Source organism: Podarcis tiliguerta (assembly GCF_965153285.1).
Source record: "Podarcis tiliguerta genome assembly, chromosome: 8".
Classification (NCBI taxonomy): Eukaryota; Metazoa; Chordata; class Lepidosauria; order Squamata; family Lacertidae; genus Podarcis; species Podarcis tiliguerta.
Window position 1 is genome coordinate 82,307,939 of NC_139541.1, and position 144,179 is coordinate 82,452,117.

Here is a 144,179-nt window from a genome sequence, read left to right on the forward strand (position 1 = left end):
GGAACTTGAGACAAAACACAAAGTAAGAAGAGCTACTGGAGGGCAAGGGAGTGGTTGGAGACCCTTAATAGTTTAATGTCAATTGAGAGGAAGATGAAGTGAAGAAGTGAGATTTTATTCAGATATTTACATGTGCCAATATCAGGAATGAAATTGATGCCAGGAAGTAAAGCATTCCGTTAGTAGAGAGCAAGGAAAAAAACATTGCTAAAATACTGTTTTAAAATGGTCCCACACACTTAAGTCTCAAATTACTGCTTCAATCCAAATTGGTTTTGTTGTATGTATCAAGTTTCATTTCAGTCATCAGAGCAAGTAACCTCCCAGTCCTTTAAATGCATCTAATTCCAGTGGCGTCAGTAGATTTAGAGCCCTACTACGCATAGGATCAGGCTCTAATTCTACAGGATAATACACACTGAACCTGGAAATAAACAGTTTAACAGGGCTTACTACCGGTATTTGGAATATATGTATTGGATTGCACAGTCAATTACAACTAAATTATGCCCATTGATTTCAATGGCACTTTAGCAGAACTGGCTTTATTTGGACTATATATGGTTTGCCAACTCCTTTTTCTGGTAACGTTTCTGAACGGCAAATAGAAACTCAGAAAGCGGCTTTTGCTGGAATAGAGATGCAGCGATGGGGAAAGCTTTAAGTTCTGGATATCTGCTTATCAAGAAACAATTAAAAGAAATTGCCAGAAAAGGAAGCTAGCAGCTGCAATATATGGTATCCTCAGTGAAGCTGTAGGTGATGATAGGAATTAAAACAAGGGTCTGTCCTCATCCCATACACAGCAGGGAATGAGGATCCAATTTTTAGTGCAAAAGGTGTGTATGGATGTCGAAAATATACTCTGCCCCAAGGGTGAAACTAAGCTTTATTTGACCCGGGTCAAAGACCCAGTTTGGCACCCCTACACATGCAGCCTGTCCAGTGTATACAGGCAAAGTAGTGCTATTGAATCTTTTCAGGGGTTTTGTACCTTTAATTGAAAGCTTCCTGATTGCAGGTTTTAGCCATTTTAGTTGTTCATGTTAATTGTGCCTGGTGCATTAGTGATGAAAATCCTTTTAATTCCTCCCGTGTAAATTTTTGTTCTCATTGAAATCAGTTTAATTCCTGATTTTTCTCTCATGTTTTTGATGTGAAATAGTTGTATTTAACTCTATATATTTTCTTACTTTCTTTAAGAAATAGTATCATTGATAACAATTATATTCTGATTTCGTCCTGTTTTATTATTATTTATCATTATTATACCTTCCTACAATTTAGTAAATTAATATGATTACCCTATAAACAGCTGATCTAATTTTAATTCAGAAGACATATTGTTCTGTTTCAGAATATTTATTTATTGTTAGACATCTCATAAAGCAAGTTCTCTGGCGTTGTTGTTGTTTAGTTGTTTAATCGTGTCTGATGCTTCGTGACCCCATGGACCAGAGAAGCCAGGCACTCCTGTCTTCTACTTCCTCCCGCAGTTTGGTCAAACATGATTGTAGCTTCGAGAACACTGTGCAACCATCTCGTCCTCTGTCGTTCCCTTCTCCTTGTGCCCTCAATCTTTCCCAGCATCAGGGTCTTTTCCCGGGAATCTTTTCTTCTCATGAGAAGGCCAAAGTATTAGAGCCTCAGCTTCAGGACCTGTCCTTCCAGTGAGCACTCAGGGCTGATTTCCTTCAGAATGGATAGGTTTGATCTTCTTGCAGTCCATGGGACTCTCAAGTGTCTCATCCAGCACCATAATTGAAAAGCATCAATTCTTCAGTGATCAGCCTTCTTTATGGTCCAGCTCTCACTTCCATACATCACTACTGGGGAAAACATAGCTTTAACTATATGGACATTGTATAAAACCAATTAAAAACATCACACTGAAGCCCCACGATAAATCTTAAAAATCTTATCCACTGTAAAAATTCCAGTACAAAAAGTGCAAAACAATAAAATACAATGCAGGTCACAGGTGCTAAAAAGAGCCAGCAACATGGGATATAAAACCACCATCCATACCACAGGGACTAAAATAGCAAGAACTTAAGCAGTCTGGGAGAATAAAATGTCTTAAAAAGATAAAGGGACCCCTGACTGTTAAGTCCAGTCACGAATGACTCTGGGGTTGCGGCGCTCATCTTGCTTTACTGGCCAAGAGAGCTGGTGTTTGTCCGCAGATAGCTTCCGGGTCATGTGGCCAGCATGACTAAGCCGCTTCTGGCAAACCAGTGCATGGAAACACCGTTTACCTTCCTGCCAGAGGGGTACCTATTTATCTACTTGCACTTGACGTGCTTTCAAACTGCTAGATTGGCAGGAGCAGGGACTGAGCAACGGGAGCTCACCCCGTCACAGGAGATTCAAACCGCTGACCTTCTGATAGGCAAGCCCTAAGCTCTGTGGTTTAGACCACAGCCCCACCCGCATCCTTTAAAATGTCTTAGTCTGGCCTTAATGGATAATAGGGGTGTTGGGTGAGTTTCTTTACAAAGAGTGTTTCATAGCGAGGGAGGCACCACCAACAAGGCCCTTTCACTTCAAATTGCAGGGACACATGATATATGTTCTAATGCAAATGGCAATTGCTCCCCTGCCAATAATAATGGTCATTCTAACCCATACCAATGGGGGAAGGGCGGGCAGGATTGCATTACAGTGCTGTTACTCTATTCCTGCTGGGAAAACAAAAATCTGGAGTCAGCTATATCATCTTTAAAAAAAAGAGATAGAGAAAGGAAGAGGATAAAAAAGGGATCACCAATACAACAAAGTAAGTGTCCAATTCTAGTTGTAAATTTGTTATCTTCTGCCTATCTGCTCCTTTTTACTGTATAATAGCGGTTAGAGGACTACAGCCATTCCTGGACAGGGTTTGGCCCGACCACTGCAGTCCAAGCATTGGTCATCTCAAGGCTGGATTACTGCAATGTGCTCTATGTGGGGCTGCCCTTGGGTTTAGTTCGGATGCAGACTGCTGCTGGGTGCTTCTAGCCAAGGAGACGTGGCACTTTTGTTAAAGCAGCTACACTGGCTGCTCATCTACTTCTGAGCCTTTTCCTTGCATAAATTTACAAAGCCCTAAACAACTTAGGTCGAGGGTACGATTGCCTATATTCCAGCTTGATTACTGGAATCATCGGTAGGAGCATCGTTAATCATTCCCCGAATTGGTACTCTGCCAATAGAGATACAGTGAGTTCCTTTTGTCCCAACTTTTAAATGCATGCCGAAAAACATTTTATTCTACTAGGCCTGCATAGGCAATTCAGAATACATATGCCACAATGGTTTATTAATGCTTGCTTTAAACTTTTGCTTTTTAATTGCTTTTAATTTTTATGATTTTAATCTTTTTAATGTTGTAAACTGTTTTGACATGTTTTGTGATTTAGCAGTAAATGAATACGTCTATAAATAAAAATAATAAGTAAACAAGTATGCAATGGGACTATTGCCAGTTTAGTGTTTTTCAAATTTTGAAGCACCAAATTCTTGAGTAAATAGGACAGACTTCCCCAGCTGATATTATCTGGAAGAGAGCATTAACCTTTATTGCACAACCAGCAGAAAAAAAGAGTCCTCTCTGAAGGCAGAAGTATTTCCTTCAAGCTTAGCTGCTGCATAGGTTCATATGAGAAAATGCAGTCTCTCAGGTACACTTGTCCCAGATTGCTTAGGACTTTATAACTCAAAACCAGCTTTAAGTTGTTATAATTTTGACTGTGTCCAGAAACAAACTGGGACCCAATCAAGATTACATGTGGGGTTCATAATTTGCCCGGGGAAGCAAAGATGTGGCAACTGAAACTGGAGCAATCTCAACAAACTGTTTTCATAAGAGATGTCAGTATAGGTGTAATAAGCTTGTTATGCTGTGTCCCGGAAGAATCTAGCCTCCATGTTGTAAACTGAAGTTTTCAAAGGCTTAAAAAATTGCCCCACATATAAATACTGTACATTGTACTAGTCTAGCCTGGATGTTACTTACAGCATAACCATTGCAGTACAGCAAACGTACAGCTGTTGCTCATGCGTTGTATAGAATCCAGATGTCTTTCAAGGTAGTGCCTCTGTTGAGAATAGATCTCATCCAAATCACTTGTGTCTATGGGGTGTGATTTTCCTTGTTTTCCCTATCAGTAAGTGTGGTGTGGAACAAGGCTTGACAAGCATATGCCTACGGCATATCTAGAGATAAGCAGCCCTACTCCCCTCCCCACCTACCCAGCATGCCCTGGGAGTATAGGAAGTTGCTTTACACCAAGTCGAGCCATTGACCTCCCTGGCACAACGTTTTTTGCACTACTGTATTGGCAACAACTCTCGTTTCAGATAAGGGGAATTTGGAGATAAGAGGACTGAAACTGGAACCTTCTGCATGCAATGCACATATGCTCCACCAGTGAGTTTCAGGTACTCCCCGATCCATACAAATTCGTTGTTGTTTTTACAAGTTTAGTTTTCGAAACGTGTTCAGAATGTCTTCCCACTGTCTTGCTCAGGCGCGAGTGTATCTGTACACATTTATAAAAAAAAAAAAAATGCTTAAAAACTAACATTAGCAAAATAACTCCCACTGTAAAACCCTGCCATATTGTGAACTGCATAGGAGTAGACTGTACGGCTGCAATGGCTCTTGTTTCCGAGATGCATCCCCAGGCGCAATCGGAGTATTACCCCAAGCTACAGTCCGCGATCGAGTCCAAAGTTAAACGATTTCTGATTCGTTTATTAACGTATTGCATTTAAGTTCCCCGGCAGTAGTGGAACGGCACGTTTGTTTTGTTTTATGAAACTGCAAATGGCCATGTAGAGCGGAAAACCCTTTTCAATCTCTTCTTTTCTCAGCTTTTTTTATTTTTTTTAAAAAAAACTCCCAATCGGATATGTTACAAAAACGCTGTGGAAAACGTGGTTTTTCTGCTCCGTTGAAATGATCCGGGAGAGAAAAGCTCCTAAAATCCTGTCTTCTTTAAAAACTCTCACCGCGCTCGTTTGCCTCCACGCTCGCAGCTCTGCCTTTTATAGAGCACCAAAGCGAGTCCCACCCAAGTTTAAACAGAATGTAAGAGATAATTCAAATCCAGCCAATCGCAGGGTATAAACATAGCAGAAAGCCCTACCCCCTTATTAATTACCCACGCTAGTCAATCATATTTAACCTGTCTAATCAGGGTGACGGGTGCTGCCTTTAGCCCATCCCATTACTTTCTGATCTGCTCCACTTTTGACCAATCAGGAGAACTCTCTCTCCGGCAAAACCAGTTTTTAATTAGTACGCCGAGGACCCTTTCCTGAGCTGTGCTTTCAGCTGCCTGATCTCACAGCCCGTTTAAGACGGTGCCTGTCTGGCTGTTAGCTTGGAATTGGGAACATCTGCATAGTGTACTGTACTCAGAAAGCCTTGGCTTGTTTCAATGTGTGTGTTGGCCGTGTGTCTTGCTGGATAAATCATGCAAAACAGTAATTAAGAGTTGTCCCGATTACATTTACTTATGTGACTGGCTTTAGAAAAGTAATACAGTACTGAGGGAGTGAAGCACTGCACAGTAATGACTTGGATTTGCTTTTGTTTTGCTTTGGTACTAACGAAATCTAGCAGGAAGCTGCTTGATAGAGGATCTAGAAGTGCATGAGTTGTGAACTATGTGAATGTATTTATGTATAGTCCATTTATTGTCTACTATATGTTTACTTCATTACAAACTGCACCAGATTCAGCCTCCTGTCTCTCTTGATACTATTTCGTAGCTGCACTGAATATAGGGCATTAACAATATTTTTTCTATAACAGGCTCAATTAGTATTTATGTATTTCTGAGATAAGGTACATTTATTTTGATTAATAAACCATAACCAGAAAGTAGGCATTGAATACTCCGTTCTAGAGCAGCTAAGCAAAATCTCCATAAGTAATTATAAACATGGTTATCTTTAAGTTCTACTGAACTAAACTTTATTATTATTCAGTTTCTTAGCTGGAATCCTGTGCACACTTACTAAAGAATAAATCCTCGTGGATACAGTAGGATATATACAAAGATAGCCCATATGATGCCATTCAGATGTCGAATTACAGCTCCCACAATCCCCAAGTACTGTTCATACTGGCTGAGGCTTGTAGGAATTGTAGTCCAACAACATCTGGAAGGCACCACATTGGCTACCCTTGCAGTATAACCTGCTATCAATTTTATAGTATAATTATTTTTCTGTCTGCAAAAGGTATTAGAAGTGGTTGATTTGAATATCTCTTGTTTAATATCAAACTTACCCCTCTGTGTTTTATGCATTATAGCTAGAATGTTGTACATTAAAAATTGCTTTATTGTTATTAACACATACTTATTTCGTTATTAGTTGTTTTGTTTCTGTGGTGTTTTGACTGTGCAGTCCAGTCTTGTGTCTTCTGGGAAGCAAGCCTCACTGAATTCAAAAGACTTATTCATGTGTACAGAATTGCACCTTAAATTCCCAGAAACCACAAAGGAAAGGCTGGGTGTAGCCAGTAGATCAAATAAGGGATAGGTAACATCCATTACACTACTCATACAAACAAATGAACACATGTGCCCATTCAAACAAAGTAAGATGCGTAATCACTATACATTTCTAAACATTTATCTACTGTTTAGCAGAACGAAAGAAAGAACATGGCCACAACAGTTCATGAAATATTTATAGGCAGGGAAACTTTCTGGGTCTATTATTACCACTGCTCTGTGCTCACTTTGAGGGCCAAAGTTCAGTGGTATGACATCTTTTTTGCATGCAGAAGGTCCAGGTTCAGTCGGGGGGGGGGGGCGGGGAGAGAGCCATCTGAAAATCCTGGTCAGTGCTGACAATACTGAGCCAGGCGAACCTGGTATAAGGCAGCTTCCTATGTTCCTGTCCTAATGTCATGATTACCGTAGAACTTCAGAAGTTGCAGGGTTTCCTCCAGTCCTCAAGATGCATGCATTAGGTGTAGTATGGCAGGAATGAAGAACCTGTGCTCTCCCCCACTCGCATTGTGCCTAATGAAGCAGTGGTACCAATATGGTTTGCTCTACATTCCACACAAAAATCCACGAGCACCTGCCATTCTAATCTGGTCCCACCAAGTCCCATATGTGCCTGCATGGAGCAGTTTTACATGTTCCCAAAATGCTGCACTTAGCATTTGACAGATAATGCTAAACATTAATACACACCCTGGCAAACGTTGCATTAGTTGTTGTGGCTTCATCTCAAGAAGTGTGCGTGCACACGAAAGCTCATACCAATAACAAACTTAGTTGGTCTCTAAGGTGCTACTGGAAGGAATTTTTTTTATTTTGTTTCGAGGAGCAGGCTAGGTTAAGCGGAATAAGGGAGAATGAATAGCCAGTAGGGTTAACTCAGCCTGCCACAGATGGCCGAGTAGGTGATGTGATGGTGATTTTGAAGAGACGTGCAGATGAAAGGGATTTGAAGATGGCCTTTTCAGGCAGGGAAGCTTTTTACAAGAGTTGAGGGTAGTAGTAGAAGGCAGAAGAATTGGTGGGGGGACACACACAAAACTACATTTGCACAGGATTGCACCCATAGAATCCAATATGGTCTGGTATAAGTAGGAAATATAATTTAATTAGTACACCCCAAGTCCTGTAATTTAGGGGTGAAGAGAAGACAAATCATACTCCAACTGTGCCCAACTACAACTCCCATCAGGCATGCCCATGACCAGGGATGATAGGAGTTGTAGTTCAGCAACATCCGGAGAATGAAAGGTTTCCCACACCTGGATTAGTGTTCTGGCTTCTGTAAAGTGTGTGTTACAATTACCTTTGCAGGCAGTATGACTCTCAAACACTTTTCTAACAGACTTGGTTCCCTTGCCTAGTTTTGCGATATGCTCAGTGACCTTAAGTGTGCTTATTGAGATGCAAGTCCTACAGAGTTCAGCAGGGCTTACTCCCTTGTATGCTTGCTGGAATTAGTACACTTGGGGCTGGATGCTTAAATGACTGGATGGCTCTCATATAAAAGTGTCATTTTAAACCTTTGGTGGGGATGTTAGCAGTTTCAGCCAAAAGCCCTCTCATGCGAGTCTGCTCTCAATCATTAACATTTCATAGAAATGACAAGTGCTCCTTCTCTCTTTGTTCAATACGAGTTGAGCTTTTTTCTTCGTAAGTTGAAATTGGTTGTTATTAAGAAGCTCGCTTCGAATTAAGATCCCACCCATGCTTTCCACCCGCGTAGGGTCTGCAAATGCTCCCACCCACCCCCTCCGTCTGCTTGCGCCGAGCTCTTCCCTCCTGAGGATGCGAAGCTTAGCTTGAAACGCACGTCAATCATGAAGGTCGCTTAGCGTGCCTGTACCTTTAATTCACCCCGCGCTTGACAGCCCCGTGGTAATAATGTCTTCGTCGGAGGCTCTCCTTTGAGCGTGCGCGCGCGTGTGGCTATTTTGAAAGAGAGAGGGGGGTGGGGCAACACAAATGCAAATTAAGTGAAAGGGGTGGAGGGAAGTGGCTTTTTTTTTTCATCGTTTCTCTTGAAACGTAAAATAAAAAATTAGCTGTATGTTACCTTCCCCCCTCCCTAAACCCTTGCCTTCCGCCCTTTTAATTTTTTTTATCTTTCGCCTACCCCTCCTTTTTTTTAGACGCCTTGCTCCATTGCAATCAGGCATTTGGCTGACCCTCTATGAGTCTGTGCCTGCTGGGGTCCTGCCTCCGGAGCCCGTGCGGGGATGTCTCGGAGACCCCGCGCTGACTGCTGCTCAAACATCACGGTGAGTTTGTTACAATGTAGCAATTTCTCTTTAAATCTCTTAACTCTCTCTACCTGCAACTCAGGGCTGTGACAGGGCGAAAAAAACCTGGGGGGAAAGGGAACCGTGTCCCCCCCTCCTTGGGTAGCAGCCCTGATCTCTTTCCATTGCTCCCCCAATCCAGTTCTCCCCCCAAACAGCCTCATATTACTGCGTCTGCAGGGCACGTCTACAGAATACAATGTAGCTTTATAAAATGATACACAGCGTTCTAATCGTTGTGGCCGAAGAGGGGGCGCTGGGAGGTTCTCCCCCCACCCCCATCTCTTATTTCGCATATCCCCACAGCCTTCTAGAATAGGTTTTCCTTCTCCACCAGATGGGGGGGGGGGCTCGCTTTGGGGAAAAGGGGAAAAAGAGAAGAGATGATAATTCGCAGCGTCGGATGGTTATGTGTCGGGTTTTGATTTCCCGGTTGCAAAGGCATCGTCTATTTCGCTTTCCCCACCCCCACTCCACCTCCAAAATAAAAGCAAAGGATGCCCCTAGCAGATGGGTCTTATCGCTTGGTTTTTGATTGCTTGGATGGTGGGATATAAAGCACACAAAAAATGACTATTTTCCTTGGTGTCAAATTTGAAAAGGGAAATCCAGGGTTATAGGTATTTGCTTTTTAAGACATATCCAAACACTATAGTAAAAATTAATTCTCGAGCTCTGTAAAACAAGGAAGACTTGCCAAATACGGGTTATCCTCTATTAACCTTCTCTCCACCTCTTTATGAAATCTCAAACTTGAGCCTCTGGCCTTGTCTTATAAACCGCTGCTTGTTTGTTTTGTGCTGATTTGGTTCAAAAAAAGCAACAATACAACTCAGTGATAATACATTGGATAGAAATCTTCAATGTTTGGTTTTTTTGGTAGTGAAATGGTATGTTGTGCTCCTGCAATCCATTCTTGTGGCATCTATTCTTCCTGAGCATATATATTTCCAGGAAATAAAAACATATTTTTTGCTTTTCAGATGTGCATTTTGTGTGTGAATCATGGCTGCCCCCCACCCCTTAGCACAGTTATGTTTGGGTTTTGCTTTTTATATGCTTGTGTACACATTTGCAATACATTACAAACTTTGGTTCTCTGTCCTGTCCTGTTGTTCTATATGTCCCAGTTAGTTGTCCAATCTCTTCTGGAGTTTATCCAAAGAATTGCATACCTCTGAGTTAAGAATAATAAACAAACCGCAAAGCATAAGAGGTGATTCTGTATATGTTTTGTAAATCCAGTGTTTTTCAAAAGTGTTTTCTAAAACAGCTCTTCTTCGCCATGATCAGATTCATATTCTATGGACATCTCTGTAGTGACTATATCAGGAGTATTGATACTATATATATCAAAACGTTATACAGTAAAGCTGAGGGTTCACTGAAAGGAGTTGAAGTATTGTAGTGGGTTTGCTCAAAATCATATACTTGATTGTTTGGGGTATCTGAATATATTCAATATACAGAGAGGTTTTCCTTTTTATTTGGTTGTTTATAAAAGTAACTACACTGATCTAAAATGAAAAGTCATGGTGATATGAGTTGGGGTTTGTTTTGCTTGTAATTCAGGTTCACTTACTTGCTAGATTCCTGATTTTTTACTTAAGTGCTCAACCAGTCAACTGTTTCACTGAAATTACCTGGCTAAAATGTGATGACATTACTCACAGATGACATTACTCACACTATTATCCTAAACACATTTGTTTTAAAGAATGTCCCATAGAAATCACCCAGATAGCCAAGTAAATGTGGATAAGATCAAAGTCTTAGAATCAGAATTCTAGGACAAGATTTGGATTTGCCCCTAGATGCAAGGGTAGCAGCTGGGGTTTGGAATGATTTGCCCAGTTTAGGCTGGTGTTTTAGATGCATCCATCCATGGGAAGTTCTATCCTGGCTATGGTGACACATGCTTTAGTTACTTCCAGACTTGATGACTGCAGTGCACTCTACACGGGGCTGCCTTTGAAGAATCTTCACTTGGTCCAGAATGCAACCACAAGTGTCTTGATGGGCACTCAGCCGTTGGAGCACATTATACTGATTTACTGCACTGGCTTCGTTTCTCGGCACAGTTCAAAGTCCTGGTTATGACCTTTAAAGCCCTCAGTGATTTACAGTGGTGCCTCACAAGACGAAATTAATTCGTTCTGCGAGTTTTTTCGTTCTACGAGTTTTTTCATCTTGCGAAGCACCAATGTTTATTGACGGTTTCCCATAGGAAAGTTTTTTAAAAAAGGCGCAACATGTTTCGTCTTGCGAAGCAAGCCCATAGGGAAATCCGTCTTGCGAAGCAACTCAGAAAACGAAAAACTCTTTCGTCTTGCGGGGCACCACTGTAGTCTAGAGATCTTTCTCTTCTCATACAACTTTTCCTGTTAGTTTAAGATCTGCAAGGGAGGCTCTTCTCAATATCCCAATGATGTTAGAGCAGGCATAGGCAAACTCAGCCCTCCAGATGTTTTGGGAATACATTTCCCATCATCCTTGACCACTGGTCCTGTTAGCTAGGGATCATGGGAGTTGTAGTCCCAAAACATCTGGAGGACCGAGTTTGCCTGTGCCTGTGTTAGAGATATGGTTGGTTGAGGGTTAGGAGAGAAACATTTCTGTGGCTATGCCCAGCTGTGAAACTTGCTGTCTTGAGGTTTGGTCCACTCTCTTTTGATCTCTCTTGGTGCATATTGAAGGCATTTTTATTCTTTTGGGGGTCAGCCTACTGAGTTGAGATACTTTAATGGTGTTTTAGTGGACAAATCTATTGGACATGCGTTGGTTTTTAATGCTATGTTTTACTGATTGGTTACTTAATGTTTGTAAACCACCTTGATTGCAATAGGAGGAAGGAGTATAACCTTAATAAACAAAATGGGGGGGAAACTTTATACCATAATCCAGAAACTAGCTCTGTACTAGCTACAGAGATAGAGGTTTGTTGACCATGCAGGAGATTCATATATCTGCAGTAAGGATGCCACCCTGCTTGGGTTTGCAGAACTGCTGTATCTCAGCATCATTTTCTCTATCAGAAAACATACTGTTTTCAAAATAATTTCTTAGACCAGGATCCAGGATTAGGAGGGGCTTGAAAAGACAGACACAACAGCAACGTCCTTTTAGGAGAATTCACAGAATGCTTGTGCATGTACTATCATATGAGGGTGCTTAAGTTTGGGTAGAGGCATGGTTATGCTGTTGCTCCAAGAGTCCAGCTTGGAGCACAGGTCTGGGAAGGGGATGCCAGCTACTTAGTCACCAGAAGTTTGTGCGCATGTTCTGTGCACCTTAGGAGCTACCACGTGTGCTTTGTTAATAAAGAATTAAACTATCAACCATTTGTCTTCTTTGGGCTGGGTATGCTCAGGACAATAGCACCAGTAGAAATCCATTAATTTCACGTTTCCTCCTACCTTCTTTCTTATTTTTTTATTTATTAATTGCTATACTGCTTACTTGCCCAGACAGCTTCTGAGTGGCTTGGCATACATAATTCTGTAGTTCAAAGGCTGTTTTGGCTTGGAAGGTTTTGGATTATACTTCTGGGTAGCATAAAGGCTTTATTTACTTCCGACCCAATACAATTTAATAGTCACAGCAATCAGCTGGTATAGACTCTTGTTCTGGAAATACATGAATTTAAAATTGGAAATGGTGTAAATCACCAAGAACAGACAATTTTAAATCATACTAATCTACAAAAATTCAGTTGTTGAATTTTCTTGGTAGGCAGTTGTAGAACCTCATATTTAAAGCATGTAGATCTGTGATGTAATACCATGTTCCTTCAGGGTCTTGCCAGGTTTTTGAGTGGCCCACAACTTAGATAGTATAAGGGGTATATGCTTAAGTGAAATTAGGCTTTTACTGATACAAATTGCTAAAGGTATATATACATGTTGAGTTTTGTTTATTAAGTCATCTGCTTTAAATGGTTAACTGATTTTAGCTTTAGTTTGCATGTGATCCAAATCTCAATAGATGTCTTTTTGAGATTCTGAAGAGCAGAAAAAGAGCATTCTTCATGTTTTATTTCTACCCTATGACAATAACATACCAGAGCCAAAATGGCTCCAACACATGAACAAGTGTGCCTTCAACTTTTAACCCTACCAAATATATACTTTTATCCCAAACTCACAGACTTAGTTTTAAAGACTAAGCTAGTCTTTTGAAAGAAATTACATGAGGGGAAATAGGGTGAAAGAAAAACAAGGCTTGTTAAACTGTCATGTGACTATTTAGGTCTCTTAGTGAAACTTCCTGATTGCAAGTGTATGTGTGTAAATATTCAGGCACAAATATGTATGCATTGTATTATCTCAAGGGTATCCAGTTTTTGTCAGAGTGACTATTTTAAAAATAAAATGGAAATGGAGTATCCCTGACTGAAATAAAAGCAAAACAAAAATATGACAGAAGGTAATTGCTCATGGCCACAAACTATTGGCAACTGGATTTGCAAAATGTATTTATTTATTTTTTTAAACTGTCACACTTTTCTTCCTGCAGTGTAGGGGAAGTTGAAAGAAGCTAACAGCATAGAGGGGGGGGGGGAGAGAATCCAGCCAATATTAAAGCATAAAGAAACACTTTGGTAATCAAATCTAAAATTACAACAGATTATTGGTTCAGCCTGACTCAAAGGTCTCCCCGAAGAGCCAGGTGTTTACCAGACACAAGAAGGCATATAGTGATGAGACTCTACAGAGAGCATTCCATTGTGTCAGTGCTACAACTGAATAAGTTGAGGGAGCAAATCCACTTTAGCTCTTCTGCATTCATTAAGGTGGAGGTAGCAAAAAGGTAACCAAAATAGGATTGTCACGAGGAGTGGAACATGTATGCTCTTTGTCTCACTCAGACTGAGAAGGGTCAGGTGGAGTGCAACTCCATTTTTTGTTTACCTTGTCAAATAAAGACTTTGGTTGGGAAAGAGGTTTAGTCTTCCAAGGAGGTCTTGCTTCACACTTTGAGAATGTTGACTTAGTTGAAATCATAGTTAGTGTACTTTTTGTGAATGAAACTCTAACTGATGGTCAACAGTCAGCAGCCACTGGGCCAAATCTGGCCTCCTGTGCTATTAAGCTCTCAGTAACTAATTCAGAAACAAAGACAGATGTGAAGGGAGCAGAAAATGTGGGAATGGGACTTCATGGCATACCTATGGGAAATGAGTTCTTCAATCATTATTTAGGTTTTTATATTTACATACAATATCCTATATACAAGCATATTTCATACATAACATCTTCAGAGTTACCAGTTCATCTGTTCTATACTGATTCCAATTTACAAAATAGTGGCCAGTTTTGTTGAAAAGTGTAACTTAGACTGAATGGGAAAAGTTTTATTCAGGATCTTTGGAAGACATTGATTCAGGTCACATTTAACACTGAGCCAAACCATGGCTTAGCACAAATGTGGGCTCTTAGAAAGGAGATTCTGGCCACTTTGCTCCTCCAGTCCTGCTGTTGTGAGCTAAGCCATGGTTTGACTTAGTATGTTGTCTCTTCAGGGATCATGATTTGTCTCCTTCAGATAAACCACAAGCCATAAGCCCAAGAAGAAATTTGCTTATAGTTTGTGGCTTTGTTTGGAGCAGGACAAACTATGAGCCCAGGTTCAGATGATACACTAAGCTAAACTGTGGCTTGGCTCACAGCAACGGAGGAGGAAGAGGAGGAGAATAAAAGCTACCAATGCAAGCACATGTATACAGTTGCATTTACAAGAGCCATTGTTGGGAATCCCTGCGTTTATCTACTTCTATTAAGTCCCCCATCCTATTTCCTTAGTTAATAATGTTTGCTTCCTGTTCCCATCCTATACCTATTTTGTTCTGTCCGGTTACTATTTTTTTTAAAAGGGAGGGGAAGCCAGTTGATTTCTAACCAATCAGCATGTTATCCTTGTTTCACTTGCGTTTGTTTGTTTGTTTGTTTGTTTGTTTTTTGCCATGCTGCAGAGGTAAAAGTTACAGCTTGAGAACATTGTCCTTCATTATGATTGTAGTGGGGTGGATTCTAAGGCCTTCACAGAGTAAACCTGTTGAAAACAGTTGTCATTACTATTTGTTGTTTAGTCGTGTCCGACTCTTCGTGACCCCATGGACCAGAGCACGCCAGGCCTCTCGCAGTTTGGTCAAACTCATGCTGGTAGCTTCAAGAACACTGTCCAACCATCTCATCCTCTGTCGTCCCCTTCTCCTTGTGCCCTCCATCTTTCCCAACATCAGGGTCTTTCCAGGGAGTCTTCTCATGAGGTGGCCAAAGTATTGGAGCCTCAGCTTCATACAATATCCTATATACAATGTCATTACTAACTTCAGTCCAATTATTACTAACTTCAGTCCAACATGTTATGTGCAAATAAGTTCCCCATTGGTTTTTCAAATCTCTAAACTAGCCAAGTGTAGATTTTCTGTATCCAATTTGGGGATTTATTTATTCATTCATAACTTGAGAGGCTAGTTGAAACTAGCCATCACCCTGCACCAAGCTCAAAGAGCATCCTTGCACATCCCCAATACACCCCTGCAGCTATGCATTGAGTTCTTTGACACTCCTGCTAGTGCTGGTTTTAAATGCAAATGCATTCAACAGATTTTCTTTCCTTAAAAGTAATAGGCCTTTAAACTAAATCAATCCTTATGAATTCATTTGCACACAAAAGTGACTTAAAATACGCAAAAAAAGTTTCAGTTTGTGGTTTAGTAGGACTTTCATCTTGGTCCAAACTTAGTTAAACTGTTGTACTTAAATTTTATTCTATTTCATCCTGTTCGGACAAAGCTGGGTTTAGGGGGAAATAGAGCTAGAAGTGAATATTCTTTGACTGAGGCTCAGTTGCCCAAACACTCAGCCCAGTATCTGTGGTTTAAACAGGTAGTGGTGTGGCTTGTATCACCTAATCACTAGCAAGGAAGCAGGGATCTACACTCAATAAATATAGTCTGATTCTCTATGTTTTCTGGGTTGCGGAAAAGGTGACTTCCCCTGGCCCTCACCCAAGGAATGTGGCAGAATAGAAGCACACCTGATGTGTTTCTACACTCTGGAGTCAGCAAGAAAAAAACTTTTCCGTCCCCAGTAAGCAGAACACATTAGATTTCAGGACACTGAGGAATAAGACTGCATAAGAAGTCCTTCGTTTTCTGTGATCCTTTGCAACTTTAACAAGGGAGAAGAGGCCCCAACTCCCAAAGCAGGATTCCCTGTACATTGTGGAGAACGAAGAAATAGTGAGGAGAAATAATGAGAAGAATCAATTCACTTTCTTCATACTACTTTATAGATTTGGAGTTGTATTTCTCCCTCCACCCCTCCATTTAATTCAATTGTGAATCAAGTTCATAGAATCATAGAGTTGGATGAGACCACAAGGGCCATCGAGTCCAACCCCCTGCCAAGCAGGAAACACCATCAGAGCACTCCTGACATATGGTTGTCAAGCCTCTGCTTAAAGACCTCCAAAGAAGGAGACTCCACCACACTCCTTGGCAGCAAATTCCAAGTTGTTTGACCTCTGTTGGTTTCAAATGCAGGAATGCCACAAAAACAACAGTAATAGTAATTATTCTTCTTCTTCTTATTTATTTATTATTAATAATAAAATAATTGCTGCCTTTGATTACCCCACCCCTCAAAAAATCCACATCTTCGGGTTTACAGTTTTTGAATCTGATAATCTTGTGTATGCACATCCACAAATGAATTACTGTGGGATAATTTACTCCTGGGCATAGTGATAATTGGGGAGGGTAACTACATCTAAATGCAATTAAACAGGAAACTTAATAAACTAGTTACATTTGGGACTTTCCTCTCTCAGGGATTCTCTTAACTGTGTATCATTTAGTCCTCTGGAAACACTTTGTAATCATCGCTCTGGAAGGTAGAATTCATTCCACCAAGGTAGAATTCAGTGCACAAAAATTCATAACAATTAATAATCTCTCAGATTAAGGCATATTGCTGAAAAACAAGAGGAACAGACAGATTGTTCAGTAGACGTCACTGGTTTAGGTCATCAGTAGCCAGACAGCAGATTTCTTTACACCCTCTGCTTCTTGCTCCTTTATTCTTCGGGCAGCATTTTATGTTGCCTACCTCATCTGGTAGCCATCTAGTTCAGTCAGCTTTTGAGTTGCGCTGCATTTTACCCCCCCCCCCCCCCGCTTTCTTTTTTGCAATTGGATCCCACAAGCTATTGCTTTCTTGAAATTTATTTGAGAATCTGGGGACTGCACACCATTTAACACCTTGTGTCTTTTGATAGTCGGACACAGCTGCCTTCTGTACATATCACAGCAGGCAGGCAATATACCTTCTTCGCAGTCTTTCCCTTAAAGACCTTTGTACCTTGACCTACTGCTTATCATAGTTTCTGTACCTATTATATATATATATATATAATAAACAGGTAGTGGTATATATATCCCAGCACAGGGCAACACTGCTAGTCCTTCCAGTGGGCAGCAGTGATCACTATACTTCCCCATCCCTGAATACATCTTGGTGGTTCTATTTTTGTGAGTGTTTTCTCCTGGATGTTAGCTGCTCTCTGCTTGTAATACTATGGTTGTGTAATTGTAAAATGTTTGTAAGGAATGCAAACACAGGGTGGTGAGTATATTGCATCATCCCAGCTGCAGTGGCTCCCGGTGGAGTACAGGGTCAGATTTAAGGTGCTGCTTTTGACCTTTAAAGCCCTTCACGGCCTAGGACCCTCGTACCTACGGGACTGCCTCTCCTGGTATGCCCCACGGAGAGCCTCAAGGTCCATAAATAACAACACCATAGTGGTCCCAGGCCCTAAGGAAGTTAGACTGGCTTCAACCAGAGCCAGGGCCTTTTCAACTCTGGCCCCAGCCTGGTAGAACGCTCTGCCTCACGAGACCAGGGCCCTGCAGGATCTGATTTCTTTCCGCAGGGCCTGTAAGACAGAGTTGTTCCGCCTGGCCTTTGGCTTGGAGCCAATTTGATTCCCACCCTCCCTCTCTTTCTTTTTTCTTTTCCTTCTCCTCCTGCGTTGAGGCTACATTTTAATATTTTAATGTTCCATTATTTTAATGTTGTATTTTATTTTTGTTTTTAAGTTGTAATCATTCATCTTGTTTTTATTATTGCTTGTAAGCTGCTCTGAGCCCGGCCTTGGCTGGGGAGGGCGGGGTATAAATAAAAACATTATTATTATTATTATTATTATTATTATTATTATTATTGCTTTTCATAAAAAGTTCTACGCCACCAGAATTTGCAACCTGCACTTCCTCCAGTGAGTTCAGGATTATATTAGCGGCAACATTCTTGTCCTTAAAACTACCCTGTACCGTATAGAAAAAGAATCCAGTGAGCTTAATGGATGTGCAAGAATTTAAACCTCAGGTCTCCCCAGGCCACAATGAGCTCTTCTTCAGTGCAGCCCAGTGAATTTATAACTGTTTATGCTCACATCTTTCCACTTCTCTGGCAGTGTTTGTCTATTTGTTTCATTCTGTTTCAGTTGCCCAACATCAAAAGTAATTACACTATTTCAGCCAATGAAAATATTATTTATTGGAAGCCTTTATACCCTGCCTTTCCATTTTTAAAATTCTCAAGGTAGCGTACAACATCTAAATTTAAGACAACAGAATTTGAATTAACCTGTAAGTTGCTCTGGGGGCCTTTTCAGGGGAAGCACCAAGAAAAAAAGTTTTTATTAACAATGAAATATACTACAAATTTAGCAGTTAGGAGAAAGGGATAGCAGAACTCTAAAATCAGAAGATTTAAGGGAGCGTTAAAACAGTTAACAGTTTGACAGGTTAAAATGAAAAGGCATGAGACAGTAAGAAACCATCAGGGAAGGAGTGAGGAACTGTGTTATTGGGTGGGGGGCAGTTCCACGATGATAGGCCTGCCTTCTTGCAACCTGAGAGCCTCTGGGTGTTTTGAATTACAGCTCCCAGCAGTGCAGTCAGCATGGGCAATGGTCAAGAATGACTAGGAATTATAGTCCAAAACATCTGGAAGGGACCAGGTGAGGGAAGGCTGGGCTGAGCGCAGCCAAGAGAAAGCCCTTTCCTGCATCCCAGCCCATTCCATACATTAAAAAGATGTGGAGGAGAACCCCTCTGGAGAATCTTAATGAGGAGGCAAGCTTCTATGGGAAGAGGTGGTCCTTTTGATGTCCTGGTGCTAACTGTTAGGCTTCAAAGGTAATGATCAACACTTGGAGTTACTCTCAGAAACAGATAGGGAGCCAGCACAGGTTTTGCAAAATAGGATTCGCATGCTTCTAGTAATCAGCTCTGATCAGAATTTTAGCTACTGCAATCTGGACAAGCTGAAGTTTACAGGCATCCTTCAAAGAGATCTTCACATAGAGTACCCATCCAGTCCCAGTGTAACTAAGTGGTATACAAATCTTATCAAATAAATAAATGGGAGGCTATTGCTTGGTGCCATGCAAGTTGTCTGGCGTCCCACAATATCCCCCCCCCCCGTGCTATTTAGCATCTATTTCCAGGCGGCCCAACGTTTCATACTGACTAGGCTGCAAGGGTACTTCACTACGGAGCCTGTGGGCTGCACACTCCCTGATTTGGGAAGAAGGTGGGAGGTCTCCAGGACCCCTGTCAGAGCCTTCCACCTCTTTCCCAAAGCCCGGTGCCTCACTTACCCGGCTTTGGGGAAACAGTGCGAGGGCTAGAAGGGGGCACCAAATGTTGCAGAGGGCCACCAAATAAGGCATTGCAAGCCACATGTTGGACCACCCTGATGTATTTAACACTACTAGGAGCTGGTTTAATGTGAGGTGTCACAAATATGCAGATGATGCCCAGTTCTATCTCTCCATTTCATCTGAAGCAGGAGAGGGGATTCAGGTACTACAGCTGTGCTTGGGAGATGTGATGGCTGGAGGTGGTATACAAATCTTCTCAAATAAGCCAATCAATTGAGATGAATCCTGACAAGACATGTGTTCAGAATTCTTGGGTCCGAGATGTGGGGAGATAGCCTGTTTTAATTGTGTCTGTAGCCTCCTGTAAGGAGCAAATCCATAGCTTGAGGATACTCCTGGATCCAGTATTGTCACTGGAGCTTCAGGTGGCCTCAATGGCTAGGAATACATATTTCCAGCTCCAGCTAGTTTTTAAGCTATGGCCCCTTTTGATGACTTGGGCACTGTGCTTCATGCTCTAGTAACCTCCAGATTGGATTATTACAATGCATTCTGTGCAGGGCTGCCCTTGAAGACAACTTCATCTGATTCAAAATGCAGCAGCCAGATTACTGTCTGGAGTTCTGTATAGAACTCATATAAATTCTGTTGTGAAGCTGCTGTACGAGTTGCCAGTTCATTTCTGGGCTTAATTCAAGGAGTTCAGATTCCTATATGACTTAGGTCCTGAATATCTGAAAGGCCACCTGCTTCCCTACAGACCCTTTTAAGGATTCAGTTTGGCAGAAGGGGGCCCTCTTGGTAGTTCCACAGTGCTCAGAAGTTTGAGGGTGATAGCCAGGGAGAGAATACCCCCAGTTATTGAATTCCCTCCTTGTGGAGGTGTGTTTAGAGTTCTTGTAGAGCTTTCATTGTACTCTAAATACATGTGTCTGGCCTTTGGAAACTGAGATGTGTTCAAGACCTACCTCTCTTCTCTGTTTTAAATTCAATTTTTTTGTGTTGTAGTAAGTCTTGTTTGTATTTTATCTTTTATAAAATACAAATTTTATAAATTTTAAGTTGTCTCTTGGTTTTGTTGTAATGTGCCCTTGAACTTTATGGTAATGGGTGGGTAAATAAAATCATATAAATAAATAAAACAGACTGGATAAGGCCACTCCTGAATTAGGCAATTAAATTAAAGCCAACTCCAGGAATATGCCCAGACTGCAGGCCTGGGACTTCAAGGAAACTGCAGTCCCATCCAAAACAGGTTAAGCTCCCACTCCCAGATTATCTGACAGTTCAACTAACTAGGGCCGTTTTTGTATTTTCTGGATTAAGCTTCACTTTGTTTGCTACCAATATATTAATGACTTCAAGTAACTATTTAGGACCTTGACAACCTCCCTGGCATGTGATGGAGAGGAAAGATAGATTGGGTGTCATCATCTGTACATGTCGTTCCTTATTAGCAGCATTTGTCTGTGATGGAGCATCCTGCAGTTGGAGGCTGTAATATGCCCTCTATTGCAGGGATGGAGAACCTCAGGCCGGGGTGGGGGTCAAATGCAGCCCTCCAGCCTTCTCTTTTTGGCCCTCAGAACTCTCTCCAACCTGCGTTTCTCACTGACCTTGCTTCATACCTTCCTGTTTTTGTCTTTCTGGAATGTTTCCTTGAACTCTGATTTTTCTGGATGCAGGACATTGTGTGTGTGTGTGTGTGTGTGTGTGTGTGTGTAAGGCAGCCTACTGAACAGAAGTAAAATTAACATTAACTGCTAAGCCCACTTCTGCCTCTGAGATGTGGCTCTCTGAAGGTTGCCCAGAAGGGAATGTGGCCTTTGGGCTGAAAATAGCTCCCCATTGCCGGTCAGACACCATCCATACCACATTGTGATATCAGGATTGGGGGTATTACACATCATTGGAGGGGCTTGTCATCCTAGTAGGTGGGGCTGCGTATAGGTATTAATTTCTGCTGCAAAGCTGTTCAGTAGATTAATAAAAGGGACCCCTGACCATTAGGTCCAGTCGTGGCTGACTCTGGGGTTGCGGCGCTCATCTTGCTTTATGAGCCGAGGGAGCCGGCGTACAGCTTCCGGGTCATGTGGCTGGCATGACTAAGCCGCTTCTGGCGAACCAGAGCAGCACACGGAAACACCGTTTCCCTTCCCCCCAGAGCGGTACCTATTTATCTACTTGCACTTTGACGTGCTTTCGAACTGCTAGGTTGGCAAGAGCAGGGACCGAGCAATGGGAGCTCACCCTGTCGCAGGGATTTGAACCACCGACCTTCTGATCGGCAAGTCCTAGGCTCTGTGGTTTAACCCACAGCGCCACCCGCATCCCTTAAACTATATTAGCTAAAGAAAAATATACCCCAGGCTTAGTTACATGTCTACGGCCCGGTGCCAGTTTTGGCCTTTATTCTTCTTCTGTCTCCACACCGTTGTCCACTTGGAGCGAATCAAGGATTGTTGTAACATCTTTAAGCACAACTTTGCCAGTGTTTGCAGACCTGCTTCACACATAACTCTTAAGCCACAGTGCAAATTCTACCCAGCAGTTTTCTTTCCACCCCAGATACATGCCAAGCAAAACGAAAACAAAAACATAAGGCAAAACAAACTTCAGGAGAACAAGCCATGAGGTCTTTTTGCTTGTATTTGGGACAATTTGTGGTTTGTTAAACAAACTGACTTCACATCATGTGTGAACCAAGCTATAATGTTTTCTGATAAGTGTAAAAATTCTCCATTGTATTTAAGGCGCAGACAAAGCAAGCCAAACTATAGGATGCTGGCATCATTTATGCCTGGGTGAATAGTGTTAGTGTTACACCCCCCTATTCAGAACTCCAATCAGGGGTGAGACTGAGATGGGCTGAGAGTAAAACAAGCCTTTAAAATAGAGTTTGACCTGTGCCACTCTTTTTGCCAGTGTAACTTTTTCTGAGTTGCTAGGTCATGTGACCAAGCTGAACAGAATCTGAGATATGGGTAAGCCCCCTCCCTGCCCCCATAATCCACCTTTGTCAGGACTTTCCCCAAGTGAGCTAGGATGGAGGACTTGCTCCAGTGTATCTCCATCTGAGCAGGGATGGAGCATTTCAGCTGGCCTAGTCAGCTGAGCTGGAGAGCTCCTCATCTCAGTGATCTTGGGTTTGGATTCCTCCGTAAACAATTGTTATTGTAAAATGTATACCCCCCTTACCACCTGAAGATCACAGTGCAGTTCACAACATAAAAATACAAAATGAGAACCCAAAACACATAATAAAACAAGAACAGAAACAAACCAATAACCTCCCTAGGTTAATCATAGAAGGTTAATCAGCCACAGGCCTGGTTATAGAGAAACGTTTTCGCCTGGTGCCTAAAGATATGTAAGGAAGGAGCCACAAAAACACAAACATACTTAACATAGTAACCATACACAGTTTAAAAGGCCATAGATGGTTTAATTAGCCACTTTTAGTGTCTGCCTCAAATACAAACACCACATTTTGTTGCAAATTTCTATTGTGATTTTGGACGTGATAATTGTGTTCTTTTAAGTATTCCTTAGTTCTCCATCTATAGCACAAGAATAACATTCCCTTTTTTCAAAATGAATAAATATGTGCCAGAACTTAACGTGCTGAAGTAAGTGCAGTAATGACTCTAATGTTAGTTATTTTCAGTGTTTGTATTCAAATAATTTGAAAGGCTGAAACTAGCGGCCAGATATTTCTTATCAGGCCTGGATAGCTAAGTTGGATGGAGCATGGTGCTGCCAAGGCTGCAGGTTCGATCCCCTTGTGGGACAGCTGCATATACCTCCATTGCAGGGGGTTGGACTAGATGATCCTCAGGATCCCTTCCAACTCTACAGTTCTATGATTCTATTGATTGAGCAAGTAGGTGAAACAGAATCATGACCCCTGACCCTGGGTATTCCTACCAACACATTTCCCAATGTGTTTCAAGCTGGTGCTTTTCCTTAGGCAAAATAACAGCCAAAAGCTGTAATCCAAAATTCCGTAATAACCAAAGGAAATTATTTAACAGGTCTAGTCTATGTGATCCACAAAAGAATGTGTTCTCATAAACCTTTAAATGAAGATGCTTGTACGACTTTAAATCCCTGGATGCTTTTCAGTTTTCAATACAAAGTTACAGATACAGAAACAATACAAAAACTAAACATCCCCAAGGAGGTATGCTAAAAAAAATTACAGTAGTACCTCCAGTTGCGGACAGGATCCGTTCCGGAGGTCCGGCTGGATCCTGAGGTTTTTGCAACTGGAGAGATTGTTTCTGCGCATTCGCATGTGGTGGTAGAGTGCTTCTGCGCATGTGCAAAAACCCCGAAATATACTTCTGGGTTTGCCGCTTACGCATCCCAAAGTTTACGTAACCGGAGGGATACGTAAGCAGAGGTACAGCTGTACTGCACAGCAGAAGTTTCAGAGAATACTTCCTCAGTCCAGTCTGTGCTCCATTTCTCTTGGGTCAAGCTACCTTTTAAAGGCATGATGATCCCCCACACTGAACTCCAGGAGACTAAGATTATATTATAAACAAAACATACAGAGACCAAGTATTGCAGTACTTAAACTGCATTTAAACTGCAGGTCTTCTAAGTTTATCACACTGGATTGGGAGAGCACACACGTGCACACAAACATATACACACACGTGCACAAGTTAGCCTTTACCAAATAATGAGTTCCACTGTGCCGTGCTACCTGAAGTACTGATACATTCATCTTGTAACATGCCATCCACTGTTTTCTTCTTGTTTTATAGTTTGTTTTATGTTATGCTGAAATAACACAAATTAACAGTATGTTCTGAACGGAGATGAAATTACCAGACTAGACTTTCGAAGGCTTGACTCCTACTCCATGATCTTGTACCAGATGGCTGCTCCTAGTCTACCCATTAACAGTGGACACTTTTGAGTGTTGCTTGTGCAAGCCAAAAGCAATCAGATGTAGATCTGACATCTTCATTCCCTTGTGTCCTGTTGGCACACCTTGAACCATGCCAGTCAGATGAGCTCAGGATGAGTTTTGACATGGCAGTTGCCAAATAGTACATGTCCATCTGCTCAAATGGTCCAGTGTCATTAGAATGCCAGGTGAAGACTAATTTAAGCAGTCAATATTGGCAAAATTCTCTGAATATCCCTTTGCCAATCCCATTCAGCAGCCACAATTACGGCAATTCTCTGGCCGCTATTGCCATTTCCCCCATCTTGTCTTCAGGCTATGCATGCTTTTTAGCAGCAGATTGCGGGGCATCTCTTTCCAAAATAATTTTATATCCCTTTTCACTTCCTCCAATCTTTAGTTCTTTCTTCTGAATATTTTACACTGGGTCTCATCATATTTTTATGTCTTCCCTCCACCCACCTATTCAACAACACATTTCTCTTCATTAGCTGTTCCCTGTGTTTGATGCCAGTAAAAAAAAAACCTGGCATGCACCTCAATGTACCATACACTCTTCCTTCTCTGGCTTTACTGTTTTTGCACATGCTAAAATCTACACTTCCTGTTATAGAGTAACTTTTACTTCCATGGTATATATATATATGTGCAAGCCTATAGATGCTGCCTTAAGCCACACTTTAATTTTCTTTATGTTTCTTAAACATTTGTAGAAGCCCTTACAAGGCCCAGTCACCTCAGTTTTGGGCTTGGTGCCTTATTGGACACATTCGTTGCTCTCTGGTTTGTTGATTTCAGTTCAGTGCTTTGGCTATATACTCTGTGACTAGATTTAGCAGCTTCCACCAGAGAGCCACTGTTATGATCTTGATTACTTGCTAACACCATGGTGCGGTGCCTATGTCTTTTTAAAGGCCGCTGTGTGCAACATTAGCCAGGTGGCCAATCTGTGCTCCAAACTACCCTCAGGAGGGTGCATTTTATAGTGGAGAAGCAGCAGGGAGGGTGCTTAAACCCTTCCCACACTCACTGCTTCCCCCCCTGCTGAGGTTTCAGACTTATGCTTGCCTTGCAAACAAGAGTATGAAACCCCAAGAGGAACGAAGTGGCTGAGCAAAGGGTACAGTATTTCAATTTAGTTTAATTTATTAAATTTGATGATTGCTTCACATAACCAAAAGGAGTCCCAAAGCAATTTGCCAGAAAAGTAAAACACACAATTATTTTTAAAAATGTCCAGAAAAAGCAACAGAGAACTAATAAAAGAGGTCACCCAAAATCATCTAAAACAAATATATGTGTTTATACACTGTAAATCAATAAAACTTCTTACAGCAAAAATAACAAAAAAATGAAATAAACCTACTTGAGTAACATAGGCATCTCAGCAAAGGCTTTCCGTGTTGATAAGTTAGTTGATATTTTATTCTGTTTTGTTTTCTTTTGTTTGTTTTTGTTTTGATATTGCTTGCAAAGGGGGGGGGGAGTGATAATTGTTCACATGCAAAACTCAATTTAAAATGGGAAGGAGAAATATTCACCCCCACCCAACAGAAGATCGAGCAGGCAAAACAGCCACTAAAAGTCAGACTATTTAATACTGTCCAAATACCATGGAATTTCTTTTTTAATTGCTTGGTGGTGAAGAAGGTCGGAGCTAGGCCGGCTTCCCTAGGTTCAGTGCTTGCTAACCTAAGATCGAACAGTGCCTTCTTGGGGGTTGCTCTGCAGTAATGGGCCCGTTATTGGCTCATTCTGGTATTCAATAAAGCCTTTGAAACATCCGCTTTTGCCTTTTCTTAAGATAATTTTGGGGATCAAATTCCATCTCTCTCATACATTTTTTAGTTTGTATAAGTGATTTGTATTCTGCTTGTGGTTCTGTTGTTTTTATTGATTTCTGTACACCACTTTGTGAGGGCTTGGCCTTTGAAAGCAGCTAATACATAAGTAGAATAAATAAATAACCTGTCTTGCTGCTGACAAGCATGATGGGCAGCAAAACTGCTGCCATCAGCTACCCAAACCAGCCACTTGTGGCCACGTATTTGCAAGGCTGTCCTTCCTTATGATCCTAGCAGTTCCTATTTCATATCTAGCTGTTTGTTCCTGTTGACGTAGATTTGTGTTCCTCAAGTGCAGGATACCATTTGAGGGCACAATGTTAGGTGCTTTATTAGCAATAGGTCCACTGTTAAGCAAAGCCCAAGGCTTCCCAAATGTGAAATGTGACCTTGCTGAGTTCAGAAATCCCGACAGCTACAAAGCCATTAACTCAGAATGGAGCAGTGGTGTGGAGATATTGTTCAGGTGTGTGAGTAGCAAGCACAGTGGGGTTGCCAGATCTCTGACAGTTTTACTCTCTAGCATCTGATGGAGTAGAACTTAGAGGCACTCGCTGGTAAAAAGTCACATGTGGGGATGAAGCCTACAGAGGCCTAGTGGATGAAGTGGTGAATTTAAAGGTAAAGGTAAAGGTACCCCTGCCCGTACGGGCCAGTCTTGACAGACTCTAGGGTTGTGCGCCCATCTCACTCAAAGAGGCCAAGGGCCAGCGCTGTCCGAAGACACTTCCGGGTCACGTGGCCAGCGTGACATCGCTGCTCTGGCGAGCCAGAGCCGCACACGGAAACGCCATTTACCTTCCCGCTAGTAAGTGGTCCCTATTTATCTACTTGCACCCAGGGGTGCTTTCGAACTGCTAGGTTGGCAGGCGCTGGGACCGAACAGCAGGAGCGCACCCCGCTGCGGGGATTCGAACCGCCGACCTTTCGATCGGCAAATCCGTGTGAATTTACAGTATAGAATAAAGGGGCTGTTTCATTGTTGAGAGTGAAGGAGGAAAACGGGGGCTGATCCTTAGGAAAATAATCTGTCACTCTTCACCCTAAGATCAAACTCAGTACCCTGAGAAGTAGACAGAGACCCTAAGACCAGGCAGCCTTATATAGGAATAGGGGAGTGTTCTGTAGGGGGCGTAGGAGTTGGATAGGAGGAGTGAAGAATCACTAAAGGGAGGGAATAGCAGCTGAGCCAATACCGTGGGGCTGAGACTCTTGCATATACTCTGGGCAAGCCTGATAATGCAACTGATTACTAGTGCCCTCTCTGCCCAGGTTTCAGCAACTGAATATGAGAGGCTGTTTGAAAAGACCTTGTTGCTTCTTATCATTCACAGGGATCCAAGGTCTTTGGTCTTTCTGAAACAATCAACCTGACAGATTTTTACAAGCTTAGAATTCACATAAAATAATTTGCAGCTAGAACATTTTTAAAGGCTTTTTGCAAGGATTGGTTTCTTGAAAAACTTTCCTTTTAAGAGCCATTTCTGAATACCTTGTTGTTTAGGCAAGCGTGACAGTGTGCCTGGTTTACAGAGATTGAGGTAATACTCATCTGCGATATAGCAAGAGGCAAAGAACGCAGCGCACTCCATTTCTCCCCCCCCCCCCCCGCAAAAGAGAACACTTTGCATCCTATTGTACTCCTCCTCCTGCTGTGGTTCACGGAATGCAAGTCTGGAAATAATTTCAAGCAAAATGCTAGAAATAAATACAGTATGTTGGGGTGGGGGGGAGGAGGAAAGGAAGAGGAGAGGGCAGAGGGCAGAGGGCAACCAGGCATGGAGTTCTGTTGCAAAAAGGAAGGTCCCTTGACCTGGAGATGAAACATTTCAGCCATCACCTATGATCACAGCAGCACCAACTTGACTAAAACTGGAAATCTTCCACACATTGTTGCTCAGCCACTATCTCCTTTTTAAAGTTTAGACTGCAAGCTCCCTTTTTAAAAAATTCTGTTCTTCTCTTTTATGATATGCAAAAGCCTCTTCAAAATAGCTTTTCATTTTTTAATTTTTTTCTGTATTTCCTTTCATCTGCTACCTCAATTTTAATAAATATGAATGCTTTACTTAGAGAAGATAAATTTGCTCCATCTTTCCCTACTCTTTATGTTAGCCAGTTCACAATGAGTGAATATTATTTTCTGTCGATGAACGTCTTTGAAATAAATGGTTGTTGCACAGAAACATTGCATGGCATATTGTCCTCTGAGCCTGAAGATTAGGTTTTGACCTGGTTTCTGTTTATGGATTGCGAAGAGAATTTGAGAGTATTGGTTGGTTTTATCTTCACTATATCAGTTTTCACCTTTCGTAACATGGGATAATGTTTTTAAAAGTTAAATTATACTGTTGGTGTTAACAAGGATAATTGCTCAAGAATAGGGCTTGTTTGTTATTTGTTGTTGTTGTTGTTTATTAAATTTGTATACTGCCCTTCATCCAAAGATCACAGGGTGGTTCACAACATAACAACACAAAATGAGAACCCAAAGTACATAATAAAAACAAAAACAAACTAATAGCCCCCTTCCCGCAGACACATTTAAAAGAACATAGATCATTAACGTTTTCCTAAAGATATGTAATGAAGGTGCCAGGTGAACCTACTTGGGGAGAGTATTCCAGAAATGGGGAGCCACCCAAAAAAAGCCTGCTCTTATGTTGCCACCCTTCGGACCTCACATGGAGGAGGCACATGAAGAAGGGCCTCAAATGTTGGTTGCAGAGTCCATGTTGGTTCATATGAGGAGAGGCAGCCATTGAGATATTGCGGTTCTGAGCTATTAAGGCTTTACAGTGGTACCTCTAGATACGAACCACCCCTTTGCAAATGCTTTGGGTTAAGCACGCGGCAAACCCAGAAGTAAAGGAAAGGTTTCCGCCGCCTGCGCAGAAGTGGGCTACCTGCTCCTGCTCAGAACAGCACGCCTCTGCATACGAATGTTTCGGGGTAAGAACGGACCCCCAGAGCTAATTAAGTTCGTATCCAGAGGTACCACTGTATAGGTCAACGCCAGCACTTTGAATTGGGCTGGGAAACTAATCGGCAGCCAGTGCAGTCAGGCCAAAATCAGTGTGATATGCTCAAACTGTCTTGCTCTGGTGAGGAACTGGCCACTGAATTTTGCACCAGCTGAAGTTTCTGAACAGTCTTCAGAGGCAGCTGTATGTATAATGTTTTGCAGTAATCTAACCTTGAGGTTAGTCAAGGAGAGCGGGCTCAGGGGTGATTTCACATCCTCAAATCATGTATACAGTTTATTCCTGCTCATATTAACTACATAACATTTTTATCATACTCAAATCCTGTGTGTACCCTCACTATTAACTCAGCAAACAGTTTTCAAGAGTTAAAAGCGGTCTGAGGTTTGGCTTCCATGGTGTTCATACTCACTCATGTTGTCCGCTAACACCTGTGGTCATACAGGTTTCGAAACAATACAAACCTGCCAAACCTGTTTATCAGAGGGGTAAACTGGAATGAGGTTGCTCACTATTAGCTGTGATTTCTCCCTTAAGCTACCTTTCTCCAGCCATAGATATCCACCTTGTAAATACTAAAAGTAAGCAAATCACCTTAATGTATAGAATTTGTTCTGCCTGCAACATTTTGAATTTGTAAACAAGTTCTGTGACAGCATAGTGACCGAGATGAGGAACAGGGCTGGGCAATATATCAATACAGTGGTGCCTCGCAAGACGAAAAGAATCCATTCCGTGAGTCTCTTCGTCTAGCGGTTTTTTCGTCTTGCGAAGCAAGCCCATTAGCCGATCAGCGGATTAGCGCTATTAGCGGTTTAGCGGCTATTGGCGGCTATTAAAGGCTTAAGGGATTAGCGGATTAGCTGCTAAAAGGCTATTAGCAGTTTAGTACCTTAGAAAAGGGGGTAGGGAGCGGAAAAACACCCCCCAGGAATCGCAAGACATTTTCGTCTTGCGAAGCAAGCCCATAGCAAATTCGTCCTGCGAAGCACCTCCAAAACGGAAAACCCTTTCGTCTAGCGGGTTTTCCGTCTTGCGAGGCATTCGTCTTGCGGGGCACCACTGTATATCATCCAAAACCGGTTTGAAGTCCATATCGTGATATTGGTTTCATAATTTCTGACCTGGTGATATTCTGCGAATAATGTGTATGTGTGTGTGCTATGCAAACATCCCAATGTGGGAAAAACTGTGAAGCCAGCAAATGCCCCAACACATTTCCATCCTTATTTCAGACATTGTGATATATCAGTAGATTGCGATGTTTAGCTGGTGATATTGTGATGTTGGAAACCACATACCGCCCAGCCCTAATCAGGAATGGAATAGGGACCTGTGCTGGCACTAATGGTGTCTCCCTCCAGACTTTTTATGCAGCACCATCAAGTTACATGGCACTTTACTGTATAGGAAGAGCCAGATTCCTGCCCCAAGGAGTTTACAATCTACAGCTTGGTCATCCTCAAGAAGGAATGGCAGTCTTGCATAATTTAATTATTATTTTTATAACAGATGTATGCTAGATTGCATAACATGTTTCATTGTTGTGGCTTATTCTGACAGGGTAGACAAGCTTCAGAATTATACAGAGCTTCTAATCAGCTTCCTTAATGATGCACCTTATAAACTTTGCTCGCCACAAAATCATTTTCCATTGCCCCATACCTGTTTAAAACTTGTTCAAATGCAGGGTTTGAGAAATTACAGCCTCCCCCCCTCGCCTGATAACTCAGATGTCTAGGTAATTTATACTAGTTCTTTTGAATTTTGACATGTTTATTTAGTTTTGTGCAGGAGAGTGCTCACTCCTAGTAGAGTCTGATGCTGAGAACCGAGGAACCTTTTCCTTACTTTAGTTTACACAGTAAACAGAAGCAAGACAAGTGAAGAGTCATGATGTGTTGTGTGTTTCTTTACCAGCAGAAATGAATCCTCGTGTATGGATACCTATTAGCTTGAACATCACAAGAATTAAGAACTTACTCTTGAAATAACCCTAACAAGTGCTTGTCACAGTTTGCTTGTGCAAGCACAATTGCACATTTATGAGTTTTGTAGTGGATAAGTGCTTGAAAAACACAAAGGGAACTCAAGCACCCCCAAACTGCATGGCAGATTAATAGTGCACATTTGCTGCAATTTTCAAATAGAATGGGCAGATAGAGTCTGAATTGGTCCATGAGATCAAATAGGCAGATAGAGTCTGAATTGGTCCATGAGATCAAAGTGCTCTACCTTTTGCTTAAGCATCCTAATATTCTTTATGAATCTCTATCTGAGAGTCCCTAATGGTTTGTGAATTAATTCTTACCCATTTCATAGACGAAATCAGTTGTATGTACCTGATACGCAGTTTATCATTCTGTGGGCACAAGGCATGTTTGTGTGGCGCACAACCACCTCTAACGTGGTTAAGTAGTTTTGCTAGAATGCAAATGCCTGCAGCATGGAGCTATTAGGAGACACAGTATGGTGTGGTGGCATGGATAGACAACAGTGTTAGATGTAAACAAGGCCTTGTAAGGATGACCTTGGTCACTGTCTCAGCTTAGCTTACCTCACAAGGTTGTTCATGAAACTACAAGTATTCTTGCTGGAGCTGCTTGGGTGTGATGTTGTTGTTGTTGTTGTTTAGTCGTTTAGTCGTGTCCGACTCTTCGTGACCCCCTGGACCAGAGCACGCCAGGCACTCCTGTCTTCCACTGCCTCCCGCAGTTTGGTCAGACTCATGTTTGTAGCTTCGAAGACACTATCCAACCATCTCGTCCTCTGTCTTCCCCTTCTCCTTGTGCCCTCCATCTTTGCCAACATCAGGGTCTTTTCCAGGGAGTCTTCTCTTCTCATGAGGTGGCCAAAGTCTTGGAGCCTCAGCTTCAGGATCTGTCCTTCCAGTGAGCACTCAGGGCTGATTTCCTTCAGAATGGATAGGTTTGATCTTCTTGCAGTCCATGGGACTCTCAAGAGTCTCCTCCAGCACCATAAAGCATCAATTCTTCGGCGATCAGCCTTCTTTATGGTCCAGCTCTCACTTATATTTAAATGTAAGCACAAACAAGGTGCAGCAAGTGATTTGGGCTGCATTTGTATGATTTACTTCCATGACAGTGAATTTAGGTTGTCGTTTCTCTTTTGTGATGGAATATTCACAAAGCGTTGAGTAGAATTGCCTACTATAGACTTAAGGATGTACACCGCTTAATGCTGACTGAGAAGCATGTCCTCCTTAAAAAGCTTTAAGCAACCTTTTGTACTCTTTAAGTCAGGCCACTGGCCTTCAGGGCTGGCTCAGACATTTCTGAAATTGGTGTGTAGAATAAGTCTGCAGCTGCATAGAGAAAGTTATATCTGGGTCTGTTTCTTCAATTAGGAATCAAAATATATGATCTTTTTATATGATCTACCTTAAATTGTGTAGTGAAATAATGATTAGAAATTGGCAAGAACTGGAAAGTGATAAACCTATAGACCTCCTTCTTGCCTTAGAAGTTCACTGTTCTTTTGAGAGTTACCACTAAACATATCTGAATCTAAAATAAAAAAATAGATTCATTTTCAAGCTGGTCATGAGAAGCAGAGAAAGTTCATACTAATAGTTTAATGCAAAACCCACAATTTTAGATGCAAAAAAATCAGTATTTTGGAATGACAGTAACCACTAACAACCCCTACGGCAGGGGGGAAATGCAGACACTACCACAAGTATAACATAGAAACCACCGAGGAGCCACAAAGTTAGAAGTTTCTCCAGGTCCAAGAGCGGAGGGACTTTGAGGATAGACAGTTCGATCCTGAAGGATTCCTGACTTATCTGGGAGAGTTCCCTGTTGCTGTAGTGAGTAGTTCTGTTGAAAACCTGGTCAACCTCTGGAACAGGAAAATGGTGCAAGTAGCTGATACGTTCTGCCCTAAAGATCTGCTTGCTACACTCTGTGGCCTTCTGAGGAGCTGAGGGTCATGAAACAGCAATAATAATAATAATAACAACAACAACAACTATGGCAATGGTGGAGGAAATATGGCTGAACAAGCACAGGCCCATTTGGGAACCTTTCTGTGGCATTGATGATGGTGAATAAATGGCAACTGATACAATCATATCCATTGCAACTGACACAATCATATCCAGAAGATCTGTTCTGACAGGTGGCGAAAGGCTTACTATTTCTTGGCTCTCAATGTGTGGGGAGAAATCATTTAGTGGTCTGCTGTGACCAGTTTGCAGACTCTCCGCTGATACAGTTGCTTGCATCCATTCTGACATAGACCACATTTTAAGGGGCAGGTTCGCTTAATAGGACCTTGGTTTCTTCTTGTCCTGCTATATTCCACCTGAAGGAGAAAAGGCAGGCTATAAATGTAATAAATGATGAATTGTGATTTCAGCTTGTTCAGCCTCAAGACTTTCTGATAAAAGTGGCCAAAGTAGGACTGACAAGTTGGGTATTGGAGCTCTTGGATGTTTTCTTGAGAGTGAAGTACAAAGCATGTTAAAGGAAGTGGTGATAAAGACCTTTGTTTAAATAACCTCCTTGGTTCCTAACAGTTTTTCCCATAGCCTGTTACCCTCAGGTCTTCAGAGAGGGGGAAATAAGTGCAATGGCTGGGGAAAGCACAGAGAGGGTCCAGGTCTTTTTCATGCTTGAGGCAGATAATCAAACGGTGCCCCATTCCCCCCCAAAATGTTATGTGACACAACTTGCCACCCCATCCAGACTAATGGTCGGGCTTTCTCCACCTAAGCAGCTGTGAGAAGGTTCCATGGTAATATTATTAGTTCTGCTTGCTTATCTCCCCCATCCCCAATTACCGTATTTTTTGCTCTATAAGACTCACTTTTCCCCTCCTGAAAAGTAAGGGGAAAATGTGTGTGCGTCTTATGGAGCAAATGCAGGCTGCGCAGCTATCCCAGAAGCCAGAACAGCAAGAGGGATTGCTGCTTTCACTGCGTAGTGATCCCTCTTGCTGTTCTGGCTTCTGAGATTCAGAATATTTTTTTCTTGTTTTCCTCCTCCAGAAACTAGGTGCGTCTTGTGGTCTAGTGCGTCTTACAGAGCGAAAAATACGGTGAGTTGCACCTCTTCTGGCCCAAGGTGTGACAGTTCTTGTTGTTTGGGAGAGAGATTTGCCTTTTGCAGCCTAAAGAATTCCCTCTTTCTTCTTACTAGCTTCAATAAACATGGGAAGGTCATTCACTAAACAGCACACACTCTGGGCCTGGGATTTAAGCATATCTTAAAATTTAGATCAGCTTTTATGTGTACAAGAATGCAAAAGCGGAAAACAATTGCATTTAATGATAATAAATAAATAAATACATCTAGTATTAATAATCACACAGAATAAAATCAGGCACAGACATTCCCCTGCTGGATCATTTATGGTGAAGTAAGTATAAAGACTCCTATTAAATTAAGTATGGGGTAGACCAGAATTGTCAGCTCAATCACTTCATCCTCCCATATTTAACCCTTTTTTGGTAGACATTGTAACAGAAGCATCATTAATTAATGTTGGGGAAATAATTGGTCTCATATGATAGGTGGAATATAAGTGGTGAGACTTGATACTTAGTGTAGGATGAAGTTATAATCCCTTAGTGTAACTCCTTTGAACAGGAGGGACGTAAAGACAAGTAAGGAGACACAGGGCAAGTAAGGGGAGGGAATAGTAAGCACAGGGCACATTCTCTATCCTCCGTGGGTTAGAGAGCCACCTGAATTTGATTTCATGAGGGCTTGTGCATGTGTGTTCTGGGTATGCTGGCAACAGATTTGCAAAAGCATCTTGCCCTCTCTACTTGGTGGTTCCCTATTACAATTTTGTTGTGCTTTACTTTAAAATACCGTATTTTTTGCTCTATAAGACTCACTTTTTCCCTCCTAAAAAGTAAGGGGAAATGTGTGTGCGTCTTATGGAGCGAATGCAGGCTGCGCAGCTATCCCAGAAGCCAGAACAGCAAGAGGGATTGCTGCTTTCACTGCGCAGCGATCCCTCTTGCTGTTCTGGCTTCTGAGATTCAGAATATTTTTTTTCTTGTTTTCCTCCTCCAAAAACTAGGTGCGTCTTGTGGTCTGGTGCGTCTTATAGAGCGAAAAATACGGTATATCAATGTTCATTATAGTATTAGAAGGAAATTACTGGATACAGAATTGTTGCAAGGTATTTTTTAATTGCATTAACAAAGAGAAAACATCATAGGTCTGTTTTTGGATGTTTTTGTCTTTCTTTGCAGTACTAATTCTTCGTTTTTAAGCATCTTTTTCTGCATTTTGGATGTTATTTGGAAGTATGGCTACACAGGCATATTTCTGCAGGAATCCCTTTTCCTAAATCCTGTCCATTGCTATCCTTCCACCCCAACACACACACACACACACACACAGAGTATCTCTGCTGGTCATGCATTGAAAGGGAGATTTCCTGGATTCCCAGTAGAACTCCTGCAGCCTTCACAAATGCATTCTTGCAGGGAACTGTGATTTTCAGTTATCTGTACTATAGTATGTTTTCTTGGTGGTGGTGGTGCTCTTCACATACGTACAGTCTTTATTTTTTTTGCTTAAGAGAATCTGCGTATTGTGTGGTACGTAGAAGACACTTCAGATAGAAGGGGGCTGTTTCTTTTCAGAGGCGTATGTGTGTGATAACTGCCTGTTGTGGCTTTATACATGTTCCTTGTAGAAAGCTAAGCTTTGTAAAGAACTCTGGCCTTCCCTCCCCCAGTGTTCTGCAATAATCTCCTACTTCACAGACCTGCTTTTGCTCTCACTGGGCTTCCATGTTCACAAGAACTGCCAAAACTGGTAAAGAAAGCAAGATGTCTAAACAGAAACCATTCCTGAAAAAATCTTAATAGTTAAAAATATCTTTAAATAATTCTCTTCTCTCCTGCATATACCCTCAGACTCACACCCCAACCACAAGTGTTGCTGTTGATCTGCATTTCTGCCCAATATTCTCATGTAAGCCAATGTTTCTCCTTGTCTCAGCACAGCTCTCTGTAAATCAGACCTCAGCAGAAGTTGCTACTGCAGTCACTGACTATTATTATAGAGGTTTTCCAGGGGTCACGGTGATAATTTGACCATCAATTCTGGAGGCTAACAAAAAAGAGAGAGAATAGTTTTCAGCATTGTGGTTTGGATTATTTTCCCCAGATGCTTTTGTTTACTGCAGTCTCAAGAGTCTGGTGATAGAATTATGGCTAATATCAACAGACAGAATCAAGCACTCTCTAGCAGTGCCAGAAACTCAAATACATAGTCTAATTGCCAAATGGCACCTTAAACCTGAGTTACAGTCGCCACAATGGAATGTCTAGGCGCCGTTTTTGTTTGCTTGTTTTTGTTTCCTAGTGGACTTACTATTATTATTTTCATTTCTATACCACTTCATATGTTAAAGAACAAATCTCAAAGTGGTTTGCAACACATTAAAACACCCAGAATAAAACAAATTCAAGCTTCAGGGTTTTAGATCCTTCTCCAAGTGATATTTTGCTTCCCCCAGTCGCCAACCTGGCATCCAGAGACATCCACATGGTTACAATTGGACCTGCGCCAGTCACAAAACGTGCCTGGCACTGGGCTAATTTCAAACAAGCCATTTCTTTCAAGTTAGAAGATGATTCTGGAAGGTTCAGACAAGATCAGGTTTGAGAAGAACAGAAATAATGGTTCTTATTCCTGAAATCATAATCCCTTTTCATTAGCAAAAAGCCCATCATTGTAATGGTTTGTGAACTGAGGAAAACTGGGCATTACAATGGGAGGGCAGGTTTTACCTCCACTTAAGGAGCGAAGTGGGACGCGGGTGGCACTGTGGGTTAAACCACAGAGCCTAGGACTTGCCGATCAGAAGGTCGGCGGTTCAGATCCCCACGACGGGGTGAGCTCCCGTTGTTCGGTTCCTGCTCCTGCCAACCTAGCAGTTCAAAAGTACGTCAAAGTGCAAGTAGATAAATAGGTACCGCTCCGGCGGGAAGGTAAACGGCGTTTCCGTGTGCTGCTCTGGTTCGCCAGAAGCGGCTTAGTCATGCTGGCCACATGATCCGGAAGTTGTATGCTGGCTCTCTCGGCCAATAAAGCAAGATGAGCGCTGCAACCCCAGAGTCGGTCACAACTGGACCTAATGGTCAGGGGTCCCTTTACCTTTTTAATGAGCAAAGTACAAGGGTACATAACCTCTTTCAGCCCACTTTCTGGAGGCCACATGCCAGTGGTGGACCGGGCCAGGGGCTAAAAATAGGCATGGCCCGGGGCAAAAACTTGGCACTATAGGGCTACATTTCAGCTGCACAAGAGTCAGAAGTTGCTACACATATACACAGCTCTCCATCAAGGCATGCAAATGGTGTTTTTGCAGCTCAGGGACACATTCCATGCAGGCAGAAGTGCTTGAATAATGCTTTGAGCAGGACTGGGGAGCAGTGGGACCTAGAGAACAGTCATGAGGGCTGGACAGAGATGCTTTGAAGGCTGCAGTCAGCCAGGAGTGGCTTGCCCCTCTTTTGCTTTCTCCCATATTGCTACTGTCATTCACCTCTGTGAGAAGAAGTGTGCTACAAAGGAGGTGAGGGACCTCAAGCCCAGGGATAAAATGCTGTAATAGCTCACCTGGTGGGACGGAGGTGCTGCAATATCGTCCCAGCTGCAGCATTGCTACTGCATACTGGGAGGGGCAAGGTTGAGGCTGTGTGGCTGCATTGGCTGGATCACTGTATTGACTCCATCCGTTTGTCAGCCCAGCCTTGGCCTTGTCACTACCTAGCCCAGGGGTCAGCAACATGCGGTCCATGGGCCGGATGTGGCCCACGAAGACCATTTTACCGGCCCCCGGGCCACCCCCCAACTGAGCCGCCCACTTGGTGAGTCCCCCGTCGCTGCGCTAAACCGGCATAGTGCGGCATGGGGACCTACCGAGCAGTGCCGGAAATTGCGTCTGCGCACACACAGATACCGGAAATCATATTTGCACATGGCCAGACACTGGAAATCTCTTCTGTGCAGGCACAGTTTTCGCCGTCTAGGCATGCACAGAAGCATTTTCTGGTGCCGCAGACATGCGCAGATGCGATTTCCAGTGCCGCACTGCGCCAGTCCAGCCCACGGGCGATCTCCATGGGAGTCATCCGGCTATGGCCCCTGCCAGTACGTGGTATTGGCAACAGCACTGCTGCCAAGAGGTCATCGTTACAGCTCTGTCCCATCAAGTGAGCTGCTTCAGCATTCAGTTCTTGGGCTTAGCTCATGGGTAGGCATACTAAGGCCCGGGGGCCGGATCTGGCCCAATCGCCTTCTCAATCCAGCCCACGGACGCTCTGGGAATCAGCATGTTTTTACATGAGTAGAATGTGTGCTTTTATTTAAAATGCATCTCTGGGTTATTTGTGAGGCATAGGAATTCGTTCTTTTTTTTTTCCTTTCCAAAATATAGTCCGCCCCCCCCCCAAGGTCTGAGGGACAGTGGACCAGTCCCCTGCTGAAAAAGTTTGCTGACCCCTGTGGCTTAGCTGAATCGTGTGTTTGTGTGTGTGTGTTCTAGCCCAAGGTTCATTTTCTTGAAGCAGAGAAAAGGCTTGAACTGTAAGCTTAATATGGAATCTAAAGGGCAGCAAGCATGCAGTTGACCAGGCATTGGCAGAAGACCAGAGCCTTCAAATTTATGGCACGCCTGGTCAATGCAGGGGCTTCATACTGCTTGCCAGTTTTATGTTGTACATCCCAGTTCCCTTCTGTGGCTCCAAATTGCTCTGGGGATTGAGTTCATGCAAAACTGGGTAGATCCCAGCCTTGGGCCGTAAGGTGCTAGAATTCAAGCTCCATATTCTGTTATATCAGCCTTACTTGTGAACCCTTAATTGTTCTGTTTGTTGCTGTTCCTCTTCCAACACAGTTTCTGCAGGAGTTGTCGTTTGTGTGGCCTGATCTCACACCCTCCAACATGCCATGGAGGGAAATTGGGATGTGTGTCTTTTGGGGCAGTGCTCTCATGGAAGCCAAAACAGGACATCCCGGGTTCCAATCAGAAGCCGAGGTGGCTTCTGTAATTCCAGGATGTCCCGCTTCAATTGGGGCAGTCGCGGGGTGTGTGGTCTCCTTGCAGGAACAGAGAATGGTGTCCTCAGTCAACTGTTGTAGATAAATTGATCTGGTGTCTAAAACAGCAGACTGACATGTTGCTACAAAGTTCCCACATGAAAGGCTTGCCTTGGCAAATTAACATGGGATCCAGGTGTTTGGCTAGGAAGCTAAACTGTCTAGAAGCAAGTTTGTAATAGTACTGAGTCATCTGATGGTGTGTATGTGTGTGCGGTTTTGAATGGTATTTAAGTATCCACTAGTAAAGTTGCTGTTTCTGGTACTAACATTACTATATAAATTTGGTTGTTTATTCACCGAGCAAAGCTGTATTTTAACACATGTCGCAGAAAGCCTCATATGGCCCCAAGACTTTATTTCTTAGAAGAGATTCAAGGGTTTAAGAGCAACCACACATACCAAGAGACACACTTGTTATTTCTAGTACTTAAAAATAATTGCATCGTGTAGTAAAAAATCCATTTGTATAGGGTTGAGACAGATTGTCAAAACCAAAGATACCTGGAGTTTCCCAGATACAATTAACTGGAGGCTGTGAGGGGGCCTCTTCTTTTGCTGTCAGTTTTGTATATTTTTGAGACATAAAGTGTGCTCGCAAGTATGTTTACATGTTCTCACTTATTTTAGTGGAGCTTAACTTGCATTTCCATCTTTGTAAGAAGGCTTAGGAGTGCAGTCTGAGTTGGTTATTGGCTGTAATATTTTTGTCTGAACATCAGCTGTTGCAGGAATGAGTTATTGGTAAATTGTTGAATTTTCATTTGTTTCCAAAGCTCATTGTTTGGAATTCCCAATTTTATTTCCTCATATGCATTGCCTGACAATCTCTTTTATAGATTATTACAATGTGCGCGCCATCAAATTGCTCTTAAAAACCGTATGGCTGGGGTAGAATGTGGCAGCTTAGCTTTTGAGCAGAGTGACCAGAGGAGAACATATCACTCCAAGATGAGAGCATTGCTCTGGCTGCTTTTGAGCTTCCAGGCCCAATTCAAGGTACTAGTATACTAGCACTAGTATAAAAAGGTAAAGGTAAAGGACCCCTGACAGTTACGTCCAGTCACAAACGACTCTGGGGTTGTGGTGCTCATCTCGTTTTACTGGGCGAGGGAGCTGGCATTTGTTCGCAGACAGTTTTCCGGGTCATGTGGCCAACATGACTAAGCCGCTTCTGGCGAAACCAGAGCAGCGCATGGAAATGCCATTTACCTTCCCGACAGAGCTGTACCTATTTATCTACTTGCAATTTGATGTGTTTTTGAACTGCTAGGTTGGCAGGAGCTGGGACCAAGCAATGGGAGCTCACCCCGTTGCGGGGATTCGAACCGCCGACCTTCCAATCCGCAAGCCCTAGGCTCAGTGGTTTAGACCACAGCTCCACCCACTAGTATACAAAGCCCTAAAATGATTTGAGACCCAAGTGCCTGAAAGAGGACCTTCCTCCTTGTCTCCCAAAACACAGTTTACAATCGGAGGTAAAAGCTCTTCTTGCAGTGCTACTACTCCAGATGGCCAGGTGGTCCCCCTGGAACTCCCTTCCTGGGGAGATTAGGCAATCCCTTCCATCTTCAGGTGGTATTCAAAGACATTTTTACTTGTCCCAGTCTTTAGAAGAGGATAAGAACATTCAGGCACTGTAGGTTTTAAGTGATTTTATTTTATATGTTCTTACCAGACTTTAGGTTGTTAACCACCTTGAGCATGCTTTAATAAAATGTTCCCAATATCTCTGGAGTCCCACCCACAATGATTCTCCAGCTTGCTCCCACTGACTTGGTTTAGAACCATTCACAACCCTATAGTGGAATTCTGTAATTGCATATATATGTTTTCTCCTGTAATGGCTAGTGCAAGAATCCAGATGTTTAAAGAATGGTGAACAGGGCAATAATAGACCACATTGCTTAACATTGTTCTTTTGAGTTTCCCGAAAGTCTCCTAGGGCAATAGGCTTCAGGGGGCTATCTGCAAATGAGGAAAGGGTTTATTTATCACCTTGTACTTACATGTCTCATCTGCTCTAAAATATTTTTGGAAGACAATGTCTTGCATGAACTAATACTAAGTTCTCCAGTCCATCTCTTTAATTTACAAAGTAGAATAACTTTTGTCAAGCACTGCTGTTAGTTCTGCCGTTTAAAAATACTACTGCACAAGGCATTAACTTTTAGGGGGAATCATAAAGTGAAATCCTTTGTTGTTGTTGGTTTGTTGACTGTCATGTTTCACATTAAATATGGTAGGAAAGTCTTGAAGGATCATAAAGGTGCCAGAGCGAGGCCCATATATATAATCTTTTAAAAAGGAGAGCCGTACTAAACATTGTGTTCAGGGCGAACTTGTTCATGCTTTTGAATATCTTGGGAATTGTCCATGGTTAAAACAGTTCAGATTGATGGGTTTTATAGTTGTCAGTATCCTGATTTTTATTGGCAAATCAAGCAGGTTGGTTGCCATTAGAGTTTCCTTGCTTTATTACTGTGCAATGTGTTAAGCTGAGAAACCAATAACAATATGCAACTTTTCAACTGAAATCAGATACTATGAAAATTTTGTCATCACAAATGGGCTTTATACTATATATTTTTATTGTGGTGTTCCGCTGTTTGTTGACTGTCTTTTTATCTCCTCCCCTTTCTTGGAATATTTCCTTTTCTCTTTTCATATAATCATAGAGTTGGAAGGGACCCCAAGGGTCATCTAGTCCAACCTTCTGCAATGCAGGAATCTGCGCTAAAGCATCCATGATAGATGGCTATCCAACCTCTATAAGATGATAATCAGAACAGGCTTTTCCATTGCTAAATGTGTACAATGTGTACAGGGAATTATTGGTTAGCATTTGAAATCCTCATCTGTATGCTCCTTCCTGTGACATGTACATGAAGCATGTGGAGTGCTGAGTAGAAACACTGATATAAATACTAATATAAATACTATTAATGAAATCTCCAGACAAATGCAGTTGCTTTTGTACTCATTGTTGTGCTGTGCCAAATCAACAAATATAAGCCAAGTTGACCTGGTGGTGGAGTGAGTGGGGGAAGACATTGCTAAGGTTTCATTCTTTTCAGGAAACCCCTCTTAAGATTGACACCCACATTACCGCTGTGTGTGCTGATATTTTTAAAACTTTCTTTTGCCTACTTGGCTCCAAGAAACCCTGTGTTTGGAGATCAGCTAGTTTTGTAATGCATGAATCTAGTCATCAAGGAAATAGCAGCTGCTCCTATTGCTTAAATTGTGGAGCTTTAAATGGGCTCCCTAGCTTGACTTAATAAAATAACAGATGTATGCAGTATCTGGTGAGTTCTTTTATTATTACTTTCTGAAAAGCAATGGCACAGCAGCAAAAAAGAAAGAAAGAAAAAAGTGAACACTTGCAGAAAGAGAAAAGTGGGGAATCAGCTTCACTTCCACCAGCTTCATAGAATACAAGTTATATTTACCACAACACAGCACAGTTCCTTGAACCGACTTAACATAAATGAAATATTCTAGGCAAGCCTTTCATAACCCCTGCAAATGAACTGCTGTATAACCCAGTTAAGAAACTTTTATTTCTCTTTAAGTACTTACACTGGGATACTTCATCAACTAAGATTGGTTTGTTCATTACATCAGAAACAGAGAGAGACAGTAATTTCCAAACATAAAAGCAATTCTGCTTTCACATTTACACCATGATGTAAATAGCAAGCCTTTTTGGGGAGGAGTGAGGCGGGGGAATCTCTTTTATAAATCAGATGGTACAGTAGCTCTCAAATTACACAGTAATTTAGTCTGGCAACTGAGATGCAACTTTTGTTTTCATATTTTTGCTGCCATGCTGCAAATGTGAGTTTCTCACATAGCCTGAGGTCTTCAGTTGTGTAACTTGCTATATATCCATTCCTTCTAATTCCTACCCCATCTTCATCATACTAGTGCTACTACACCAGCCTTAGTCCTGCTCCTTTGCTTTTTAACACAACCTTGTAAATATAAATTACTACTGTGCAATTTTATTTTATTTTTACTAGCTTCCTGGGGGTTGGTAGAGGAGGGATGGAGAATTCCACATCATTTCTATGCTGGGTGCAGTGAGGAGCAGGAACAACTCTGTCCTTCCTTCATCTCTCCCCAGTTGCCTATGTGAAATTTCATATGCATGTAGTTCCTGGTCACCAATGACTTCCAGGCTAGTGCTTCAATGCAAGGCTTCTTTAGGAGCAGCCTAACATGAAAAATGTGGCAGGTAAACAGAAAGGTTTCAAGTGGGAAAAGCATTGCTAGCTGAATTTCTACATGCCAAGCTGCTAGTAAAAGCAGCAATAGGAAGTTTGTAACCCAAATCAGAAGCATTCTGTTCTGTTAATTGCATAATGCTATCTTACTAACATAGTAATAGAAAAATTGCATCTAAAATAAACTACTGAGCCTCTTGGGCTTGCCGATCAGAAGGTCGACGGTTCGAATCCCTGTGACGGGTTGAGCTCCCGTTGCTCGGTCCCAGCTCCTGCCATCCTAGCAGTTTGAAAGCACTCAAGTGCAAGTAGATAAATAGGTACTGCTCCTATTCGGTGCTCCGTTGCGCCAGAAGCGGCTTGTCAGGCTAGCCGCATGACCTGAAAAAACTGTCTGCAGACAAACGCTGGCTCCCTCACCCTCCAAAGCAAGATGAGCTCATCTGCGACTGGACTTAGCTGTGAGGGGTCCTTTACCTTTACCTTTTTACCCATCAAGCAAACGTTAGATCAGGGCTGGAAAACCTTTAGCCCTCCAGATATTACTGGATAGCAACTCCCATCATCCTCAACCGCTGGCCCCACTGGCTGGAACAGATTCCTGGAGCTGATAGGTTCCCCATGTTGAGTTACATTTGTTTGTTTTATTATTTTCCATTTTGCAGAGAAAGTCAAGGCATATTAGAAAAAGTAAAAAGCAAAACAATTACGCTGACCATCAAAACAGCAACACCAGCAGCAGCACTTTTGTTGCTGTCTACTGCCCTTGCAGGGACGTGGGTAGTGCTGTGGTCTAAACCACTGAGCCTCTTGGGCTTGCGGATCGGAAGGTCGGCAGTTTGAATCCTTGTGATGGGGTGAGCTCCCATTGCTCTGTCCCAGCTCCTGCCAACTTGGCAGTTTGAAAGCACGCCAGTGCACGTAGATAAATAGGTACTGCTGCAGCAGAAAGGTAAACGTCGTTTCCGTGCACTCTGACTTCCGTCACTGTGTTCCATTGTGCCAGAAGCGGTTTAGTCATGCTGGTCACATGACCCAGAAAAGCTGCCTGTGGACAAATGCCAGCTCCCTTGGCATGAAGCTAGATGAGCACCACACCCCATGGTCACCTTTGACTGGACTTGACCATCCAGGGGTCCTTTACCTTACCTTACTTTTACTGTGGGGTTGGAGCTAAAGGATGCTTAAGGGGAACTACTTTTTATAGCTGCACCTGGTAAAGAGGGGAGCAAGTCCTCCCCAACTTTTTCTTGACTAGTCTTCTGGATTTGTCACTTAGGCCTTGAAAGGTTGGGTAGCTTGAGGGTCTAGAAAAGGTTTGGGCTTTGAAGCTTACATGGTGTACTTAAAAAAAAAAAAAGCGAGAGAGAGAAATTCCTGTGGTAGACCAACGTGTTTTAAAAATTACAACGTGTACATACACTGAATCTCTGAGGCATAACTAATATATGTCCATTGTTCCTAGCTTAGGAACACAAGAAATAGCTCAGAGAAAGGTCTGTCTAGCCCCGCATTATTTATAAGAATATCATCAATTTGAGGAGATCATTTGAGATCTTTTAACCCCATGCTGTGCTCTGTGATGTACCTTGGACCAATAGTTGTACTACTTCAGACATAATCCAGGAAGACTTTGGGTTGCTTCTGTTACCTCTGTCTCGGTCGCACACAAAGCCTCACACTTACAAGTATTGGTTGGTCAAAGTGGTTGTGTGTGAGCATTTGGAGGATGGCTGCTACCACCATAGGATCCACAAGTGAAGTGGCAAAACCACAACTCTCATCCGTGTACAGAATTCGGTGTCAACCAATAGGGTGGTGCCAATAAGATGGCTTTAAAGGGGGATTAGGCAAACTCATAGTCTGTTAAGGGCTATGTTGTGGCACCTCCTGGCTTACCACTTCTAAAAGGCGCAACAGAACAGTCACCTTTTCTTGCTTGTACGTTTTCCAGAAGATACAGGTAGCCTCTGTGGGGGAACAGGTTGCTAGACTAGGCATACTTTGTGGTCTGATCCAGCAGGGCGCTTCTTTTATTTTCTCCTTTCCTGTTGTCACCTTCCCAAGTGTCTGCTGATCTTCTTTGAAGGATAACCAGCTGCTTCTGTTTCCACGTTGGACAGATTCAGAAAGGGCAACTTTGTGATGTGTACAAATGCCCATTATGTGCTCGTGTATAAGACCAAGATCAGCTTTACCCCTGGATAACCATTAGAGGGGTAGTATTCCACAGCATTGGACTGCTAGGTGTGATTCTGTTTAAAAAGAAAAGGAAGCCAAGCAAAGGCAGCAGATTAGCTGCTCTATGGAGGAAAGAAAGGTCAGGCTACAACCATGAGATTCGTGTGGAAACATGACATTGAGGTTTTCAGTGAAGTTTGAATGGGAGAGCAGCAACCACATTCAGGACGCAGGGTTGTATTTCTTGTGCTAGCTGACAGGTGAGTTTTAATGTATAACAGAAGAATCCAGCATGACAGTAGCAATAGTGGGAACTCATGCAACAGGTTGTGTAGTCTATCGCAGAACAGAATTGCCAGCAACCTGCTTATGCATTCTCTTGCGTAAGTGTTTGCTTGTGCAAAACATTTTACCAGCAGAACAAGTATACTGCTAAGTGACTTTAACTTATTACTGCATTGGCTACAACCCACAGTGACCAAGTTCCAAAGAACTGCTTTCGGCACAACAGAAGGGGTGTAGGTTAGGTGTGGGTGTACGCCTGCCAGGGCCGTCTTACCCATAGTTGCTAGGGGTGTGGGGTACCCAGGCGCCAGGCTCTCAGGGGTGCCAGGCCGAGAGTCCGGGGCCTGAGAGTTGAGTCTGGGAAAGAGCCCACCCGTCAGTTGGAGCACCGCGGCGGGCTCTTCTGCTGCGGACAGCTCTGCGCCACAAGTTCGGGGGCAACAGAGCCAGTGAGATGCTGAGGTGGCCGGCCGGCTCTGCCCTCCTGCGTGCCTGGGACTGGGCAACTTTGGGGGGGGGCCGCCGGGCGGATCTTTGCACCCCGGCACCGCCTATGCTTAAGACAGCCCTGACGCCCACGTAGTGGGATTTTTGTCTTTGCCCTTTCCCACCTTTCAACTGCAGATCCACATGCCACATCACAAGCTGTTTTTGAAACTGTCCTCCATTTCAGATATTGCCTATCATGTTATATGTGAGACTGGTGTTTTCAGAAATAGAATTCAAATACATACAGTATTTAGTGGGTGGATCTAGCTGTATAATTCTTCGGGATACTTGTTGAAACTCATACAAGGTCTTGGAGGGAAGTGCAGAGAGGGCCGTAGAAAAGAATGGTGAATTGAATGTCTCAGTTTGGGAGTAGGTTTGTGTGCAGGTAAGGCTGGCTCACATATATTCTTCTGAGAAGTGTGTTGAGGGGAGGGGCAACAGTGCCGCCAGGAATAGCAAAGCTATAGGGCCAGATTGGAGGCACAAAGTGTCTTCACCACATCAAAAGTTGGCAACTTGGATAGAGTGATACATCCTTTGGGTTGACATAGTAAGCTCCTAGTAAGGATACTGAAGGGTTAATACCTGCAGGAAGTGCTGCATTCCTGTTACACACACTGCTCTTGATCTGATTTTCTGCTATCCAGGAGCCATAAACATAAGCCAGCTTTTCCCCATTTGGAGCCAGTGGGGCTAAGCCTTCTCAAGTATGCCAGGCTGCGAATTCTGCAGATTTCAGCCTCAGTCACAAAATACGTTTTCCTCCTGGCTTCCAAAGTTGCCTCGCAGTTCTATGCTAATTACACTGCCTCCTGTTGGCAATCGTAGGTGACATTTACCTACCTAACAAGCTGTTAGCTTTCCAGAGATGACCCTCTTGGGCTTACTATCTGCATGAAAAAGCCATGCCTGAGAAGTATTCTTACATGCCTAAGTATCCAATAGACTGTATGTTAGCACAGAATTCCCCCGCCCCCGTAAGACGATGTACTTTAATTGCAACCTCTAATTATGTTGATATGGAATACTCAGAGGATTAACTTCCTCTATTATTCAAAATAAGGAAGAACAAAAAGTGACTTGCATGCTTTCCTAAGATGTATGGAAAAGTTAATTCTGAAGTGAAATTTGCCAACACACTTTAATGGGGCATGGCAGCCACTAGGCCCCGCAGGTGCAGGTTGTACATTCTGCTTGCTCTCTTTTGCGAAGGACCATAGCTCAGTAGTAGCACATGTTTTTCATGCAGAAAGCCCTATGTTCAGTCCTTGGTATCTCCACTTGAAAGGATCAGGTAGCAGATGATGGGGAAGACATTTGCCAGGGAAACAGGAGATTCAGGAGTAGGCAATACTTGGCTACCTGGACAAATCATTTGGCTTCATACAAACCGGTTTCCCCTCTTCCTCTAGGCTGCTATGAGAAAGTATTATGTAAAATAAGCACCTGAGAGATGGCCCTAGCCAGAGGTGCCAACTTGAATAAGATATTGGAGGGGGCAGGTAAGCCCTGCCCCGCATAATTGATCACAAGACATGGTGCATGCGCACCATTTGAGTGGTAATGCCCATAAACTGGGGGGGAGCAGTCCCCTCAAATATTTTATTGGGGGAGCCAAAGGGACCTTGGCCCCTAATAATTGGCTCCTATGGCCCTGGCCAGAGCTTTGGGGCTTCTCCTGACTTTCCATGTTGTTGATAATAGGTAAAGGTACCCCTGACCGCTAGGTCCAGTTGCAGACAACTCTGGAGTTGCGCATTCATCTCACTCTAGAGGTTGAGGGAGCCGGCATTTGTCTGCAGACAGCTTCCAGGTCATGTGGCCAGCATGACTAAGCCGCTTCTGGCAAACCAGAGCAGCGCACAGATATGACCTTCCCGCTGGAGCAGTACCTATTTATCTACTTACGCTTTGAAGTCCTTTCAAACTGCTAAGTTGGCAGGAGCTGGGACCAAACAACGGGAACTTCAAACCGCCGACCTTCTGATCAGCAAGCCCTAGGCTCTGTGGTCAGCACCACCCATGTCCCATTGTTGATAATGCTGCTTCACTTATCACTTTTACTTACTCTAAGTTCAGAATCTTCAAAATGTACTAGAAAAGCATGGCATACATGCTTTTAATAGTAATCATCATCATCATCATCATCATCATCATCATCATCATGTCTCTCTTCCAGGGAGCTTACAGTAAAGCTGTATCATGTCCCTCAGACCATTCTCTGCGCCACGGTTTAGCTATTGCTATTGTTTAGCAGTGAAAGCCTAGTAAGCAAGAGAGTTTCAAACATCTGGGAGGACTTGTTTGTTTGTTTTGTCACTGTGTTGCAGATGGAGGCTTCAGTATCACCTCCACTGCAGATTGTGTCACTGGAAGGTTTTTTTCCTTTTTTCCTTGCTTTGTTGCCTCTTCCTGGTTTCACAAGTGTGTGGCGCACGCGCATATGAGTTCTAAAAATAGACTTAACATCAAGTGTTATCGCATAATAAATCGAGTTGGAACTACTGTTGGCAGTAAGCTTCTCCCTGCTTTGAACGGAATGAGAAGCTGCAAAAGAAACTGTAGCTCGGCTCCTAATATTATTACAGTCAATTCAGTATGCATTTGCACAGCTGTTACCGAAACATTTAAACATTCCTGTTGCCAAAAATATGTTCTCCTCTGTTCTGATAAATAAAAACGAGAAATAACATTTGATGCAGAAAGAAAGTAAGGGCATAGGAACATTTTTCTTTCTTAGAATCTGGGCTACACTACAATAAACATATTTTTGTCTTCTTTTTTTTTTTTAATCTAATTCCTTCCAAATTTAGCAAACCATCATTTGGAAAATAAGAGCCCCATTCTTGGCTCTGATCTTTTTTTCCTCTTCAAGAGTTTGGCTGCTCTCCTGAAACCACTTACTCACAAGTAGTCCCAGGATTGTGGTGCCTCATTATGGTTTCTTAGCCATCACAATATTTTAAAATAAAAAATAGTTAACCTGAACATTGAGAAATAAAATGGATGCAACTCCCCTTCTCTTCTCCCCCCTTCTATTTAATAACCCTTTAATTGAAAAGTGTTTTGATGGATTTCATTTTCCCCTCTGCATGCCTTGCGTGCTTGTAGAAGTGCTTTGTGGAAGTGTCTCCCAGCTCTGCCTAATGCTTATATTCAAGAATATTTACAAAGCATGAGTAAGCGCAGTTGTACTTTTGCTCTGTGTGAGTAATGCAACAAATCCTCCAGGGGAGATATCAGAAATATTTGCCTGTGACAGCAAGACGGGATCAGATGTATGAAACCTCAAAGTGGTGGGGGTGTATGTGGATGAACTGCAACCAGACTAGTGTCAGTAAAACATGTGTTCTAGATGTGGGTGAAGGGGAGAGAAATGAAAATAATTAACTATATAAATAATACAAATCCTTCCTTCAGTTCTTTAATCCATTAACAGAAAGTGGTTTGTCACAATTAAAATGAGATTTAAGCATTGCATAAGCACCTTATCAGAATGCAACAGAACAGAGGGAGAAAAATATGCCTCTTGCCTGCTCAGCTCAGTACAGCTGAGCTGATTTCACTTGTATGCTCTTCTATACAGTGGAACCTCGGGTTATGTATCGTCCTCCTTACAAACGCTTCGGGTAACGAGCTTCGCTGACCAGGAAGTAGATGCTCCCGGTAGCTATCTTTGCCCCAGGATGCGAGCGAAAGTTGCGGGGCGGCAGCAGGAGGCCCCATTAGCGAAAGGGCGCTTCATGTTAAGAATGGTGTCGAGTTAAGAATGGACCTCCGGAACGAATTAAGTTCGTAACTGGAGGTACCACTGTAAATATATTTGCCTTGAGGTGTGTGTAAGCATTTTGGTCATTTTCTGATTGCTGCCCTATTTAAAAGCTACTTCACTACTTTCTTCAGAGGGGAGAGCCTTGTATGTCTAGGCAAGGAACACCAAGAAAAGGTGAACTTACTTGGTGAGCATAGCTGTGTGCTCTGCAAAATGCTGAAAACAGAAAACCGGCAGCCAGGTCCCAGATTCAGGGTTTAGATGAATCTTAGCCTCTGAGGAGGGATCCTCTGCACCTATACCTATAAGAATAGATAAAACCTGGGAGAACTCTTGCCTCTCTGACATTGGTAAGGTAAAGGTAAAGGGACCCCTGACCATTAGGTCCAGTCGCGGACGACTCTGGGGTTGCGGTGTGCATCTTGCTTTACTGCCTGGACACTGCCCAGACACTGAGGTCCAGTGCTGAGGGCCTTCTGGCTGTTCCCTCGCTGCGAGAAGCCAAGTTATAGGGAGCCAGGCAGAGGGCCTTCTCGATAGTGGCACCTGCCCTGTGGAACACCCTCCCACTGGATGTTAAAGAGAAAAACAACTATCAGACTTTTAGAAGACATCTGAAGGCAGCCCTGTTTAGGGAAGCTTTTAATGTTTAATAGGTTATTGTATTTTAATATTCTGTTGGAAGCCACCTAGAGTGGCTGGAAAAACCCAGCCAGATGGGCGGCGTATAAATTATTATTATTATTATTATTATTATTATTATTATTAACTGGCCAAGGGAGCCGGCGTACAGCTTCTGGGTCATGTGGCCAGCATGACTAAGATGCTTCTGGCGAACCAGAGCAGCGCACGGAAACGCCGTTTACCTTCTCGCAGGAGCGGTACCTATTTATCTACTTGCACTTGACGTGCTTTCGAACTGCTGGGTTGGCAGGAGCTCTGACACTGGTACTAGTTGCATTTGCACATATTAACCCTAGTTTAGCATTACATGCATAAGCCTCTGGCTCCTGCAAATATTTCTCTAAGTCCATAGGAGAATATCAGAAGCTTTTACTCCTGTTTTCAACTAATGTCAGTTACTTGTTATGTCTGAACAAGGGAAAGCTTGTTAGTGTAAGTCATCTAGGGCAGAATCATTTTAAGTTTTTCCCTCCACAGAAAATATTCTGTCTCATAAATTTATGAACCAACCCGGACTCCGCGCTTGTCATCCAAGGCCCTTCTTTATGTCCCCCCTCCCCGGGGGATTTGGAGGGCCACAACATGAGGCCTTTTTGGTGGTGGCACCCTGTCAGTGGAGTGCTCTTGTCAGAGAGACTTCCCTGGCACTATCATTACATGTCTTCAGATGCTAGGCAAAAGACTCAGGTCTTTGGCCATTAAATACCGGTAGTTTTTGTTAAAGCTGATCGGGGGGACTGTTACTATGATTATTATGTTATTATACTATCTATTATTATGTTTTTTATTATATTTTATTATTATGCTCCATAAAATTTGTTCTTAATGTTGTACACCGCCCTAGGATCTTTTGATAAATGGTGGTATATAAATTGAATAAATAACAATAACAACAATGAATGAATGAATGCCAATTGCAAATGCCATTTTAGTCAAACTTGGCAGTGTCAACATTTTTAGTTTTGTTTACTAAATGCAAGTAAAATATGCCAAATTAAATCACTCTCTAAGTAAATTTTGCTAGTAAAATTGTCCTATGTAAATTAGCTTAATTGCCCTATGCAAATTACCCTATGTAAATTAGTAAAAGAGTCAGAAATTGGTTGGTGGATGTCACAGGGAGTGGAAGAAACAGCTTGTTTTGTAAGATTAGACTAAGTATAGAAATTATGGCATAATTTCTGAGGGTAAATGGAACTTGTGCATAAGATAATCTTTGCCTGTTTACACCGAAATAACAAAAGGAAAGCATATGTAGAATACATAAAGAATAATAGCTAACTTAATAGGATTCAATTTGCCTGTGAGCAGATTTCAGGCAAACTTTTCCCCCAACTTTTTAAAATATGGTGTTTCTTTTAAAGTAAAATGTTTAGCTCAGACATCTTTTTCTGGCTATCAGAGAATACAGTAAATCTTCAAACAGGAAGGAAAAATTGTGAAAGGGTGAGAAGCACACCAGGCATGGCTTGGTGGTGGTATATAAAAAGCAGATCAGGCTTGGTGGTAGATTCATTAGTGTTTATAAGCCTCAAGTATTAAGAATATTAAGTCAAGAGATGGTTAAACAGCGAAGTAATGAGTAGCTATGAAGGTGATCATATAAAGTTATATGTACTGTTCTTGCTCTATTGAGAGCTTTTACAAAGAGAACTCGGAAACATGAAAACAACAGTTGGCTTGTACAATATTGTTGATGTAAAGTACTTGGAAGCTAGTCCTTTCTGAAAAAACTGTGTGACATGAAACAGGAAGTACAGTAGCATGAGTCAGTTGTTTCTCAGGCTATCTCTCTTTCTCCTCACTCATTTGACTTCTAAAAGAATGAAACTGTAATCAGGAATCTTGTAATTAATTGTCAGTGGTAAGGTAAGGTAAGGTAAAGGACCCCTGGACGGTTACGTCCAGTCAAAGGCAACTATGGGGTGCGGCCCTCATCTCGCTTCAGGCCGAGGGACCTGGCGTTTGTCCACAAACAGCTTTCCAGGTCATGTGACCAGCATGACTAACCTGCTTCTGGCGCAATGGAACACCGTGACAGAAACCAGAGTGCACGGAAATGCCATTTACCTTCCCGTCGTAGCAGTACCTATTCATCTACTTGTGCTCACATGCTTTTGAACTGCAAGGTTGGCAGAAGCTGGGACAGTTAACAGGAGCTCACCCCACCAGGCGCATTCAAACTGCCAACCTTCTGATCGGCAAGCCCATGAGGCTCAGTGGTTTAGACCACAGCACCACTCACATCCCTTTCTCCTAAAAGTTGGCACATCCATGATATAACTTGACTGTCGGTTAAATGGTAAAGTTACCAAGGGAACTACATAAGGTAAAGGTAAAGGTACCCCTGCCCGTATGGGCCAGTCTTGTCAGACTCTAGGGTTGTGCGCTCATCTCACTCTAGAGGCCGGGAGCCAGCGCTGTCCGCAGACACTTCCGGGTCACGTGGCCAGCGTGACAAGCTGCATCTGGAGAGCCAGCACAGCACACGGAACGCCGTTTACCTTCCCGCTGGTAAGCGGTCCCTATTTATCTACTTGCACCCGAAGGTGCTTTCGAACTGCTAGGTTGGCAGGCGCTGAGACCGAACGACGGGAGCGCACCCCGCCGCGGGGATTCGAACCGCCGACCTTCTGATCGGCAAGTCCTAGGCGCTGAGGTTTTACCCACAGCGCCACCCGCGTCCCACAGGGAACTACATACCACAATAGTATTTACTCTTGCCCAGGACTTAACTATCCCTTTGATTTCCATGACATAGCAAATACAAGGCACACTTCATCTCACTGAATTCATTGCTTTCATGTATACCTAATTCCTTGCTGGTTCCCAGCCTTACTTAAGCAACATATTCCTCAAGTGCTAGTTATGATTTTGCTCCTCACTTACAGAAGTCAGGTAGTTGTTCCTTCTTATGCAGGTTTTTGTTCTAAACTATAAAAGAGCACAGAGCCGATCTGCTTCTGCTGCTGAAAGCTTTCAGAATTTGGAATATATGAGAAACGGCTGCAATTTTTAAAATCTAAGGTTATTATGTTTTTCTTGTCTCGTAGAATTTTAAAATGGAAACTATCATGCTAAGAACACCTGATTTCTACATATTAGATTTACTCCCAAGAGGCTTCTAGGTTCCCTTTTAGTCATTAATTAGTCAAGCTTCGCAGCTCTCCTGGGAGGCTGTCAAGTATATTCTGATTGGTAAACAGAGTCATGGAGAGGTGAAGTGGCTTCTCCAAGGACACAAAAGCTTAACAGAAGAATCAAGAGTATAACCCAAGAGTGCTTGTACCCTGTCCTCCTATCCTGGTAGGACATATTTTCCCCAGATCTGGAATCTGAGCTCAAAGCTCCTCCATGGGTTTGGCACGAATCCCTGTTGCCTGTATGGCACCCATGGTCGCCTATGCTCTAATCCAGCATTTCTAAACTTCTGAATTCATTGACCCTTTGAATAGCTTATAAGGTTGTCATCAACCCCAACCCAAGTTCAGAAAAAAGTTAAGAAATATCAGTATATAATCAACATTCATTGATCATTAGTCACCTTTACTAGGAGTCATAAAACAAAAAAAAAGGGAGCAAAACAATAAGGCAGCATGGTCTGGGAATACTGTTGTATTGTAGAACCATCTTACTAAATAAAAGTTAAAGAGACCCTGACTATTAGGTCCAGTCATGGCCGACTCTGGGGTTGCGGCGCTCATCTCACTTTATTGGCCGAGGGAGCCGGCGTCCAGCTTCCGGGTCATATGGCCAGCATGACTAAGCCGCTTCTGGCGAACCAAAGCAGCACACGGAAACGCCGTTTATACCTTCCCCCCAGAGCGGTACCTATTTATCTACTTGCACTTTGACGTGCTTTCAAACTGCTAGGTTGGCAGGAGCCGGGACTGAGCAACGGGAGCTCACCCCATCACAGGGGTTTGAACCGCTGACCTTCTGATCGGCAATCCCTAGGCTCTGTGGTTTAACCCACAGCGCCACCCGCGTCCCTTATCTTACTAAATAAGAGCTTCCTAATTGGCAAGGGAGATACACTCTGCATAGGCCAATGCCCGTTATTTCTGAGGCTCATAGTTCCTTTTTTCTTTTCTTTTTTTTCTTTTTTTGCACAATACCTTGTAAACTTCTTTTCCATTCGAGACCCTTTTCAACCCCATGATCTTTATTCCCCACCTCCCAGCACAGTCCAATCAACCTCAAGGGATAAATATGAACCACCTTGGGAAACCCTGCTGAAGTCTGCTATGCTGCTGATGCTATGCTATGCTGATTTATTCCCCCCCCCCCACAAAATTTGTATACTGCTTGATTGTAAGAAAACCTCGAAGAAGTTTACAAAACAATAAAAATATGTTCCTTTTTTTATTAGACTTTTTAGTTGTTTGTCTCACAAAGGTCTTCAGGCAACTTACACAAAGAAAAAGATATACAATGCATATTACATGGTGGGGAGAGTGGAGGGAATCATACATTAACATTTCATATAACACCCATTAAAAACACATGCTCAAATAATAAAGCATTCTCAGACCCACTAATTAATTAACAAATAAACAAAAATGAGGAAAACCTTAACCTTTCCCTAGTCCAAAAATCATTCCCATGAAACCAACGACAACAGCAACAATTTATTATTTATACCCTGCTCATCTGGCTGGGTTTCCCCAGCCACTCTGCGCGGCTCCCAACAGAGTGTTAAAAATAGAATCAAACATTTAAAACTTCCCCAAACAGGGCTGCCTTCAGATGTCTTCTAAAAGTCAGATAGTTGTTTATTTCCTTGACATCTGATGGGGGGGGGGGCTTTCCACAGGGCGGGCACTACCACTGAGAAGGCCCTCTGCCTGGTTCCCTGTAACCAGTTCCCAGTGAGGGAACTGCCAAAAGGCCTTCGGTGCTGGACCTCAGTGTCCTGGCTGAACAATGGGGGTGGAGATGCTCCTTCAGGTATCCTGGGCCAAGGCCATTTAGGGCTTTAAAGGTCAGCACCAATACTTTGAATTGTGCTCAGAAACATAATGGGAGCCAATGTAGGTCTTTCAGGACCAGCGTTATATGGTCTCGGCCGCTCCCAATCACCAGTCTAGCTGCCACATTCTGGATTAGTTGTAGTTTCCAGGTCACCTTCAAAGGTAGCCCCATGTAGAGTGCATATCAGTAGTCCAAGTGGGAGATAACTAGAGCACGCACCACTCTGGCGAGACAGTCTGTGGGCAGGTAGGGTCTCATCCTGCGTACCAGATGGAGCTGGTAGACAGCTGCCCTGGACACAGAATTGACCTGCACCTCCATGGACAGCTGTGAGTCCAAAATGACTCCCAGGCTGCGCATCTGGTCCTTCAGGGGCACAGTTACCCCATTCAGGACCCGGAAGTCCTCCACACCAGCCTACCCCCTGTCCCCCCAAAACAGTACTTCTGTCTTGTCAGGATTCAACCACAATCTGTTGGCCACCGCCTTTTATTTATTTTTCTTTTAAGTTATTTGTAGTGAGTGACAGGTTTATAATAGGTGTCATAATAGGGACTGGTGCTGTGATGTTGCAGCAAAATCACAAAGCCTAACCAATGTTAGCTGATACACATGGGTTTGGATCCAGAACTATTAATAATAACATTATCGAATGCTAGTAGGGTTGAAAATAAAAAGGACAAGTCCAGGATACATGGTGGTTCACTCATCTGTTGGCAAAGAAGACACTATAATAGTAACAGGTATTGACTACAGTGGTACCTCAGGTTAAGTACTTAATTCGTTCTGGAGGTCCGTTCTTAACCTGAAATTGTTCTTAACCTGAAGCACCACTATAGCTAATGGGGCCTCCTGCTGCCGCCCCGCCGCCGGAGCACGATTTCTGTTCTCATCCTAAAGCAAAGTTCTTAACCTGAAGCACTATTTCTGGGTTAGCGGAGACTGTATCCTGAAGCGTATGTAACCTGAAGCGCATGTAACCCGAGGTACCACTGTACTCGGTATGAGATCTTGCCAGAGTAACACTGCTATCATCAGAAGTGACCTTATTGCATGTTCCCTCCACCAGTGAGGTGCAGAGGCCCAGAACTGTGTCTTTTAATTAAGAAGTATTCCGATAACAGAACAAACCGCCCTGAAAGATTCAGCGACCCATCCTATTGGGCATGGTCAGATGATGGGCTAAGACGCTTCTTTGAAAGTCTGTTTTGTGGTATGGCTTACTAGTCCTGATTTCTTCATTATTTGGTGCTGTGTAGCTTGGGGTGGGGTGCTGCTGCTGTTGGATTATTTATTTACTGTGATGGTGGTTTCTATATCTGTTTTCTGCCCCAAGGCCCCCAAAGCGGTGAACAGCACATTAATACATCAAAATATACAGTGAAGTACAATGAAATGATGTCAATCAGTCACATAATACTATGAAATGCCAATACCCTAACAGGAAAACTAGAAGAAACCTTCCCAAGCTATAGGATTAAGTGCTCTCACCAATCCTATATTCCATGCAGTTAGGGGCTAGAAATTTGAACAATGAGAAACAAACAGACAAATAAACCTTATCCCAAGTAGAAGCATGTTCTCACCAACCGCTTAGCATTCTACCTATTCAGGGTATATCAGGACATTTTATAATATTGGTTGGATACTGCCTTGTTTATTTCATTGAAAAGTATAGACAGTAAATATTTTTTTTAAATAAAACCTGACCTTATGCATACCTGATTCAATAGGGGCAGTTGCTACTGTGTTCTGTGTTGGTCTGAGAGAATAAGAGATGGAAAAACATCATTATAATGAGCCACCCCTTTGCATTATTGAATCTGGCCCATAATTGAAATCTGTGTTGACAACTTTAAAAGCTATTCCTATACATATTAAAAACCCATGCCACTCTTGCATACAGATTTTCGATGCACTAAACATTTTGTGATGGGTCCAGTTTCTGAAAGGAATAAAATGTTTGCTTCCTATTTATACCTAAGATCTAGCCTCCATTTCATTCTGCCCCTGATGAAAGTGTAACTTGAAAACCTTAATATTCTAGCAGCAAGAAACTGCTCAAATAAAAACAATCACCTCTCAAGTTTTATGTCTCTTCTTTACTTGATTTGAGGCAATCTGTCTAAATTTTACACTTGAACATGCACCGAATTTCCTTCTATAAACAGCTGGGCACTCCCGTGATGCTGTCCAGTCTCAATGCATTTCTCTTTCTCGGAATGGCCATCAATAGCCTGTTGTATCCATCCCTTCTGTAGCCAAAGACCCCCCTCTGCAACAATCCTTTGTGGTTATAGTGGCATTTCAGGCCCTCCCTCACCCCCTGCTGCAGCTCGGCAGGCAGTCTTGCTGCTTTAGAGGTCTGCGGTGATTCAAGCCTAGTGCCATTGGTCAGGACATGAATCCCAGCCAAGCTGGGGAGAGCGGAGGAGGGGGAACAAGAGCGACACACACCATGTGTTGGCACACAATACCAGATGCTGGTTTTCATAATGGGGAAGCCTTTTTTTCCTCAGGCACCATTCATTGTTCAGCAGCCCCTGCAGAAGAGCTGTAAGAATAAAACCCTTGGTAGGTGGATGAAAGTGTAAACTGGGTGGTGGTCTGAATATTTTTTTTTGGTGGACTGTACTTCTGTAAATGAGAAGGCAAACCTCCAGGAAGATATCATCACATCATAGCTGGTTCTTTTGCCGCTTTGTAGATATTTTCTGCAATTTTGCTGTTGTAATAAATGGGTTGCCATCTGTGAAGCTTTATTGCCTTCCCCCAGTTTTACATTTGTGCTTGGTTTCGTGTGATCATTGAAGATGAGAGCTTGAAAAAAGCCTGTGCTGCTTCTCTACAGCTGTAAAGAAATAGTCTTCCTCCATGCCTTCAACTTGTTCTCTTTTTTCCAGTACCTGTATATGTATAAGTGTCGTACAGACAGAACTGAGATTTTTACTCACAGAGAGAATGCATGCTCAGTCTGAAAAACCACTCAGCAGGGATAAGCCTTATAGAAATGAATCTCAGTTGCAGAATGTAAGAAGGATCAAAGGGTTTTCAAATGCTGCATGTACACAAAGTATGCATGCACGCAGCTCCCACAGTATTTACAAGGTTGCATAGTTATGTGTTTGTCTGAAATAATTCTTCTTCCATAACACAGATGGCTTACTGGAGTCAAGGGTCCTCAAATTTGGCTAGCTTACTAACTAGCCTTAATATTGGTTGCCCCCATTTCTCTTCCATGTAATTTCTTGAGCATGGGGAGAAGGCTCTGGAGGGTGTGTGTGTAAAAGGAGTTGTCCTCTTCCTTTTTACTGGTAGCTGCTTTTGCATCTCCAGAGTGCCAATATGAAGTATGAGCTTGATTTCAGCCTCTCAACGGAGTTCCCTGGATCAGAACCCTTGGGGGAGAGGAACACCTTCCACCAGACACAGTGAAAAATCTCTCTAAATTCTCTGCAGTTCAAAGGAGGCAGAGGCAATTGCCAGAAGGACAGAGGTGGCTACCACTGAGTATTTGGCACCTGGATTTGTGGACTTGTGGGTAGGCATAGAGAGAGTATGAGAACACTGCTGTAGACTATCTCTGATTTTTGAGCTGTGGGCAGAAACCTCACAGCCATGAGGTTTACAAATTTGAAGTATTTATTTCAGAGCATTTTTAACCCACCCATCGTCCAAACATCTCAAGGCAGGTTACAGAATTCAAAGTAAAAGTAATATATCCACATTGCGGGGGAGTAGATTTTTTTGACAGGACCAGTATTCCATAGCTGCCTGGACACATACAGTGGTACCTCGGGTTACAGACGCTTTAGGTTATAGACTCTGCCAACCCAGAAATAGTACCTTGGGTTAAGAACTTTGCTTCAGGATGAGAACAGAAAACGTGCGGCGGCAGCAGCTGGAGGCCCCATTAGCTAAAGTGGTGCTTCAGGTTAAGAACAGTTTCAGGTTAAGAATGGACCTCCGGAATGAATTAAGTTCTTAACCCAAGGTACCACTGTAGATAGGAAATGTCCAAAGTGTCAGCACCTGGTATGCTTGTCGGAAACCGTCTCCTAACTATATCCAAGGCTACCCTTCCTGAATCCCAAAATGGTTTTCGACCTTCTAGGGGACAGTGTTGAAGCAATGATTCTTCAACATCAACTTCGTTGGACTGGTCATGTTGTTCGGATGCCTGATTATCGTCTGCCAAAGCAATTACAGTGGTGCCTCGCAAGACGAAATTAATTCGTTCTGCGAGTTTTTTCGTCTTGTGAATTTTTCGTCTTGCGAAGCATGACTTCCTATAGGAAATGCATTGACGGTTTCCCATAGGAATGCATTGACGGTTTTAAGAAAAAGGTGCAAGACGTTTTCGTCTTGCGAAGCAAGCCCATAGGGAAATTCGTCTTGCAAAGCAACTAAAAAAACAAAAAACTCTTTCGTCTTGCGAGTTTTTCGTCTTGCGAGGCATTTGTCTTGCGAGGTACCACTGTACTCTATTCTGAACTTAAAAATGGAAAGTGTAATGCTGGTGGTCAACAAAAGAGGTTTAAAGACTGTCTCAAAGCAAATCTTAAAAAATGGAGTATAAGCACCGACAACTGGAAAACACTGGCCTGTTTGTGCTCCAATTGGAGAACAGCCTTTACCAAAGGTGTCGTGGACCTCGAAGATGCTCGAACTCAGGACGAAAGGGAAGAAACATGCTAAGAGGAAGGCACAGTTTGGCAAACCCCTCACCACGATCAACTCCCACCTGGAATCACTGTGGAAGGACGTGTGAATCCAGAATTGGCCTCCACAGTCACCTATGGACACACCATTAAGACTGTGTTCATTGAAGACAACCTTACTTGGCTACAAGCGATCGCCAAAGGAAGAAGATGATACTTGTAGCGAGAGGTCATTCCATAGCTGGGGGGCCATCACAGAGAATGCTGTATCCCATACTACCTTCCAATGTGTCAATCCGTTGGTAGGTTAACAGGAGGGGCCGCCTCCCTCATCCAGTCTGTTTCTGCCTCCAAGCACAGAGTAACACTTGTTTGGAATGGAGTCTACTGACATGTAGCCCTAATCAAATGCCACATCCTATATTATGGCTTTTTTGGTGCCAAGTGAGGACCATTTAATTCTTCGAGGCCTTTAAGTTTTAAAAAATGTGTTAGTGCTCTTTGCACTGTTTTTGTCCTCTAGTGTTGGTTTTATTCTTGTTTTACTTTGTGGCTGTTTTAATTCATTTTTAGATCATATGTTTTTATATATATTTTTTATAGTTTTATTATTTTAATCTTTATTTTGTAAACTGCCCCCAGAACTTTGGGCAATATAGAATCATACTTAATAAATATAATCCAGCATATTGGCTTTAGGGCAGGAAAATGCAATCCTGATTTCCTACCAAACATTTCTGCTTTGCAGTAATTCTTTCCACGTCAACTTGTTGGAATTCCTGCTGGTCTGCCCAATATCATAGAATGTGTGTGTTGCAGGGACTTCTGGGTGATTTCTGTGGGGTGCATGTTTTAATTCACATGGAGCACTGGTCAGGGCCACTTGACTTCACTGTCTTTCTCCATGACCTGAGAATGCACCCTGGGACATAGAAATGGATGGGCAAACTGGTGTGTTTGAAACTCAAGACTTGGTTAATATGGCAATAAAGGTAAAAGGGTAAAGGGACCCCTGACCATTAGGTCCAGTCGTGGCCGACTCTGGGGTTGCGGCGCTCATCTCGCTTTATTGGCCGAGGGAAGCGGTGTACAGCTTCCGGGCCAGCATGACTAAGCCGCTTCTGGCGAACCAGAGCAGCGCACAAAAATGCCGTTTACCTTCCCGCCGGAGCGGTACCTATTTATCTACTTGCATTTTGATGTGCTTTCAAACTGCTAGGTTGGCAGGAGCAGGGACGGAGCAACGGGAGCTCACCGGCAAGTCCTAGGCTCTGTGGTTTAACCCACAGCGCCACCCGCGTCCCTAATATAGCAATAGCAGCCATTGTTTCTATGTCTTTCATACAGTTTCATGGAGGGCTGGCCCACTTATGAGGCAAGCGCCTCAGGCAGCAGGATCCACAGGGGCAGTGGATCTGGCCTCCAAGGAATGCATTGCCTCCCCAGCGGCAGCACCAAATGCCACCTCTATAGTGGCCTCTCAGACAGTAGGAGGCACTGCTGCTCTCCTTCCACTCTTGTCCCCAATGCAGATCTTTATTCCTCACTTGTTCCTGATGTGGATCTTCAGTTGCCCCATCCCTGGTTGGTGGGGGGCAGACATCATTTTGTGGTTTGCCTCAGGTGCCAAAACGTCTTGGTCTTACGTTTGCAAATAATTTTAAGTGAGAGTAGAATTTGGATTGTGTCCCCATATGAAGTCGCTTTTGTTCTGTTCCTGGACATTGAAACATCTTTCCAGCCTTGAACATTATATGAACAATTTCCTGGCCTGCAGTGCCATAGTCACTGGTGTGAATGGCATTTTCTCAGTAAGAAAACAATGTTTCTGTCTCCACCTCTGCCCCCCACCTCCCCATTTCCCTGAGGAATTAATGTGAAGTGGACTATATCACAGTAACATAAGGAGGCATCTGCTATTACTAGGGCCCTATTATGAAATTCACTTTCCGGTTCTTCGGGAAAATTGTACCTTTTTTAAGAATTCCAATTCTATCTTATGCAGTGCAAGAAATATGAGCACATTGCCTCTTCAATTTCCCATGATCAAAGCTCCCCACCCCAGTAACTCGGGAGTATAGAAAGGAGGGTATTGCAAATGATGCAAAAATTGCAGTAAAGTTAGTTTGTAATAAGCAAAATCAGCACACTTTTGTAAGGATGGGAGAAAGTAAGCAACAGTGGACAAAGAAACATAATTCTGGATGGAAAAGGTAGACTGTGCCATGTCTCACCTGAAAATAACCTAACTTACTCAAATAAGGCAGGGGGATGTGCTGCCAATTAAACCACAGACTCTGCTCCCAGAGCTTTCTGTGGGAACTGGGTTTGAAAGGAACTATTTGGCAGAGAGCAGCTGAGCCAGCAAGAGCCAACTTCCTTTCTCTGGTAGTAATTATTAATGCTTTCCCCACTCTTGAGTTATTGAAGGCTTAAACATTTTGGCCTAATGTAATCTGGCTCTGATATAGCCGCAGGTACAGTTGGCTTGTTTCTGGAATGTAGAAGCTCTTGCTAAAGTACATGGGACAGCATTGAAGAAGTGTTGGCACACAATATTGCAGAAGAGTTTCAATATGAAGCAGTGAAGGATAGTTCAGCATGGAATATTGAGTGTGCTGTCATTTAGCCTTGTTAGGAACACCTCAAATAAGTGAGGGGCTCTCTTCTGCAGAACCTCCCAGATGTCAGTCCCAAGCTGCTGTAGTCTTTCTAAAACAGTTCCCTGTTGTGATTGCTTTTCATATTACATTTTAAGGCAGCAGTTGACTCTGTATGTATTTTGACAGGAAAATGAGCACAAACATACTTTTAAAATTACAGTGCACAAAACTAGCTCTGAGAGAAGACTCATGAGCTGCAGATCTGCTCCTTGAGTCTTGTCATGAAGAGGTCTTTTTATGAGCTAGTTTCATGCATAACATGACGATTCTTTCAAACAAGAGCAATCTGCCAGTTCCCATGAAACAGTGTCCTGGATTATTATAGCTACAGTTCAGTCAGCAGCTCCATAATGAACATTGGCACTAACTGATTAAAAGGTTTTTCAAGAAAGTCCATTATATCGTCTCAGAGGCCAGCTCACAAGCACCATCATGCTGTTTGCTTTGACAGTTACTGGGTTTAGGTGATAAGCAACTAATTCATACATGCATGTTCATCATATGATAACTGCAGCACCATGGTGCTTGCCTGCATGAATGGGCCATCACAGTTCTAATACCACAGGCAAAGCTCTCTAATAGCCATTTCATTTTACCAAGCAAAAACAGCAAACCCCCCCCCCCATCAACTCCCTCCCCAGCCAAAGATTCTGTTCAGTAGACTCAGCTTTTGTAGTTGCCATCAGTCTGGGTCCCACCCTCCCAGGCCAGGTAGGGAAAAGGCCTGCAAGGCAGGGAGCATGTCTCCCAGGACTCACAGCCAACCTGGCCTCTGGCCTCAGCCTCAGCTTTTGTAGCTGGAGTCAGTCAGGGCCCTGCCCTCCCAGGCCATGCGGAAAAAGGCCTGCAAGGCAGGGAACAGGTCTTTCAGAACTCATAGCTAAGAAGCATCAACATATGGCTCTGTATACATGGATAGCTATCTCTGTAATAAAAATATGTCATCCAGGTCCCAATGAATTATCTCTTACAGACAGCTAGCCTTGCTTTTGTAGGTGAGCATGACACAGAAACTCCATTTTTTGAACAACTGACCTGCCACTGCAGAGTTGTCCAAGGTTTGGCTAAACAAGAGCGTTTTGACATAAATATGGTTTCCATTATTTAACATACAATAGTGTAGTATACAAACCTCCAATGATTCATGCATCGCTATGGAGAGGGCACTTGCCTCCCCACTGATGGGTTTTCCTGGCCTAGCCTAGACATGTTTCAGACCATGGGTAGGCAACCTAAGGCCCAGGGGCCACATCTGGCCCAATCGCCTTCTAAATCCAGCCCGCAGACAGTCCAGGAATCAGCGTGTTTTTAAATGAGTAGAATGTGTGCTTATATTTAAAATGCATCTCTGGGTTATTTGTGGGGCCTGCCTGGTGTTTTTACATGAGTAGAATGTGTGCTTTTATTTAAAATGCATCTCTGGGTTATTTGTGGGGCATAGGAATTTGTTCATCCCCCCCCCCCAAAAAAAATATAGTCCGCCCCCCCCCCACAAGGTCTGAGGGACAGTGGACCAGCTCCCTGCTGAAAAAGTTTGCTGACCCCTGTTTCAGACTGTCCCCTTCCCTAACCAATTGATGATTCCTTTTTATGGCTTTTGATTCACTTCATTTCGATGTAAATTCTGACCCATTGCTCTGTATTTATTTTTTAATATTGAAGAATGAAGATGATGTAGACAACTTCTGTGCTTCACTCCATCACAGTTATCCTTTTTATTTTCCTTTTATTGATTTGTACATTCTATTGCCTTTTTGCAGCGGTAGTCATAAAAATTGGTAAACATATATTTAACAAGAGAGAGAAGTTTCTGCTCCCATTGCCCACTTCTTTTAATGGTTGTATCTGCCTCTCTGTATGTAAACACTGCCGATTGAGCTAGCTGTGCACCAGCAGTATCTTCTGCCGAAGTACCTCACACAGCTTGCCTTTGTCCCTGTGAACATGAGACATATAAGTGACCATTATGTAGTGGAATGGCTTTGTGAAGAAGAAAGAGGATGTGGCAGCTGATTTGACTGCTGTTTGGAATTGCTAGCTCCGTAAGATATAGGTCTGTGTGAACCAAGATGGGTTTGACTGCCAAAGTTTTGATTGGCTTGGAGTGAATCCATGAGAAATCTGTTGGGGTGGGGGAAGGCAGTGGTGAAGGGCCAACCACTGCCTTGCAAAGGGCTGTCTCACAAGGGAGCTTTAACAAGTATAAGAAAAGCCAGAGCTCTGCCTTGGCAAACAGAGAATTAGCGGGGGCGGGGATGCCTTGCATTTCCAGTAATGGGTATACGGCCTCGATCTTCCTCTTTATCTTCCTCAACTCATTTATTTCAAAATGCTGTATGATTATTATGCCAACTCTACTCACCTTTTTTTAAAATCCAGGCATCTCAAAAGTGTTATTTCGTATTAAGGGAAAGGAAATTCCTATGGGGATTCTTGGAGGCCTTCCTGTGCTTGTTTGAATTATACCTCAGATATAATCCGGGCCATTCCTGAACTCTGAAGCAGGATGTCCTGTGTCTAAACCATAGAGTTGGAAGGGACCCCAAAGATCATCTTGTCCAACCTCCTGCAATGCAGGAATCTCAACTAAAACCATCCAACCTCCACTGGATGATTCCTGACAAATTGAAACCCCTAGTGGAGTGGGGGGCAGCCATTTCTGGCAAGTGTATCAGAAAATCCAAGATGGTGCCATACACTATAACTTAGATGCAGCCCCACTGGGATACATAGAGTTTTGCTTGTGAGTCAAGCAGTGAGGTGGGCAGTGGCGGAAGAAGCCTCTTGGGCACCTGGGGCAGGGCAAGCTGCCTATAGGGTCGGGGTGCGTCGCACGGTGCCCATAGGGGCTGGGGATGGGCTGCAGCGTGAGGCGCCCATAGGGATGGGCAGAATTGGAGCTAGCTGTGGCGTATGTCCTGGGGGGTGCGTCGGCTTCGGTACACGTCCCAGGGGGGTGCACTGGCGGGGAGCGTCCTGGGGGTGCCCCCCACAGTGATGTCACCCCCCCCTCAGGGATGACACCTGGGGTGGACCACCCCCACCTTGCTTCGCTTCTGGAGGTGGGCCCTCGTGGAAGGAGATGCAAAAAATCCGAGTAGGTGGAACTTTCTTCTCCTCACCAGCCTGGACAGGAGTAACCTGAATATTCTCTTGCAAAGTAGTCTCTGATTCACATTAGATTTGTGTGATGATAGCCCTTCCCCAACTTGCCCCTTTGGCCCAACCTGATTTAGGAAGACTTGCTGCTTTGTCTCATTTCCCTGTATGTAGTTTTAGGAGGAGTCACAGATATATTCTCTGACATCCCTTTCTCATGCCGGTGTTGTATTTGTCCCTCTGTCCATATGTAATTGCACACTGCAGCGGAGCTGCTTGCACATAAATGTGTGCAGTGATCTCTAGACACTTGGCTGGGTTCCAGGGACCAAGAAGGCAAAATAAGTTTTAAAGAGGGGTTCAAGCTGAACAGGTTAGAGAAGCATTGCTCTCAGTCTGCTGTGTCAAGAATCAAGCTGCCCTGCGATGTCCACAGGGCGGGTAGGAGTGGCTACATCAGGAATGAAGAGCTGTAGCCCTCTGGGTGTTGTTGGACTACAATGCCCATCAGCCTCAGCCAGCATGACCATAAGTAAGATACAGTATTTGGAGGCCACAGGTCCTACCTAGATGATGACACATATCTCAAGTTTCTGTGACTCAAGGTCATATTTGTGGAGAGGGGTACTTGCTCACTTGTGGAGTACATGCTTTATATGCATAAGACCTCAGGTTCAGTCTTTGCTACCTGTAGTTAGAAAGGATCTTTGGTAGCAGGACTGAAGAAATGCCTTTGCTTGAGATCTTAGAGAGCTGAGCTTCTTCCAGTCAGAGTAGACAGACATCACTGGCCTAGATGGGATGAGTGATCTCAGTATAAAACAACTTCATGTTATGTGGAAAGGAGATTTTGAAGTCTTGGAGGTAGCCTAAAGTGTCCCAATCTACCTCTGCAGGTTTAAAAACCCATTGTGGTGCCTTCTTCAATGAATAGGATATGAAAGTGTTTTCTTTCTTCTTTTTGACGTCCTTTTAAATATTTAAAAGCGTTTTGAAAGATTCCTTTTAATCTTTTTCTTTTGGTTAAACAATGTCCATTCCTTCTCCTTGTGTCATGTTGCCATGTACAGCACTAATTTAAAATCCCTTACCATTTTGTTCTGTTTCATGAACAGCCAAAAGAAAAATGTTTGAGGAACTTTATGCTCCCACCAAGATCTCTATCCCTGAGTGCTTTACTTCATGCCCTGCATGGTATCTACTTACTTCATTACCTGAATGCGGAGCAATGTAGGCCTTTGCTTTCTTGGATGAAATCAGTGTTAAGGGTTCTCAAGCACAGTGGAGTAATGTTCTTCCCTTTAGGTATTTCCCTGGCTCCAGCTGGAAGAGTTGCAGTTTGCCTTGTGCTAAAATAATACTTTGGTAAATTCATGGAGAGGTTTTATCACTGGCTACATGTCACAGTGGGACGTGGGTGGCGCTGTGGGTTAAACCACAGAGCCTAGGACTTGCCGATCAGAAGGTTGGCGGTTCGAATCCCCGCAACGGGGTGAGCTCCCGTTGCTCGGTCCCTGCTGCCGCCAACCTAGCAGTTCGAAAGCATGTCAAAGTGCAAGTAGATAAATAGGTACCACTCCAGCGGGAAGGTAAATGGCATTTCCGTGTGCTGCTCTGGTTTGCCAGAAGCGGCTTAGTCATGCTGGCAACATGACCCGGAAGCTGTACGCTGGCTCCGTCAGCCAATAAAGCGAGATGAGCGCCGCAACCCCAGAGTCAGCCACGACTGGACCTAACGGTCAGGGGTCCCTTTACCCTTACCGTACATGTCACAGTGCCTATATACTACCCAGCACTAGCACCATCTTTGAGGGGCCTTGGGTGTTTGGGCACCCACAAAATTTCTACTGTGGGTGCCCACCCTTCATGTCATGCATGTGCTGCTCAGCCTCCACCTACCGCCACTGCCTGCTGTCTTCTCGCTGGTTGCACCCATGCTTTCCTGCCCAACCCCTGATGCCTGCTTTTCTCTGGCCTCCCTTTTCCTCTCCTATGGTGCTGGCGCGAGGGCATGGAGGAAGGGGGGGAGGCAGGAGTTTTTGCCTCAAGCAGCAAAACATCCTGGGGCAGCCCTGATACCACATCCATGAGTAATACATGCTGCTTCTGAACAGCATCAGCGCACAAGCAGCAAGAGGGTGCAAGCACCAGAAGTTACAAGAAAGGGAATTCTGACTAAGCATACAGAAAAACTTTCTGACAGCGAAAGCAGTTTGACAGTGGAATGGTCTCCCTTGGGAGCAGTGGCGTAGCGTGGGGGGTGAAGGGGGGTCGGCCGCACCAGGCGCAACATCTTGGGGGGGGGGCGCTCGCACTCGCAGCTCTCTGCCCCTACCTCGCTCACTCACTCTCTCTCACAGCAGTGCTGGCTGTGCCAATCCGATCCGAGCCGCCGGGTCACCGCCCACTGTGGAGGGGAGGGTGCCAGGCGTGCGGTGCGGTGCGGAGAGAGAGCGAGGGACTATCTGGGGGAGGGACAGTGCAGCGGGGGGGGGGGGTGCAAATTACTTGCCTTGCCCCGGGTGCTGACAACCCATGCTACACCACTGCTTGGGAGGTTGTGGACTCTCATACCTTAGAGGTCTTTAAGCAGAGGCTGGATGGCCACCTGTCATGGATGCTTTAGCTGTGATTCCTGCATTTCAGGGCATTGGACTAGATAGCCCTTGGGGTCCCTTCGAATTCTACAAATTCTATGGGTACACTTTACTGGGGCTGGGGGACCAGCTAAGGAGACATCCCATTACTATGAAGAGAAATGCTGCAGCTAAATTGTAGGTCATGCCTGAGGATATTTATATAAACATTTTCCTGTGGATCTGTTTTCCAGGCAGTGTTGGAACAGAGCAAGACACCTTCTAAACAGTGTGTGCTTGTGCAGTTAAATTAGAACTTTTAGTATGAGAGACAAATAAGCATGGATCTCTCTCTGTGACATGCTCTCTCAAAAATTATGTGTGCCCTGCCTCTGAATATCAGTTTCTGGGAAGCAACAACAGGAAAGGACTATTGCTTTCACGTCTTGGAGACATTTGGCTGTTCACTGTGGGAAATGGGATGCTGGAGAGCCAGCATGGTGTAGTGGTTAAGAGCGGTGGACTCGTAATCTGGTGAACCGGGTTCGCGTCTCCGCTCCTTCACATGCAGCTGCTGGGTGACCTTGGGCCAGTCACACTTCTCTGAAGTCTCTCGGCCTCACTCACCTCACAAAGTGTTTGTTGTGGGGGAGGAAGGGAAAGGAGAATGCTAGCCACTTTGAGACTCCTTAGGGTAGTGATAAAGCGGGATATCAAATCCAAACTCTTCTTCTTCTGGACTAGATACGTAGGTTTTTGGTCTGATGCAGCAGAGCTCTTTCTATGTTGCTACTGTTGCTTTAAGCTAGGGGCTGAAATGCTTCCACCTTCATTGCATTTAAACTTCAAAATAACATTTCCCAGCGATCTATTCCCTTACCACTCCCCCATGTGAACAATCTTGTTTGTTTCATTTGTATCTCATCCTTTCTCCAAGGAGCTCAGGGCAGCATATATGGAATTTTCTTACTTTTTATCTTTGCAACTTCCCCATGAGGTTGGCTGAACTGAGAGAGAGTGATTTGCCCAAGGCTATCCATTGAGATTTCTTCTGTTCTATAAGCTGGTCATAGAGCTTGTTCTATTTCTAGCAGTAGTGACTAATCTATGCCCTTCTCCCAGATGTTGTTGGACCAACTCCCATAATCCCTGATTTATTGGCCATGCTGGCTTGGGCTGATGGGAGTTGGAGTCCAACAATCTGGTGGAACCACAAGCTAGCCACCCCAATTTGCATAGTGTGTTTTCTCTTTTATGTATATAGCTTGCTACCATCCTTTTCAGATTATGTGACCTTTCGATTCGTTCCTTGGTCCAGATTTCTATTAAAGTGGTTTGTGGGAGTTTGAGCTGAGGCCTGACAGTTAACCTGGAAAGTGTTCATGATGTTCTATGAGAACATTTCACAAGAGGAAGATGATAATACTAGATTAATGACTTTTGAGCCTTGCAATTCTTTTATGTTATCGGAATGGTGCAGCACAAGCCAACAATAGCACTGACTTAGTTTCACTGCTCCATTAACATGAAATCTCTGCTTAGGTGGGATTCCCCACAAGATGGGAGAAGGGAGCTTGGCTTCAGTGGACCATGTGGTCATGGATTCCTCAGCAAAACATCTCTCCCTTTTACATAGCAGCTCCTCCAGTCACCTTGTTGTATTTTGACCGCTTGCCCGCTGTGAGTTGTAGTGGCTAGAAGCAGCGGCATTTCGGAGGTGAGAGACAGCACCTTCCAAAAGGCTATGCAGGACAGAGATGGAACTCAACAGGCTGGCAGTGTAGGAAGCCTGCGGCAAATTAGTTGTGGCAGCAGGAGCAAAGGCACTATTGCAATATGTTACTTGGAGAAGAGGGGTAAAGAGAGGACAGTATGTGGATCTGTTTGGTGCAGCCTGGAAGGATAACAGGAAAGCTTTCCTGTGCATTGTAGGGACCAGTATGCAGTGTGGCTGTCTGCTGCATGGATTTTTACGCAAGACAGCTCTGGTGGTGAACTTTTATTTTGTTTTTTTATAACTTCCGTATTTTACCACTGGGGAAATGCTTGTAAAAGTTCTTGTCTGTTGCAAGAAGGTGTGTGGTGTATATGATATGCTAGTGCTGTCTGAGTTCTTTAGGATTTGAAAGAGCTTTTTTGCAGTCTTCCAGTTAATGAAACAGAGAATCCACAAATTTGGGCTACTTGAATAGCCAGCCAGAATGTGTGGTCACCCTAAGCCTGTCATTTTCCCAGCTTGAGGAGGCATTGGATTTTTACTCTGATGTTGCACTGAGCTTTGCTGTTCAGCACAGTTCATGAAGGATTCTCTCTGAGCTCAGGGGGAAAATGGGAGTTTGTCCCTGTTAGGCTGCACTTCACAGGTACTCTTGCTGCAATGACAATCCTGTGCTCTCCTCACTAACTCCTAGCTTAGAAGGGCAGGGCTTTTCATGCTCACCACGTTTTGGAGAGACACTTTCTCCATGGCAAGCAAATATGTGGACCCCCGAGTGAAACTGTTTTCAAAGTTTCTTTCTGCAGCATCCAGGAGAAGGAGCTGTGATCTGTTGATTTACTAAGTGGACATGCCTTTGAGAAGCTCATGAATAAATGCAACTATCAAGCTGCCATTTTTATAGATATTTTTTTTTCCAAATAAGTCTTTTTCAGAAACAAGAAAATTAATATTCCTCCAGGGATGGCCTGGATTCTTTGACCTTGCAAAGCTCTGAAAATCCAAGCTACAGAATTTAGAGGAATTTTTCTCTCCACCTTCCAACTGTGAAATACCTGTGGCCTTCTGATAATGTTACTCATTCACTAGAGATTGCAGGGAGGGAAGATATAGGGAAGCTCCATGTCGTATTTCTCAATAATAATACCTGGGATTTTCAAAATCATTGTCAAAATGATCTTTGTAACAAAGGGTTGTGTATAGTTTACAGGAAGTACAATAGGAGTGGAACATATTTGCTGTTTGTGTGCTTATAAAATAAAGCAAAAATCTATGCTATGAGGCAGGCCTCCTTGGCTAACTTAGCCCTCCAAGGCCCATAGCAAGTGTACCCATCTGCCCCCCTCCCTGCATGAGCCTGCCCAAGGGCCACACCCCTCCCCAGCTATGCACCCCATCAGTGTTTTTGCCTGGCTGGAATGTGTCCTTAAGGCTCTGATAATGACTTCTGGTTTTCTGGATAGAGAGGTGTGTGTGTGTCGAAACTAGTCTCTGGTAAAAATTACACTAATTACTGCACCCACTTTTGCCTCTAGCCACACCCACCATGTGGATGTGGCTCCCAGAAGGTTGCCCAGAGGGGAATGTGGCCCTTGAGCTGAAAAATATTTCTGACCTCATTCCAACATCCCAGAAAACCTCAACTGCCCATGATGCCCCATGGCACACGTCCTGCAAGCCCAGAATGTCTTGCCTGCACACTGTTAACTGTGTTCCAGTAGACATCGCTGCCAAATGAAGTGTGAACCAACTCTTGATTAGATTACTAAACAGGTCCTGCTGGTAAGATTTTGACTTAAACACTCCAAGGCACAGAGCTGTCAATAAAATGTGAATGTTTCATTTAGAACATGCACATAGCATTGACGGTCATCTGTTTATATCTCTGTGGCCAAATGCAGACAGTGGGAAAGGCTTCTCGAAGGAGATTTGCTTTACTTTTTGAATTTGGGTCCATTCCCATGGGAGCATCCCACTGCTACCTGCCTTTGTTTGTCACTTGCAAAACAGCCTATATGGTAAATCCTGGCTTTGGCTCCACAGTCTTGAGTAGTTCAAGCTAGCAAGTTGTTGCACTCACAACAGTTTGCTGCTAGGAAACCTGAGGTCTCAGAACCTGAAGAATCACTGAGAGAGTTGAGCAGTCCCTCCTGTATATGGTCAGACAGTAATTTATGGGGAGTAATTAAGCACATTCAATAGAAGTGTGTTTAACCGAATGCTCTAGGTTTTTTCCCCTCTTGCACTTTCACCGAACGAAAAATCTGTCTTTCAGCTCTGCTGAAACGCAGGGATTTGTTTTCTGTTGCTTTCCTGGCCTGCATCCAGCCAGTGTTGTTCAAATTCAGAGACGTCCCAGCAATTCTGTTATGTGTTTACAGCCGTCTCCATTGGGGAACTACCATGTGGTCACCATGCATGCTGGAGAGGATGTTTGCTATGCTGTATGCTTGGATATCGGCCGCTCTTGTACTCTGCTAGTCGGCTCACTCAGTGCTAAAAGGATATTGGATCCAGTGATCAGACTTGAATGGGCCTGTTGCATAGTTGCATTGATTCTCTGCAGAACTCTAAGTGGTTGGGAATTCCCAAGGAAACCCGGGAGGTCCTTTCTGGAATTGACAGAAAGGATGCTCACTAAACAGGAAAACCCACTCGATCTGTGACCTCTCTCTCTCTCTCTCTCTCTCTCTCTCTCTCTCACACACACACACACACACACACACACTTCTTTTACTCTTTAAATGCAGGAGTTGTCTTTCTGCTTACATGAAGAGCGTTGAGCTTATAAGCAAGGGGTTTCTTTTTCCCTGTCCCCAGTCCTGTTTAACTTGGATGGGCAAAGCTGGCAACAGCAAATGATTCAGGCTTCTCCAATTTTTGATACCTGCAGCAGAAATACTCCCACCCCAGGAAAGAATCCAAAGGAATCATTTGAAGGAAAGGCCACCAAGCCTCTTCTGGGATATAGTTGCACTTCTTCAGTTTCCTTCTGCAAATCCAGGAAATATCCAAATGAATTTTGCACAAAATGTCTCTTGAGCCCTCAGCCTCTTGGCAACCAAAGCTGTTAACCTGCAGATTATTCAAAATTGTACAGATTTTCCAAATTTTCTAGTCAGATTTTCAGTGTGAGAGTTGAATTCACATTTTAATGCAAAATTGGGCATCTCTTTGGTAGTAAATAATTACAAATTATCTTCAGCGGCCAAACATTAACTGTTAAACACTTAGTATCATTGCAAGTTACCTATCAAATGTCACCAGATACTAAATACTAGAAAACCACTGTCAAATATTGAAATAAAATGTTATCCCTCATCAAATATCCATTTTAAACACTCCACAAACAGTGTTAGAAACTGAGATATGAAAGCTAGGAGCTAAATGGCATCTTAAACCTAGGTTATGGGCATAGCAACGGAATGTCTAGGTGTGCTTTTTTATAACAAGAATACCAAGCTGAAAATGAAGGAACTGCAGCTAAAATATTATGTTCATTTTTCATATGGTCTAGTCCTTCCCCTGCTCACCCCCTAATATTCTTCTCTTCTCCAGTCTTCAGAGATTAGATGAAAGTGGGGAGGCAGAAAAAGGTCCTCCTTTCCTTCCATTCTGCAGTTTTAATCTGAAATCTTAGGCGCAGTACTGCATCCAGAGCTCAGAAACTGCTTGCTCTAATGAAATTCCCTGTCGCAAAATGCCCCTAGAACAATGGGAGTTTCAAAAACTGTTCACAAGTATTTGAGCATTTAGAGAATATTTGCTGTTGTCAACATTTACAAAGGAGGATTGTGAGAAACAAGGGTGGTTTTTTTAAAAATCTCTGTTCAAAACCATGCTTGTCAGTTGTGCTAAAACAAGAGTGCCTTGAGTTCAGCTGGGAGATCAAAGCTTGACCAGCAGAATTACCTGATAGACTTAATTCTTCCTATTTTATTCCGTAAATTGAAAAAAGAATATATCTATGACTTCTTAATATGTGTCGGGAGTGTTAATGGAGTGTGGTGGATTGTTTTCTTTGCTTGGTATGCTAATATCCCAACATGCTAACATTGGTATCCCAAAAACATTGCATTGGTTCTGTGGCAAAGACCAGCAATAGGCTTGGGACTAGACTTTCCATAGAGACGTTGGGTGCTAATGCACCTAACAAAATATGGGGATACAGTTAATGCTTTCAGCTCCAGAGAGTTGTGAATGTCAGAAGCAGGTTTAGAACATTCTCAGTTTGCAGTTCAAGGTTAAGGCCAAGTGCCCAAGCGCTTCCAAAATCTTGGAGCCAGCATTAAATGGACTGGGAAGGAAGTGTTTGCAGAGCTGCAGAACTGAGGGCTTGGTGTCGAAAGGAGCACTTCGCTAGCATGTCACATGTCGTTACATGATCGTAACACATTCTCTAACCTTTCCTTTCAGTTGACATGGATGATGAAGATGGCCGGTGCTTGCTAGATGTAATTTGGTAAGTATTTTCCCTTTGCCCATGAAAAGCGCGTCCTCTCTTGTGGCAAAAGGGTTTCAGAAACGGAACATTCCATTACAGATATTTTTGTTCTCTAGCTTAGCAAGCACTGTACCTTTCAACCATGCTTGGTTCAAAATCTTGGAGCCCCTCTACGTGACTGCTGCCTTGACAACTGTTGCTGCCTGTCTTTGGTGGAACACATGCCGCTTGGCCTGTTCTTGATCTTTATAGAGGATGCGCAGCTAGAACCAGAAGCTTTCTCATTAAATCTGGCAGTCAGAGCTACATGAGGCTTCTCCAGAAAGAGAAAGTTGCTGTTACAGAACAATTGGCAAAATAAATGATGTTTTAGACCACGGATGGGGAGCTTCCACCCCATGAGCCAAATTAGGCTGATGAGGCCATTTCCCTCCAGCCGCACCAACTTATGGGATGGGAGCCACTCCCTACTGAAAGCAGGCAGAAATCTTAGTAGCTGTGGCTTGAATTCAAGCTGACGCTAGAAAGGAAAGGTTTAAAGTACAATGATTGAGCATGGTCCTGCCTTTTTCCCTTTAAGGTTCTTACCTATTGTCATATTGGAAGGTGGGAAGAGCTGTGCATGGAGGGTGGGCCAGTTTTCTGGATCTTGCCCACCAATCAGATCCAGTTCCTCAGCCCAGTATTGGACAGTAAATAGGTTTATTACAGCCACAGACCAATGTAAGTTTATAAATAACATAATAAGAAAACCCAAGATTCATGGGGGAGCCAAGAGAAAAATTAATTTAAGATCTGCTTGAGACATAGCTGTCAACTTTTCCCTTTTCTTTCAAGGAATCCTATTTGGAATAAGGGAATTTCCCTTAAAAAAGGGGGAAAGTTGACAGCTATGGCTTGAGACCAGGGGGAAAAAAATGGTTTAGTAACGTAAGAAGAATAATTACTTAAAAAGTAGAATTTCAGTGGGCCATCCACTGGGTCTTGCAAATTTCAGATAGCCTTGTGCCAATAATACTTAGCACTGACATATGATAACCATTACATTCTATTCTATAAGGACCATGTAAATAGATTTTAGACATGGCTTGGTAATTAAGATCCTGAATAGAAAGGGAATACAAATGCGTTTGAGGACAGAAGAAGTGGAACCAAAACCAAGAAACCATTGGAATCCCCCACCCACCCCCACCAACATATTGATAAGGATAGGTATAGGCTCATTTGTCTGCTTTGGTACATAAATAACAGCATAGCCCTTTACATGTTTACTTGTAAGTAAATTTCCTATGTCATTTCTCCCCCCCCAGTGATCCTCAGGCATTGAACGATTTTTTACATGGATCTGAAAAGGTGAGGACTTGCTCTTCTGTATGTTTCTTTAAATGCTTATGTTGATGCATGGCTAATTAACAAATCAAAAAGCCTCCAACTTAAGTTACCTTTGGCTTGTATGTCTACAATGAAAGAAGTGACACAGAGAACAGAGGTGGTGCCAATCCTAGAAATGAAATGCAGAGGGCACAGTTCTGCCAGTTGTTTTCTCTGAGACCTTTGAGGAATGAAGAATAAATGCAGTTAGAAAAAGATTTAGTAGTTACCTACGACAATTTACTTAATTTCTAATTCAAAGCAAAACCATTCCACCAAGTTCCTAGGAAGAAACCAGGCCACTGAAAGGAAGTTACCCAGTGCCTTGGTCCGTGAATGAAGTGGTGCCCCTTTGTTTTTCCATTTCGTGTCAGTCTGACTCCTTGAACACTGTCAAGCTTAAATTTACATTCACATACAGTAATTTAAATCTTTTAAATTACAGATTGACAGTGATGATCTCTTGGACAACACAGGAGATGCAGCCAGTGCCTTCTTTGAGGGTGCTGGGGTATGTATTTCTCACCTCATTTTTACAGCACAGTTTATATCACTTTTAGAAACATCATGTCCTTTCTTTTACACATTTATCATTTTCATAATGCTCAATGCATGATGAAGCTCTACAAGTTGTAATGTTGCATTTCCACCATGGTGAGCACACACAATAGCAAAAAAAAGGCAAGCTGAACATAGGAAGGCGAACAGGCTCTGCTAATGTCTTAGACACCTGATAAAATGGTTAAAATGCCACAGAAAGGCAATAATGTGCCATCCTGGCTGCGTTCCCTTTATTGTTAAACAGAAGTGTATATAGGTGTTTGTACAAGGAGGCAGAGTAAGAGCAAAACTGATAGGAGTGGAAACCTCATTTCTCTCATGTCATCAGAAAAAAATCTGCATGTTCTACATTTGATTCCGAGCCTGGCATTTGTACGTGTGTTGTAATGAAACAGACAAAATAATTGAAAAGTATATTTTACTTTAGCCAGTTCTACAGAAAATGCAGAGGCTGAGGTGTCAAAGAAAGAGGGATCAGTGTAAGGAAAATTGTCCTAGAGACTCTTCATAGCCCTAATCAGTCTCCTGTGTGATATTCCTTATGTAGCTTCAAGAGTGATTTGATTTCACCCACACAGTTACTGGCACTGGGCACAATGGATGGTAGCAGCTCAGTGCTAGGATTTGTGTGATCAGCCCACATTTATTTTGAACCATTTGCTTGGAATGTTGGTTGTCTCTGGGTCTCACATTTGCTGTTCTCTTGCTGTCCTCTTCTGTCCGGATGCTTTGTTCTGCTCTGTGGGGAGGGTCTGATCACGGTGATCAGCTTAGTAAAGGTTGGAGGGTTGCAAAAGCTTGGGAAAGATTTCTTTCAGAACGAGGTCAAGAACTTCCATTTGTGTGCCTTGGGAACCTGGATACTGAAGTGCTTTTGTCTTATACCAGATGTTTTGTTGCAAGGTCTGATATAAGGCAGAAAATGCTTACCACCCTTTGTCCAGCATAAGCAGCAGTCAATAGGGTATGTGTGCACTGTAATAATGTATATTAAGGGCTGATCTAGGGAAATCTATGGTTGCATCTCCTAACTCCACCCCCACCCCCAAAACACACCTTTTTGCTTAAAAGCCCTTTGGCAAGGAAGGCAAATTTGGATTAGTGTCACTGAGGAGGGTTTTAAAAAAAAATCTACTCCTGCACTGTTTTCCAGCTTAAATCGCCTTCATCAAAGTGGTCTAGCTTTGTGGAGGGACAGGTACTTGCATGTGTGTGCTTTTTCACTTCTGTGGCTAACAGCAATTGGGAGGGCAGTTTAAATTTGAGAAGTAGCATGGAGGAAGGAGTTAAACCGTGTCTAATTTGGCCCAAAAAAATTAAAACCAAGAAGGTGCTGTTCCATAGCACCTAGAAAAAAGGCATAAACTGTTGAGCACAGAAAAATATAAAAATTCTGTTTTATTTCTATCACTGAAAGCTTACTTTTTTTCTCTGTGTGCTTAATCTTTACTCTTTTTTTAGCTGCACGTACAAGAAACCTCTGGCAATCATCTGAGCACTGAACAGAGCCAGCCCACAACAAGTGTTGACTTAGACTTCCTGGAAGATGACATCCTGGGGTCACCTTCAGGGGGCGGGGCCAACCTACAGAACTCAGACCAGCCCTGTGACATTCTCCAGCAGAGCCTGCAGGAGGCAAACATCACTGAGCAGACTCTGGAGGCAGAGGCAGAACTGGATCTGGGGTCTTTTCAGCTCCCTACGCTTCAGCCAGTTGTCCACACTGCCTCTGATGTCACACCACAGATTTTCTCTGGTGGAGCTGACCTTATTGGACTGCAGCAACCTGCAGTCTTGACTCATCAAGCATTGGTGCAGCAGTCAGTTGGAGCCGATGTTGTCAACAAGGCCATCAGCGTGCAACCTTTCCTCCAGCAAGTTGGCTTGGGAAACGTCACCATACAGCCCATTTCCAACCTTCAAGGGTTGCCAAATGGGAGTCCCAGTGGAGCGCTGGGCATTGGGCAGATTCAAGTGGTTGGCCAGCAAGTGATGGCGATTAACCAATCTGCTCAGCAGATCATCGCTAAGCAAGTTCAGTCTTCCCAAGTGGCCACCATGCCAGTTGGAAGTTACATCACTCAGACAGCAGCAGAACAGCAACAGGTCACCCTTACTTCGGCTGGGGTGTCTCCCCAGAATGCAGGCCTTGTCATCCAGAAGAACCTCCCAGCAGTAGCCACCACAACGCTGAATGGAAGCTCCATGTTTGGGAGTGTATCTGCCTCACAGGGCTCCCAGCCTCTGACAGTCACGTCAAACTTGAGCAGCCCGCTGGTACAGGCCCAAAACGTGATCATTCACCGGACACCCACACCAATTCAACCCAAGCCCCCAGGAGTCCTCCAGCAGAAGTTGTATCAGATCACCCCTAAAACATTTTGCCCCAACAATGCTACCCTTACCATCCAGAACGAGGCTGCCCTCCAACAACAGAAGGCCCAGCAGAACCTAACATTTATGGCAGGCAAGGCTGGGCAAAATGTGGTGCTCTCTGGATTCCCCCCGGGTCTGCCTGCCAACATGTTCAAGCAGCCCCCACCACAGCAGCAGGCCCTTAGCAAACCCATGAGTGTCCACTTGCTGAATCAAGGCAGCAGTATTGTTATCCCAGCGCAGCATGTCCCCCAGGCAATGCTACAGGGTCAAAACCAGTTCCTTCTCCCGGGGCAGCTCACCGGCACTTCGGCAGTCCAGATTCCCCAACAGCTGTCAGCCTTGCAGGCTAATATGGGTGGCCAGATCTTAACCACCTCGCATCCTAGTGGGCAGACTCACATCATCACCAGCCAAGGGCCTGGCGGGCAGCTAATAACGAATCAAGCGCTGCCTGCCCAAATCCTCACCAATCAAAACCTGGCAAGCCAATTAAACCTGGGGCAGGTACTGACGTCGCAGAATGCACACGGCACTGCCCACATCCTCTCTGCTCCTATCCAGTTGCAACCTGGACAGGTTGGCCAGCCGACACTCTTCCAGATGCCTGTCTCTCTCGCTGGTAGCCTGACAACTCAGAGTCAGCCCACCATCACAGCCTCCCTGGCCAGCGGTGCCATTAATCAGACAGGCCAGACTGTTATCCAAGGAGTCACCCTGCCTAACCAAGTGGCTATGTTGAATGCCACCGAGAACCTCAACCAAACTGTGACCATCCAAGCACCCCCTAGTGCCAGCAGCCAGAGCCCAGGTCTCATTCAGCCACAGCCGACCTCCAGCACCAACCTGCTGCCAAGCAGCGACCAAGCCAACATATTAACCGTCCAGTCCACTTCCCAGTCCTCGGCTCCTTCCCAGCTTCAGCTGAATGTACAGCAGCAAACTCCGCCGCCTCAGCAGCCAGCACAGCTACCCGTGACTTCGCAGCCCAGTCCCAGCTTGGTGGCATCTAGTCCTGAAAAGATTATCTTGGGCCAGGCAGCTGCTGGAACCATCATCTCCCAGGATTCTATGCAGATGTTCCTGCAGCAGGCAAGTGAAAGGTTTCCTAGAATTACAGCTAGTTTGCTTAGTTTGTTCTCTCTGTCCGTGCATGTTCCAGCTTATTAAGGAAATATTAACTGATAACGTCAAGGAAGTTGTGTGGCCATTACTCCATTAAATCATTAAGTAGGTTTATGTCAGTTTCCTAATATATTCACATATGATAAATTGTTATGATAAAATTCAAATTTCCCAGCTGTAGAACTGAGATTGAGTAATCGCTGTGGACATCTAGCCCTATTCCACCCCAAAGAATAACAATATAGGTGTTTGTTTGTTTGTTTCCACCTGAATCAAATGTCCACAGTTTGGCTGCTCACAGGAAGGCAGGAGAACAGTTTGTGTGTTTTTGCTATTCATGTGGCACTGTTGTGAACTAAAGGTAAAGGGACCCCTGACTGTTAGGTCCAGTTGCGGATGACTCTGGGGTTGCGGCGCTCATCTCACTTTATTGGCCAAGGGAGCCGGCGTACAGCTTCCGGGTCATGTGGCCAGCAGGACTAAGCTGCTTCTGGCAAACCAGAGCAGCTCACGGAAATGTCGCTTACCTTCCCGCTGAAGTGGTACCTATTTATCTACTTGCACTTTGACGTGCTTTTGAACTGCTAGGTTGGCAGAAACAGGGACCGAGCAACGGGAGCTCACCCCGTCGCAGGGATTCGAACCACCAACCTTCTGATCGGCAAGGCCTAGGCTCTGTGATTTAGACCACAGCGCCACCCGCGAAGTAGTAGTGAAGATAATTCTGTGATTAAAAATAGTATTCTGCAAGTGGGCCCAGACCCCTGTTTGAATGTGAAGTGTAGGTTATATGGCTTCCATTGAATGTGAGCCTCATATATCACAAAGGAGCTTGCTTGCTTCCTTCTTTGCCCTAAAAGCAAATTCTTTGAAACTCGGCGTCAGGCGTGACCTTCTGCATATTCTTTATTTTTGTGTCTTTCACATTACGAGTTGCCGAGAGGGGAAGTGGGGGCTCTGAGAATTTAGGATGCAATTCTAAGGCCGTGTCTGCTTGGGGGAGCGAGACTCAGAGCATGTGCATACACAGTCATCAGCATTGACAAATAGTGGGTGGTAGAAGCAGGTAGTTATCATAAATGTGGTCCATGCTAAATCTCTTGGAAATTTCAGAAGGATCGGAGCCAGCAGCAGCAGCAGCAACAGCAACAGCAGCAGCAGCAATTTTATTCACCAGCCCTGAAAATGCAGCAGGAGAGCAGTATGAACGAATCCACAGTACCTCCCCACCTGCCTATGCCTCTGCCCATCTACAGCATAGCCACCACCGCCCTCAGCACCACAAGCAGTGTCCCAGCCTCGGTGATAGTCAGCAGCGGCGTAGGCGCAGCCCTGCAGCCGCCTGCCAGCCGAGAGCTGAGCCAGAACCACAACCTGCCGCCGGTGGAGTCCAAAGTACCTCAGTTCTCAGCCGGCCCTCCCCAGCAGGCAATGGCTTGCCAGGTAGCCCCTTACCTGTTTGCAAATCCACAAAGTCGCCTCGCTTTGGCCTGTCCTCCTGCCTTGAGCCCTTCTGTCTAACATGTCTGGCCATTCTTAGTCTCCCCTTCAGCTTCCTGCTTTCTCCTGCACATTCTCTGTGCAGAATGTGTACACGCACACACACAGAAATATTAGCATCTCATTTCGGTTCGCACTTGCATTCTCCCACACTTCAAAACAAAGGCAAGGCTTGGGTGTTGGTGGTGACACAATTTAGAAAATAGCAATGAAGTCTCCCCCTTGTGGAAGTTGGTGAGCAATACAGGAGGAATGAATATTTTCATTAATGTAGTTGCCTCCTGCCTAGCAACTAGGAGGACCACTGACCGTTACATGTAAGGTTACCATGTGTTTGTGTTCATTTTTGCTGTGCCTTTAGCAATACCCTGACATGCAGAAATGAGACATTTGAAAGAAAGTGACAGAAAAAGCTTTGCTTAGTTCATTTCTTCAGGCCAGGCTGGGGGGGGGGGGGCAGGGAGCACTACCTACTTGTTAGTGCACTAATTAATATCTTTAATACTGGTGTACTTCCATGGAGTAGTCAGTTTGATCCTGAACTCAGACACACAAATACTAGGGAGAGAGACAGAGGTATGGATGACACACTAAGATGTAGACATAGCATCCCCCGCCCCCCTTTAGGTTACCGCAGAAACGCTAAAAAGAAAGAAAATGGTTATTCATTTAAAAATTAAACAACTGAAACATTATTTGGAACTTTTCCTAAACACAATCATAAATTATAATCTCTATATTTTATATTTTCCAAACTTGTTTTAGTCTCCCATAAATAGTTATTGTGAACCATGCAAATATTACTATGGTGCCACCTATATCTGCAAAGAATGGATCTAAGTTTTAAAACATGCACCTTCCTTGCCTCTGTAGTGAATATTTTGAAGGTGTATATACAGTTCTGGATTCCTCTCTTCTGACCAGTAAAGCTCAGTAAAACTGGCATGGAATCTAGCTTTCTTATAACAAAAAGCAATCACATCCTCTTTAATGCTCCACCCTTGCTCCTTTAAATAAAATAAGAATTTGTTCTGCTTTGGAAAAAAGCAACAGATAGAGATAAACAATCTGCATGTACTGATGGTGGATGGTTTAGTTCACAAAGAGCTTTACTTACCTCTTTCATTATGCCCAAATTAAGAACAAGAAAAAAGGAAAGATGGAAATGGCATTATGGCCTTTCTATAGCATAAAGAAAGACCACTGGTTCCTTGCCTGAAGGAATTTCCAATCCAAGGGATGGGCACATCTCATTTCAGGCAGATTATGTTTTTATTTTTTTAGCACATGGGTGAACACACAACAATCCAGAAATAGGCAGACACCTCTAGGATCGGCCAAAGGCTTTCCCCCTCTTACTGATCCTGTTGCCAGACTGTGGCCATTGCCTGTTTGTCTCTTTTCCCTGTTGCTGCTCTTGCTTGCTTCCCTTTCGATCCTAACTAACCCTGAGAGGTGGTGGTTCTGCTGCTGCTGCTGCCTTTTCTTGCTTTTCTTCCCGTCTTCTCCTCTGTCCCTCCAGAGCTGTGCACTGCACTTGTGGTATGTTGCCGTCTCCTACCAGAATGCGTATCTCTTTCCTTCCTGTATATATTGTTCTTTTAGCAGAGAAAAGTATTACTTGCAAATTGAGTGTCATAAATTCTACTTGCGTGTTAGTAATGTTGAAAATACCATAGTGCAAGCTGTACAGGAGTTAGTAGAGGACTTGCTACTCTGTAGGGGTGCCCTAGGCAGACTGGAGAAGTGGCATTTAATACAACAGAACCCAGTGAGATTTTGTTGCCCAAGAGAGGGTGACTGGGCAGATTGAAAGGGTGGGGTGTGTATTTGTCTAATGGGAATTAGAGGACATGAACACCCTTCTCTCTGTTCCCCAAAATATTGAAAGAAGCCAGCTTCTTCCTGCCTTCCTTAGGATAAGATTTTTGAGATAAGCTTTTTGTTTAGCCATTTGACATTTTAAGAAACACTTTTTGGTACCTTCCTTGTATTTATTTCTCCGTTGCCTTGGTCACTATGGTTTAAAAGGCAAAATCTTTTCAAGCAACATCTTTTACAGCCAAGCTTTGCAAACAAGCCGAGGCAGTGAAATAAATTTGGCAGGTACCTACCAGTATTCTCAGTGGGACAGCATGAGAATCTGACACCCTGCCCCAGAAAGCTTCCCCTCCTGTTTCAGGGTCTCTCACAGCGTGAACTGATGATGAAGGGAAGGAGGAAACAAGCGGCCTCATTGACTCACGAAGCTGGCAATTGCGAGCTTTGAACTTAATAATTCTTGGCTGCTTCTGCTGGATTGTGGTGCCTAGGCACCTCAGAGTATCTTCACAAGAGACTTCTAACCCAGTTTACTCTTTCCTTTCTTTCCCCCCACCCCAACTCCTTTTTTCAGTTGCCTTCAGGGCAGCAGAAACTCCCCGGAGCCTCCCCATCCCATTCACTACCTCATCCTTCCGTGGGGGAGAGCCCCCAGCTCCAGCCCACACACCTCTCACAGATGCAGTCCCCACACCAGTCCCGCCCTCCGTCTCAGCCTCAGCCACTGTCCCGGCCACCGTCCCGGCCTCACTCGAGGCCTCCTTCCCAACCACAGACTTTGTCCAGGCCTCCTTCCGAGCCCCTGTCCCGGTCCTGCACCCCCCAGACCCAGATGCAGAATCTGTATGTGATTCAGAACCAGATTGCTTCCTCTCCTCACGGTCCCAACCAGCATCCTCTGCGGCCCCCATCGCAGCCTCAGGTATCATTCCAAGCACCACAGGCCCAGCCAGAGGGGCAGCCTCAGCTGGCAACCCCTCCACATCTGCAGCTACAGGTTCAGCTTGCTCCACAGCTCCAGCCGCAGGCCGAATCCCAAGTGCAGGCCCGGCTACAGCCCCAGATTCAAGCTGCATCTGAGGTTCAGCATACCCATTCCCCCCATTTCCAGCTTCAGTTCTCTGCCCAGGGCCCTCTCAAGCCCCCCACCCCGACCCAGGCGCTTCATCTGACGCCGGAGCAGCAGAGGAGTTTTCAGATGGTTCCGAATCAGTTCCAGGCTCTTTCTGCAATTCCAGCACCCATACCTCAGCAGAAGCAGTTAATGGATCGGTTTCAGCAGGTAAAGCAATCACATTCCATAGAAATCGGTGGAAAAGGGAATCGGGTTAATTGTGAAGCCCTCTCACTGCGACAAAATGATTCCATCTGTACAAAATAGAGTGGTATGGCCTCGGCTTATTCATTATGTTTATGGGCAGTTGGCTGTACCAAGGAGACCCCAGCCACCAGGCCTGCCTCAAAGACACTCTTTGCCCCCACCCCTTCCAAATACCCATTCCATTTCAAATATGGGCAGCCCCCCCCCCAGCCAATATTGTCTTGTTTTTCCATTCAGAACTTTTTTCTTAACAGCTGGATGCCGACCCACCAAAATGCTCTTTGAAAACTTTGCAGGAACTCATCCTTGAGCATGGCCTACTTGGCCATGGATACGCAGGACGAACCAACTATTTAAACGCCACTACCAGATGTCAGAGCTCTAAGGTCTATGCTCTTACTGCTTGTGGGTACTTCTAGCCACCAGGAGGCCAGGCAGTTTCCTGTGGTGATAAAAGACGAGCTCTTGACTTCTCTACCAGTTAAAAACAGACATCAGTGTCTCTTAAGTGCGAGGTCCTTATATTGAGCACCTTAAGCAAGGAAGATGGAAAGGAAGTTGCAGTAGGAAAGAGCTTTTAACATAATTTGGCACGTTCACGGTGTTGCCAGTGGCTTTTGTGGGTTATTCTCTGGCTTTTTATTCTATGCAGATGCCCCAGGGGATTATTCTACAAACGAAGCAGCCAACTTCCACTAGCCAAGCACCACCTGTGCTGAGCCAGTTCAGCAGCCAGCCCTCCTCAGTCTTGGTTAGCAGCCAAGGACAGCAGGTCACAGTATCAACAAGCCAGGCACCACCAGTTCACAGCCATGCTCCTGTGCCTGCCACCGGTCAGCCTTCCAATGCAGTTTCGAGCAAGGCGGCTCCAGTGCTTGAAAAGGGGCAGGTCCAGAGAGGAGGAGGAGGGCAGCCTGCACAACCGACATCACTCCTCCAGCAACAAACACCTGTGTTGGTCAAATCGGCATCAATATGTACGTTGATAAAACACTGTTTTGTGTACGCTTGTGGGGCTGAATTTGGGGGAGAGGAGGACTGCATTGTTTTATCAATCTTTCCAAGTGTTGCTGCTTGTCTTTTGCTCCATATATTTGTGTATATCTGCATGTTGGTAAATAGTTTCTTTTCCCCTGTGTCGTTCACTCTTCCAACCATATGCGTGCATGCACCTGTCTGTACGTGCAGTCCAGTGTAGAAAGCAAAGGAAATACTTGCAAGCTTTGCAGAAGATAATGGTTTTTTGAGACAACTGACTAGTGTGAGAAACTGCAGAGTAAAAGTTGCAGTGTTCAGCTTAATCATCATCATTTCATCATTTTTAATTTGTATACCGACTTTCTGTCTTACAATACTCAAGGCGGTTTACAAGCTGAAGAAATAAAAAATGTATATAATGCAAAATGGTATGCTTTTTCATCCCCGGTTGTTAGGACTGGCCTTGCTACAAGGCAGGTAGAGGTGCCCACATCAGGTACTACAGCCCACCTTCCTGTCCCTTGCAGTTGCTGAGGGTTCTTCCCAGGTTTTGAGAAGAGGGTTCATGCCACAACGAAACAGGAAATGAGTTGTTGATGGCAGGTGACACGGTCAATAATTATTCCCAATGCCAATAATAGCCAATGTATATAAATAAATGAATAAGGCACTGGTATGTGTGCATTCCACAAAAAAGATTTAAGCCACCCCAAATCAGATATCCATACCTCCAGGAAAGTGTCCTCTATCATATGGCATAGAATTGAGTGCAGATCAATTCTTTGCTTTGGAATCAATGATCTGTCAAACATTTGGAGTGGCTCAAAGCTTATTGTGGGGAGCACACAGCCAGTTTCCTCCCACCTTGGCAATTGCAGGCATCACCTCACTTACGCAGGAGTTACATTTCGGAACCGTATATATTGTCCTGTGCTTTTTGCATATGCTTTGTTATCTGCCCAGAGATCACCTTATAAAGGGCAAGATATAACACTCATAAACACACACGTGTATATATATTATATATGTCACTGAGTTCTGTGAGGAGAAGGGAAAAGATAGACTCAGGAGTAATTGCCCTTTCTATTACCCAGAAACTGGAATAAACCTTTATATTTTTTCCTCTCCGAAATTAAGATCCCAATCAATTCCTCATGCAAGTTTGCTCCAACTTGGATGGGTTTTTAAGACACGTATTTGAATTTTTGTGGGCTTTTAAGGTTTTGATGCCTTATCCCCAAAATCACTAGAGATAGAAACTTGTTTCCCCACCACACTTTTTTAAAAGCAAGAATCCTGTTACACCCCCTCCCCTTCCACACATGAAAGTCCAGATTCCATGTGGAATTCTGCCTGCCTGCCTGCCATGGCCAGGGGAAAGAAGGCTTCCATTGTTTTTTTCCAGATTGATTGAAAAACCAAACAAGATCTGACTTAGCAACATTATCCCCCCCACCCCCCGTTGCTCTCAGATTTCCCTGCAGTATTCTTTCCCCTGCTCTTCCACATAAGATTCAAACATCTAGCCCTTTCTCCGTTATTGTGCTCATTAAAGATTCCTTGGCACATTTCCTGAGAGCAGGAATGTTAGCCCTGCTGGCCTGGCCAACCTCCAATATGAATAATGGCCTTCTCCCAATCCCTTGCAATGGAAGGGCAGAGACTCTTTGCTTTCTTCACTGAACTGGTGGAGCAATCAAAGGGTTGGCTTTGGACGCAGGAGCTAGGATGGCCAGCTACAGAATGTCAGGGACTGCTGTAGTCTCCAGACATCCTTCAGGATGGTCTGTATCCATTTTAAAAATGCTGCCTTTTAGGGGTAAGGGCTTTACTTTTATGTACTTGGGAGTAGCCTGGTCATAATCAAGGGGGAGAAAAGAACATTAGGAGTCAGACAGACTCTTTCAGAAGCCAGCTTGGATGGAAAAAGAAGTGGAAAGTGCCAGCAAGGGGAGATAGCCTGTTCTTGCTGATATGCTCTGGTATCTTATCTTCTCCCTTCCGTTTCCTCCTGGCAGTGGTTAAATGAGAGGAGCCAGGCCTTAAATCACCCTAGAAAATTAAACCTCGTTTCTATGTTTGGCTTCTGGTTGCAAGGGTAGGGGAGAAGGTGGCTACCAAGTTCCGTCCATGACTGCAAAGATTGTGTTTGTGGGGAGACGGAGAAAAGCTTGCTCCCACAATCTTCAGTCCATCCACTCCCTAGCTACAGGTTTTTTAGGGACCAGTGATGCTCGAGCATCTGTAAAAAAAAAGAAATTGCACCACCGGGCACCATATAGAAAATCCAAAAGAGAGATGTAGGACTCAAACTGAGATTCCAGACACTATGTTTTACAACTTGAAAATGTTCCATATATCATTTTGAAATCTCACTCGCTTGTATTTTCTTCCCCATTTCTCTAGCTATTGCTGCTGCAGCTCCTTCAGAGAGTAAAACATTTTCCAGCAGCGCCACAACCATTTCTGGAGGGAAAGCAGCCACTGGGCAAGCAAAACCTGCAGGTCCTCTTGCCATTCAGCAGCCAGTTCAGGTGGGATTGTTAAAGCAAGCTAAGGATTCTTTGCAACAAAACACACCCATGCTGATAATTGCCTAGTGTTTATTTTTAGCACCAACAGTATGAGTCTTGCTTAAGCATTGTATTGATTATAGAATCAACACTGTCTCACATAGAAGGTTTATTAGCAGTAGATGTCACTGAGCTGTCACTCTTGGGGCCAGATCATCCATATGTACATACATATATACATATTTATTTTTCAGTATGATATATAGTCAATTAGTTATAGTTTTTGCCTAATTGACTAAATAGTTAGTCATGATTATTGTTAGTGGTTAAACTTAAATAGTTCCAAAAGCATAGTTTGAACTACTATCTAGTTGCAGTAGTATACATGTTGCTCTTTTGTGCTCTGCCATCAAATTTAGTGATTTATGAAAATAACTTAAAGTATATATTTCCATACTCAGGGCTTTGCATCGCTTTAAATAAACTGCTTTAAATTTACACGGCTCTTTTAAAAATGCTGTAGTTATCCACATAGCTAAGGGTTTGCAACTGCAGCACTGAAGAATTCTGATACCTGTCTCCCCAAGCGTTGGCAATGCTGTAACTGTGTTGCTGCTAACTTCCTTTTTGTGTGTCTGGTTCTAATTCATTACAAACCATCTGGTGTAAAGCTACCTTCTTGTCTCTTTGGCAGACAAAGCCCGGAGTCATTAGCTCTGTGTCAGGCCTGAATCTGGGGAAAGGTCCCTTGCAGCTCCAGGTGGTTGGAAAGGGCTTGCCTCAACTCATGCCTTCAGCCCCATCCCAAATCCAGCAGCAGGTGAGCCTGTGCACTAGCATGCCACTTTTATTCATTCATTTAAATGTTTTTGGCAAGCTGCTTCAGCCAAATCATATCCCTTGAATCATTTCAGCCAAAAGAAAACCTCCTGCAGCTCAAACCCATTAGATCTAGTGCTGTCCTCTGGGGCAGTAGCCCTTGTCCTCCTTTGTGCAACATTCTGCACAAATGTGGAGTGTGCTATCATGCCTCCCTTCAGTCTTCTCAAAGCTAAACAGTCCTTCAGCCTTCCCTTATATGACTTAGTATTCCATACTTCTAACCATCTTTTTTGCGGGACTTGACATCTTTCTGCAGGGCCTGCAAAACAGAGCTGTTCCGCCTGGCCTTATGGTTTTGATCTATGGGCTTCTTTTAAAATGAGGCTTCATTTTAAATTGCATTTTAACCTGTATTTTAAATTGGGGTTTTATTCCCTATTACATTTTTACTGTAATTTTACTGGTGTTAGCCTCCCTGAGCCCGGCTCTGGCCCGGGAGGGCAGGGTATGAATAAAATTTATTATTTATTATTATTATTATTGTCCTCCTTTTGAACCTGTTCCAATTTGTCTGATGCTTCTAAGGATTTGCGAAATCTCCCATCACTTTCTACGAAGGCCTCTTACTACCCTGCTATGCTTGCCTGATTAGCGTTGCCATAATATGATTAGCATCTTCACCAGAAGGCTGGCCACTTACAAGCAGGAGGTGCTTTTTGTGGCCTCAAATTCACCTGTTGCTCTTTGTTCTTATGTTGTTGTTTTTTCTCCTTGCCAGTATGAGGGCAAGCTCGGAAACCTGAAAAAGCCCCCTCCCATGCTACAGCCCAGCAAGGAAGCTTGGTGAGTCTCTTCCAGAGCCCCTCAACAAATGTGCAGTCCTAAGAACAGAAGCAAAGCAGAGGAATGCTAGTGTTTATCAGGGTGGGGACCTGGATCTGGCCAGTGGGTCGAATCCAGAACTGGCCCACCCTCCACAAACCACTTTTTACAGGGCGGTGGGGTCACCCACCTGTTAAATCACCTGATGCCATATGACATCAGGTGATTCAACTTCAGAGGAAGAATCAGAAGTTCACTGCAAGTGCACTATGGATTGATTCATTCTTCTTTTGCAATCCCAGCTTGAGTTCTCAAGCTGCAAGAATTCCTGCCGAAAGCGGAATGCAAACCCCACTTTGGGCAATTATTAGCTCTGCTCAGGAGCTCTAGAGTGGAACCAAATTTAAAAGACACTAAATGGAATCCCGTGTGCAGAGGAACGACCTAAGTTCTTTGTTCCTTTGTAGCCATATATATGATTTCTTACCCAGTCTTCACCTTGAGATCCCATGGCAGGTTATAACAATGAAATCTACAATCATAGAACAAACATAACCATTACATGGAGCAAAGTGGTACTGCTAGCTGATATTTGATATCTGCTATGGGGCAGGTGAGCATGGTTGGGGGGAAACGACCTCATGGGCCAAATTAGCACCCCTGACAAGCTTAATCTTTTTTGCTGCTTCCTTTAGTTTCTTGGAACAGCTGCATAAACACCAAGGAGCAGTGCTGCATCCTGACTACAAAACCTCATTTCGGTCATTTGAAGATGCCTTACAGAGGCTCCTACCATACCACGTATACCAAGGAACATTGCCTTCTCCCCATGACTATCGGAAAGGTGAGTTTTGTCTGGGATTCTCCTGCATCAGATGCCAAGAGATGGATTGACTCTTGTTTCCCATAGCTTGTCTGCTAATTGTCCAAGCATTAGGGTTGGACAACCCCCTTCTATTAAACCCCACTACTCCGTATCCTTACTGAGGATCATAATCCTAAAAGTAAAAGCTAAGATAAAGTAAAAGCTAAGTTCCCAAAGTACTTCATGTGCATAAAGTAATTGTTCTCCTCGAGGGCTCAGTACTACCATCCCTGCTATGCTCACTGGATTGTGGGTGCTGTGAACTGGGTATCTTCTAGGGCTAGGCCCATAGGATTGCAGTGGGAATGAAGAAGAACACCTACTCCAGTTAAATCCAGAATCCTGAATTCCTAATAGGTTAGTACACCTACTCTAAGCTACCCTTTTGCATTTTTTTTTTTTTTGCGTCTTTGATGCACATTGCACATAGCTTTGCCATGTGGGTACATGTTTGTATATGCAGGTTCTAAACTTTCTAGATTGCTTCATGCATCTTAATTAAAATAGGTCCTTGCCTGTGAAAATTCATTCCAAAATAATTTTTTCAGTCTTTCAGGTACTTTCTTTGCAGTTAAAGAGAAATATGGCTACCATTTTAGAATTACTTACATTAGGAGACGGGAGGAAAGTTGGGGAGGAATGTGTGTGTGTTGTCTGGAAGGAAGCAAATCCCTTTTTCTCAGGCAAAGTGTTTCTCAGGAGGTATCAGAAGGAAATGTTTCAAAATTGATGAATGACTATTGTAGATAGATAATAGAGGATTTACTCTACTCGACTATTTTGAAGACAGGTTATAACAATGTATAAAAGTCATAGCAGAAATTGGTAATTGTGCAGGTGATGTGTAGGGAGAAGGGATGAATGTTTTTTGAAATGATAGTTGGAAAAGTTATTTTATTAGGAGCAGCAGCAAAGGAGGGAGGAAAACAGAAGGGACTTCTGGGGGGTGGGAAGTCAGCTTTTAAATTTGTATTAATTTGGTAACAATTATGGAAAATCAATAAAAATAATTGGCCAAAAAAGAGAGAAAGAAATACTTACATTAGTGCATTATGAATATTCTCCAGCAGCAAGAAGAGTTTTCGTTACAGCAGGTCCCATTCACAGGAGGCAATCATATAACCACCACCCCCTCTCTCTCTCCCTCCCTCCCTCCTTTCCTGTTCTGCTTCTTTCTAGTAGATGAAGAGTTTGAAATGGTGTCTACACAGTTGTTGAAACGCACACAAGCCATGTTGAACAAATACCGCCTGCTGCTGTTGGAGGAATCCCGGGTAAGAATTTCTTCTCTAGCTTCCTCTTTGGACAGATAGTTTTCCAACAAGTATCCTGATCTAATCCTGGCCTTTGCCAGGAACACTCAGCCGGCCGAAAGTATGGTTGTGTTTGAGATGAACTGTTGCAATCATATGGTACGTTCTGAATTTGGTGTGTATTTTTTTAATTATTATTATAAATATGATGGAGAAGTGATCTTGTAGGAAAAGAAGAATAGGCAGGGATCTACATAGGTTGCCAAAACCTCCTCATTTTCTCCCAAAGAAACCAAGGTTCTATGCCTAGAATGTCTATCCCAAAGAAACCAAGGTTCTGCCCAGACACTGAGGTCCAGCTCCGAGGGCCTTCTGGCGGTTCCCTCACTGCGAGAGGCCAAGTTACAGGGAACCAGGCAGAGGGCCTTCTCGGTAGTGGCGCCCGCCCTGTGGAACGCCCTCCCACCAGATGTCAAAGCGATAAAAAAACTACCTGACATTCAGAAGACATCTGAAGGCAGCCCTGTTCAGGGAAGTTTTTAATATGTGACTTTTTAGTGTATTTTTCATCTTTGTTGGAAGCCGCCCAGAGTGGCTGGGGAAACCCAGCCAGATGGGCGGGGTACAAATAATAAATTATTATTATGATGATGAGCTAATGCAAGTCAATACAAGACACCGGTATGGTTTAATTGCAAAGATTTGCCCGGTTTGTTTTATTTCTTCTGAACCAGATAGTTGAGACTTTGCAGAGTTTGGGTGGGAGATGCTTAGGAGAGGGGGTTGTGTTGCAGGAGTGGACTGGTGGCAAGAAGAGGAGGTTAGGCAGGTTGAGGGGCTGTAAGGAAATGGGAGATTAAATGACTGATGGTAACAAGGAAGGGACTGGTGAAGGGCAAAGACACCCTGGTCCTTGAATGCCGGAACATGAACAGTGCTTGCATATTTTAAAATACGCATCTCCACCACTATCAGGGCTAGAGGCTTCTTATGTGTCGGTTTACATGTGGATTTCCACTTGCACTCATCCGTGGAAAATGAGCAGCTCTGTACAGTAGATTATACCGGTTCACCAGCTTGTTTAAATCCATACCAGTTCATTAAAAACAAGTGAACAAAAGTGATAAATTTGCAGGTGGGAGATTGGAACCTGCCTCATCCTTTGAGCGTGGCAGAGCCACCCTGGTGGATTGCCAAGGATTCCCTTGCTTAGGAATGCCCCACACTTGACCACATTTCCTCCCATTTGACCTGATTGCTGGGCTGGTAGGGGCTTTTGCATTTATCCGTACAAACAAAAGGAAATTCAGCAGAATAAATGTGTCAGTTCTTTCTCCTGTCACTGGCGTCTTAATCAATTAACATGGATCCTTCCTTCCTTTCTTTTGAATTTATTTTACGAAGCACATACACACATTAAACATAAAAACAATAATACATAACACTAAAACTTACAAAAAACAGAGAAATACAACTAAAACATTGTTACTTACAAAAATTAATACAAATGAACATCAATATATATACCATACTTCATTTCTTCTTTCCTTCCAATTGACTTCCTTCATCCTCAACACGCTTCTCTTTTCTTTTTTGGTAAACTATTTTTGACTTACATACCTCAATTTATTTTGCAGAAGTTAATCAAAACAAGTCCAAGTATTAACTCGAGGGCACTGCTTTTTAAGAAACTCTCTATATTTTCCCCAATCTTTTTGAAATTTTTGTTTGGGCTGATCCCTGATAGCTCCAGTCAATCTGGCCAATGAGATATAATCCAATAATTTATCTTGCCATTCTTTTTTTATCTGTGTTATTTCTTTTTTCCAATTTTTGGCAATTAATGTTCTCGCAGCCCCTATAGCATAAAAGATTTTTGTTTTTGTTTTCTCTGGCTATACCTGTATCAAGTATACCCAGTAAAAAAAGCTTCTGTTCTCTTAATAAAATTTTGTTTGAATATTTTCTTTAGCTCCTCATATACCATACCCCAGAAGCCCTTGATTTTATCACTGTCCACCATATATGTATGAGTGTCCCCTCTACTTAATTACACCTCCAACACAGATTTGATTGTTTCTTACTTTCATCCTTGCAACAGCCTTATAAATGTACAGAAGCCACTGCCCTGAGGAGCGTCAGTCTAAATGTCAACAGTGAGGGAGGCAGCAAAGGGAAGGAAGTTCTCAACAATATGTAGATTGGGAGGGGGGTTTCATGAGGCTCAGGCTGGCTTTCCCTTCCCCATGACACAATATTTTGTCCTCCATTGGCAGAGACTCAGTCCTTCAGCAGAGATGGTGATGATCGATCGAATGTTCATACAGGAAGAAAAGACCACCTTAACTCTTGATAAACAGCTGGCAAAGGAGAAGCCAGGTGAGGAAAGACACCTTTCATTTCCTTGTGTAGCTTGCTTATTCCAGTGTATGTGTTTCCTCCACTCCCTGCCCTTGTGCTTTTGAGAAAATGCCAACTGTCTTTCTCTTGTCAGCGACCGCCACATCTGGCATTAAGGACTTCCAGGGCAGAGGACTGACTCCCAGGCAGGCTTGACCTCCAATATTTCTCATCTCAGCTTGGATGATCATATCTCAGTTTAGTAAACCAAGATAGAAAGCATCTCTGGCACACAGCCCCGTCTCTCCTCCCTTCGCAGTGCACTTCTGCAGAATGCAGAACCTGAAATGGGAGACTTTAGATATCAACAGTCTGAAGATGGTTTAAGACCCAGAATTCCAAATGTAGTAACCAGAGTTTCCTGGTTCAGAAGGAAAAAAAACAAGTGTGCTGCGAAGGTAAGAGAGAAGTGGCTGGGTGCCCAGCCAAAAAAAGGCTTAAAGGTGTTATCCGAATGCATGATGTGTGGTCAGTGAGTAGCCCACAGAGCAATTTTATCTGGCCCCCCTACAAAGTTTTAATCAAGGTATGGTAAAACGTTTTTTGAACCACCGTTTCACTTATAAGGAAAATAAGCAACAAATCTCCTGCGTTTTGTATCTGTTTGTGTGTGAGATAGCAAAACAGTTTCTGGAAGCCAAAGAAGCATTGGTTTGACTGAAAACCTGCCTCCTGAGGGGGAATCTTACAAGAAACACATTTGTGACCTACCACCTGAGTGCATGCTGCACTCCATATCTGCGGAGCTTTTGCTCTGAGATGATGCCAATATTATTATAGAGAGTCTGGCATCTGTGAAAGAGTCTGAATTGTTCCAGCTTGTAACTGGAGAAAACAGTGGCCCGTGACACTAAAGATGTGGCCATCTCTAGGTTAAAGTTTGCTGTTGTTAAGTCAGTGGTGGCGTGAGAAGACCTCAGTCTGTTTTTGTCTGAAATAGTGACACATGTTGTTCTCTTGCAGATGAGTATGTTTCCTCATCTTCGCGGTCGCAGAGTTTTGCTTCTTCTCTGGCTCAGGGTGCTCTGTCCAGCAGTGCCGCTCTGGCTTCTGAGAACCTGAAGGCACCTCCGGTGCAGATGGCAACCCAGATCAACCCAACAAAACTGGTCATCAAGCACAGCGGAGGCTCTCCCTCGGTCACGTGGGCCAAGGCCTCTCCCTCGTTAGATGGTGACGAGGATGCCTTGCCCTCCAGGAGTAAGCCGCCCATCAAAACCTACGAAGCCCGGAGCCGGATTGGACTGAAACTGAAGATCAAACAGGAGGCGGGCCTTAGCAAAGTGGTTCACAACACTGCCTTGGACCCGGTTCACCAGACACCGCCGCCCATGTGCACAGTGATCAAAACAGCTGACCAGCACTCGTCGGCTTCAGCCGTTGCCACCACCACGGCCGTCTCAACGGCGGGGCAAATGAATGGGACCGTTGATCATATCACAGCAGCTCCAGTGGAGAAAAAGCCCCTTGTGACTTACTGCAGGCTTCCCCTCCGTAAGACATACCGGGAGAATGTGGACGCTTTTGTAGCAGAGAAAGCCTCTGACACCTGCCTGAAAGAGAGCAGCCCGAAAGTCGATATGGTGCCAAGCACCCTCATCATCAAGCAGGACGGGGGCTCCAGGAGCGTCATCACTTCCCGCAAAACCCACGAGAGCCCCTCCATGGCTGGGGCAGAGAAGAGCCGGTCAGAGGAGGGTACCAAGCATACCTTTTTCAACCGGAGCGATGCCCGTTCCCTCGTGATGCAAGAGAGCCCCACCCCTCCTAAGACCGACGATTCAACCAGTGGCCTTATGAAGGAATTGGCGGAGGTTGAGGATGAGTTTTATCACCGGATGATAAAAATCGAGCCGCCTGACCACGGTTCTGCCTCTGAACTCACATGGGAGGTGCCCCTGCCCCCAGCCAAGCGTAGAAAGTCAGAGTCTTTCGATGTGGACAATGCCAGCTTCTCCAGCGACAGCCCCCCCGATGACTCGCTCAACGAGCACCTACAGAGCGCCATTGATAGCATCCTGAACTTGCAGCAGCCTCAAGCTGGGGGCCAGAACACCCGAGCACCCTCCTCGTCATACAACTCCTCCTCCTCCCCTTTCTCTTCCCCTGTCCACCGCACAGACGCTTACCTTGCCCCCAATCACAATGGCGGCCTTGGAGCAAGGACGTTGAACAGATAACAGAAATCTATACCAAGCAGAGACTGTACAAAGAGAGCCAAGGACTGGAGCTGCTACAGCTTCTGCTGGCTGGGAAACGGTTGGAAGCCAAGGTGCCACTTCCCAGAGACCTGATAGAATAGGGCTGATACCAGAAGGGAAGAGCGGGGATCTGGGGTGGGGCGGGCAGTGAGAATGTCCTACAGAGGCTTCATCCATCCAAGTGTTTATATGATGGGTTTTGGTTGTTGTAAAGCTGCGGCTGGATTTACAATATACTTGTCTCATCACATGCACCATTTTTAAAGAAGAAGTTCAGCAAATGCGAGGCAGGCGGGTGGGGGTTGGATTGGGGGCCCATAGGTGGTAGTGTTGGCTGTGTAATATTTAGATTCTGTAACAAATTGCTAATTTGAATCTCTGGTGATAATTGGGTTTTATTCCCCGCCCCAAACTCCACACCTATATTTTGGACATTTTCACAAATCCCAAGCCAGAAGCCAGCGGGGAGGCCAAAGGAATGGGGTAGGGCAGGGGGACAGCTCCAGAGGAGTTGCCACAAGGGGCAATTTATGTAATTGATTTTGTGGGGTTTCTTAAGTTATTTTAAGTATAAACTGTCTGCTTTTTCTTTCCTTTTTTAACGTAAAAAAATAGAATCTGAACAAAATGCAAAAAAAAAAGAAGAAAGGAGAAAAGATACAAACACTAATGGTTTAAACAAAGAAGTGTGGGTTGAGTTTACAAATAAGCCCTTTTTAAAGAGGAAGCCAGTCCCTCCCCAGATATCCATGGGTCTGGTTAACGCAGTCGGGATGAGTGAAACTAGGAAAGTTCTGGCAAGAGGGTGTACATTTCTCTCTAATGTCTTCCCTCCCCCCCTTTTTTTAAATAAACCAACCTGTCAACCTTTTGTCAAAAGAAATCTATTCAAGATGCCAGAGGTGCACAGTTGGTTGGGCATTCCCAAGAGAGGGGACTTGGAACCCCAGCCAGGCATGGGCAGGAAGCCAAGCAAGTTTTCTCTTTGACTTCTTCCTCCTTTGCAGCAGCTGCCAGGTTTTCCTCTCTAGTTGCATCCTGTGGCTTCAGTTTCCCACCTTGGTTTCTTCCATTTTTAAAACCACAGCATTGCACCTCTCATCTATCCTTCTGCTTCCTGCATGTGGACAAAAGTCATGTGATAGGATGAGAATCCTTTAGTGAAAACTGTCAGCGTCTTCCTCTTGCTAGCTGGGGGATAAGATAGCAGTGTCTGGGGGCTTGTTAACATAGCTCTGCTCCCTTCTCTCTCTTGGCTGTTGCATTTGTTACGACTTTTGACTTGAGATCTCCCATTTTATTTTCCTATCAGTGATTCTCATTTTGTCTACTCTTGATATCTACACCCCCAAAACAAAAATAATTATGTGTGCCGGATTTATGCAAGTGTTTTACAAGCAAGTCACATGCTGGTAGGGCAACCTTGCTTTCCGATTCTTAGATTACCTCTGGCTTTATTCACCGAAAAACAAAGAGCTAAGCATTCCCCACATCACAGCGCTGAGTTGTGTGGGAACAGAACAGCTAAGGTCCTTGGTTAGCCGCAGCTTGGCAAAGCTTAGACTTGATCGCATGAGAGATTGGTATGTGGAGAGTGGCATACAAATGAAGCAGTATGAGATCTGCCGCCCCAAGTCTTCCATTCAAGACTCTCCCCTTTTCCTTGACAGGTGGCAGGTGTCCTGTATGCCCTGTTAGTATTCTTTAAAACTTGCACTGGACCTGAAAATACTGGATTTCTTGTCATTGAGTCCTCTGCATGATGGAATCTGCAGCTGCAAGCTTCACGCACGATCACTTTGGGCTCCTTCTTCTTCCGCAACTAGCTTCCTTGTCCCTGCAGGACATTTTGCCACTTTGCTTAGGTGCCATCTCAGGCCTCTGGAAGTGCCATCTCTCTCGTTTCTCTCCTCTGTGGTGTATTAATGTTCTTTAGTGCCACATACTCTATAGGGATGAGTGCTCTTCCACCTGAAAGTGTTCCTGAATTGGTGTTTGTTTAGGAGGTGTCTCTTAGCCTTCTTCAGAGAGAGAACCAGGGACGTCTTCACTTCCTCCACTGCTGGATTGTGTGAGGAGAAAACTTCAAAACAGGCTTGGAGGTGGGTTGTCAGCAGACAGTCTTCTGTTTGGGGAATTTTGAGTTAGCACAGAACCATTTGGCAGGCGAGTTGGAAAGGTAGCAGCCTTGGCTTTTTAAAGAGCAAGGGTGATTGTTAATCAAGTATTTTTGTGACTTGGTGTAGAAGCTTGTTGTAAACATGGTTAGGACTTGGCCTGAGTGGAAAACAGGGCATTGATGAGTAGAAATTGGTTCCATATTAGAGGTGGCGCCGACTCCAGAAAGCTGGACCACTTCTCCCTTATTTGCAATCACATAACTTTATCCTTGCTATGGCTTAAACTGTGAAATAATTCTGCATCTCCTTGCTGATGAGTTTTTCGTAACTTGAAGGTTTATATACTCTCCCACTAAGGAAAGGTGATGAAAGCTGACTACATTTTTCCTGCTTTGAATCTCTCCTTGATCCCAGTACAGCAACATGAGCCTGTACCTAAAGGTCAAAAAATTGTATTGTTTTGCATATGGACCTCAAGAGCAAATGTCAGCTAGAGTTGCTGCCCTTTAGGTTTTCAGATGGAACTGTCAGGGTACTCCATGGCACATTGCAGATCACTCTGGTGTAATGGTTCTTCCAAAATCCTGTTACAACACAGTGTTGCAGTGCAGCTCCAGAAGGGCGGTGCTTGGTTTAATTCTCAAAGTCTTCAACCTTCTGGGGGTTTCCCCCATTTAATTCACACTCTTCCAGACTAATCCTCAAGTGACAGACTGGATGCAAAAACAAGTGCAGACCATATTTTCCTGCTTACAGGTGCCAAAACTCCCCTCTGGTTATGTCTGTGTCCTCCTCACCACCATGCGTTAGAGACAGGTTTCTTCTGCCTTGAGCCCTTCTGTATTATATCCAAGAGAGGATAAAAGCGAGAATGTGGTGTGTGCACTTTTGCTCAGTCCACTGTGTGCAAACACAACGCATGTGAAGATAAGTTATCCTAGAGTTCATAGCCTGCAGAGCCATACTATATCATTAGTATGTGCACGTAGAAATCATCATGGTTTTGCAAATAGGATAATTTTCTACATAACTGAAGGAGTGAGAGAGCACCCCCCCCCCAAAAAAAAATCACTATCCAGATTCAGCGCCTGCTTCATTGTATGAATGCCCTACTGACTAAGGGAGTATAGCTGGTGAAGAAAGAAAGGGGCAAAATTGTTTGTGTTTCTTCCGTAGTTCATGGCCCCCATTTCCTAATGTTTTGTACTCTTCGCAGTCTTGAAAGTTTACTTTCCTCACTCTCATCCTGTCAGGGAGAAGGACTCTCCATTGTTGTTTCAGAGTTGAGTCGGAAATGCAACATATACTTTTGTGCTTTTAGCTCACCAGACTGTTAAAGGCATGTTTGGATTCCTACTGAGTACAATTCAGTCATGAGAATCCAGCGCATACCGTAATTTTGCCCTTTTGGCTACTGTAGGTCTCTCTTCTTCCCAGACTAGTTATGCTACCTAAAATCAAAGCAGACACGCATACCTTAGCTTACAGCTTGCGAAGCAATGGGTGTGCTGCCAAAGAATTCTGCTTTCTTTATTCTCAAGCAGGGCCTGTACGCTCATTATTTTCAGAGTTGCCTATTAGCAAACAGCCAGCTTTATCAAACTACCAAAATTGGATTTCTTGCTCTGTGCCACTGCATCCCACATTCCCTGCTTGTAGAAGGAAATAAAAGAAATATCTTTCTTGACATCAAGTTTCAGATTCAATGCAGGCTGGCCTACCCTTTTGGCGGCTGTCCCACAGAATAAACCCAAGAGCCCAGCAAGTCTGACCGGGAGATAAGCTGTTTGTCCTTTTGTAATAGTGCCAAGTGATCTCCATTCAGCCATTGGCTATAAATCTTTAATTTTCCCTCTTCTCCCCTCAGACCTCTTTATTTCTTTCCAAGGAAAAACAAAGCTATAATTCTGGTTTCCAGGAGTCGGGAATTTGCTGCAGCTGCTTTCAGAATTCCTTCACGCGCTCCTTTTCTACATTCCCCCATCTCCAAGCAGTCCTGAAACAAAGTCTCTTTGATAGTTTCCTCCCCTGGTGTCCACCATCACCACCACCCTGTCCCCGACCAAACTCTGATGATAAAATGTCATGAAAAGTATTGAAAAGGTATAAAAAGCAATTCTTGGGGGGGGGGGGGAGGCTGCAGAAACCAAAACTGTATGGACGCAGCAACTTTTCTAGTTTTCATCTTTAAAGTTACAGGAAAATAAACATTTCTTTTGAGAATTTTAGCTGCCATTCTGTTGTGTTGGAAATGCCGCTTTTAAAAATGTGAAACTCCCCCCCAAACAGCTAAACGTATATTCTTAAATCAGGGCCTATCAGAAGGATTTGGAACTCAGAACAGTGAAAACATCCTGGCTAGCTGTGTCTTTTGGGTACCGAAAAACTGACGTTCTCAACTCTTTCTTTTGCTGACTTCTCTCCCCCCCCCCCCCCGCAAAAACCAAACACAGTTAAGTGAGGCCTTAACATTATCAGTGTGCTTCTTTGATTTATTCATTCTAAAAACGAGTGTATGTGTGAGAAAGAGAGTTTGTCAGTGCTTGCAGAAACAACCTGGGCAATTTAGAGAAGTCAGTACATCTGAGATAACTTCTTTCCTAAGTAAAGACGAGGGAGTAATTAGGATCTTGTCAGCAGCTGAATGGTCCAGCTCCCATGCAAGCTTTCTTAAATGTATTACCGTATTTTCCGTCTATAAGACGCCCCCACGTATAAGACGACCCCTATTTTTGGGGACCCCGGTTTAAGAAAATGGAAGGAGATGGCCCCCGTGTATAAGACGCCCCCAAATTTTGGACATTATTTCTTAGGGGGGAAACTAGTCTTATACACGGGAAAATACGGCAGTTTGTTGGTGTTTCTGAGCAGTTTTGCCCCATCTCTCACTCCTTGCATTGTCTGTTTCACTTGTGTGACTTGCTCTACGATTTCTTTTGCCTTTGCCTCATTCTCCCTTGGCTACCTGCTCCCATGAAGCTACTTGAGCATACAAATAATTTTATGTTTACCTGTTCATTTGCAAAGCATGCTTGGCAGCTATCTGTCAAAATCTGTTCTAGGATGTGTGGGTAGAGAGCTGGCTAGTATCTCTAGTATAACTCTGTGGATAAAGAGACTGAATTCAGGCCTTTAAAATATAAATATATATATATATTATTTTCATTATTATCTTGCCTTACCATCACTCACACTTTTTGACCGAGGGCAGAGAACATGTAAACCCATCTGTAGATTTCTGTGTTGCATTTCTTCCTCCAGGCCTCTCTGTGCACACAGGACCGAATGTACCTGCAGACATTTTTTCTTTCCTCTGGCTGGTTGTCCTTGTTAGCTGCATTTCACCACCCCACTGCCCCCCCCCCCAAAAAAAAAACCAATAAGAGAGGGAAATACCAATAGTCCTTCTACCCGAAAATGTTGTTACAGGGGAAAGGCAGAAAATACTAGAGAATGTCACTATTGGTCCAAGCCTATTCCTTAGCATCAGTTCCTCTTCCTTTAAACTTTACTGTGTCTTGTGAAGTAGAGAAAAAAGTTTGTGTCTTAAAAAATGCAGTTTACTGGAGAAGTTTTTGGGGATATAATTGAACCAAAAAGGGGGTTTGAAGGTCTAAATTTCTCTCTCTTTTTTGTCTTTGACAAAGTGTGTTTCAAAACTCACCCCATCTTACCAATGGTGCAAATTGCTTAAGAAAACAGAATACCAGAGCCCACTTCCAAGTGTTCTGTGTTCCACTTCACACAAATGCATAGTGCCTCGTGCAGGAACTATTGTGTCCACACCAGAGTTTCCACAAGGGATTCCTGGATCAGATTTTCTTTTAAGAGGATGCAGTTCCACTCAGAAAATACCCTGCACAGCCCCCATTCATATCAGTGGGGGATATGAGACTGATCCCAGTGGATTCTGTCTACAAAAACCGCAACAGAAGAAAGGCACTGTTCCTGTCTTATGCTTTGTAAAGGTAAAGGGACCCCTGACCATTAGGTCCAGTCGTGGTCGACTCTGGGGTTGCGGCGCTCATCTCGCTTTACTGGCCGAGGGAGCCGGCGTACAGTTTCCGGGTCATGTGGCCAGCATGACTTAAGCCGCTTCTGGCGAACCAGAGCAGTGCACGGAAACGCCCTTTACCTTCCCGCCGGAGCAGTACCTATTTATCTACTTGCACTTTGACGTGCTTTCAAACTGCTAGATGGGCAGGAGCAGGGACCGAGCAACAGGAGCTCACTCCGTCGCGGGGATTCGAACCGCCGACCTTCTGATCGGCAAGTCCTAGGCTCTGTGGTTTAACCCACAGCGCCACCCTGCAATCTCATTTCATTGCTCTTATTTAACTTTGGTTCTGCATAAGGTGGCATTTCAAAACTTATTTCTTGCAAGGAGAGAAAGCCTTTGGGGATATTCCGAAGCATGTGCCCACCCCCCTGCTCCACCCACCCCCCACTTAAAAGGGGTGCTCTATCGCAAAACATTAGCTACAGACTTTTTAAGAGAAGGCCAGGAGCAACCTGGACATGTTCACGCTTTGCCATCCTGATCCAGAGCCCTGTACACATACTCTGAGGCACACACAGCAGTCCTGCACACACGGGCTTTCCCAGCCAGAGTGCCACGGAACGCTCACTAACTTGCCTCCACTGGCGTAAAAAACAACAACGGGGTTTCATCAGCTGATTTGGGGGCAAACAGGTTCCTCTTTCGTCGTGGAGAGGTGCTGGAGGAGTATCCCAAGCAGAAACGAAAACCAGGTTTGGTTTTGAAACACTACTTGCTGAAGCTTACAGTGTGCCCCACCTCTAACCCCCTTGTTACCATAATGTGGGGAGGGGGGGAAACATATATGGTTAGGAAGCAATAAGGGATGTTCCGACTCCCAGGCTGGTGGGGTTTTTCTTCTTTTTTATATATAAATATATATATAAAAATGTATATGAAATTGTTTGGCTTTTTGTTTAGTGTCCTTTTTTTCCTTCTTCTAAAAAGTGTGGATTTGGGGTTGTTAGCTCATTTGTTCACCGCCTCTTCTCACTACAAAATAGTTAAGCAGGGAAATCCTTCCCTTCAGATTAGAGGTTGATAATACACACCGGCACCCTCATTATTATGGGGAAAGTATATTTTGCGACATCTTTTCCAGTATTTTTTTAAGCCAAGAGACCGCGCGTTCTGGTTTCATAGCTGCAAAAGCGGAAGGGAAAAGTCCCTCGTCTCTTCCTGCGTGTTTAGATTTTCATGGAGGTATTTTTGGTTTTTAAGAGAGGGGTATTTTGGAAGAAGAAGAAGGAGAGATACAGATTGCTACTCTTAAGAACCATCCAACTGCCCACTTCAAATCATTGCCAATTTAGGACCTAAATGGGCTTGAGAGGGTAATTCTGAAAGGTCATTTTCAAAATTGATGTAATTTCATTTAGGCCCATCCAAATCCTTCAGCGTTTTCGATCCAAGACCAAATAACAAGAAGGCTTTCCAAATACAAGGAAGCAAAGAGTAATACCCCGTTCATTTTTAGTATTAAAAAAAATAAATAACCAGTTTTTCTTTCCTCCCCCCTGCTGGTACCAGTTTGAACTTCATCACAGTTCAAAAACGAAATATAGTACTATAAAATAATTTTGTACTGTATTTATTGTGTATAACAATTTTTTAAAAGAATTATGTACATTTAGTACTTCTGTGTAAATTAAATTGCTCTTCTTTTTAAAAATGGTATAGGAATTGCTTTGGTTTTTCTTGAAAGACAGAGGGGGGGGAACAGACTGATGGGCTTTTTGGTTTTCTCTCCTGCTTGAGAATTACAAAAAGGGTCCAGAACCAGCCGTTTCATGAGCCAGTGTGAGATGAGAACCTCAGTTGGTCATGCTTGAGATAATGGGGGACACAAGCACATGTGCTGGGCATGGTGATCTGCTGGAATGGGAGGGGCAACAGCAAGGCAGAGCAAAGTCTTCAATCAAGTGGAATACAGTATATTGTAGAAATTATTGCATCCAATAGTAAAAAGCTACAACTGAAATCCTAATATGGACTCAAGTCATGACAGAATTGCAACGGACAGCTGTTTTTCTAAGATGCTGCATTTATTTGGGTTGGAGAATTCAAACTTTTCTGCTGTGGAATCTGAGAAGCTTAATTAATATGGAAATATCTGTTGTGATTGCCCTGGCTCTAGGTAAAGTTAAAGGGACCCCTGACCATTAGGTCCTGTCCTGACCGACTCTGGGGTTGCGGCCTTATCTCGCTTTATTGGCTGAGGGAGCCGGCGTACAGCTTCCGGGTCATGTGGCCAGCATGACTAAGCCGCTTCTGGCAAACCAGAGCAGCGCACAGAAATGCCATTTACCTTCCCGCTGGAGCGGTACCTATTTATCTACTTGCACTTTGACGTGCTTTCAAACTGCTAGGTTGGCAGGAGCAGGGACCGAACAACGGGAGCTCACCCCGTCGCGGGGATTCGAACTGAGCCCAAGAGGCTCAGTGGTTTAAACCACAGCGCCCCCCACATCCCTTGCCCTGGCTATAATGATGTACAATTATCCCCAGCGATTTTTATAGTAGTAGACAAGCACACGAAAAAGCTTTTCAAAATCATACATTGCTTGACAGAGTAACAACCGACAGCTGTATTTCTGAGGTGCTGTATTTATTTTGATCGCAGAATTCAAACTGAGAGGCTTAATTAACATGGAAATAACTATTGATAGCCCTGTTTATAATGAAGCACAATTACCCCACTGATTAGGAGACAGCTGAGTCCATTCTTCTGAATTAACAGGAGTTGATGAGTTCCATCCACTGAAAGACAGAACAATAGCCAGGTGAGCTTTTATTTCACATTTGAATTGTGCTTTTAGTTTCACACAGCAGATAGTTGCAAAGGTGACAACAGAGCAGGGGCATGGAGGAAGGATGGAGGAAAAAGGCAAACCATTTTTACTCTGGGGATATGGCATTAATCTGCACAACCTCCCAAGCGTCCGTATTTTCCAGGGACAGTCCCAGATTTACAAAATCCATCCCAGTTTCTGATTGGATCCTGGAATGTCCTGCTTTTCCTTAGGATGTCCCTGTTTTCATCAGAGAAATGTTGGAGGGTATGGAGTTATGCGACCCCCAAGCTAAAGAGATAAGTAACTCTACAATGTTTAGAAGACATCTGAGGGCAGCTCTATATAGGGAAGTTTTTAAAAAAATAATGTTTTATTGTGTGTGTGTGTGTGTGTGTGTGTGTGTGTACACACAAACACACACACACGCATATATAATAAGTTTTTATATATGTTGGAAGCTGCCCAGAGTGGCTAGGGAACCTGATGATGATGGAATAGGACATCTCTATTTTCATGGGACGCGGGTGGCACTGTGGGTAAAAGCCTCAGTGCCTAGGGCTTGCCGATCGAAAGGTCGGCGGTTCGAATCCCCGCGGCGGGGTGCGCTCCCGTTGTTCGGTCCCAGCGCCTGCCAACCTAGCAGTTCGAAAGCACCCCCGGGGGCAAGTAGATAAATAGGGACCACTTACTAGCGGGAAGGTAAATGGCGTTTCCGTGTGCGGCTCTGGCTCGCCAGAGCAGCGATGTCACGCTGGCCACGTGACCTGGAAGTGTCTTCGGACAGCGCTGGCCCCCGGCCTCTTGAGTGAGATGGGCGCACAACCCTAGAGTCTCTCAAAACTGGCCCATACGGGCAGGGGTACCTTTACCTTTATTTTCATGGGAGAAATGTTGGAGGGTATGAACCTGCTTTTCCTCACCACCTCCTCAGGCATGTAGATGTGTCCATCACCAGAGGCATTCTGAAGTTTCTCAGTTTGAAAAGAGCACAAAGTTTGTCATGCTGAGAGGCCGCTCAAATTTACAAGCCCATTAAATTCTCAGGTCCCTATATTGATTAGTCAGTGTGATGCAGCAGACAGCACTGTAGGGGGCGGATCAAGGAGACTTTGGTTCAAATGTGTGCGCAGTAATAGATCTCCCGCTGCAGGACACTGGGCAAGGTCTGCCCAGCCATGGCTCCATGGAAGAAGTGATGGATACACTCATGAGCAATGGCAACGATAATAACAACATGATAGAAGTTACGGTCTCTTACAGAAAGCATATCCCAGGTCAGTCATGGAGGACACAAAGCATTTGAAGCCCAGCTGATGCCAGACTTCTCAGCATTTTCCCACAAGGGCCTCAATTGTTTGCTTGCTTTAAGTAGAATCCTGAGTAAAAAGAAATACAGCAATATCAGCAGTGCTTTAAAAAAAAAGTACCGGTATCACATTTTGGAGCTGAGCAAAGCTGACTTGCTCAGATCTGTACAAATTCTGCAAAGCAAGCAAATATTTTTGTTTCTTAGCATAGTTCATTCTGCTTCAGCTAGTCATTGAAGGGGGGCAAAACATCCCCTTTCTTTGAACATCCAGCAAGCATTATTATTATTTTTTAAGTAGCAGCAAATGTTCTTGGGGAGCTGAGTTCTTACACCAAATTCTACATTCTGTATTTTTGCAGGAGTTTGAAGGACATATAGTCCTCATTTTGGGGGCACTTCTATCTGGTCGGTGTAACAATCAAATTTCAATCCATAACCCGCAGCCCATGTGTGAAAGCTGTTTTGGCCATGGGATTTTGGAATTTCCTGCCAATTGGCCATTGAAGCTGTGCCGCTCTGGGCTCTGCCTCTCCTGATAATGTGACATCATGTGTGTGACGCGTGCATGACATCACACACATGACGTGCGCCAGGCCCCCTCAGTCTTGCATGCAAGCTGGCGCCTTGCCAGAAAGCATAACCCTTTCCTAACATCAAAAGTTTTCAGGGAGTAAATTCTACAAAAAGGCTTCCTAAAGATCCAGTTTCTTAATAAGGAACAGTTTTGTGCTCTTGTTGCTCCTTTTAAGCTGCTTTTCCCAAGGCCAGCTGTAATTCTTGGATGTTCATAGGGCCATTCCTGTGCTTGCCATACTTACTGAATATACGCTGTGGAGTGGAAATAAGAGAGGTTAGTATCTTGGGACCTGATATGCACACAGAAGCCAGTGCTGTACTGTATATTGGCTTAGAGTTGTGAGCGGCGAAATCCCTCATTCAAATCTCAAATCTGCGCTCCTGGTTTTTTCTCTCCTTCTGACACAACGGCACTAACACTTCTTGCTTCCCTCATTGCCGGGCCCCTGAGATATGCAATATCTCTCCACTGGATCTGTCAAATGCCAGGTATTACATAGAATCATAAAATCATAGAGTTGGAAGAGACCACAAGGGCCATCGTGTCCAACCCCCTGCCAAGCAGGAAACACCATCAGAGCACTCCTGACATATGGTTGTCAAGCCTCTGCTTAAAGACCTCCAAAGAAGGAGACTCCACCACACTCCTTGGCAGCAAATTCCACTGTCGAACAGCTCTTACTGTCAGGAAGTTCTTCCTAAGGTTTAGGTGGAATCTTCTTTCTTGTAGTTTGGATCCATTGCTCCGTGTCCGCTTCTCTGGAGCAGCAGAAAACAACCTTTCTCCCTCCTCCATGTGACATCCTTTACATTTGGGTATATTTTATACATTTGGGTACATTTTGTTTCCAGTTCAAAAGCAGCAGTGCCAACCACTAAAATGCTGTTCAGAGGCCCAGCAAGGAGAGTGGTAAGGGGTGGCACAGTAGGGTTGGGCCACGGAGGGGTCCTTCTCAACCTCTGGTGCCCTTGCCCAGTGCCTGGACTGCTTGGCTCGATGGAGGCAATAATTCTTGCAGTGGCCTCTTTTACAGAGCAGAATGAAGATGGGACATTTTCACCTGCCAAATTTCTGCAAGTGGAGTTGCCCTATTGAGGAGCAGATGTGTTTTAATAAATTATTTTTATTTTACTAGAACATAATTGCACTCTTTTCTTCTGCTCCTCCTGTTTGTAAAGGTAAAGGGGACCCCTGACCATTAGGTCCAGTCGTGGCCGACTCTGGGGTTGTGGCGCTTATCTCACTTTATTGGACAAGGGAGCCGGCGTTTGTCCAGAGACAGCTTCCGGGTCATGTGGCCAGCATGACTAAGCTGCTTCTGGTGAACCAGAGCAGTGCATGGAAACGCCATTTACCTTCCCGCCGGAGCGGTACCTATTTATCTACTTGCACTTTGACGTGCTTTCAAACTGCTAGGTTGGCAGGAGCAGGGACCGAGCAACGGGAGCTCACCCCGTCGCGGGGATTTGAACTGCCGTCCTACTGCTTGTACCGGACTACTAAAGGAGAAGAAACTCTATGGGCCGAGGCATCATCTAATGAGATAACAACACTATCTATTTGTTCTCGAATCATTTTGCAATGTAATAAAATAGAGCAATAGCTGAAACGGCTCCATTCTAAAGTTTCCACTTCACTTGTACCTGAGAACTTATTTGGGTCTTGTAGGCCTCGAGGGGCAGATGTGATATAGGAATTCTTGGTGTCGGAGCCTGTTGTGGAGGCACTGGGGAAAGCAGTCTCTTAAAAAGTCCATTCCCCAGCCAGACTGCTGCTGGTGCTGCCTCCCTGCAGTGGCCCCAGGAGAATAGCTCCTCTGATCCAAAGGTGTATTACCAACTCTAGTAACATCAGGTGAGACAATCCTAATTGGACAGGGAGTCCAGTGTCACCTGTGGGCTTACACTTCCAATCCCACATGAGGACAGGTATGACGTTGGTCCTTGTGACTGATGGGCAACCCAAAGACTGAAGGTCAGCAAGACCCAGTATAAATAGAAGGAATCGGACTTTGGCCAGTCGAGAGAGCAGTACTTCCTGTTGGCGAGCTTAGGTTCCCTTGGTTAAAACCACAACAACCACAACACATGGTTTTATGCAGCCCTGAACAATACCTGGTCCTAACACTGGTGGCAGGGTGGCACTTTTACGCCTGGCTTTTTGTCCCACTGATTTTTGGGCTTCACTCGCCTCCCATTCCTTTTTGTTGTTGTTTAGTCGTTTAGTTGTGTCCGACTCTTCGTGACCCCCTGGACCAGAGCACGCCAGGCACTTCTGTCTTCCACTGCCTCCCGCAGTGTCAAACTCATGCTGGTAGCTTCGAGAACACTGTCCAACCATCTCGTCCTCTGTCGTCCCCTTCTCCTTGTGCCCTCCATCTTTCCCAACATCAGGGTCTTTTCCAGGGAGTCTTCTCTTCTCATGAGGTGGCCAAAGTCTTGGAGTCTCAGCCTCAGGATCTGTCCTTCCAGTGAGACCTCAGGGCTGATTTCCTTAAGAATGGAGAGGTCTGATCTTCTTGCAGTCCATGGGACTCTCAAGAGTCTCCTCCAGCACCAGAATTCAAAAGCATCAATTCTTCGGCGATCAGCCTTCTTTATGGTCCAGCTCTCACTTCCATATTATCACTACTGGGAAAACCATGGCTTTAACTATACGGACCTTTGTTGGCAAGGTGATGTCTCTGCTTTTTAAGATGCTGTCTAGGTTTGCCATTGCTTTTCTCCCAAGAAGCAGGCGTCTTTTAATTTTGTGGCTGCTGTCACCATCTGCGGTGATCATGGAGCCCAAGAAAGTAAAATCTCTCACTGCCTCCATTTCTTCCCCTTCTATTTGCCAGGAGGTGATGGATTAAAGGATACATTCCTTTAATGGTACATTATTTAATGATACATTCCTTTAATGTAGCCCAAAACTGCATAAATTCATACAGTGTCAGCCTGCCTCTTCCTCCCGTCTGCAGCTGGTTGAGGAAAAACAAACAGCATGTTGGTTGTAAACCACTGAAACCAAAAGGGTTGCGACTTCCTTCCTGTTCCATTTATAGCTATGAATGAAATCCCTTCCCTTTTCCTCTCCCAGGTGAATTGGGAGTTTCAGAAGTAGACTTGGGGTTCTACTACAAGCAGGGGCAGCATAGAGTTATGCCTTCAGTGTCCTGGTTAGCAGCTAATTTGCCAGGAGGGCCAGTGTGATGGGGATGAAGGGCCAGCCACACCCAGTCTGGCAACATGGTGGCCAGCCAGTCCCAGTATTGCTGCCATCTACCCCTCCACTCTCTTGCCTCTGGATTGGCAACTGAAGGGCCACCAGATAGACTGCATATGGCCTTCAGACCTCTAGTTGCTGATACAAATGGAATTATGTAGAAGCACTTCCCAAATCATCACTTGCTCTTGTAGAAGGGGATGAGGTTGCTGCACGATTGATATAGACATTGGAGGATGGTCCAGTAGAAGGTGTGAGGAATTCCTCACCATCCTCCTCCAGCCACCAGCCAGCCCACACCTGCCTGCCATGTTTCTTACAACCCGTCCAAGGATGGCACTACCTGCCACCTTCCCTCCTCCTCAGGCTCAATGTTCCCCTTATGGAGGAACATTGGGAGAAACCTAATCTGGCTTGGTCTGTCGTTGGCTCTGGATTCACCTGCTATTGGGCTCCTTACCCCAATGAATATCAACTTCTGAAACTCCCAATTAACCTGGGAGAGGAAAAGGGAAGGGATTTCATATATTCCCTCTCGCTCATTGCAACTGAGCCCGTAATTTATTGCTCTGCAGAATGAGCTGGATGATTTTCTTGCAGTACTTCATGGAAAAGCCATCTCTTGCTAGAAAGAAAAGTTCTGATATGTGGTCATTATTGCAGCAGCGGCAAAACTACAGGAGCCAAGATGAGAGGAATAGATTAAAGGAACATAAAAGGATCTCAGACTTCTTGGTTCTGTTTGAAATGCTCGATAATGAGGACCATAGTGATTTAAGCGAGAGCCTGATATTAAAAGTGCCATCCTTTCCCGCCCACAAAAGTGCTTTTCTGTGTGGGAGGGGGGCACTTGAATTCAATGACCACCTTATTCATTTAATGGGTCTCAATGGGAGACCTCTCTGCCTGAAACCTAGAGAGCTGTGGCCTGTCTGTAAATTTTCCGAGCTGGATGAATCCATCGTCTTGACTCATTCCTAAACAGCTTTGTAGGTTATACAAAAGTAAGATGACACAGGGATCCTCCTGCTGCTTCATCACCTCTGCCATCCCTGACACTACTAAGCTCAGGGGAAACAGCGGTTAAGAGTGCAAACTGCTGGTGCACAATCACTGATTACGGTACTCAAAATCCCCTACCCCTTTGCTTATTGAAATCCAGCAGGAATTGCTCACAAACTCATCTGCATCTGCAGCCGTGAGGACTTAGGCTACATGACTGGACCCATCGAGGCAGCTGAGAGCCTGCAGGGGTTGCTCTTAGTTAAGTTTGCAGTTGCACAGCTTCCGCTGCCACCAAACAGCCTCCCCTAGTGGCAAGAGTACAGCTGCCACTAGGGTGATCTGCGGCCATTTCCTTCCTCATCCACCAGCCCTAAAGCAGCTTGGGAATTGTTTTAATACATGGACATCAGTTTCTATTCTGGGTGCCTGCAGGATGAGGCCTTCTCTGTATCGGTCAGCCACCCAGGCTAGAAAGAAGTAAGGCAGATCAATAGGGATACATGCCAACCAGCACAACATGGCGGCTCCCTTTAACCCAACCTATATCTAGACAGCATCTTAAAAAGCAGAGACGTCACCTTGCCAACAAAGGTCTGTATAGTTAAAGCTATGGTTTTCCCAGTAGTGATGTATGGAAGTGAGAGCTGGACCGTGCAGAAGGCTGATCGCCGAAGAATGGATGCTTTTGAGTTCTGGTGCTGGAGGAGACTCTTGAGAGTCCCATGGACGGCAAGAAGATCAAACCTCTCCATTCTTAAGGAAACCAGCCCTGAGTGCTCACTGGAAGGACAGATCCTGAAGCTGAGACTCCAAGACTTTGGCCACCTCATGAGAAGAGAAGACTCCCTGGAAAAGACCCTGATATTGGGAAAGATGGAGGGCACAAGGAGAAGGGGACAACAGAGGACGAGATGGTTGGACAGTGTTCTCAAAGAGACCAACATGAGTTTGACCAAACTGAGGGAGGCAGTGGAAGACAGGAGTGCCTGGCTTGCTCTGGTCCATGGGGTCACGAAGAGTAGGACACAACTAAACGACTAAACAACAACAACGTATCTTTCACATGACTTCAATCCTGGTTCTGCAGTGGAGGCAAACGTTCTACCTTCACACAACTTTTCTACAGCAAGCTAAGAACGTAAAAGCCTGCTGGATCAGTCCCAAAGCCCATGTTGTACAGTATCCTATTCTCACAGTGGCCAAACAGGTGCCTATAAGGGAAGCCCACAAGCAGGACCTGAATGCCATAGTTCTCTCCTTGCTTGTAATTCCCAGAAAGAGGATTCAGAGGCCTAGTGTCTCCATCAGTCCTTGGCTAGTAGCCATAGATAGTCTCTCCCCCCCCCCCCCGAATTTATCTAGCCCTTTTAAGGCCATTCAAGTGGGGGGCCACCAGTGCCTCTTCCAGCCTTGAACGCCATGATTTAACTATGTATGAAGAAACATTATCTTGTCTACCAAGGAACTCTGTGTGTGGCTGCAGAAGATGGTGAGGAATCAAGGGATGTTAGTGTACATTCTCAGTTAAGCCACTTCCGGCCTGCCCAGGAGTTGGGGTTGCGGGCTTCACCCCCACCCCCACGTGAGCGGGGGCTGGTTTCAGCCCCCGCAAGAATAGGGGAATCCCGGCGCGTCTTCCCCTCAGCCAGCCAATCGGCTGGCTGGGGGGCGTGGCCTGCCCTATTTAGGGCCGGCGCAGAGGGGGCTCGCCCTCTTTTCGCCAGCTAGCCAAAGGCACGCCCCAGAGCGGTGACCCGGGGGAGCTCCTAGTTGACGTGCCTCAGCAGGAGACTCCCCCTCTATGGTGTTAACCCTTCCTGTGTCTCCAGCAAATGGGCTGGAGCCGGCTAGTCGATAGGACCAATGCCTAAACCAATGCCTCTCATTCCTGAATTCAATAAAGTTGTGGCCTAATTCACCCATTTAACCTTAAATTATGGTGTCTCGTGTCTTTATTTATCCTGGTGGGGGGCGGGAACTCGCCACGCAACTGGCGAGAGCCAGTGTGGTGTAGTAGTTAAGAGCGGTAGTCTCATAATCTGGGGAACCGGGTTTGTGTCTCCGCTCCTCCACATGCAGCTGCTGGGTGACCTTGGGCCAGTCACACTTCTCTGAAGTCTCTCAGCCCCACTCACCTCACAGAGTGTTTGCTGTGGGGGAGGAAGGGAAAGGAGAATGTTAGCCGCTTTGAGACTCCTTAGGGTAGTGATAAAGCGGGATATCAAATCCAAACTCTTCTCTTCTTCTTCTTCTTCTACCACTGGGTATTGTGACCAGGGCTGTTGGGTCTTACTACTGTCTTTCTTTAACTGAGAGTGAGACTTGCATCGCACCCAATACTCTCCTCCAGCTGCCCATTGCCAGGGATGATGAGTATTCATAGGCAAGAAGATTTTGAAAGAAAAGCTTGTGAGTCAGCTGTATTAGTCACAATACTCTATTCAAGAAATCTCTCAAAGGCTTAAAAAAATATGTGGATACCAGTAAGTTACATTTGGCTTACGCAACGTTTATTAAGTAGATTTTACTGTGTAGACCTGTAATTGCCTGGTATATTAGTAGAGACATTTTGAATTTATAGTTCGTCAATGAAAAAACCATTTACCTCGTTAAAGCTTTACAAGTTAGGTGTTGACTTTTGGAGTCAGTGTTTCAACCTGACAGTAGCTTAATTCTATCTGCAGAGATAACCTGACGTTACTCTAACCCTTGCCAAGCAAATGTTGCTAAATCTTTGGAGTTTCCTGCATATTTTTTTACTTCCTTTGACTGACGTGGATATATATATAGTGAGCAAAAAATGTTCCTAATTTCCACTTACTTAAAGTTCAAGTTAAACTACCTTAAAATTTAAACTACTGTACTTTAAATTTAAAACTTAAAGTTATATACAGCTTTCCAGGCAGATCAGAAAAAGCAGTTTATATCAAATTATTCCAACAATAAGCATCAGTAAACATGTTACAATAAAACAGGTAAATCTCTGAACTTCATCACAAATCAAAACCAAAATATGGTAATATAAAATAGTTTTGTACCTTACTGTGTTGTTATAAGAATGTACATTTCATAGAATTTTAGGGTTGGAAGGGACCATGAAGGTCATCTAGTCCAACCCCCTGCAATGCAGGAATCTTTAGCACAACATGGGGCTCGAACCCACAACCCTGGGATTAACCGCCTCACGCTCATTTGATACTTATATGCAAATTAAAATGGTATTCTTTTCAGCTATAAGCAAAGTGGAGACCAAAAGTTTCATTTTAATTACATCCATTATAGAATTAAAATGGCTAAGTATTTCACTGCAGTGCTTGATTTGTTCTGATGGCGGAACTTGAAACGTTCAGTGAATGTCAAGGTTATCTTTGGATGCCTCTGGGCATAATGAATCGTGATCATCCACGGATGGAGAGTGGGAGATGGCTGAATCAGGTGGCCATGACAAGATCCATCCACTGAAAGGCAGAAATGAAATCAGGTGAGCTTTAATTCCCCACTTGCTTTGGGCTACAATATAGTAGACAGCTGCAGGTGTTATAAGGAGGACAGAGGGCTTGGAGAAGCCACAGAGTAGTAGTAGTAATAATAATAATAATAATAATAATAATAATAATAATAATAATAGTTTAGTATTTGTACCCCACCCATCTGGCTGGGTTTCCCCAGCCACTCTGCGCGGCTTCCAACAAAGATGAAAAATACACTAAAATGACACATATTAAACAATTCCCTGAACAGGGCTGCCTTCAGATGTCTTCTGAATGTCAGGTAGTTGTTTATCGCTTTGACATCTGATGGGAGGGCGTTCCACAGGGCGGGCGCCACTACCGAGAAGGCCCTCTGCCTGGTTCCCTGTAACTTGGCTTCTCACAGTGAGGGAACTGCCAGAAGGCCCTTGGAGCTGGACCTCAGTGTCCGGGCAGAACGATGGGGGTGGAGACACTCCTTCAGATATACTGGACCGAGGCCGTTTAGGGCTTTAAAGGTCAGCACCAACACTTGGAATTGTGCTCGGAAACGTACTGGGAGCCAATGTAGGTCTTTCAAGACCGGTGTTATATGGTCTCGGCGGCCGCTCCCAGTCACCAGTCTAGCTGCCACATTCTGGATTAGTTGTAGTTTCCGGGTCACCTTCAAAGGTAGCCCCACGTAGAGCGCATTGCAGTAGTCCAAGCGGGAGATAACCAGAGCATGCACCACTCTGGCGAGACAGTCTGCAGGCAGATAGGGTCTCAGCCTACTTACCAGATGGAGCTGGTAAACAGCTGCCCTGGATACAGATTTGACCTGTGCCTCCATGGACAGCTGTGAGTCCAAAATGACTCCCAGGCTGCACACCTGGTCCTTCAGGGGCACAGTTACCCCATTCAGGACCAGGGAATCCTCCACACCTGCCCACCTCCTGTCCCCCAAAAACAGTACTTCTGTCTTGTCAGGATTCAACCTCAATCTGTTAGAGCTAATTTAAAAACTGGATAGCATCGTGAGCTGCATCAAAAGCTCATGTGAACACTACTCTCTCACTCCACATTGCTCTGGGCTCTTATTGTTACTTGACCTGCTTGGGAGAGATGATCTTCATAGATAAGAGAGAGGAAAACATTTATTCCTACACAGCCTGTACTCATTTTGAGCTGTCATTGGACATGAAACTCTATGGCAGGAACTTGTAGCCCCACAGATGCTTTTGGACTACAAATCCGTCAGATTCCATGGACTCGGCTCCCTTCCCCTCCTTTGGCAGTATATATAAGCAGAAAAGACCCTGATGCTGGGAATGATGGAGGGCACAAGGAGAAGGGAACGACAGAGGACGAGATGGTTGGACAGTGTTCCCGAAGCCTCCAGCATGAGTCTGACCAAACTGCGGGAAGCAGTGGAAGACAGGAGTGCCTGGCGTGCTCTGGTCCAGGGGGTCACGAAGAGTCGGGCACAACTAAACAACAACAACAATAAGCAGAACAAAGCGAACGGAGTCTCTTGCCATTTATAGTTTTTAATGATCACAGTGAGAGAACAAAGAGTCCATTCCTCGGAATGAAGGTGCTCCCAATTAAGGGCTCCACCCACGTCCCCCCTAGTCACCCACGTCACTTCCATGTCTTGCAGCCTCATCTCGCAACCACTGTGCTTTCTGTGCTGCCACCTTATCTGCTGTCCTTGACCTGTGGCTGATTGTATGGATGCTTTCCAGCGATATTGAGTCTGTTAACTCCCCCCCCCCCAAGTTGTTCTTCTCCTAGCTGTTCACCACCCAGTTCTTCCCAGCTTCTGCCTTCTGAACTATGTCCCTCTGCAAACCACCGTTCCAAATCTATACTGTCGTCCTGCTCCTGGGAAGATTCAGAATCCCACCATTCCTCCTCAGAGCAGCCCTCCTCAGCACAGCCCTTGAAAATCTCATCACCCCTGACCAGTGGCTATGATGGGAGTTAGAGTTCAACAACATCTGGAGAGCCAAATCCTGCCTTAAAAACTCCTAACATACTGGACTGGCGGGTTTAGTGACAGGAGATGCTTCCCCTAACCCTAATCCTCCACTTCAAAATACTGCAACCTGTTAGTGGCTTGAGCAGTTTACCATCATTTTCTACCCTCTGTTTTCAGCCCTTGAATCCCTACACCACATTAGCTCAATTAGACTTTGCTTTCTTATTCTCCAACTCTAGAGGGGCTGGGAGCTGGGGGCACTGTTATACACTGGTTCCCCTCCTTCCTCCTGGGCCATGTTCAGAAGGTGGGGGGTGAGTGTTCAGACCCCTGGGCCCTCACTTGTGGGGTGCCTCGGGGTTCTGTCCTCTCCCCCATGTTTTTCAACATCTACATGCAGCCGCTGGGAGAGATCATCAGGGGGTTTGGGCTGGGTGTTCATCAATATGCGGATGATACCCAGCTCTACCTCTCTTTCAAATCAGTACCAGTGAAGGCGATGAAAGTCCTGTGTGAGTGTCTGGAGGGAGTTGGAGGATGGATGTCAGCAAACAAATTGAGGTTGAATCTTGACAAGACAGAAGTACTGTTTTGGGGGGACAGGAGGCGGGCAGGTGTGAAGAACTCCCTGGTCCTGAATGGGGTAACTGTTCCCCTGAAGCACCAGGTGCGCAGCCTGGGAGTCATTTTGGGCTCGTAGCTGTCCATGGAGGTGCAGGTGAATTCTGTGTCCAGGACAGCTGTTTACCAGCTCCATCTGATACACAGGATGAGACCCTCCCTGCCCATGGACTGTCTGGCCAGAGTGGTGCACACTCTGGTTATCTCCCACTTGGACTACTGCAATGCGCTCTACGTGGGGCTACCTTTGAAGGTGAGCCGGAAACTACAACTAATCCAGAATGCAGCAGCTAGACTGGTGACTGGGAGCAGCCGCCGAGACCTCATAACACCGGTCTTGAAAGACCTACTTTGATTTCCAGTACGTTTCCGAGCACAATTCAAAGTGTTGGTGCTGTCCTTTAAAGCCACAAACGGCCTCGGTCCAGTATACCTGAAGGAGAGTCTCCACCCTCATCGTTCTGCCCGGACACTGAGGTCCATTGCTGAGGGCCCTCTGGTGGTTCCCTCACTGCGAGAAGCCAAGTTACAGGGAACCAGGCAGAGGGCCTTCTAGGTAGTGGCACCCGCCCTGTGGAACGCCCTCCCACCAGATGTCAAAGAGAACAACTACTACCAGACTTTTAGGCGACATCTGAAGGCAGCCCTGTTTAGGGAAGCTTTTAATGTTTGACGGACTACTGTATTTTAATATTTTCTTGGAAGCCGCCCAGAGTGGCTGGGGAAGCCCAGTCAGATGGGTGGGGTATAAATAATAAATCGTTGTTGTTGTTGTTGAGGGCACCTTATCCCTTCTGAACATGCCTCCCTCGCCCTGTTGTGGCTGCATTTTTATCGACACTTGAGTTTGCTACTACAGGAATTGATGGCGATGATCTCAAATTCCCAGTGCGGAAAAAGGCACTCACACAACCGCCCTCCCATCCCCACCCCAAAAACCGTAGTGGAGTTTAGTAATCTATGCTGGGGGGGGGAAGCAAGTTTGGAGAGTGAACACGAGACAGTCTAGAGACAACTGCCTTTTCCTCACCTTTTGCTCTGTCATGCAAATCTGTCCCTTGTCATCGGCATCCCAGCTTTTGCATTGCCCTGGTGAAAAGAAACAAAAACATAGTCATGCCAAATTAGAGATGTGTGGATGTATTTCTCAGTTTCCAAGCCGTCTCAGTTTCACGTGCGTTCATACACAAGTGTGTTGTTTGCCATTTCTGCATTAATCAACACTGCTTAAAAGTTTGTATTTAAGTATCAGCAGTGTATCACAAAATGCATATTAAATATTTTGCAGAGGGGTATCCATGCTAGTCTATTATAATAAAAAAAACATTAAAAAGTATTGTGTCCCCTTAAAGACTAGCACTTTCAGTATGGCATAAGCTTTTACGGACTACAGCTCACTTCATCATATGTTTGAAGTTGTTGTTACATTTTTAAACTGCCTTTTTACTCAGATGAATGTGTCCCAACCTGAATAGACAATTATACATCAAAAGCACATTTTGAATAGTTGCTGAACCAGAAACTTCTCTGCATTAATTTCAGTTTCAGCAAAGCACTTATCCCCCTTAGCTTCTTGGAGGAAGGGAATGGTGCAAGCATGACTGAAGAATAACAATAATAAAATAATAAAAGTTGTCTCTTACGGAAAATGCTTTCCAGGTGTACCATGAGAGACACAAAGTTGTCGAAGTCTATCTGAAGCCAGGAGTTGCCATATCTTCTCGCGAGGGCCTCTCTTGTCTTTGTGTTTAAGTGGAACCCTGAGCAAAATTCCACAAATGAGGGGGAGGAGGAATATGGAAAGTAAGCAAATTAGCATTTGGCTTTGTATCATTTATTACACTTCCAATAGGAAGTCTCCAGATATTGTTGGCCTCCAATAACAACTCCCATCAGCTCCATCTAGCAGGGATGGTGGGAGTTGCAGTCCAGCAACATCTGGAGAGCCCACCTCTGGGCTACCCCCTCAAAATCTTACTCAGCTACCCCATGCCTCTCGAAATCCTGCAGGAATTGCCCACAAGCAAGTAATCTGTTTCTGCAGCCACGGGGACTAGAAACCCATGGTTTGTTTGTGAATGACAGCAGAGGTTCTCTGGAAATTGAATTTGCAAGCAAATGCCACCATTCTGTAAGGGCACGGAATCTCAAACTGCATGTAACCCTCGTTTTGTAACGTTAAATGTAAAGGTAAAAGGATCCCTGACCATTAGGTCCAGTCGTGGCCAACTCTGGGGTTGCGGCGCTCATCTCTCTTTACTGGCCGAGGGAGCCGGCGTAGAGCTTCCGGGTCATGTGGCCAGCAGGACTAAGCCGCTTCTGGAAAACCAGAGCAGCGCACGGAAACGCCGTTTACCTTCCCACCAGAGTGGTACCTATTTATCTACTTGCACTTCATTCTTTCGAATTGCTAGGTGGGCAGGAGCTGGGACCGAGCAATGGGAGCTCACCCCGTCGTGGGGATTCGAACCGCCGACCTTCTGATCAGCAAGTCCTAGGCTCTGTGGTTTAATTCACAGCGCCACCCGCGTCCCTTTTTGTAAGGTTACTCCCATCCAGATTATACTTCACAGGAGGATCAGAAACAGAGTGTCACTCTGTCCATTCCTTGCAGCCCATCTGCATTTCGCACTTTTGAACCGCGAAGTTCCATTCTAGTTAGGGATTTAGAAGTGTGGGTGCCTGGATCCAACAAGCCGGTTTCTTAGTACTCACGACTACCTCTCCATAGGGGGTGGGTGAGGGGAGAGAGAGATTTGGAATTGCCTTGAAGTGGAGATCCTTTTTTTAACACCAAATGACTTTTAAAGGATCCCTGTGAATTCCACAAAGAGGATTTTCACAAATCCAGCTTCACAATACAGAACAATATCCCCTGTGCATTATTTCCTACTCCTTTTCACCTGCAGTGTCCAGTGCCAGCTGCATTTCATGGGTGTTCATGGTGCCAGACCTGTCCATGTCATAACCGATGAATATACTCTGTGGAGTGCAATCGGGAGAGGTAATAATAATAATTTGTACCCCGCCCATCTGGCTGGGTTTCCCCACCCACTTTGGGCGACTTCCAACAAAGATTAAAAATACATTAAAATGTCACACAATAAAAACTTCCCTAAACAAGGCTGCCTTCAGATGTCTTCTAAATGTCAGGTAGTTGTTTATCTCTTTGACATCTGATGGGAGGGCATTCCACAGGGTGGGCACCACTACCGAAAAGGCCCTCTGCCCTGTAACCTCACTTCTCGCAGTGAGGGAACCACCAGAAAGCCCTCGGCGCTGGATAGCATCTTGCTATTAAATACTGAGCTCAAGAGAGTCAGGTCCCCTCTGTGCTATACATTGAAAGCAGTACCACATCACTATAAACAGCCATAAAGGTAAAGGGACCCCTGGCCGTTAGGTCCAGTCGCGGACGACTCTGGGGTTGCGGCACTCATCTCGCTTTATGAGTGTATTGGTGTACAGCTTCCAGGTCATGTGGCCAGCATGACTAAGCTGCTTCTGGCAAAACAGAGCAGCACACGGAAACGTTGTTTACCTTCCTGCCAGAGCGGTACCTATTTATCTACAGTGGTACCTTGGGTTAAGAACTTAATTTGTTCTGGAGGTCCGTTCTTAACCTGAAGCACCACTTTAGTGAATGGGGCCTGCTGCTGCAGCCCCGCCGCCCCCGCGCAATTTCTGTTCTCATCCTGAAGCAAAGTTCTTAACCCGAGGCACTATTTCTGGGTTAGTGGAGTCTGTAACCTGAAGCGTATGTAACCCGAGGTACCACTGTACTTGCACTTTGTGCTTTCGAACTGCTAGGTTGGCAGGAGCTGGGACTGAGCAACGGGAGCTCCCCCCGTTGCAGGGATTCGAACTGCCGACCTTCTGATCGGCAAGCCCGAGGCTCAGTGGTTTAGACCACAGAGCCACCCGCATCCCATAAACAGCCATAGCTCCTCCCAAAGTATCCCGGGAACGGTAGTTTAATAAGGGTGCTGGGAACGATTAGGAGATCCCACTTCTTACCCTCCCAGAGCTGCAATTCCCAGAGTGGTTTAACAGTTGATCCCTCTTCCCAGGGGCAGTTTAGATTGGCCAGGACTGATAAAAATACAAGAAGACCGATTCCTGACTGTCCGCTCAACAGAGCAACATCTTCTGCCTGCATTGACACCAGAACCCGTCAACCCTGACAGAGGTGGCCCAGGTATAGCGGAACCTCTTCGGAGGTGGGCTTTTGTCCAGCTGCTCTGGTCCCTACCCTCACCTCCCATTCCGTTATCTTAGTCCAGAACTGCTTGACCTCGCTCAGTGTCAGCTTGCCTGTCTTGCTGCCCTGTTACAGAGTTAAGGAAAAGCAAATGGGATATTGCAGGGGTGGGGGACATCCAGCCCTTGAGATTCTCCCTGCACCATAACCCCCCCGCCCCCATGCATGAGAAACCATGTTGCTTTGGATGCAGCTAGTGCATGTTTTAGGCAGAGCATAGAGACCTCCGGCTTTTGCACGGCTGGAATGTAGCTTGACCCAGTGGCGTAGCGTGGGGGGTGCAGGGGGGCCCGGCCGCACCGGCCGCAACATCTGGGGGGGGGCGCGCTCGCACTCGCAGCTCTCTGCCCCTACCTGGCTCACTCACTCTCTCTCACTGCAGTGCTGGCTGTGCAAGTCCGATCCGAGCCGCCAGGTCGCCGCCCACTGTGGAGGGGAGGGTGCCAGGCGTGCAGTGCGGTGCGGAGAGAGAGCGAGGGACTATCTGGGGGAGGGACAGTGCAGCGGGGGGGGGGGCAAATTACTTGCCTTGCCCCGGGTTAGGGGGCGCAAATTACTTGCCTTGCCCCGGGTGCTGACAACCCACGCAACGCCACTGGCCTGACCCATCAGAGACACACATATCCTCCCCATTTGGGGTGCTCGTTTCATCCCTACATGGAAGAGAGAATGGGAATTTGGGGTTCTCTTTCATTCAATGGACCACTATTTTCTTGTGCTAGGGGTTGGATCCAGACTCCCTTCCCTCTTGATACCTGGCCCCATCTACTTCCCTAGAGAAGGATACACTGAAATGCTGGGTGATTTTTTCACACTGCTCCATGGAAAAGCCGTCAGTTTTCAGTGGATACCCTGGAAAAGAAAGTGGTGAGAGGATGGACACATAATTACTACAGTTGATGACGATGATAATTTATACCCCGCCCATCTGGCTGGGTTTCCCCAGCCACTCTGGAGAGCTCCCAACAGAATGTTAAAAACACGATAAAATATCAAACATTAACAACAGGGCTGCCTTCAGGTGTCTTCTAAAAGCCTGTTGGTTGTTTATCTCCTTGACATCTGATGGGAGGGCGTTCCACAGGGCGGGCACCACCACTGAGAAGGCCTTGTTCCCTGTAGCTTCACTTCTCGCAGTGAGGGAACTGCCAGAAGGCCCTCGGAGCTGGACCTCAGTGTTGATGCAGGAACAAGGACAGAGGAATGGATTCGTGACATTAGGTGCTTCCAGATGTGGACAATTTAGCAAAGGTAAAGGGACATCTAACCATTAGGTCCAGTCGTGGCTGACTTTGGGGTTGCGGCGCTCATCTCGCTTTACTGGCCAAGGAAGCCGGCATACAGCTTCCGGGTCATGTGGCCAGCATGACTAAGCCGCTTCTGGCAAACCAGAGCAGTGCATGGAAACGCCATTTACCTTCCCACTGGAGAGGTACCTATTTATCTACTTGCACTTTGACGTGCTTTCGAACTGCTAGGTTGGCAGGAGCAGGGACCGAGCAATGGGAGCTCACCCCGTCGTGGGGATTCGAACTGCCAACCTTCTGATCGGCAAGTCCTAGGCTCTGTCGTTTAACCCACAGCGCCACCCGCGTCCCCCTGGGGACAATTTAGCAGCACCCAATTGCTACCAATCTGATTTAAGGCGATAGTGGAATAGCAACTCTGCTCCCTGACTTTGGAACCCCTGCAGCCAAGTGGACAGTCCTCCTTTCCCCAGTGGGATTCTGGGAGTGGGGACTATTTGCACTGCTAAGAAAGGGTTAAATGCTCCCTTCCTCCTCATTGCACTCTTGCTCATGACTGCCACTCAATTAAGGCAACACTATTGGAAAGGGAGGGGGTTATAGTAATTCCTGCAGAGGGGAGGGGCAAAGGGCTAAAGCAGAACCAAGAAAATACCTGAGCAGGCACCTTTTCCAGTGCCACTTTCCCATCACTTTCCTTCCTGCTAAAAGTGTTTGTTTGTTTGTTTGTTTGTTTGTTTGTTTTGGAAGTTGCACAAGAGTGGCAAATCCACGTCAGTTGCAAAACCCAAATTTGCTTGCATGCAACTGAATCCCATCCACAGAAGAGCGATAGTCTGGAATAGTGGTGTAGCATGGGTTGCCAGCACCCGGAGCGACACAGATGTGTAGGTGGGAGGGAAGGGAACAAGTTTCAAGTTCTTTCCAGATTTTAAATTCTAGGAAAGAGAAGATGGGAACGAAGAAAGGGAAGAGGCGGAAGAATGTAGCCGATGGGGGAGGCAACCGTGTTGGATACTCACAAGTGGTCTTCATGATCTGATTCAGAAGGCCCCGGAGTTCAGCAGCGCCCATTTGCTGGTCCTGAATCAGCCAAATAAAATCCAAGAAAAGTCACATAATGTAATGGGCCCCACCTTCTTCTCCATTCTAGTCAGGCTCAGGGTTGATGCTCTATGAAAAGCAGGGGCCGGGAACCTCTGGCCCTCCAGATGTTGGAGAACTCCAGCTCCTGTCAACTTCAGCTAACATGGCCAGTGATCAGGAATGATGGAATCTGCCAATTTTGGTTCTCGAAGTTTCTCACGTTTCGAATCTTAAATCAAACCCCACCCCAGTTCTATAGCAATTTGAGGGGTTTCCTTTGCTGATGATGCTGATGCTGATGATAATTTATTATTTATACCCCACCCATCTGGCTGGATTTCCCTAGCCACTCTGGGCAGCTTCCAACAGAACACTAAAATACAATAACCTATTAAACATTAAAAGCTTCCCTGAACAGGACTGCCTTCAGATGTCTTCTAAAAGTCTGGTAGTTATTTTTCTCTTTGACATCTGGTGGGAGGGCGTTCCACAGGGCGGGCGCCACTACCGAGAAGGCCCTCTGCCTGGCTTCCTGTAATCTCACTTCTCGCCATGAGGGAACTGCCAGAAGGCCCTCAAAGCTGGACCTCAGTGTCCGGGCGGAACGGTGGAGATGGAGACGCTCCTTCAGGTATACTGGACCGAGGCTGTTTAGGGCTTTAAAGGTCAGCATCAACACTTTGAATTGTGCTCGGAAACGTACTTTAAATCCTCATGAAAATTTGTCAGCATTTCATTGTAAATTTATCCTAATCAACACATTGCTGTATGCAGTTTTTGACTAACATGCACATTTTTGCAAACCATTTCCCCTAATATAATGCAATTTTGTACGTTATTTTCACTGATCTATACATTATATGTGCATTTCCCCCAATATATACATTTTTATAATTACTGTTTGGTTGGAAAATTTGTTAAAGAAAATTTGTTAGAGTTTCAAAGGGTAGCTGTGTTTTGGTTTGCATACTGGTGTGTGAGAATTGAGAAATATATAGTTTTTCATGAAATGCAAACTAAATTGAATTTATCCTCTACCCCAGTCTAAACCCTTATTTGAGGTGGGCTGTGGGGGCCACTGTGGGCCTGCCAAGCACCCTCAATTCCTCCTCCACTTCTATTCCCAGTGCCTCTGGCTCTTTCTCTCCTCCTCAGGACATCAACCAGAGTCCCACTGTTGTCTGCCATGTTTCCTTCTGCCACTGCCATGTATTTGTTGCATTCAGCACTGTTTCCTTCCCACTGCAGTTCATTCTCTGCCCATTGTTCATCCTGCTTTCTGCTGTGGCAAAATTACGTAGCTTATGTACCGTATTTTTCGCTCTATAGGACATATTTTCCCCCCTCCAAAAATTAAGGGGAAATGTGTGTGCGTCCTATGGAGCGAAGGCAGGCTCCTTGGCTTCAGCGATAGCAACACGAAGCCTCCGAAGCACAGAGGGAGCGCTCCCTCCATGCTCCGGAGGCTTCGGGTTCCTTTCACTGAAGCCTGGAGAGCGAGAGGGATTGGTGCGCAACAACCCCTGTCGCTCTCCAGGCTGCAGGGATAGCCGCCTGAAGCCTTCGGAGCGCAGCGCGAGTTCCCGCTGCACTCCGAAGGCTTCAGGTTCCTTTCGCTGGAGCCAGGAGAGCAAGACTCTCCTGGCTTCAGCAGAGAGGGAGAGCTGCGCAGCGCCCCTTCGGCCAAGCGGGAGGAGAAATGGAAGGGGCTCCGTTTCTCCTGCCGCTTCGCTGAAGGGGCGCTGAGCAGAGAGGGAGAGATTCCCCCCCCCTTGTTTTCCCCCTCTAAAACAAGGTGCGTGCTATGGTCCAGTGCGTCCTATAGAGCGAAAAATACGGTAATTAATTACATGAATTATGTCGTCGTTACGCTATTCTGCTCGTTCACAACACAATGCAAACGGACTATGCGTGTGCTCAGTTAGGTATCATTTGCAGATTGAAATCTACAACAGCGAATACTGATTTATTCACTGGATCGATTTCCCTTCTAAACACAGGGTAAATATGTGTGAATCAGCAATTTCTGCTTCCATTTCTGCATTCACTGGAATTGTCCGACATCCCTTGTTGCAGTCTCTCTGCTTTCTCAGTCATTCTAAAAAGGGACCCTTCACTGATGGTGAGCAGTTTGCAATATTTAAAATTATTTTTTTAAAATTTAGTATTTAAATTTATTTAAATAAGCCAGACAATCAACCAATTGCAAAACAACACAAGCAGGTAAGGACTGTGCTGACCAATGTTCTTACACTCCCTTACCTGGCCTGCCCACTCCAGGAAAGTTTTTTCAAGCATCTGGTCGAGTTTAATCCTGGGCGATATCATTATCTGGAAAGCAAGAAGGTCGTGACAGAGATGTACATTCTTTGAGGGGCAAGCTTGCTGTTGGATCCACAGTCATCAATTTCAGGACAAATATACACATATTAAAAGCAAATCAAGCCAGGGGAGCAACGAGTGTCCCCTGTTTCTAGGATAATGTTATGTACTTAGTTGAATAGGATCCAAAATGCAGCAGTCTGATTGGTCCTAGAACAATAGGATCCAAAATGCAGCAGTCTGATTGGTCCTAGAACAATGCAGCAGTCTGATTGGTCTGCAGGAACCACCCAATCCAGCTCCAGATGAAAGTGAATCCACAACCTGATTGGCCTACAGCAGAATTCCAGAATTAGCCAATCACATGCAGAACATTGTGTAAATAATGTATATAAAGCAGATACTTTGAGGGGACTTCTATTCCCTCCTCACCACTATGAGCTGAAATCCACTCTCGACTCTCGAGTATATTTCAGATAAGTTGGCTGTGCAGAGTACTGAGTGAGCGGCTCTCAGAACAACACATTAACAGTTTTTTAAAAGTCTGGGGGAAGGAGAACCGAACTGATTGACTCAGGGCACAAATGGGCAGTGGCATAGCATGGGTTGCCAGCCCCCGGGGCTGTGTGGAGGGAGTGGGATGGAGGGAAATGGACAGAGTATATTAGGTCCAGTCCAGTCGTGACCGACTCTGGAGTTGCGGTGCCCATCTCGCTCTATAGGCCGAGGGAGCCGCCATTTGTCTGCAGACAGCTTCCGGGTCATGTGGCCAGCATGACTAAGCCGCTTCTGCCGAACCAGAGCAGCGCACAGAAACGCCGTTTATCTTCCCGCCGGAGCAGTACCTATTTATCTACTTGCACTTTGACGTCCTTTCAAACTGCTAGGTTGGCAGGAGCAGGGGCCGAGCAATGGGAGCTCACCCCGTTGTGAAGATTCGAACTGCCGACCTTCTGATCGGCAAGTTCTAGGCTCTGTGGTTTAACCCACAGCGCCACCCGCATTAGGCCCCCGGAAACAATTTTGGACATGCCTGGCCTAACAGCATTTGCTTCACACAGAAGATCACAGTCACAGAGATAAGAAAAGAAGAGTCGTTCTATCGTCTGGAGAGTTCACTTCCTGGTTTGCATGGAAATGCTGCTTTTAAAGGAGCCCAGCGACTGAAGCACAGAACCATACTGAGGCAACACCAGGTGCTGAAATTTCGTGCCCCTAACCATTTTGCACCTGCTCAACTGCCTTCTGGTTTGCAATGCAGTGGTACCTCGGGTTAAGTACTTAATTTGTTCCGGAGGTCCGTTCTTAACCTGAAGCACCACTTTAGCTAATGGGGCCTCCTGCTGCCGCCGGAGCATGATTTCTGTTTTCATCCTGAAGCAAAGTTCTTAACCTGAAGCACTATTTCTGGGTTAGCAGAGTCTGTAACCTGAAGCGAATGTAACCTGAGGTACCACTGTATTCTATCAGGCACTGCAGCTGTGCCTGCTGTTTGAGGGCTAGAATCTGGCCTCATGTTTTAAGAAAGCTGAAATTCTGAGGATGCCGAACCCAAGCCAACAAACAAATACACCCGATCTTCCTAAAGCACTGCCATAGAGAATAAGCTGTTACCTGTAGCGCTTTGTCATCTGCGCTGACTTCTTCACCAATTTCCCTAGAAGGCAAGATAACATCGTCTAGGAGTGCCTAAACGTCCAGGTACAGGCATCACCCCCAATCCTCCACTTCTTATATTTCTCCCTTCACATCCAAAATAATCAAAATCCTACCAGGAGGTTAAGGGGTGATATGATAGCCATGTTCAAATATATAAAAGGATGTCACATAGAGGAGGGAGAAAGGTTGTTTTCTGCTGCTCCAGAGAAGCGGACACGGAGCAATGGATCCAAACTACAAGAAAGAAGATTCCACCTAAACATTAGGAAGAACTTCCTGACAGTAAGAGCTGTTTGACAGTGGAATTTGCTGCCAAGGAGTGTGGTGGAGTCTCCTTCTTTGGAGGTCTTTAAGCAGAAGCTTGACAACCATATGTCAGGAGTGCTCTGATGGTGTTTCCTGCTTGGCAGGGGGTTGGACTCGATGGCCCTTGTGGTCTCTTCCAACTCTATGATTCTATGATTCTAAGTAGTAGGGTTTAGGGGTCGTTGTTGTCCCCAGAAAAATCTACAACAATAGATTGGGGCAAAGCGGAAATGTGGATGAACCCTAAGTTAGTCGTGTCTAGGAATGCCACTGAATACCACCCATAGTTACCGTATTTTTCGCTCCATAAGACGCACTTTTTCCCTCCTAAAAAGTAAGGGGGAAAGTCTCTGCATCTTAAGGAGCGAATGCAGGGGGGAGGCAGGCAGGAAAAGCCCCCAAGAGCCACACACAAGCTCCGCGCAGCTCTTGTGGGCTTTTCCACAGGAGGGAGAAGGGACTGACGCGGCCAGTCAGTCTCTTCTCCCTCCTCGTAGAAAAGCCCGCAGGAGCCGCGTGCTCCTTAAAGGGTGCGCAGCTCCTGTCGGCTTTTGCGGGAGGTGGGGTTATTGCCATAGCTGCACACACCCCCTCCGGCGGGAGAGGCTGTGCCCGGCTATGGCTTCTTTAACCGCGCGCAGCCTCTCTCAGCTGGAGAGGTTGCGCACAGCTAAAGAGGAAGCCAAGACAGTGAGTGGGCTGGATTCCGCTCGCTGTCTTGGCTTCTTTGCTCTTTGGGGCTGGGGGGGGTGGAAACCCGGGCTTCCCCCGGCAGCCCCAGAAGCTCTGGGAGAACCGGACAGAGACTAGGATTTTTTCCCCTTGATTTCCCCCTCTAAAAACTAGGTGTGCCTTATGGTCCGGTGCGCCTTATGGAGCGAAAAATACGGTACCGACTGAGGCTGACTTTTAAACATAAAAATCAAGTTCTTAAACAAAACAGTGGGAACAGGCAGAAGGTACAAGGCTGGCACAGAAGCCTTGAGGCTTAGACCCTCTGGGGCATCAGAACTCACCGGAACCGATGTTTCTTCTCCGTGAAGACGCGGATGGTGAATTCGGCCTCAGCCAGAGGGTTTTGAAGGCTGGTGACGATCAGGTAATCTCCAGGGGGCAACCGGATATATTCGGTGATGTCTCTTAGATACCCGTAGGCAGTTGGCCAAACTTGTTTGAGTTTGGGGAGCACCTGTTTTCTTTGAGCTGTGGTCTTCAGCTGTAGATACTGGAGAAAGAAAGTCGACAAGGCTTTTCTCCCCGGGAGGAGCAGCAGTTTCCCAGGCCATCTATACACTGTCACTGTTCTGAACACACTGTTGTGGGGAAAAGGTCTCCAGAGCCTCCCATTCAAATGAACCTACCTGGACCCCAAGATCATCTTCTGAGGCCCTCCTTCGTGTGCCCCCTTCTCGAGAGGTCCGGAGGGTGGCAACACGAGAACGGGGCCTTCTCTGCAGTGGCTCCCTGTCTGTGGAATGCTCTCCCCAGGGAAGTTCGCCTGGCGTCTTCATTATACACCTTTAGGCCCCAGGCAAAAATGTTCCTTTTCAACCAGGCCTTTGGTTGATTTGATTTACATCCTATTCCCTTTTAAAATTTGTTTTTAAAATTTGTTTTTTTTGGGGTGGGGGTGGGGTTATTGGGTTTTGTCATTTTTATTATGTATTTTGTGGTTTTATATCTTTATTTTATTCTATTTATTTTATTTTATTCTGTGAAAGGCCCTGAGATGTCTGGGTGTAGGGCGGTATATAAATTCAATAAATATTATTATTATTATTATTATTATTATTATTATTATTATTATTCAGTCCCTCATGAATACCCCTCACCCGGCCTGCTGTAGCAGCTTGGCAGACTTCATTTTTGTTCCACATAACACTGAGGAGGTACATGAACAGAAGTGGCTTATAAGGCTGGGCAGTGATTTTTTTTCTTAAAAAAAATGTTATGGGGTACTCTCATTTTCCTACTCATATTGAAATACTGCTCCTCAATGAGGCCAAACTTAGATTCACAAAATGTTTAGGGGTATGCGTACCCCTGCATCCCCTCCCCACTGCGGCTGGTCAGAACCACACTGCTCCCTTCCTAACAGGTGGGTCACTGTTGCTTACCCAGGCAGTAGAGAGGTCAGCACAGTGCAAACATGCTGATGGAGTCAACCCAGCACTCCTGCTGGCGCACTCGCACGGTGTCAACCTCCCTTTCAGAAATCATTTCCAAATGGGTTGTAGCTTTCCTATGTCAGCCCGTTCCTTAACTTCTGGGTGAAGCAATTATGTAAAGAGAGAGAGACGCCCCTTCAAGACACTACAAACCACTAGGATTATTACCTCTTCGGACATCTGCAAGAAAAGAAAGGAGGAAAATTTATAGGAGGGCCATGAAGCCGCAACCAGGAAATCAAATGCATTTTTCTCTCCCTCCCAACAGCCCCACCTCCAAGTTCCCGCTGATTTTGGCAATGGTGGTGACAACAACAGACTGACATGGAATTGGGATGGCTGGAGAAGTTTAAACACCCTATATGCCCTACAAGCCCAGTGCCCAGGTAGGGATGCAAACTGCTACCTCTGGGGTCATCAGATGGGCCATTTGAAGAGTGACGGGTTGTGTGTGATGTTTGCCCTGTATGTGTGTGTGAGAGAGGACTCAGCTACACTTGTCAATTATATCGTTATAACTGCATTATAAACATGTGGCACCAGGTGGTGCTATAGAGCAGTGATCTGTCACCAAAGGGATTTTCCATTAGGAGCTTTTCATAGCATATTTTTCTATAGCATTTTTAAAATCTGTATAGATCCAGCAGGAATGTGGCGTAGCCACACCCACCACTAACCCCTGGACAGGTGGCATGGGGTGAACAGGGGTCTTGACCAAAAAAAAGCTAGCCACTCCTGGTGTGTATAGGATTGCAACCTTGATTGGTCTTTTTTTTACTTAGTATCAGTTGCTGCTGATCCTTCTCAAAAAGACACACACACACACACACACACACCCCTACCTCCCCGCCATTTCATTTTTGGATTGTAACTGTCAATGTTTTTAATCACAAGTTGCCCTGAGAGAGTCAATCCACAGAGCGGCAGAAAAGGCAATTGATAAGCTATGATATTACTAACATAGCGGGCAGACCACAGCTGGTGGGGTGGGGCGGTGGAGTGGAAGAGGGGGCTTATTAGCAGATAACATGGAGAGGAAGGACATAGGAAGCTGCCTTGTACCAGGTCAGACCATGAGTCCATCTATCCCAGTATTGTCAACACTGGCTGGCAGCAGCTCTCCAGAGTTTCACACAGGGACATTCTCAGCCCTGCCTGGATGTCAGGGACTATACGTGGGACTTTCTATATGCAAACAGATGCTCTAGAAGCAGACTACCACCAAGTTCAGGGCCGGCCCATTCATGAGGCAGGTGCCTCAGGCAGTGAAATACAAGGGACGTCACCGCAGAAGTAAGGAGAAGCAGCTGCAGTAGCTGAGTGCCTTGCTTCCTGGGGTCTCGGGAAAATCACGTGAGGCCTCTGCACGATATCAGCAGAAGCTGAAGCCACACATCCCTGGTAAGTGAGGCTTTGGCGGCGCTTAGGGGTGGGCAGGCAGCACCTTCCCATTTCGCCTCAGGCAGCAGAATGGGATGGGCAGCCCCTGTCTAAGCTACCAATTGGTTTTACTTCATCCCCAGGTGGATCTTCTTGCAAAATGTAAAGTATTGCACTTGGGCAAAAAAAATGAGAGGCACAAATACAAGATGGGTGACACCTGGCTTGAGAGCAGTACATGTGAAAAGGATCTAGGAGTCTTGGTTGACCACAAACTTGACATGAGCCAACAGGGTGACGCGGCAGCTAAAAAAGCCAATGCAATTCTGGGCTGCATCAATAGGAGTATAGCATCTAGATCAAGGGAAGTAATAGTGCCACTATATTCTGCTCTGGTCAGACCTCACCTGGAGTACTGTGTCCAGTTCTGGGCACCACAGTTCAAGAAGGACACTGACAAACTGGAACGTGTCCAGAGGAGGGCAACCAAAATGGTCAAAGGCCTGGAAACGATGCCTTATGAGGAACGGCTAAGGGAGCTGGGCATGTTTAGCCTGGAGAAGAGGAGGTTAAGGGGTGATATGATAGCCACGTTCAAATATATAAAAGGATGTCACATAGAGGAGGGAGAAAGGTTGTTTTCTGCTGTTCCAGAGAAGCGGACACGGAGCAATGGATCCAAACCACAAGAAAGAAGATTCCACCTAAACATTAGGAAGAACTTCCTGACAGTAAGAGCTGTTTGACAGTGGAATTTGCTGCCAAGGAGTGTGGTGGAGTCTCCTTCTTTGGAGGTCTTTAAGCAGAGGCTTGACAACCATATGTCAGGAGTGCTCTGATGGTGTTTCCTGCTTGGCAGGGGGTTGGACTCGATGGCCCTTGTGGTCTCTTCCAACTCTTCTATGATTCTATGATTCTATGATCTTGTCACCAGACACAATATTTGATCCAGTCGGCCTCATGCACTCACCTGAAAGATGTCATAGCCTATGCAAAGGAAGCCCTTATTGCGCCTGCGCTGGTCCTTCTGCGTCAATGAGACAAGGAGGGAGCAGGAGGGATGAGGGAGTTGATCCTGTTTTTTCCGTCGCTTCTCGTCCGGCTCCAGCAGCGAAAGGTGGAACTGGGGGTTCATCCAAAAGGTGTCTGCACAGCGAGGAAAACAAGTCTAAAGCCCCTCAGATAACTCAGATATTTGGGCATGTTTGGGGCCTGTGGGAGAAATTGTTTGGGAAACTCCTTGCAGTGACATTGCCCCTCCTCAAACTTTACTATGCTACTTTGAGGGCCCTCCAGCAGCGACTTAGTTTCTTCCACACCTCACCAGGACATCACCTGCTGAAAGTGCTTTGCGGCTCTATGAACAGCATTGAAGTGCACCAGGTGTGCGCTTTTAGCTGCCGGCAGGTGGTGCTATCGCTTCACCCTGTGGAACCCCCTCCCACCGGATGTCAAGGAGATAAATAACTATACCACTTTTAGAAGACATCTGAAGGCAGCCCCGCATAGGGAAGATTTTGTTTGATGTTTTATGATGCTTTTATAGTTATTGGAAGCCGCTCAGAGTGGCTGGGTGGGGTACTACTACTAGTAGTAATTCAAATATGTTTTAAGAAACACTCAGAGCTCATCCACACCTCTTGAGATCTTGGCTCTCACCCTCCATATTACTGCAATTTTGGGCTAGGAACCAGAAGACATTTCCACTTATCAGAATATAACATGCATTTATTGAATCAGCTACAGTGGACGCTTGGGTTGCGGACGTGATCCGTGCGGGATGCACGTTCACAACCTGCAGCATTCTGCGCACACGTGGGTTGCGATTCGGCGTTTCTGTGCATGCACAAAGCGCGATTTAGCGCTTCTGCGCATGCGTGACCGCCGAAACCTGTTCTGGTACTTCCGGGTTTCCGCAGTCCTCGACCCAAAAAAACACAACCTGAAGCGACTGTAACCCAAGGTATGTGTTATGTACTGAGTTGAATAAGATCCAAACTGCAGCAGTCTGATTGGTCCTAGAACAATAGGATTCAGAATGCAGCAGTCGGATTGGTCCTAGCACAATGCAGCAATATGATTGGTTGGCAGAAACCACCCAATCATGCTCCAGATGTAAGTGAATCCACAACCTGATTGGCTTACAGTAGAATTCCAGAATTAGCCAATCATGTGCAGCCCATTGTGTAAATAATGTATATAAAGCAGATACATTGAGAGGACATTCATTCATTCCTCCTCACCACTATGAGCTGAATAAAGAGCATGAAATCACTTTGCGACTCTGAGTATATTTCAGTATGAATGTACTCACTTTTAATCTTACCATGAGTAGCACACCACCACGTCCACACAAGCATGCCATGTTCCTACAACATTCCTTGCCTCATTATCTGCTTGCATTTTCTGCAATGTCCCGAAGGCCATAGGTCTCCCCCACCTTGCCTGTGTTGCATCTGCCCGGGGCGAGGGAAATCTGTGACCCTCTACATGTTCTCCAACTCCCACATTCATCGGATGATGGGAGTTGCAGTCCATCAACCTCTGAAAGGCCACAGACCCGGCGCCATGCCCAATTAATCTGCTCCCAGCTCTGAGCTTCCGTGAGCCCTGCCAGTGCCGCTGCTGGCTATTCCCCTTCCCACACTCCAAGGATTACCCCAGGGGTTGAAGGTCCGGTGTCCACCCGCAGTGTGGCCTTTGACCCAGCTCCCTTGGAAGCAGTCGCCGCCGTACCAGCCAGAGGGGGAACTCTCCCCTTCTGGCCCATCAGTGCGGAAGTGGCAGATCTCCAAGATATCGAAATGATGTATGAAGTCGGACAGTTGCATCCTAGAGAGAGAGAGCAAAACAGGGGGAAGTATGCAACACCATGGTTTTCCCAGTAGTGATGTATGGAAGTGGGAGCTGGACCATCAAGAAGGCTGATCACCGGAGAATGGATGCTTTTGAATTCCGGTGCTGGAGGAGACTCTTGAGAGTCCCATGGACTGCAAGAAGATCAGACCTCTCCATTCTGAAGGAAATCAGCCCTGAGTGCTCCCTGGAAGGACAGATCCTGAAGCTGAGGCTCCAAGACTTTGGCCACCTCATGAGAAGAGAAGACTCTCTGGAAAAGACCCTGAGGTTGGGAAAGATGGAGGGCACAAGGAGAAGGGGACGACAGAGGACGAGATGGTGGGACCGTGTTCTTGAAGCTACCAGCATGAGTTTGACCAAACTGCAGGAGGCAGTGGAGGACAGGAGTGCCTGGCGTGCTCTCGTCCAGGGGGTCACGAAGAGTCGGACACGACTAAACAACAACAAAAAAATACTAGGGCAAGGGTTAACCCTGACTGTTCTCTGACTATGGTGGTCCCGCAAATGCTGCTGTCAGTTCATTGGGGTGGTGCTTTTTTTCAGCCAGAGCGCAGTTCCGGCACCTCTCAGGACCTATTTTTCTTGGGGGGAAGCACTGGTTAGGGGTGAGGGAGTTTGCCTGCCAATTTGGGCATACGTCAACGTGAGCTTTTAACCCTTTTAAACACTCCCTTGCAGAACTCCACCCCGCAAAAGAGTTAAGGTCTGGGGCTCTGTTTCTTACCAAAATTCCCCATCTTCTTGTTTCACATGCAGCTGCTCCCGGAGTCCAGGGTCCACATAGCTCCAAAGTGGTGAGCTAAGGCAGAAAAACATGGGCATTCACAAACGTACTTCGTTGGAGAGCTTCATAGGCAAAAAAGTTGGGCTGGATCTACACTGAGCTGTTTAACGTTACAGAAACAATATTATATATATTGTTCTAAAACGTCACAGGTCATACTTCCAAATTAAAATGTTTTTCTTACCTTATCGTTCCGCCCCCTACCCCCCCACCGGTCCAAACTCTGCTGGTTTCTCTGCAGCGCCCTCTGGTGTCGCATTTTAATAACAATTTAAGAATGTTAAGAGCAACCCGTTTTGAAAACCATTCTTTAACCCTTTTTTAACGTTATAAACCGTGAGTGTAGATGCGTCCCTGGTTAGCAAAGGTGGCCACCGTCAACGCTGTGCAATTTAAAAGCACATTTAACACACATCCAAAGCATGTGGCTTCCCCCTCAATGATTCCTGGGAAGTGCTGAGGATTCTGGGAACTGCAGCTTCGTTAGGGGTAAGCTGTCGTTACCAATATTTTTTTGGGGGGGGAGAATGAAAAGGTCTTGAAGGGACACCTCAAAGTGAAAAGGCGAGGACAACTGCCAAATCTTTGCTGGAAGCGGGCCAGTCACACTAAGTTCCTGACTCCCATTGTGGACCTGCTTAAGTCTTTTTAAAATTAAAACACTCTGGGACGTGAAATGATTACGGGACCTGCCCTGGAAATGGAGGCTGTGGACTTGAAACTCGAGAGATCACACAGCTAGCTATCAAGAGACCCACATATATCCATCATCCCAGGCACCCCCCAAATTTTGCAAGGCAGTATAATGTGATTGCTTGCTCAGAAGGCCTCTCCTGGTATTCTGCCCTCTGCCTCTCGTCCTGCGCCCAAGAGCCTCCAGGCAAACTCACGTGTCGCTCCAGCTGCCGTTCCACTCGACCCTGCCCCATGGATTCCGTAACCGCAGCAGCTTCACCTTCTGGCCCCCCACATGGACCTAAGAATGAGCAAAAAAAATAGCAGGTGGTCCCTATGTTTTATAGCAGAGAACAGCCACCAGGGGCATTTTTTACACAGAGACCCCAAAAGGAGTTAAAGACCAGGGGCACTGCCAGGTGCTTAAAAGAACTGAGGCACGGGACACAAATTTCCCCGCAGTTTGCACATTTTGCTATTGCATTCGTATCCTGATTTTCCTCCAGGAAGCTCAAGGCAGTGTAGGCCATTTGTTTACTTCCCTTTTATAATCCTCACAACAAGCCTGCGAGGTAGGTTAAAAATGATTGGCAGGGACTGGCCTAAGGTCACTCAGCAAGCTTCATGGCTGGGTAGAGACTTGAACCCAGGTCTTCCGGACCCTAGTTAGGTACTCTAACCACTTTGCCACACTGCCTTTCCATTGGCCCATGCCAATTTAGATAGATAGACAGATAGATGATAGATGATAGATAGATAGATAGATGATAGATAGATAGATAGATGATAGATAGATAGATAAAGGTAAAGGGACCCCTGACCATTAGGTCCAGTCATGACCGACTCTGGGGTTGCGGCGCTCATCTCGCTTTACTGGCCGAGGGAGCCGCTGTTTGTCCACAGACAGCTTCCAGGTCATGTGGCCAGCATGACTAAGCCGCTTCTGGCAAACCAGAGCAGTGCATGAAAACGCCGTTTACTTTCCCACCGGAGCGGTACCTATTTATCTACTTGCACTTTGACGTGCTTTCGAACTGCTAGGTTGGCAGGAGCTGGGACCGAGCAACGGGAGCTCACCCTGTTGCGGGGATTCGAACCGCCCACCTTCTGATCGGCAAGTCCTAGGCTCTGTGGTTTAACCCACAGCGCCACCCGCGTCCCTAAAGGCTGAGATATTTTGTACCAGTGTAGATTGCTTCCCTCCTTTCCTGTTGTTGTTGTTGTAATTATTAGAAGAGCTTTTCTTACAGGGCAGCTTTTCCTTTGATAACTGGCCTAAATTTATATCTAGATAGATAGATAGATAGGTAAAGGTAAAGCGACCCTGACCATTAGGTCCAGTCGTGACTGACTCTGGGGTTGCGGCGCTCATCTCGCTTTATTGGCCAAGGGAGCCGGTGTACAGCTTCTGGGTCATGTGGCCAGCATGACTGAGCCGCTTCTGGCGAACCAGAGCAGCACACGGAAATGCCGTTTACCTTCCCGCCGGTGTGGTACATATTTATCTACTTGCACTGGCGTGCTTTCGAACTGCTAGGTTGGCAGAGATAGATTAGATAGATAGATAGATATAAATTTAGGCCAATTATCAAAGGAAAAGCTGCCCTGTAAGAAAAGCTCTTTTAATAACAACAACAACAACAGTGGGAAAAGAGAAAAAGTGAAAGGAGGGAGGCTATCCACACTGGTACAAAATATCTCAGCCTTTAGCCTTGCAATGCCCCTGGAAGAGGCTGATCTGGAATCTCCCAAGACATACCTTGCGGAATCCGGTGATGGAATAGGCGTGCCCTTTCAGCAGTTTCTCTGGGGTTTCGCGTTCAGTCTCCTCAGGACCACTAGCCTGGAGAAAATCAGGATGGACAACACGTTCAGACCCACACCACCACCCAGAACAATTGGGTGACTAATTCCTCCCCCCCCCCATTTGTCAATAGCCTTGAATATGTCTCTGAATACCAGTTGGTAAGATTCACAAGTAAGGAAAAGGTTCTGGCACTCGGGTCCTGCTTGAAATCTTCCCACAAACATCTGGTAGGTCACTGTGAGAATAGGATGCTGGTCTAGATCCCCTTTGGCCTGATCCAGCAGGTCTCTCCCTAGAGTTACAAGTTTGTGGGTGCCAGACTCCTGGATCCGGTAAGAGTTAGAATTTAATGAAGGCTTGGGGTGTTTGGCTGAGTGCTAGATGCTTCTAACATCTGGATTCAGCAAGTGTTAAAAGTTAATTGAGCCAGGCTAGACTCCAGGGTGACAGGCCATTAAGAGAACAAAGGATTAAAGGACTGGGGGGGGCCCTCCCTCAACAGATTAAGCCAGAGGTTGGAGCAGAGAAGTTAGGAGAGATATGACATTGAAGGAAACCGAGAGGGAACATGGCATTAGAGAGCAAAATTTTATGCCTGCTTGGAAGCTCCTGCAGCCAATCGGAAGCCATGGAAGCCCCATCGGACATTTGGTTTCCAAAAATAGTTCACAAACCGAAACACTCACTTCCGGGTTTGCGGCATTCGAGAACCAAAAACGTTGCGGCATTCAGGAACCAAAACGTTCAAGAACTAAGCTGTATTTAAAACTTTCAGTCCCCACTCCTGATGTTTTGGGACCTTAACTTTCATCAATCAAGACTGAGAGCTAGTATCGGGTTCTGGGTCTGGCTCAATAGAGGCTTGGGGGTCTCAGCACCTGGGAGCTGACCCACAGCTTGGTTTCGCCACTGAAGCCGCTGAGAAGATATTGCCAGGGATTTGGGGAGCTGGGTGTGCCGATGACACTAAGCACTGTTAGGATATTTCCGTTCCACCTTAAAAGGGAGCAGGATGTTTGTGTCACAGCCTGCACATTTCCTGTTTCACAGGATGTTTATGTTGTGTCTTTGCTTTCGTTTCTCTCTCTCTGCCGGAACTCTCAAGCAGGCAGTCATGTTTTTCTTTGTTCTGATCGACGCTGAATAAACTTGTAAATCATGCTCTCCTGGGTGCATCTTTCGCTGTGCATTATCTGCTGATAGAGCGTGCATCTATTCTGGAATGTGGCAAGCTATTTCTGGAGCTCATGTCGCTAATTGCTGATACTGCATGTCTACGGGAGATCAATGGACGTCCGGAGACGACGTGGAGGTCGAGATGGACTTTGTTTCCCTGGCAGCATCCCAACAAGCACCGCAACCCCCTTAAATGAGTGCCCCCCTGCACCTACCATAGTGCTTGCTCCCATCATAGCGCGCCTCTTCAGCGCCTCTCGAATGATCTTGAAAAGCTCTGGGTTAGGTGTTTTTAGCAGAAAGATGGTCCCAACTCCGCCAGTGAAGTCTACAAAGGCTTCATTCATCATTCCAAGACTTATACCCTCGTAGGAGCCATTCAGCCTTTGCAGGAAGGAAAAGGCGGGAGTAGAGTAAAAATACCGAAACAGATCGAAGAGCAGAAGAATGAACACAGGAATCTGCCTTGCACTAAATTAGACCATTTTTCTCTTAAGAAAAAGATAGACCTTATGCCGTTGTCTTCTCTGTACATCCAAGGCAGCGATCTACTCAATGCCACACGTTTTTCGGTCCTGAGACAACCTCCAACATTCCTCAGCTGAAAATGGGGGCGTTCTGTTCTACTTCGGTGTGGGTGTGTGCCCCCCAACCCCATGCCCCATATATAGGCACACTGCCCATGGAATATGGGGAAAGGGTGGGGCTGGCAGAGTTGCCCCAACAGCTGTTACCAAGAGGAGTGTGCAACAATACAGTGCCGGCAAAAGGCCTTGGTAAAATTGTGAGGCTTCCATCAACCCGCCTTGGGCGTCAGAGGAGGCACCTGCGCCAGATGTTTACAAGGCAGCCCTTCTGTGCCAGCAGCGTAGTCTCTATGGTTGGCAGATGTGACCTCCAAAAGGCCCCTGTGCACCATCGCAAGGCAGGCCCCCCCAGGCCGCTCCTGCTGCCGTCATCACCATTGAGTGGATGCGTTGAGTGGTACCATCTGGCAGAGCTGGGGAGGCAGCAGAGGTTGGCACCCGGACCCCTCTCCTCCCCTCCCCACGGGTCCCACTGCGCCACCATGGGGGGCTGGGTCACAGTCTCCTCTCTCCCTGCTCCTGCCCTCCCCTGCTTTCAGTGTCGCATACTGAGAAGCTGCAGTGGCTTAAGGGTTTCGCAACGGCCCCAACATTTTCGGGACAGTTGGAGACTATGGAATGGCAACTCTTTGTACAGTGGTACCTCTGGATGCAAATAGGATCCGTTCCGGAGCCCCGCTCGCAGCATGAGCAGAACGCAGGTCGCAATTTGCCGCGTCTGCGCATGCACGCAACGTCATTCTGAGCGCATGCGCATGCGCGAGCGGCAAAACCCGGAAGTAACCCGTTCCGTTACTTCTGGGTCGCTGCGGGATGCAACCTGAAAACATTCAACCTGAAGCAACTTTAACCCGAGGTATGACTGTATTTAAATTTTTAAAGTTGGTTAGATGAGCTTAAGGCTGGGCGATATGTTGATATGTCGTCCAAAACCGGTTTGAATTCAATATTGTGAGATCGGTTTCAAAAATTTTGCCTGGGCCATATATTGAGAAACATGTGTGTGTGTGTGTTTGCTATGCAAAAATCACAATGCAGGGGAAACTGTGAAGCCAGCCCATGCCTCTACATAGCTCCATCCTTATTTCAGACATTGTGATATATCGGTATATGATATACCGAGCTATAGCTTAGGACTCCACTCTCTTAGGGCCCCCCAAAAAAACTAAAGAAAAAACACACACCTGGATGTACATTTCCAAAATACAAGATAAAATCACATCTACATACAGCAACAGTGTTTTGTGTTGTGTATGGACCTATTAGGTCCATAAATTACCATATAGCATATATTGAACACAAAAAAACAGCGGCAATTTGTTGTTGACAAAGGACAGCTGGACATATAAAGGGCCCCATTACCTTCAGTAGCTTAGGGCCTCATCAGACCTAAATCCAGGCCTGGGTATATCACCGTGTTTAGCCAGCCATATATCACGAAGTTGAAAACCAGATATTGCCCAGCCCTAGTCTAGTTAAAGCTGGGGAACCTGTGGACCGCTGGGTATTGCTTGACTACAACTCTCATCAGCTGTAGAGAGTTATGACTCTGCTGTCAAAGGCTGGTGAGAAAGGGGGCTTGCCAACACCTGGAGGACCCTCATCCGCCAGATGTTGTTGGACTCCAGGCCCCATCAGCCCAGGCAGTGTGGCCAATGCAGAGGAGTAATGGGAACTGTAGTCCGACAACAGCTAGAAGGCCTCAACTGTCATGGACTGGGCAAATGCAGAGTAGTGGTGGAAGGCACCAGCTGGGGAACCCCCAAGGGAAGAAGGCTCAGAGCCCGGGGATTGGTGGTGGGATGACAATGAGTGGTTGGAGGGAGAAGACTGGGAGGAGGAGGTGTTGGAAGCTGAAGAAGAGACAAGGCTTAGTGAGCGGGGAGAGTCTGTGGCAGAGAGCAGTCCAGAATCAGAGGCAGAAGCGGAGGCTGGAGAGGAGGGGGGCCAAGAGGCAGCTGAAGCATAGCTGTCAACTTACAGATTTGAAAATAAGGGACCAGCAGCCTCGAAAATAAGGGATCAGCAGCCAAAATAAGGGATTTTCCGAACACAGGTATGTTCAACTTCTGAGCCCCTCCGAGCCAAAGCCAGAAAGCCCAGCCAGCAGCCAAACGAAGCCTCAAGCGGTGGTTCCCACCGCGCAGCAACCCGGCAAAGGGGATGCAGCAAGGAAAACCACCGTCACCTCTCTGCTGGGAAGCGCTGAGCAAAGGCGAGTCCCCAGGCAATGCAGCCGATTTGATCGGCACAAGGCATGCAAGCTCCACCCCCCAGTCGTTCTTAGACTCCTTATTGGGTGAGCAATGCAGCCAAGCAACACAGTTGGAGCCTCCGTCCTCCCTGGCTGACAGGGAGGGAGGAAGAGGAGCTGCTTCCTTTGAAACCAGGGAAATTTAAGGGACATCATCAATAAGGGACAGCAGCGGGACACGGCGCTGGGATAAGAAACTGTCCCGCCAAATAAGGGACGGTTGACAGCTATGAGCTGAAGAATCCAGGGAGTCTCCCCCTTCTGCTGCGACCAGCTCCCTTCCCCCCTGCCCCGTCTCTTGGAACACACAGAGAAATGAAAAAGGAAGAGCAGAGATTGGTTGTGCACAGACGCAGTCTGCAACTGCTTGATAAAAGCCCTGCAGGGGAGGGTTCCTAGGCAGCTGTGGGAAGGCAGGGACCTTTTATCCTTACAGCTGCCGCATTTGGGCAAAACCTACTGAGCTGCTGGGGTCACCAGGCCTGCGCTGTCTTAGTTTCTTGAATCAATAGTTGACTTTATCGCTGGCCTATGCTTGACTCTGGCTCCCGACAACGCCCAAATTAAACAGTGAATTAAATAACTGATGTTCCACTCACTTGGCGTAGGCTTTCTCCAGCAAAGGCATCCAGAACTCATTCTTCTCCTCTGAGTGCACGAAAATCAACTTTCCATTCACAGTGGGCAGAAAATCATCCACCACGACATCTACCCACTGCCCATACTGCCAGAACTAGGAAGCGGTTGGGTGGGAGGGAAATGAATGAGAATGAGATGCTTTTGATTAGGAGAAGCTCTGTTCTTTGCCTGCCCTCCAGATGTTGTTGGACTACAACTCCCATCAGCCACAGTCAGCATAGCCAATGGTCAAGGATGATGGTTGTTGCAATAACAATGGTGCTGATTGCAAGGTAACAAAATCAGCTGGCTATGAAAATGGATTCAAACTAGTGGAAGGTTGAGAGGGTGATGAAAGAAGAATAATGAAGCAGTAACACCAGGAATTTAATGGACTTGCAATGAAGGGACACGGGTGGCGCTGTGGGTTAAACCACAGAGCCTAGGACTTGCCAATCAGAAGGTCGTGGTTCGAATCCCCGCGATGGGGTGAGCTCCCGTTGCTCGGTCCCTGCTCCTGCCAACCTAGCAGTTCAAAATCACACCAGTGCAAGTAGATAAATAGGTACCACTCTGGTGGGAAGGTAAACGGCGTTTCCGTGCGCTGCTCTGGTTCGCCACATGACCCGGAAGCTGTACGCCGGCTCCCTCGGCCAATAAAGCGAGATGAGCGCCGCAACCCCAGAGTCAGTCACGACTGGACCTAATGGTCAGGGGTCCCTTTACCTTTACCTATGCTTGCAACGGGAGTGGGAAACCTAATTATTAAATTTAAAAAATTTAAATAATTTGGGTGCATTTGTTAAAGTTCAAAAACTAATAAAAACTAATTAATTATTTTTTAAAAAAAGGATGATGGGTATTGTA

The 144,179-nt window shown here is 45.0% G+C and overlaps 2 protein-coding genes across 11 annotated transcripts in view; one reads left to right on the forward strand and one right to left on the reverse strand.

Moving 5' to 3' along the window:
• The first annotated feature begins 4,248 nt into the window (after window positions 1–4,248).
• BICRA (BRD4 interacting chromatin remodeling complex associated protein) lies at window positions 4,249–102,499 on the forward strand. 10 transcript variants are annotated; one of them, XM_083454700.1, is made up of 16 exons: window positions 4,249–4,422; window positions 8,642–8,770; window positions 75,061–75,106; window positions 76,399–76,441; window positions 76,905–76,970; window positions 78,482–80,488; window positions 81,635–81,964; window positions 84,417–85,124; window positions 85,816–86,140; window positions 88,548–88,675; window positions 89,349–89,474; window positions 90,255–90,319; window positions 90,994–91,142; window positions 92,346–92,437; window positions 94,693–94,795; window positions 95,780–102,499. In XM_083454700.1, exons 3-16 carry the CDS (start codon window positions 75,066–75,068, stop codon window positions 96,994–96,996), a joined length of 5,400 nt encoding a protein of 1,799 aa, XP_083310826.1. In that variant the 5' UTR covers window positions 4,249–4,422; window positions 8,642–8,770; window positions 75,061–75,065; the 3' UTR covers window positions 96,997–102,499. The 10 variants fall into 10 exon arrangements, with proteins under 10 accessions (XP_083310826.1, XP_083310830.1, XP_083310832.1 ...); XM_083454697.1 differs by having other exon boundaries at window positions 4,348–4,422; window positions 92,343–92,437; XM_083454704.1 differs by lacking the exon at window positions 89,349–89,474 and having other exon boundaries at window positions 92,343–92,437.
• A 12,061-nt stretch (window positions 102,500–114,560) lies between these two features.
• Window positions 114,561–144,179, reverse strand: part of CAPN12 (calpain 12) — a 34,946-nt gene continuing 5,327 nt past the window's right edge. The window contains exons 4-21 of the mRNA XM_083455171.1: window positions 143,294–143,427; window positions 140,069–140,237; window positions 138,630–138,713; window positions 137,086–137,171; window positions 136,136–136,210; window positions 135,212–135,384; window positions 133,523–133,698; window positions 131,341–131,352; window positions 130,021–130,229; window positions 128,654–128,696; window positions 126,980–127,048; window positions 124,654–124,714; window positions 123,172–123,236; window positions 122,382–122,450; window positions 121,027–121,105; window positions 119,767–119,883; window positions 119,154–119,212; window positions 114,561–115,527 (exon numbers count right to left, since the gene is read on the reverse strand). Of these exons, the coding sequence (XP_083311297.1) occupies window positions 115,501–115,527; window positions 119,154–119,212; window positions 119,767–119,883; window positions 121,027–121,105; window positions 122,382–122,450; window positions 123,172–123,236; window positions 124,654–124,714; window positions 126,980–127,048; window positions 128,654–128,696; window positions 130,021–130,229; window positions 131,341–131,352; window positions 133,523–133,698; window positions 135,212–135,384; window positions 136,136–136,210; window positions 137,086–137,171; window positions 138,630–138,713; window positions 140,069–140,237; window positions 143,294–143,427 (1,707 nt within the window). The 3' untranslated portion in view covers window positions 114,561–115,500. The remainder of the gene's footprint in view (window positions 115,528–119,153; window positions 119,213–119,766; window positions 119,884–121,026; window positions 121,106–122,381; window positions 122,451–123,171; window positions 123,237–124,653; window positions 124,715–126,979; window positions 127,049–128,653; window positions 128,697–130,020; window positions 130,230–131,340; window positions 131,353–133,522; window positions 133,699–135,211; window positions 135,385–136,135; window positions 136,211–137,085; window positions 137,172–138,629; window positions 138,714–140,068; window positions 140,238–143,293; window positions 143,428–144,179) is intronic.

Coding starts and splice junctions, on each gene's coding strand:
- BICRA (XM_083454697.1), top strand. CDS start 75,066: ATGGATGATGAAGATGGCCGGTGCTTGCTAGATGTAATTTG. Junction 80,489..81,634: donor TGCAGATGTTCCTGCAGCAG/GCAAGTGAAAGG, acceptor TGGAAATTTCAG/AAGGATCGGAGCCAGCAGCA. Junction 86,141..88,547: donor GGTCAAATCGGCATCAATAT/GTACGTTGATAA, acceptor CCATTTCTCTAG/CTATTGCTGCTGCAGCTCCT.